General features: G+C 35.6%; 1 protein-coding gene across 1 annotated transcript; it reads right to left on the minus strand.

Moving 5' to 3' along the window:
- Nucleotides 1-16,479: 16,479 nt before the first annotated feature.
- LOC131051698 (uncharacterized) lies at nt 16,480-46,452 on the minus strand. The gene is made up of 3 exons (XM_057986303.2): nt 46,218-46,452; nt 17,103-17,171; nt 16,480-16,863 (listed from the first exon to the last, which is right to left on the minus strand). Exons 1-3 carry the CDS (start codon nt 46,368-46,370, stop codon nt 16,699-16,701), a joined length of 387 nt encoding a protein of 128 aa, XP_057842286.1. The 5' UTR covers nt 46,371-46,452; the 3' UTR covers nt 16,480-16,698.
- Nucleotides 46,453-144,179: the final 97,727 nt, after the last annotated feature.

Consider the following 144,179-nt stretch of genomic DNA (forward strand, 5'->3'; position numbering starts at 1 on the left):
GTTTGTTGTTGTAAAGGAAGATGTGTCAGAGAAGAAAGCTCTTGTCTCTCGCTTTGATAATGTCAATGAGTGGATTATTGACAGTGGTTGTTCTCACCATATGACTGGTGACCGGAGCAAGTTTCTATCTTTGGAAGAATATGATGGTGGTCTAGTTCGTTTTGGTAATGATGCACCATGTATGGTTAAAGGAAGAGGGTCCATCTCTTTGAATGGAAAGAGTAGTGCTGAAAATGTGTATTGGGTTGATGGTCTCAGACACAACCTTTTGAGTGTTGCTCAGCTAAATGATAGTGGACTCACTCTGGAATTCAAGAATGGAATGTGTAGAATCAAAGGAAAGGATGGTGAATTGGTGGCCACTGGTATGCAGAATAAAGGTAACCTATTTCAATTGAATGCTAATATCAGTACCTGTCTTATGGCTAAGTTTGATGATAGTTGGATAAGGCATAGGAGACTCTGCCATATAAATTTTGACAACATTGTGAAGGCCAGTAAGAATAAGGCAATTAGAGGATTGTTGGTGCTGAACAAACCAGAAAATCCTTTGTGCAAAGAATGTCAACTTGGAAAAATGTCTTCCTCAACATTCAAAGGTAAGTCTTTCACTGTAGACAACTTACTTGATCTTGTGCATACTGATTTGTGTGGTCCTATGAAAACTAGGAGTGTGTAGGGAGATAGGTATTTTATGATTCTTACAAATGATTGCTCAAGAATGATGTGGATCACATTCTTGAAGGACAAGTTTGAAGCCTTTGGAAAGTTCAAAGCTTTTAGAGCACTAGTTGAAAAGGAAAGTGGTAAAAGAATCAAATATCTCAGAACTGATCAAGGAGGGGAATTCACTTCTGGTGAATTCAACAAGTATTGTGAAGAATTTGGCATCAAGAGGCAACTGTCTACCCCCCGGACCCCACAATAGAATGGCCTAGCAGAGAGGAACAACCAGACAATGGTTGAAGCAGCAAGAACAATGTTAATTCAAGGAAAGGTCGATCATACCTTCTAGAGAGAAGCAGTGAGCACTGCAGTTTACACATTGAATCAGGTACTCATCAAGAAAGGTAAGGATAAAACTCCTTATGAGTACTGGACCGGTAAGACTCCTATAGTTAGCTACTTTAGGGTATTTGGTAGCAAATGTTACATCATGAGGAGTGAACATCAGGGTAAGTTTGAAGCTAAATGTGATGAGGGAGTATTCCTAGGATATTCCACCAAGAGTAAAGCTCTGAAGTGTTATAACAAAAGGACTCAGAGAATTATGGAAAGCATCAATGTGAGAGTTGATGAAACCTCTAAGAAATATGAGGAAACCGGTAGTAAGTAAGTGGCAAATGAACCGGTTGTTACCTTCTGGGAGCCGGTTGTCAGTCAACCAAGCACCAGTAAGTGTGTTCCCACACTGGCAGATGTAAATGTTGATACTGATGAAGAAGAAGATGAGGGAGAAAAGAAAAAGGAATCTATAAAGACCATTCCTCGGTATGTAAAGCTGAACCATGATCCTAAACAGATCATAGGAGATAAGGATGTAGGGATCCTTACAAGAAGGAAGATTAGGGAAAACTCATGTATGATCTCTGAACTTGAGCCTAAATAATTCAAAGAGGCACATAAAGATGAAGACTAGATCAAGGCAATGGAAGAGGAACTTGAATAGATAGAGAAAAATGGTACATGGTCCTTGGTACCCAGACCGGAGCATAAGAATGTCATTGGTACCAAATGGGTTTTCAGAAACAAGCTGAATGAGGATGGCACAATGATTAGAAACAAAGTCAGATTGGTGTGCAAAGGATATGCCCAAGAAGAAGGAGAAGACTATGGAGAAACCTTTGCTCATGTGGCCAGATTGGAAGGAGTTCGTATACTTCTGGCATATGTTGCCTTTAAAGGATTCAAGGTATACCAAATGGATGTAAAATCTGCATTCCTAAATGGTGTACTTGAAGAGGAGGTGTATATATAGCAACCAAATGGGTTTGCCCTATCTGAAGACAGTGACATGGTGTGTAGGCTACATAAAGCCTTATATGGTCTAAAACAGGCACCTAGAGCATGGTATGAACGTCTGCACTCCTATCTTGTGAAAATTGGATTTGAGATAACAAGTGAAGACAACAATATCTACTTGAAATCTAAAGGAGATCAAACTCGGATCTGTGAGGTATTTGTTGATGACATTATCTTTGGTGGAGATGACAAGATGAGTCATGAGTTTGCAGATGAGATGAAGAAAGAGTTTGAGATGTCACTCATAGGGGAAATTAAGTTCTTCATTGGACTGCAAATTCAGCAGATGAAAGATGAAATCTTTATCACTCAGTCCAAGTATGTCAAAGAGGTGTTGAAGACCTTTGGCATGGAAGATAGAAAACTGGTTGGTACACCAATGGTGATCGGTTGCAAATTATCAAAAGAAGATGATTCTGCAGTGGTTGATGAGAAGGAATATAGATCAATGATTGGTAAGTTGCATTATGTAGTGTACAGCAGACCGGATATTGCACATGCAGTTGGTATTACTGCAAAGTTCCAGAAAAGTCCAAGAGAATCCCACTTGGTTGCAGTCAAGCGGATTCTTATATATCTGAAGGGAACAGTTGACTATGGATTGTGGTACCCATACAGCAATAATTTTAACTTGAAAGTATTCACTGATGTTGATTGGGCAGGCAATGTGGATGACCGGAAGAGCACAACCGGTGGTGCATTCTTTCTCGATGGTAGACTGGTCTCATGGATGCGTAAGAAGCAGAGTTGTATCTCTCAGTCTACAGCGGAAGTGGAGTATGTTGCAGCTTTCATGAATTGCACTCAGACAATTTGGATGAAGCATGTATTAAATGGCTTCAAAATTCCTGTATCTAAACCGGTAAGTATATTCTGTGATAACACAAGTGCTATCAATATTTCAAAGAATCTAGTTTTACATTCTAGAACCAAGCATTTTGAGCTCAAGTATCATTTCTTGAGGGAAAAGGTTCAGAATAAGGAGATTGCACTAGAACATGTTTCCAGTAAGGAGCAGTTAGCAGACATATTCACCAAGCCTCTCCCAAAGGCTACATTTGCATACCTAAGAGGTGAATTAGGGGTACTGCCCCTTCAGGAGGTGAACTAAAAGTATTTGTTCCACATCAGTCAGATATTACACAGCCAAATTTCCTTTTTGATTGATGTGTTGAAGGATGCTACTTCTCAGGGGGAGCAGCATAATGGATCAAGGTTACTTATGCCTCCACTTTGGCATTGTTGTCAAAGGGGAGAAGAAGTGAAGCAGAGAGGATATCTGCAGAAATTTATATGGGAAGATGCGAAGCAGGAAGTGAAGCGGAGAGATATCCTTGTATATTGCCATCAATGCCAAAGGGGGAGATTGTTGGCATTATGTGAACCGGTATGAGGACATAATGACATTGTATGTTGTCATTGATGTCAATATGTGAAGAACGGAGAACCAGCATGTGTGAACCGGCATATGTGTCAAAGAGAAGCGGTATGTATGTTCAAAGTAAACCGGTATGACATGAGAATTGGTTATGTGAAAGTGAAGCGGTATGTTTGATGAAGGTGAACCGGCATGCTGATATAGGAACTAGTACATGGAACCTTTGTGTTACTACCGGTTGGTAGTCTCAGGGTTTCCGATTGGCAGTCTCAGGGTTTCCGGTTGATGAACCTCAAGCCTGTGTGACTTAATCGATGACTTTGTATGATGATTTGGCATTGCAAAGCTGAACAGACTGTGTTGCCACGTCAGCCTTGTGCACGTGAAGGATCTTGCATGAAGGAGATTACTCCTATCTACCTCGAGAATGTGCGAAGTCTGTTAAACGGTGAAAGCGCGTGATGGGTTTTCAGCCGCCATGAAATCGGTGGTAATAAACAATGGAGATTGTCTTGAGATTGATTCAAGACTGATTGCATCTAATGCAATATGTTCAACAGTCAGGATCGAACCATTTGAATTGTCTAACCTAACAGGTTTAGGGTTTAGGGTTTTTGCTACCAACCTGTCTGTTTCCTATAAGGTCGATGTTGTGCTTCTTTCAGAGGTTGTTGGCAAAAAGTTGTGTGTGTGTGTATCAGAGGGAAGTGATACGTGATTCTTTCCAGACCAAAGGAGAGAAGAGATATCTGCAAAGTGAATGTGCAGAAGGTGAAGAGGAGCCAAAGCGGATCTACATTAGCATTGAGTGTTGTTACCAGATCATTATAATTCTTGTTGATCTTTAACCACTTCAACAGTTGTGAAATCCCTTAACAAGGTAGCCTTAACCGGCTTGACACAAATCCTTTAACAGGGTAACTCGAAGTTAATGAGTGTTAGGAAGCTATAGAGCTCTGGAGATCCTTTAGCTATTGAGTTCTTGAAATCCTCTAACAAGGTAACCCTAACTAGGTTTAACCTTTAACCAGGTATTGTAGCCATCCCCTAACCAGGTGATCCCTAACATGATCGGTTCCTAGCAGAACCTATTGTAATGTCTTTAACCGGACAAGGCTCCTAATAGAGTGGACTTCTAAAGAGTTCAAAAAGCAGCTTGTGGGTATTCATCCCCATCGTGGTTTTTCCTAGTTGGGTTTCCACGTGAAAAATATGTGTGTCATGTGTGATGCTTTTATCTTGTGATGCTTTGTTATTGCCTATTAATCATATGATGGTTCTGTGTTTTATGTATGTCAATAAAACATGTTGAACTAGTTGATTGTGAAGATCTAATGATAGATTACCTGTTCATGCATGAGGATGGAACGGTAGTATAGTATTGAGCTAAGAGGAAAGCCAAGTGAGTAACCGGTTTATGATTGTTTTAGTTGTTCTGGGTTTTACCAGTTGCACTCTGTTTCAAACCAGTGTCATTGTTTGCCAGTCATCTAGAGTGTCTGTTGTCAAACCGGTTTAGGACTGTATTTTTGTTTGTAATGATTCACCCCCGCCTCTCAGTATCGGTTTGGTACTATTCGTTCATCATTGAGTTATCACCCTGAACAATACATAATACTTTCTTATTGTGCAAATTCAAAATGGCTTTCCTCTCTTTATAAAGCCTTTCTCTATGTGAATGTTTAACTTGCCTTCTTCAATTGAGAATCTAACATGGTAGATTTACAACCACTTTTTTTTCATTTCTTCTAAAGGATGGATTCGAGAATAAATTTTATGAACATTTGATAATGAAAGGTAATGGTAAATATCTACGGCAGATAATAATTTTATTTTTTATATGAGGAAAATTGGAATTTTTGTTTAGAAAAATTAGATTTTAGACTTTTAGTTTAATCTATTAGTTGATTTGGTGACTTGATAAATCATATAATTTATGGTATCAATAGAACCACCCTGAAATCTAAAATTAGATACAAAAAAAAGTCATACCAACCAATCAATCTACTCTCTAAAGATTCAACAATAATACTATTATTATCCATGAATTTTTTCAACAAAATAATTCACACCAAGAAACCACACTTCCTTATCTAAGGCACATTTATAATGACCAAGAAACTCAGTATCTAGGATACCATAAATCCTTTTTGTTGAGCCATGGACCAGCTAGGACTCGAACCTAGGACCTTCCATACGCTGGTGGAGTGCTCTACCACTGAGCTACTAGCCCCTCTTGGACCAGTCCATCGTCGGTTCGGGTGTGGCTTATTTCCAACACCAACACCCCCCCTTAAGCCACACCTCTTGTGTGCTTGGGGCTCCTAGCTTGGACCTGGCTCTGATACCATGTTGATTTTTCCAGGTTTTATTGGATGTATTTTAATGTATATATCTGATTCAATTTGATACTTGCATTCTTGGAATTCTATGTGTTCTCAAATTGAATAACATTATACTATATATATATTCCTTTGGAGAGGCATGTCCTTGAACGGGCATGTCTCTCCTTTAATTATAATAATTTAATCAATATTATAATGTTTCATCAATCAATTATTAATTTAGAATAATATAATAGATTAATATTGAATATTAAATTTTATATGATTAATAATAATATAATATAACATAATAATATATTATTATTAATCAACATATATTATATGTATTCTAAATGATCATTCGACTGAACCTACAATCATTAACACTCCCTCTTAGCTAGGGAGGATGATCAGACAGAATGTGTAGTGATCTCCCATGTCAACACTTATGACCCTCACAATAGCTACACAAAACATAATTAACACTCCCTCTTAGCTAGGGAAGATAAAATCAATGCAAATGCATTAAGTCTAGATTAATTATGGAATAGAGAAAATATTATCTCACTATGATATCAGGAAGTATGGTATAAACAAGAATATCAAGGCACATGATATTCACCATAACTCAAAAATATCATCTCATGATATTGGGAGTATTTGCATCAACCATATGATGCTCATCACAGGGGACCATAGTCTCAAGGTGTGAATTTGCCTTCGTCGGTAATTCTATCCACAAGCTCTTATGTAGATTGCCTCAGTCGGTGATTCTATCCATGAGCTCTCAGGTGGATTGCCTCAGTTGGCGATTCTATCCACAAGCTCTTACGTGGATTGCCTCAGTCTGCGATTCTATCCATGAGCTCTCACGTGGATTGCCTCAGTCGGCGATTCTATCTACAAGCTCTTATGTGGATTGCCTCAGTCGGTGATTCTATCCATGAGCTCTCACATGGATTGCCTCAGTCGGTGATTCTATCCATGAGCTCTCACATGGATTGCCTTAGTCGGCGATTCTATCCACAAGCTCTTACGTGGATTGCCTCAGTCGGCGATTCTATCCATGAGCTCTCACATGGATTGCCTCATTCGACGATTCTATCCACAAGCTCTTACATGGATTGCCTCAGTCGGTGATTCTATCCACAAGCTCTCATGTGGATTGCCTCTGTCGACGATTCTATCCACAAGCTCAAGTTATTGTAAGATCGTCACCTTCCAATAACCTCAAAAATACAAGTGGAAATCATTTGGAAGTCGTCACTTCCTTATGATTTACACAAGGCCCATAAGGCATTAAATGATTTCATTAGTATAATAATCAATTGAATCAAGTTTTACCTCATAAGTGTTTCACCTTCAATAGTGAAAATCCCTCTCAATCACTATGATCAAAATTGTCACAAGTTGACTGAACCATCTGCTCCCTCTGAAGCTCAAGTTCTTGTATCAACCTCTTGTCCTCCTTTGAAATGTCAGACTCCCTCTGCATCTGGTCTCAGTCATCAATTCGTTTATAAGCATCAATTTATTTCTCCCTTTAATTTAATTTTAATGTGCTTTAGGGGGGGTGTTGGTGTTAGAAATAAGCCACACCCGAACCGATGATGGACTTGGCTCTGATACCATGTTGAGACATGGACCAGCTAGGACTCGAACCTAGGACCTTCCATACGTTGTTGGAGTGCTCTACCACTGAGCTACTGGCCCCTCTTGGACCAATCCATTGTCGGTTCAGGTGTGTCTTATTTCCAACACCAAGACTTTTCCATTTCAAACTATGCTTGAGATCATCCTCCACACACCCCAATGTGCAACCTCTATAAAAATGAACCACCAATGGTTCTCTTAATGCAAAATGTTTTTCCTTTAATACGAGCATCGCACTAACCTTCAACCAATCAAAAATTAGAAAAACAATATACAACTAAAACAATAAAATAATAAACATGACCTCAACCACCGGTTTGCATTTTTTACTAGCAAAACATGGAATCAGGCAGCCATCTTCCCTCTTTCCCAAAGCTTACAAAACCAGAGCAATTTTTGGTCTTTAAGCTATGCCTGCCTCTATGCTTTTACCAATGAACATGAATTCATAAAAGCAACTAAAAATTGTTGAGGAAAGAGAACTAACTTATGAAAGAGAAAAAATTTCTTGCAATCATTACAAAGTTTGAAATCATTTGTGTGGAACGATTAAATGAATGTCAAAATAAATTCCATGAAAGAAAAACTTGCTGCTTCATATAGACAATTTTCACATAATCCAAATGAGAAATCAATGCAAATAAGTACTTAGAATCCACATGCAAAAGAATAGACAACATACCCATCAAAAATGGCACAAGATATGCCCTGGGAAAACCCTCATGAAGGGAAAACTCAGCCTCCAAAACCATTAATCCACCATGTATTATTCAACAATGCAGTATTACAATACATCCATGGAAATCTTTGAATGACAAGTCATTTAGAAGTACTCCATGTGAACAAGCATGTAACCACACATCCCATGCCATGCTCCCAAACTCTACAAATAACTTAAACAACTACCTTGTGGTTGCTTTCATAGAGTTAAGTTGACACAAAACCACCAAGTGATATTACATCAAAACCATGCGCTAAAACCATGGGTTGCCTAACCATTGACCTCACATATAATATTGGTACTAAGTTTACACTTTATTAAATTAGATTCACCAATATTAAATAATTATAATATAATAAATCTCAATGTTACATAACATAAAGTGGCCCTGATAATATTTCTATGGAATCTCTGCATGATACACATCCATGTGCACCACACAAAATAAATAAAATAACATAACATTATGCAAGGTGTCTTATTTCCCAACATTCTCCCACTTGTATACATTCCATAAGGAGCAATAAGTAACATCAAAATATGAACAAGGGAACAATCCCTCTAGCCACATATACCATCAAAGAATCAAAGTGCTCCATCAAGATACCTACAGCAAGAAACAAAGTGACCACCATCTCATGCATGAATGCTCTCACCCTCCACCATGCCACTACCACTACACATAAATAAGAGGCCATCTGAAGAGAAAGCCACATAATCTGTCAAAACGAAGCATAAGTTCTATTCTGATATCCCAAACACAAACACTCAATCCAAAGGTATCGATATGCATTGGTAGCTATCAAAAACCAATCACCATGGCTGAAGTGGCACCGACAACAAGTGCTAACACATCCAACTATCCATACCTCCAAGGTAAACTGAACATATCAAGTGAATATCATGTCATCAACATATACAACCCATAACATGCGATCATAAGCTCCAAGCGCAATACCTATCATATACACACCTAAAAAGTCCCATTGTATAGGTAATGTCAAATTTTAAAATGAATCTACTAACAACACCATATACAAAGTCTAACCATAACCATGTAGCATTGAGGAACAACCATAATAATATGCATAGCCTGTAAACCAACAACCTGCAATTATAACTCTCACCATAGGTCTCAAATTCTCTCTCATGCTCTCCACAAAAGAGATAAAAATAAATTTCATGTCATCTCCTACATGACAATACATAAACACAAGCTAGTGATCACACAGCTCCAGCCAAATCTCAAAGTCAATGTAATGTGAAATTGAACATCTAGGAAGATAACCAAGACCAAAGAGAGTAACTACAAATCAAAACCCGTAGCATGTCCTTCTACATACACCTCTAAAGGCCAATTGTGTCAAGTATGATCTCCTCCATAAAACACCAAATGAAATCAACACCAAAACTCATCCAACCTCTAAGACCAAACAAACATATATATCGTGTAATCAATATGGATGTAAGTCTCTCATAACCAAGAAGATCAAACCAATACCATTCTCAATCCTAGGGAATAAGCCCAATAAACCATCTCCTAAACTCAACATCAATGAATCCCATCATAATAACAACTCAAATGCACAAAGAGATAAGCAGTGCCAAACATCTCTCAAGCCCAAAACTAACCATCTATCCATATCTCAAGATCGATATCTATGAAAGATAAACATAAACATAATTCACCTAAAAGGAACAATGGGCAATACCTCTCAATTAGTAAACCACCGAGTAGACCAAAAGTGGGAATGAAAATGCTCATCAATCTATCCAAGTCGTCATGACTCACACTAAGAACAATCTCCTCTCAAGTCCATACCAAGTGAATTCTCCTCGGTCTTCTTATTAAAACCATCAACTATCTCAACACGTATCTCTAATCACAAGAGAATACCATCATCATATACATCTCCATGTATCCATGAGTACCTGTAACCAATCAATCCATGTCAAACTCCAAATGCAACAAATCACCATCATGAAGTAACCAAGAAAATGATCATATACTCCATAAAATGAGAACTACCAAGACCAATGTCAAAGCTCCAACAGTAGAATTAGAACATAAACATGACAACATGATCTAACCACCTCCTCCTAAGAGATAATATGCTTCATATAAACATATCAAATAACTATATCATGCCAAAACTCTAAATGTACATCAAGAATAAACCATGACATAAAAGCAATTATCCTATCAAAAAAGGATAACATGTCAAATGAAAGAATATACTACACCTCAACCAAAGACTCCAAAAGTGATCCATGGCTCCAAGATGTCAACCATATCCAAATATCATGAAGATCGCCATCTCCTACCAATGCACTTACAAATGTGGAAGAACCTTTTGCAGCAACAGGAACTAAAGACTCCTCCAAACATCTACATACTAAAGAAAAGCATCCACCATCCAATGATAAATACATATCATTGCCACAAGCTCCCACTAAACCGTGATACTGAACTCTCCATAGCATTGTGATAATCATCTCCTAAATGAAGATTATCCAGGTCTACACACACATAACTGAAAGTGTCAATAACATCAAGTGAAACCAAGATCTCCAAACTAAGAAGATAGTAATAAATTGTCATCACTATCACTAGCTCCCACTAGAAGTGTATAAAAAGTTATTCCTGACATCATGATAAAACCATCCTCTACATGAGAATCAACAAGGCCTTCACACAATCAAAGAACTCAAAGTGCACATCATAAGCTCCCAAAAGTTAAGTAAAAGCATGATCCTCAAACAAGAAAAGATACACCACCATAATCAAAAATCCAATAAACATCGCCAATCAAAGCACCTACAAATCCAATCATGTCGTGTCAAAGTCCCTAAACACAAGGAACATCTCATAACACTATGATCACCGCCACTAAAACAAGCATCTAACTCCCAATTTGTCCAACTTGTAAGCATAACATAGTCAACAACATAATTCATCATGATTATACCTAGTAACACGATCTCCTCTTTAACATGACAACAAAATTAGCAAACCAAGTGAATAAACCAAGCCACCAATCTAAATATGCATAAACAATTAAAGGTTTATGGGCATAGACAACCCACATCCAAGTCGTTAAAGCAAAATGTAAGTATAGACCACCTACAACATTGTACAACTTGTAGACACAACAATGCAACATCAAATCCAAACCAAATACTAATAACCATGTCAACATGAGAGTAATATGAGACACATACAAAGTATACAATGCAATAAACTTCAAATCTCCAAGATTAATCATGTCATTAACTCACAATGTCACCATGGTCTAAAGAACTCATAAACAATTTTAATCAGTAAAATAGCAAGTAAATCATATAAAATCAGTTCCAAACCTAATCCATTGTATCATACTCTAAATGAGCTTTTTGTCAACTATTGGAAGTTCAAGATTCAACTTTGTTTGCTCAAGCTATGACCTTTCAAAACCATAAAGATAACCCTAATTTCCAACTAACATTTCACTGTCCAAATAATAAAATCTAGTAAAATCAATCACACCACTGTATAGTGCTCCAAGTCACCAATCCAACAACTATAATAAGTCAAAAATCCAACACTTCTAGTCCAAGGTCTATGGGCATAGACAACCCACATCCAAGTCATAAATGCAACATGTAAGTATAGACCGCCTACAACACTACGCAGCTTGTAGACCCAACAATGCAGCATACAAATCCAAAGAAGTACTAATAACCACATTAGCATGAGAGTTATCTAAGACACATACTAAATATACAATGAAATAAATTTTAAATCTCCAAGACTAATCATATCACAAACTCACAATGCCATCATAATCAAAAGAACTCATAAATAGTTTAGATCAATAAAACAACAAAAAAAACATATCAAACCAACTCCAAAACTGATCCACTGTATCATGCTCTGAATGAGCTTTCCGTCGACTATTGGAAGTCCAAAATTCAACTTTGTTTGCTCAAGTTATGACCTCTCAAAACCATAAAAGTACCCATGACTTCCAACTAACATTTCATTGTCCAAATAGAAAAATCTGTCAAAATCAACTACACCAATGAGTATAGCTTTGAGTCACCTTTCCAATGACTACAATAAGTTGAAAAACCAACACTCTTGGCCCAAATTGACAAGGGCATCATTGGCGAGGTAGTGGTCAATGCTGACAATGGTACCACCATTGTCGATGTTGTTTATTTTTAACTTAGGGAGTAAAATAATATTGTAATCAGATTCTAATTAGAATCCGAATGGTGTTGGGTCCATACCTTCAACACGTTAGGCAATCATAAGGAAACGTGTGCATTCAAAGTCTAAATAGGGCTGGGCCCTTCTCTCCATCAACACGCCAAACACATAAACTTAACGTGTGCACACTCCTATAGGGCCGACCCTATATCAGCAACATGAAGCGTGGAAAAAGAAAATAATAAAAAGAAAGAGGTTGGCGCCAAAACTAATATTGGGTCGATCCAATATTACTTCCCCTTCCACATATAAATAAGGATTCATTTGTATGCTTTCATTATTCAATTTTATATCAACACATATGTGAACTACCTTTGCAATTTTGGTGCGAAATCTGATTGAAGGTGAAATACATCTGCTGCTAGTAGGTGAAGTATACTTGCTACTTAGTGAATTAACTTCAGTCACTACGGCAAGTTTACCATACAAGTATAATGCGAAATATCTCTGCTCATAAGAGGGTGCGAGATTATCCTTCTAAAGGTGTGAACTGTGTGTGCACTTGGAGCTTCTCAAGTGTGAAGAAGTGTAGACCTTAGTACAAAGGATGGTGTGCAAATTAGTACACAGAGAGTGCAAATGCAAGTATGTAGGGCAGATTGGTGTGCACCTTGGTGCGGGTTCGTCAGTACACAGACGGTGGAGTGCAGATGCAAGTATGAAAGGAAGATCTAGGGTTGTTTGTGTACTGACCTAGACATCTAGATCTTGTTGTTGTTCATCCTTATCAGCCTAACAGATAAGTGTGTAATCTGCCTATTTGTGAATAATTCATAATCAGATCTGTGGATCTATTTTGGTTGGGTTTTTCCTCCTAGGAGGTTTTCCCAGAGTAATGTTGTTTTGTCTTATGTTTGTTCATTTTGCCTACTTATTGTTTATTACTAATCTGTAACTACTTAAGTAACTGCAAACAATCTGAAAGTAGATATTAATTTCTAAATTTTGAACTTACTGTTAATCTGAAAGTGGAAAAATTCAACAGTCGACACTATCAATACAGAATTCGTGGGCATGGGAGATCTAAAAAAAAAGCCATCGACTTTTCGTAAAACTATAGGGATTTTATTTTTTCTGACACGACATTTTTTCCATGTCTTACAGCTATACAACCAAAAAAATTTGCAACTTCAACCAACATCACAAAAGGGAGGCATATTTTATTTAAAAAATCATCTCCTACACTCTTTGAATCCAACTAGGAGATCCATTTTTGCCCAAGCGATCATTTGTGGAACCTCCTACAACAAACTCTTATATCTTGTTATGTTTGCATTCTATCATACAATCCATCGATTCAACTCTAACACATGACTTGCTCAACCTAGGGTTATAACTTACCAAATGAAATAAAACTTGCAACCTCATATAGACAATTTTCGCATAACCCAAATGAGAAATCAATGCAAATAAGTGATCGAAACCCACATGCAAAAGAATAATCAACATTTTCATCAAAGATGACATAAGATATACCCTAGAAAACCCTCATGAGGGAAAAACCTAGCCTCTAAAAGCATCCATCCACCATGTATCATTCAATAATGCAACATTTCAATACATCTATTAAAGCCAATGAACCACAAGCCACCTACAAGCACTCCATGTGAATAAGCATGTAACCACACATCCCATGTCATGCTTCCAACCTCCACAAATGCTAAGTTGGCTAACCTGCTAACCTTAAATAGCTACCTTGTGTTTGTTCCTATTCAAGCTCTCACAGAACCACCAAGTGGTATTAACCAAAACCATGTATTAAAACTATAGGCTACCTAGCCATTGACCCCACATTTACTATTGGCTACTAAGTTTACACTTTATTAAATTACTTTCTCCAATATTAAATAATTACATTATAGTATATCCCAATGTTACAATACAAAATAAAGTGGCTCCAAAAATATTCCTATGAAATCTCTATGTAATACACGCCCATATGCACCACACACATAATAAATAAAATAATACAATTTTATAATATTATGCAGAGTCCACCTTTTTTTCCCAACATTCCACAGAAATTTTATTCACACAAATAGCTTGTTGTCGCTACAAATGCCTCTCGGTGTTACAACTCAACAATCGTATTATTTAAACATGACCCAGATGTTTTGCATGGCCAATTTGTTTTTTAACATCCAACTCTACTCAGTAGACTGTAAAATGAGCTTTGTTGTTGGAAACCCAAAATATTATGAACATTCGATGCCATAATCTAAGTTTCACAATCTTGTTTTTTTCCTTCCATTATTTTTTATAATGCCATATATGTATGACACCTACCTTGTCATTAATGGGTAGCTTTTGTTTGATCTTCATAATGTAAGCCCTAGTCCAAAATTCAAAGAGTGTTTTTGGGATGAATATACTTCCTTGATACATGTACAAATTCAAAAGAAATATGACACCTAACATTATATACAGCTCAACCAATATAAATTAAGCATGATAAAGCTTGCACTGACTTGCGTACACGCAATCTACCATGCATTCTTTCTTATTAAATTGAAGCATTTAGCTCATTGACAAAAGTTATTAGTTAGAAAAGTTAGTGTAATTTTCCTTGCTCATGGAAAAATTATAGAGAAGCATATAATACACAATACGAAACAAGAGTATCTTTAACTCACAATTGCTATTAGTACAAAATCACGTACATAAGTGTTCATCTTCTCTATTTTCAGAAATTTATGCTTATATCTTTTATAAACATAAGTGGGCCAACTTTACCTACATTCTCTCATGTTTTCTTCAATTAAATTTCAACATTAATTGAGTAAAGGAAATCATTTCAGATGCACAGTTTGCCCATTGGCTTACCTGCTCATGTTTTCAGACTATAGGACTTCAGAGCTTGATTCCACATATCAGCTACTTCACGTGCTTGACAGGACAATATTTTAAATTGAGTACAAGTTATCATATTGAATATTTACATTTTTAATGAATGATATTATTTTTTGGCACATGCTTCAGCATATCTACATGAAAAAACTTATCATGTTTTTTTCTTATTTGTGTTGCTTGAACGTATTCTTTGTTTCTGAACCTCTTGAATTTGTTTTTATAAAAAAATTGCTAGTATGCTTACTGATAAAGAATATGCTTGGTATTATTAAGAAATTCAAGGAATCAATCATGTGCACATTGTGTGCTCATAGTTTGCATGAAGGATGTTAGTTATTGACCACGTGTTTCAGAATGGTTAATTGAAAAAATAAACCTCATCTTGTTTTTTTCTTGTTTGTTTGATCTATAAGCATTTTTACTTTTTTTCAACTTATTATATTTTGTTTTTATCTATAAGCAAGATAATCTCTTAGCATCCTAACAAGAAATATAAGATTAGTAATTATTTATCTGATTTCCATCAGCAATCATATTTGGAATCAATGTGAAATATTTGATAAAGTGGCCCCGAGAATATTCCTATGAAATCTCTATGTGATACACGTCCATGTGCACCACACACATAATAAATAAAATAATACAATTAAATAATCTTATGCAAGGTGTGCAGCACCTTTTTTCTCAACATTCCACAAAACATTTATTGACACAGATAGCTTGTTGTCGCTACAAATGTCTCTCGGTGTTACAACTCTACCATCATATTATTAAAACATGACCCAAATGTTTTGCATGGCCAATTTGATTTTTAACGTCCAACTCTACTCAGTAGACTGTAAAATGAAAATTAACTTAATGAGCATTGTTGTTGGAAACCCAAAATATTATAAACATTCGATGCCATAATATAAGTTTCACAATCTTGTTTTTTTTCCTCCATTAGTTCTGATGATACCATATATGTATGACACCTACCTTGTCGTTAATGGGTACTTTTGTTTGATCTTCATAATGTAAGCCCTAGTCCAAAATTCAAAAAGTGTTTTTGGGATGAATATACTTCCTTGATACATGTACAAATTCAAAAGAAATATGACACCTAACAATACATACAGCTCAACCAATATAAATTAAGCATGATAAAGCTTGCACTAACTGGCGTACACGCAATCTAGTATGCATTCTTTCTTATTAAATTGAAGCATTTAGCTCATTCATTAGTTAGAGAAGTTATGTGTAATTTTCCTTGCTCGTGGGAAAATTATAGAAAAGCATATAATACACAATACCAAACAAAAATATCTTTTACTCACAATTGCTATTAGTACAAAATCACGTACATAAGAGTTCGTCTTCTCTATTTTCAGAAATTTATGCTTCATGATAATTGGTATTTCTACTGCTAGTGATCTGCTTCACCCATGTTCTTAACAACGTTGTGGAAAATAGTAGCACATCATAATCTTGATCTTCTTCAGAAAACATAATTCAATTTCTAAGATGGAGCATTCTGTTTCACCTCCGTGAGTTTGAAATTATTACAAGCTGCTTCCCCCCTTTTTAGTATGTTTTCTAGGGTGTGTACCTTCTCCAAAAGTTGTTCTAGTTCAACATGAGATGTTTGAACGAGCTTATCTGCTATTTTCAGTGCTGTACATACCTGCAAAGATCAAGACACTTGAATGGACAGTTAAAGCAACTGAAATATACAACCGTTGCTTATCATTCTGTAAATAGTTGAGTAAGGTGATGATCACCATCTCTACCCTAACTGAAACCATTGATGAAGCCATTTAACAAGTATCCGTACCATTAAAAACTAAAAAGTACTCCATATGATACACTGCAGAACTAACAAACTAGAAACAAGCACAGGAAAGAAAACACTAAGGCCACTACCTTCTGAGTCAAACTTGTCCACGAATGATCTGAATTCATCAATGCCACATTCAAATCCTTATAATTATTCTGCATGCAAGCCATAAATTTCATTAAATTCATCAACTCAACATTTCTCGTAGTCCAAGTAGGTATAATATGAGATCAAGATGGGATTGGAAAGAACTGTTACAGGGGAATTGAATACAACTTCAATTTTGTCATGTTTATAGCAAATGACATACAGTTAACTATAAGATTCAAGAAGTCAATTGCAAAAAGAAGTTTAAACATGATTATCTGGATCTCAGCAGAGAAACGCTACCTTCATGATAAATGAACATGAAATCATATTAACAATTTAGACATCCTTGGCCAACACTGTTATGCTGTTAATTTTGAAAAACAATAAATTACAGATATATTTTAGCAGAAAACGAAAAACTCGAACAGAAATATGAATCTGTTCCTTTACCTTTTGAATCCTGAAAAATTCACGTACTCTATTTTTTTGAAGCCAAGAAAGAAAATATAAAAACAAGAACAAGACCTTATAGTTAAAAATTATTGTCAAACAATATATAGTAAAGCAATACTTTCTCAAGAAAATATGTACACAGTCATGCCTGGAAGATATGCAGGGACAGTATGATGCTCCACTTGGTCAAAGCCAACCTTCCCAGACTCGATGTAAAACTTGCAAACAACACCATACTCACCAAAATTTGTTTATAACTTTATTTTCCCCCATGTAGGGCAGCAGATTCTAGTAACTGCATCTAAGGATGCTTTGTAACTACCTTGCTGCTTTTTCGGAATTTCCAACTACACATGTCAAGACTATCTTAACACTTTCAATATGATATCTACGACAAGATATTTGTACCTGTTTTAACATTTTTATGACACAAATGTCCTTATCCTTTGACAAGCATAATAGAACACACACAAATAAGCAGAACTTTATATTCCTCCCTAAATAAAACCTTGGACACAGCAAACACAACCATTAAGTAATGATTCATGTTGACTTGGCCAACAACTATAAACACTCACCTAAATGTCGAATTGTCTCATATTAGAACTCACCAAATCTGTAGATAGAGAAAGGTTGAATTTAGAATATATCACACTTTAACTGCAAAGGATAAAAATCAGCTCTGAACTGAGATATCGACTCCAATTCAGATAATATATGCATTCAAATGAGTTTTTCATCCTCAAGAGTACCAGTTTTCTCTGCTGCATCTCGGATTAATGTCAAAATCAAGACTAAAAAATTTGAACAATTCATGGAAAAAAGATCCTTTGCAACACTTAGTTTTGGGCCCTCTGAATAAATGCACATAGCACATGTATTTACATGGTGTCCACCCTCTCATTTTAGGGCAATGAAACTGAATTAACCATAGTACGGGTTACCTATCACATAAGGCTTGGGGAAAAAAGGAGTAAAAAAGAATAAATATCTGGTCTAAGATACTATAAAGTCACTCAACAATTGAAAAAGAAAAACATCCAGGACAACGTGAGGAAAAATTGTGACAAAGTGACATAATTTCATTCACTCTAAGACACATCCTCAAGGACACATCTAAGGCATTTCAAGAGTGAGTACAAGTTTAACCTGAATCTCAGAGGAATGTTGAAAACAAGACTGAAAAAAGAACAGTTCATGGAAAAAAGATCCTTCGCAATACCCAGCTTTGGGCCCTCTAAATATATGCACATAACACATGTATTTTACATGGTGTGCAGCCTCTCATTTTAGGGCAACGAAACTGAATTAATCATAGTACAGGTTACCTATCACCTAAGGCTTCTGGAAAAAAGGGGTAAAACAGAATAAAGATCTGATCTAAGATACTATAAAGTTACTCAACAATTGAAAAAGGAAACAACCAGGAAAATGTTATTATTAAAATATTCGAAGTTGTATTAAATAATGGAGACGAAGTCTCCTTAAATAGATTTACAAAGACGATGTTTCTAAAAGAAACAATTGTGAACTAAAACCAGAAATAGAAACTACCTAAGCAAACTAGACAACTAGATGACCATTAAAGAAACAATACATTATTTTAACAAATGTGAGGAAAAACTGTGACAAATGACGTGATTTCATTCAATCTGAGACATAAGCAGTCTTCCCATATAAGGTTTTCCATTAACTTGTTATGACTAACGTCAAGCCCTCTCAGGTGGAGTTTAAAAGAGAGAAATCTAGGTAGTAAATTGATAGCACTCATCCACAGGAATTTGCTCCATGTGATTCCAGTTCATTGGCACAAGAACTGAGGAGACTCATTCCACCAAGCTAAATCAATAGCACTCAACTACAGGGATTTGCTCCATGTGATTCTACTTCATTGGCACAAGAATTGAGGAGACTCATTCTGCTAAGCTAGATTGATAGCACTCAGCAGCTGGAATTCTCTCCATGTGCTTGCAGATCATTGGCACAAGAATTGAGGAGACTCGTTCCATGAAGCTCACAAATCTTGTGATTCTTTGCTAAGATAACTTTTTGATCAGCATTGACACTATTCCTTAGAAAAAGTCCAATTGAACCAAACTGCATTCACAAACAAAATGATAAAACATCAACTCCTTGGCATCCATTTGCTTTACAGATGTAAGAACATACACAGGAAGACATTGCTTGTTAGAAGCAAGGTATAAAACACAGCTGTTAATGAAAGTTTATTGTTATCAAGGCTGTGATCTGATTTGTAAAGGTGGCAGCGATCTCATGGTGAGGGCATGACAAAAGAAGTAACTCAGCTAATGATAGGGTTTCAATCAACCCTCCTACGAAGACATTCCACCAAATTTTTGTGAAGGGAAGAAGATCCATTTGAGGAGGAACAACAATTAACACTTCGCCCAGAAGATGACATGGCAAAGTATCATGAAGAACATAATGCTCGAAGTCAAGAAATTTGTAATGATTTATCTTTCAATCAGTTATATGAATTAGAGATGAAGAGGAGACGAAGAAGAGGAAGAATGGAGTTGGTGAAGAAAGAAAAAAGGTTAGAATCAAAACAAAAAGAAGTTGCTACAGAGGAGATTAATGAGCATGAGTCCAAGAATCTAGAAGAACAGTCAAAACAAGAGTAAACTATTGATGAAGTCAAGGTTGAACACGCGTTGCTTGTTGAACATGAAGAGGCTAAGATAGAAACAGACATTCCAGTCTACAAACTACCTATCAATCTACCAAAAGGAGAGCCATTGCAGCAAGCAATACATTTTCGAAGTCATCATGTTGAGAAGCATGCAACTGAGGAGGATGTCTTAGTCAACTCTAATTCTGAAATTCTTATTCACAAGGATGATAATGTTGGAGTGAGTCTCTCAAAAGTATCCAGCCCAAAAGAAGGTAGGTACTCTGATCACCTTATCATTTCAGCTCAAGGTATGGGAGTGATAGCACAGATCTATTTCAGTTTCGCTATCATGAAAACATCTTTATATGGAAAATGTAGAGGGTACAAAAATGCTTTGGTCCAAAACTGCATATACATTTTGATATGGGATGGGGGAGATCATTTATCTTTGATGAGGTATATTCAGAAGCTTGAATCTGGACCCTTATCCCTTGCAACATTGAAAGAGGACTCAGCCTATCCTTTCAATGGAATCTGTTAGCTCAGTGCTTTATATTTACTGATGCTGAAAGTTTGGCAACTAGGATGTAATTAACGTGGAGTAACCCGAAATGCATTTTCAATTAAAGCAAGTAAATTAAATGAGAGGACAGTCTATATTTTTACTAGAACAAAGATATTACATCTATGCGCAAAGACAAAAGAAGATCGACAAGCATGTATGGAGATAGACTGTGCTACAAATAGTCATTTCCTAGAAGATTGACTAATTTGTTAGCCCTGCCAGAGTCTCAAGAAATAGCAACTTCAATAGAAGTATTGAGAAATGGGTTAACAGAAGGCCTCTTTAAAGATAGGATCGGGGATTATTTAGGCATTATGAACTGTGAGTTTTCAGTCCTACAACAACTGCTGAGATCACCTCAGAGAAAAAGCATATGCCTGATTGAAAGGTTCAGACAATTACAGGCAGAAAAGAATGGTGAATTTGAACAAGAGGATAAGTCTTTTCTAGTTGTTGAAAAGGATTTTTATGAGTCTGAGTGCTGGAGAAGGGATAGTTAGTGGAACTACAAATGATGGTGAATCATTCATTCAATTGAACAGCAATAAAGACTGTCACAAAGACTGTCACAAGCACTTTGATGTGAAATTTGTACTGCCTTTAGATTCAGAGCATGTTCACGTGGACTGTGATGAGAGTGAACTGGTTAATGGAAGTATATCACCTGTTCAGAAACAATAAGAAGAAAGGTGTGAAGTCAAAAACAAATTATATCATCAGGATGGAAGGCAACATTAATGTGAGATAGAAACTAATGCTGATACTGAGAGAAATAACGTAAACTCCTTTTAAGAGAGAATGCATGGGAGGATGATGGATGCTCTTCAAGGTCTAAAATGACAATACAACTATCAAAACAACAAGGTTGGAGGAAAAGAAGTAACATGAAGCTCTTTGCAGCCTTGGACATTGAAGGTGGAAAACGCAAAACAAGACACAAAGAGGGCCACACAATGAAAGCAATAAAAATATTTTGGAATCAAGTGCTGAGGAAGATTTAGTTCACTTTGACACAGCAGAATTCCTTGGTGCAAATACATTGAGTGGACAATCTTCATTTGAGTTATCAAGGGAATTTCCTGAGCTAGATGACTCATCAACTTATCCTTGAAATAACTAAAGTGTGATCCATTGCTTAAGAATTTGGAATCATTTTTTAAGAAAATGACATTACTGTAATAGGTCATCTTTTTGAAAGATGGTGTCTTGTCTCAAAGGATGTTCAATGTGACCTTAATCTAATTTTACTTGTTAACTATATAAGGAGAACCAACGGGCTCCAGTCAGTGGTCAGCATCTTAAAAGAAGCTATTAAGCAATTTGAGAGAATGTTGATGCAAGAGTTCCACTTGTTGGTGATGGGGATCCAGGTATCACAGTTACTGCACTCAAGGATGGAGGTGAGTGGACTCTAGAGGCAAGAGTACTTGCTTTGGCTGATGGTGGCTTTTGTTGCATTGACAATTTTGATAACATGAATACCAACCTTCGTGGCCCACTCCTCAGCAGATCTAATATAATTTTTGTTCTATCGAATACAAAGGAGCCAGGGTAGGATAAGATTCTGTCATCAAATATTAAAACCTCAGCATGAAAAGAAGGAGGAAGTTAGTGCAAATGATGACTTCAAAGAAGTCCAGACCTTGATTAAGTTAAGAAGATATAATTGCAGTTATATCCACTTTGTGAGAGGAAATTTCCATCCAGTTTTAACAAAGCAAGCAGAAGAAGTTGAGGTATCCATGACAATGTCTGCCAAATGGAACTATGTCACTAATACTTCTCATTCTAGTTTCGTAGAAAACCCTAATGAGAAACATAGAAAGCAGGAAAAGTTAATTATGGAAAATCTGAATCTTATGGATAATACTTCAGACAACCAATGCAGATCTGATAAAATGACATCCAAAAGAATGTTGAAGCTTCAAATAATAAAAGAGTAAATATTAACCAGATTTTCAATAAAACACACAACTACCCATGCACATGCAGTAGTGAGAATGTTGTCAAAATGTTTGAAGCTGTTGAGAAGAAAAGGGGTATGATTCAGCAAGAAAACTCGAGGGAAGAGTCAATGCAGGTGTTACATGGCAGAATTTCACCATGGAACAGTACCATAGAAAATATAGATTCACTCAAACCTGTAAATAAGTTTGCAACTAGACCAGAAAATAACCATAAAGGTTGCAATAATCTATTTGTCTGGTATGCACATGAAAATGGTGATGTGGATACCACAGATAACATGTCACTGTCAGTCTTAGTGCAGTCACAATGGGCTGTAACTTGTCTTTTCTTAAATTGGAAGAAACAACCTACAGAAATTTTGATCTCCAATGGCATCGGAGTAGAGCAACAAATGCACAGTAGTGAATGCTTGGCTAAAAGGGAGATTGAGGATCTTCAAGCACTGGAGAAAGAGCATCATCCATTATTAAATCAAAGAGGATCATATTGCAGGGTGGTTGCAATTTTTGCCTAATTCACAAAGGAAAGACACAATCGGGGATCTCATCATGATTTTCCCTAAGGGATTGCATCGAGATGTAGTGGATAAAGGTAAATGCAGACATCATAGCACTTTTTGGCAAGAGTTGCATCAACTGATAGGCACAAGATCCAAACCATATGGGCAATTCAGCATGATTCATCACATTGGCACAGTGATACTTGATCATATGGGTTTGCAGTTGCTTGTGGGAAAGCAAAATTGAGAGGGAATGATTGATGTCCCTTTGCCCAAAGTAGTATTATTTTAATAAAATATATAATAAATATAGATATATTAATAATGAAATAAGACAAAAATTAAAAAGAAACATATATAATATATATAAAATACAAATTAAATTGATTTCAATTTTGGGCATTGCAAATTGGGCTCTTGGGTTCAATCCAAAAAGGAAGTATGAAACAAGATTTTTGGGTTCATTTTAAGGCATCGTGTTGTGACATTTTCACACATCTCCCCATTGCAAATGGGAACCTATTGACGGGTGTTTTATGACCACACCAACACAAAATAACGTTTCCCAACAGTCAATCTATCCTCTCTTGATCAAAATCCCATGTATGCTAAGATTGTAGGAAGATCATACAGTGATTCCAAGGTTCCAACTACGTACTTGCGACTTTACGATGGATATAGGCTTGTTTGGTTTAATGTTGCTGGTAATCCAAGGGGACTTACGTGCAGTGAAGGAGACTTAAAACAAATTTAAAACTTCAAGGAGGCTTCGCAGATGATATAGCAATGGATAGCTCTTTTTTGGAACTTTTCAATAAGATATGTAGAGTAAATAAGAAGGGTTTAGAAAGTTTCTAATCTAAATCTAGGAACTCAACAGGCAACAAGACTTATGCAAGATCGACCACACTTTACTTCGCCACTTTCAGACAACTACATAAAGAGGGTGCAATCTTCAAAGGTTGTGTTTATAAGATTTTAAATCATACATGAACACCATCATGAACAATGCTCATTTGACAATCCAAATTAAGAACACGCATACAAAAGCTTAGTGCAACCTTACATTGCAGATAGTCATCTATCGGCAAAAGGTATGAGCAAGTGATCTCACCACAAAGTAATGCAATCTATTTCATTCATCGAAGTACTTGAAGCAAATCTAATCTAAGATGAAACTATGCAGGTTTTAAAATAACTCAAGTGAACACCAAAAGCCGATGTATCACTATTATTATCTCATAAACTTATAGCAACAATCTCACACAATTCTCCCTCCCTTACAAAATAAGGGGTGAACCCCTTTTATAGGCCTCCAAAAAGAAAATAGACGGCCTAGATTACATTCCAATCAATGGCTAAGATTCACCATGCAAAACCCTAATTACGGTTTGACTAAAGATTCCCAAAATATGATGCCAAAATATGATGCCAAGTAGTGGGGAGAGCAATTAATTGGGAATCTCGCCCACTACACATTAATCACCCTTTGTTCCCAAAACGGGTGTCCATGATGCATTGAATGCCCATTACATTTCAAATCACCCACCATGCATTAATGACCCACTATATCCTCAACATGGCAGTCGTTATTCATTGAATGAACCACCACCTTGTCAAAAACGTCCATCAACAATAAATGACCCATCATGTCGTCATGCAATCAATAGATTCTCATCTAAAATTGGACAAACATTATCTCTTTCATTGATGGTGAATGTGACAAATCTACTCACGATGGCTTCCAGCTCTCCTACGGGGACACTTGGCACAATCTCCAATTTGAATTCCCGCATTGAAGTGTCCTCTTCACACTTGGAGAAAAACTTCTCCCATCTTGATGCCGCTTCTTGAATCCTACACATTGTGCTAGAAAACAAGGAAACATTTTCCCAATGTTCCTTTGAGAAGGATACTACAAAGAAGAATTCATGCAACCTATCCTTCATGCGGTCCATTGTCAGCTCCTCATCAATCATCCTTCTTGCAAACAATGCTTTTACTGCGTTGAGGATTTCTTCCTAAACCTTTCTGACTGATTCCCTCAATGATGTTGATTCTTTGTTGAACCTCTCAAAGGATTCCTTTATGGTGCTGATTGCATAAAACCATCAAGGGAAATCATATATCTCATTTTCTTTGATGACCTTCCCATCAATCAATATTTGCCTAGGAGTCCCTATCAATGCTTTCAACCATGGAATTGTAAGATCCTGATAGATATGCACATCTTCCCATGAATTGTCCACAGTCTCTAGCCTATTCAGGATAGTTAAGGAATTCCAATAGAAATGAGCCAAGTCTTCAATAAATTTACCTGTTGAAGTGAAGACGTACTCTACCCATTCCTTAGAGCATTGAGCCCTTCTCCTTATTTCTTCAATCCCATCAATGGATTCCTTCGGAAGAGAAGAGGGAGGAACAAAGGACTGATCTTCTTCTCTAAATGGATGCCTTAGGCACTGCACATATTTGCACAAGGCTTAGTTTGTTATTTTTTAAATCAGACTGATAGCAACAAACAGAAAATAATGCAATAAACACACAAAACACAGCAATACCCTGGGAAAACCTCCCGCTTGGAGGTGAAAACCCCAGCAATTAAGATCTCTGATTATATTAATCAAATCTGAGAATCACTTTACAATTTCGCTTCACTCCTTGAAGCCATACAAGCAGGTTAGAGCATCATATATGTTGTATACATAGTGTGAATTCTACTAGGGCATCAAACTGCCAAAGGATGACACAATGCTGTCCAAATTGACTTACAAGTGCAGATTGAAATGCTGGAGAGGAATCTGATCTGCAGTCTGATGGTTCGCTTGGCAGAGAAAGGAATTTGCTTGCCAAGAAGTATATTCCCTGATGAGATTGCTGACTAAGAATTGAACTCACAGACCAAGAAAATGAGTTCGCTGATCTGTATATGCTCTGCTGAAGAAGGTATTCGCTGATGCTTGAGTGAATGAATGGATGTGTTTGATGCTGCCTTTGCCTCCTAATACATCCTAGGTCGGCTCACAAGGAGAACAACTAATAATAATAATATGCTCTTAAATTGGCACCCATTATAGGGTAGGCCCTAATTGCAATTACAAGTTACATCGCCAGCTTAATTCACAAGTTACATTGCCCATTTAGGGACAGCTCATATCACAAGTTACATATTGATTTTGCACATTGATGTGACTAAGGCCATTAGGCCAATTAGTCACCCATAGGCTAGGTCGGCCCTAGAAGAAATCCGACCTAGCTACAAACATCAACATTGTTCTCTCTCTCCAACTTCATGTTCTTCTCTTCTATTCTTTTCATCTGCTCCTTCATTACTAAGGATGACTCATCAAAATCTTCTACCAATTGTGCCTTGGAGGCATGCCCTAAGTTGACCGCTATAATCTCATATTCATCAAGAAAACTCTCATTCCTATCTTTGTCAACTCTGGGCACAGCTAGGTGTATTGTCCTAGATCCTGACTCATCCCTTGTAACTTTGGAAAATTTCTTTGTCGCTTTCTTCTCCGTTGGCCTATCTATCCTGTTTAGAAGTTCTTCAAGTTCCAGCGCAAGATCCATCTCTTCCTCCGGCTCCTTTCTCATTCTTTCCCTCAGCCAATCTGGAGTGGCTACTTGTTGGTCCTGCACTCCTAATTGTACCTGTTCTTGTGAAACTTCCTCAAAAGTTCCTAAGTCTCCAATGTTTGTTTCCATGAAACAATCTTGATCTTGTTGTTTTGGAATCGGAGGAAGTTCTTGTCCTTGACTCCTCTGCTGAACAGACCTATGGGAGGTGCTAACATTAAGAATATCATGTGCTTACGAAATATCATGGTCACCCCCCTATAGCTGGTTTCCTGTAACTTCTTCTATAACATCTCAACTTCATGCATGCTAGAAGAGCTAGCAAGTGATTGTGCTTCTTCTATCCTTGGCCTCTTTTGTTGTGGCTCTTCCTATTGAGCTTCCTTTCTCTTCTTTGCCTATGAATTCCCATGAATGCTTTTCTCCTTCCTATGTTCTACTCTTTCCTGTGGAATTTCTTCCTCCCTGGCCTGTGCTCCAGATGATCCTTCAATTGCCTCGTCATGGGATTCCAAGTCTCCAATTAGATTGTAGGTTAGGCGGGTATTCTTTCCTTTCAATTTTGCTATGTGTCGTTCAACCCAATGCTTGGTGAATTTCAGGATTGGCCGACTTAAGACATCTAAATCATCAACGTCTAGCTCTGACCAATTTGGCACTTGAATAAGCCTATCCTTCTCCTTTTCATACTCAGGTTAGACAGTATTTCCATCTTCAACTTGCTCTAGCACTTGTATAACCTCACAGATTCTTATCAACTTGAGAGGCAACCTCGAAAACATCCTCCACCTAGCTTCAAAGTCATCTTTGGTGTTGGCCCAATGATCTTCCAACTGAAACTTATGCTTATGGCTAATGCCAACAACCATCCTAATTTTATCATATGTATGGGATGTGATGTGGTAGAAAAATAATTCATCTACTAACTTTTCTACTGCTACCAATGATAGACACATTTCCTAAGAGTCTCCCATGACAATTAGGAATTCAAGCCCTAACTTCTTCTTCTTCTGAATTTTTATCATAAGCAGTCAACTATTTGGTAACCTCCAATAGCACCATCTTGTCCGTTGGATATCTTGGCAGTTTGTATGGCTGGGCAGAGAATCCTTAGACCCAGATGTAAGTGAATTTCTAGATGTACCAAGCTCCATACTTCTTTACCACTTCCTTGCTTCCTATGACAACCTGGTATGAAGTCCGCCTCGCAAAGATCTAGTGATGTGCATTGTGGGTGTCACTTGTTTCTTGAAAGTAGTATCATACAAGTGCAACTATGGATAGCACTCGTGAACTTTTAGCTGTCCCGGTCCGCATCCCATAGTCCTTTGCATAGCAATCTGTTGAACTTGCCCATTCTAGCCAGCAGGTAGATAGCATACGAGCTCATATAGAAAGAATGAGATTGCCTTAAATTCCTCGGCTGCTGGTCCAAGTTGTGGCTGATTATTTTTGCCCAATGTTATCACTCTTTGGCCTTCCATTACTTCACCAATAAAGTAGAACATCCAAGACTCAAACATGAAGCTCTGCGAACATCCCAAAACCCTACTCATCATCAACCCAAGATCAGCATATTCTTGTTTGAAATCCATGTTGGTGATTTGCTTGGGTAACTTTGAAATATGAGGCTTCGGCCTTTGCATCCACACCTTATTGATTACTCCAGCACATCTTTCAAAACCAGCATCATAAATCAGTGTTTCTCTTTCCTTGCTCTTCTACGTCATGGACTGGTATGCAAGAATCCCAAAAGTTTCTCCAATTGCTTCAACTGTAAGGTTGGCCAAGAGTTTGCCATCAGGTGCCAAAATCGCCCCTTCTTTCAGCGTTGTAATGCTTCGCACATTCCATAATCAGCTCCGGGCACTGGATGACACGAGGGAAGTTGGCAGCTACTACAATCCCACTTTTGACTATCTTAGTGGCAATGGCTGACGGACGGCGTCCAGCTGTTCCATATACTCTTTTTCTGAATTCTCCCAGCCTAAAAGTTCCTAGTTTGGTGTCACTATCTTCTCTCCATTTCGAAATGATCTTTGACTCCGGGAGAAATCCTCTTTGCTCGTTCTTGATTCGTGCTTGCTGGAAGGTATTCGCCGCCTTGCTGGATTCTGCCATTCCTGCAAAATAAAATAATTAACATTAGATTCCTAATAAAAGAATTCTATAAATCCATCAAGGAATTCATTCCAGGCTGACAATTCCAAACTTGGAATAAATAAATAAAAACCTCCAAAGATGAGAACTTTTGGAAAATAAAAACTTCTTGCTCTGACTTTCTTCACTCCTCTCTTGCTTCCAATTTCTCCAAAAATTGTTGTGAAGAATATATTCCAAATCGTTGTTTAAATAGAAGTCACCCACTAAGCTACTAAGTTGGCGAGGGGATAAAATTAGCAGTTGCATTAATTCTCTTCAATCATGCATCATGTTTCCTTAGACAACTCACCATGCAAGTGGACCCCGCCATCATCTTGAGTTCAAAAAATGGAAACTTCTAGAATCTTGTTACGCATCATTAATATGGAATATTCTCTTTTCATGTTGCCAACTCATCTTTTACAAAAATCTTAAATTATTGAATGTCTGGAAATTTTGGAGAGAAAATTCTTTCTAGAGAGATTTTTGTCCTGAAGGAAATTTTTTTTATGTTTGTGTATACCTTGTCCTAGAGATATTTTTCTGATAATTGATAACTTTTTCATGTCCAAGGAATTTTATCCTATCCGGAGTTTTGGAAAGAGAAATTTTCACACAGCCAAATTTTCAGTTTTCTCGAATTCTTCAACTTGGGCGCAATTCTACCCTAAAGAAGGAAGTTTTTTGTTGAGGATGAAAAATCCTCCTTGTCATGTTTTCCACGCTCTACCTCTATCCTTGGGCACAAATTTGCCATGGAGGAGGAATTTTGAGAAATTGGAAATTCCTCCCTGGTGAGATTTTAGCCCCCATGCACCTTCTTGGAGCGCATTTGAGCATAGAGGAAGGAATTTCTTGAAAATTGCATTTTCCTCCTTGGCCTTGGATTTGTGCCCACCATCTAACCTTGGTCGCATTTTCAACTATGATGGAGGAATTTTGTCGAAGTTGGATTTTCCTTCCTGGCCTTGACTTAGCACCCACTTTCACCCTTGAGCACATTTCTACTAAAGGGAAGGAATTCCTTGAAATTTGTACTTTCCTCCTAGACCATGTTTTGGCGCTCATGCACTATCCTAGAGTGCACTTTCACTAGGGTGAAGGAATTTGTTTGAAGAAGAAATTTCCTCCTTCAGGTGTTTTTAGTGCTCCACCACTACCCTGAGCGCATTTGCAAGTACAATTTTAAACCCTAGGTATATTAATCAGACTTATATAATTGATTGTGCCCTAGGTTGTAATCAGATTTGCAGTATTTTAGTAAATCAACTTAGATTAATAATGCCCTAGATTGTAATCAGATTTGCAGCATTTAATAAGCCAACATAAATCAGAAATAAAACAGTAGACAAACAAGCATACCCTGGGAAAACCTCCAAGGAGGAAAAACCCAGCATGAAAGACCCACAGGTCAGATTATATATTCTCCTCTAAATATAAGTACAATACTTAGCTTGAATCTGATCTCAGATCTGTCCCTTGAATGCTTCAAAGCCTTGCATGAAAAATCACTATGTCCTCTTGGACAATTTCGCACCAATCTGAAATACAATTTAGCACCAACCTGAAATAGTTCGCACTCTTCCTTGAATTCACACAGCAGAGTTAAATCGCCTTTGTGTGTTAACTTGATGATTCGTTATGACTTACAATTTGTCATTTATTTATATGTATCTTTTGCACTTTGAAATGCAAGTCGGCCTCCTTGGTTTTGGCGCCAATAATTAAATGGCATGTATTTTGTATAGCGTGGCAATGTGAGTGAGAAAGGGTCACGTTACCCTAGGATAGGACCCGGTCCTAAAGGGGGGGTTCAGATGTTGCCTTAAGGAAATCCGAACCCATATAAGCCTAGTTACAATCAACACTCCCTCTTAACTAGGGAGGAGGAGAATATATAATCTGAACCTTTAAGTTCCATCTAGCACACAAGCATAGAATGGATCTAGCACACAAGCATAGAATTACATCTTCCACCTAGCACACAAGCATAGAATTACATCTTCCACCTAGCACACAAGCATAGGATGGTTCTAGCACACAAGCATAGAAAGTGTAATACACCAGTGGGTCTTTACATTATTACAATTATCCATCTAGCACACAAGCATAGATTGGATGTAGTTCATTCTTGCACACAAGCAAAGAATGATTCAAAGTGCTACCAAAAGTCACTGAGATTGAAGCTCCCTCTCAATCAGGGTTCCGTTTTCCATGACACCAAGTCTATCTCTGAAGTACTCGAACTTCACTCTGGATAAAGGTTTGGTGAGGATGTCAGCAATCTATTCATCTGTGCTAATGTACTTTAGATGAATGGCGCCTCTCTGCACCATATCCCGAATGTAATGATAGTGAGTTTCCACATGTTTGGACCGATCATGAAATACAGGATTTACTGACATCTTTATACAGCTTTGATTATCACAATGAATGGTGGTAGGATCATTGACTTGACCAAATAATCCAACAAGGAGCTTACGAAGCCACACTGCTTCTCTGGATGCAACAGATGCGGCAATGTACTCGGCTTCTGCAGTGCTTAATGCTACCGAAGATTGCTTTCTACATGCCCAAGAGATCACTGCTGAGCCCAAGTTGAAGCAAATGCCTAAAGTGCTTTGCCTGTCCTTGACACTTCCTGCCCAATTTGAATCTGAGTAGCCTTTCAGGAGGATTGGGGTATTAAGTGAATACTTCAGCCCATAACCAATCGTGCCACGTAGGTATCTTAGAATGTGTTTGGCAGCAACCAGGTGAACATGTTTAGGTGAGCTCATGAACTGACTGAGAGCATTCACAACATAACAGATATCTGGCCTAGTATTGACTAGGTACATCAGGGAGCCAATCAACTGCCTGTACTCAGAAGGATCTGCAAAATCTGAGTTAGTTGCAAAAACACTTAACTTCTTTAAGTTAGATTCCATAGGAGTACGCATAGGTTTATAGTCTATCATTCTAAATCTTTTCAAAATATCAATAGTGTATTTTCCTTGACTTCATTAGTTCTTTGCCATACCTCTAGCCCTAGGAAGTAGTGCATTAGACCTAAATCCTTCATTTCAAATTTTGAGGCTAATTCCTTTTTACATCTTATGATTAATTTATTTTCACCCGTGAGAAATAAATCATCTACATACAAAACTAAAATAAGCATCTCATCATTATAAATTTTCAAGGAAATGTTAGCATCAACATCATTCTTGGAAAACCCTAAACTTAGTAAGTACTTATCAATTCTTTCATACCAAGCGCGAGGAGCCTGTTTGAGCCCATATAAAGCTTTCTTCATTCTACAAACATGAGAATATCTTTTATGGATGGCATAACCTTCTGGTTGCTCAATATAGACTTCTTCTTCAATGACACCATTAAGGAAGGCTGTCTTAACGTCCATTTGATGCAGCTCCCAACCTTTGGTTGCAGCAATAGCTATTATAGACCTAATAGAGGTATATCTAGCAACAGGGGCAAATGTTTCTTCATAATCTATTCCTTCTTTTTGAGAAAAACCACGAGCTACAAACCTAGCTTTATATTTTTCAATACTACCATCAGCATTATGTTTAATCTCAAACAACAATTTAGAGGAAACGATAGACTTACCTTTGGGTTTGGGTACAATGTCCCAGACATCATTCTTGATGATAGACCCATACTCTTCATCCATGGCTAATTTCCAAGCATGATGGGACATAGCTTCTCCGATATTGTGGGGTTCAGACTCAATTATATTGCACATCACAGAAATGTAGTTGGCGTGATTTTGGACACTCTTGCTATTTCTGAAAGTTCCTCTAGGAGCAGCAAACCCTTCAGCATCTTGAATTGTATTTCTGACCCAAAGTGGTCTCTTCTTGTAGACCACAATATCCTGAGGTATATCGATAGATTGCATGGGTTCTCATGAGTCATTATGAACTTCCTGATCTGGAAGATCAGTAGACTCCTCCTGTAACTCAGGGTTAGCATCAACAATTGAATCTTGATTTTCCATCACCATATCATCATTGTCGATTAATGAACCTTTAGATCTTTTGAAAGCAATATCTTCTTCAAAAGTTACATCTCTACTTACCTCAACATACCTTTGACCTGAAATGTAGATCCTGAAGGCTTTGGAAGATTCGTTGTATCCTACTAGGATGCCTTTCTTTCCAAATGGATCCAGCTTGGTTCGTTTTTCTTTAGGCACATGAACATACACAGGGCTTCCAAATATCCTTAGGTGACTGATGTCTGGTTTGATTCCTGAAAAGGCTTCTTCGGGTGTCACATCCTTTAGGACTCGATGAGGACATCTATTCTGAATATAAACTGCAATTTTGGATGCTTCTGCCCATAGAAAAGGTTGCAAGTCCTGATCATGTATCATGGCTCTTGCAGCTTCAACAATGGTCCTGTTCTTTCTTTCAGCAACTCCATTTTGCTGAGGGTTGTAGGGAACACAGAACTCCTTAATTCCTGCTTTAACACAAAAGTCATAGAAGCTACCTGAGGTGTATTCACCTCCATTGTCAGACCTCAAACATTTAATTCGATTTCCTGTAGTATTTTCAACTAAGGCTTTGAATTCTTTAAATCTGTTTAGGACTTCTTCAGACTCTTTAGTTTTAAGAAAATAGATCCATGTTTTCCTAGAGAAATCATCTATGAAGATAACATAGTATAAGAAACCGCTAGGAGATGCTACTGACATAGGACCACATAAATCTGAATGAATAAGCTCTAACCTTTCTTTAGCCCTACTATCACTTTTATGAAAGGGATTCTTTACATTCTTACCCATTGCACAACCTTTACAAGCATCATCATGAGATAAACTGAGATTAGGCATACCTTTGACCATTTTACTGAGAGTGGGAAGAGCTTGAAAGTGAAGATGACCCAATCTTTTATGCCATAGCTCGCATGATTCAGGGGTCTCATGAATGAGAGCTTGAATTGGATTAGCTGCAAGCTTATATAAACCATCACATCTATTTCCAATAATACGAGCAGATTTGAAGTTAGCTTTCTTAGACCAAGCGAGTACTTTCCCTTCAGAAAATGCTATTTGCAAACCCTTATCTTCTAAAGCCGAAATGGAAATAAGATTTCTTTTAATACCAGGTACAAATAGAATATCACAGAGTTGTAAGGAAATACCAGAGTCTAGTTTTAAAGAGGTAGAGCCAGAACCTTTTACGGAGTATCGAGCATCATCACTGATAACTACATGAAGATTGGTGTCTTTTTCAATCAGATCTGAGAGATGCTCACGAAATCCTGAGATGTGTCTGGAGGCACCACTGTCAAGTATCCACATATTGCAGTCTGTAGGAACATTGCTAGAAAGAGCAGAGATAAGAAGGTAGTCTTCACTTTGTTCAGCAACTTCATTTAAATTAGCTTCCCTTTCCTTTGGGTCATTCTGACAATCTCTGGCATAGTGACCATACTTATCACATCTGAAGCAACGAATGTGAGAGGAATCTCTTGACTTTTTCCTTGGATCATAGAAGGAGGATCTGAAATCTTTGCTTCTCTTTTCTTTCTTCTAATGACCACCTTTCCTAGATTTAGATAAGAGAACATGATTATCTTTGAGAGAGTTCTTGAGTTTTCCTCTTACCTCAATTCGAGATTCCTCTTCGATGCAATCAAATTGAAGACGCTCAAAGTTGGGACGATCGGCTCTTCCACCAATGCTGCGAATGAATGGTTCCCATTCATCTGGTAGACCATTTAATGCAATCATAACAAGGTCTTTATCTGAGATTTGGCAATCAAGAGTGCTTAGCTTGTCCTTTAGTTCATTGATCTTCATGAAGTAGGCAATGATTGAGTCTTCTTCTTTCATTTTTATGTGTAGAAGTTGCTGTCTTAGGGCAAGGGCCCTGCTAAGATTGTTGACTTCATAGATCCCTTCCAAGTGTTTGATCATTTCTCTGGCAGATGTAAACTTTGATATGATAGTGACAAGATGATTCTTGACGGACTCAATTATAATCCTTCTAGCCTTGAGGGAATCTTTCTTGAATAGTTTCAGCTCTTCAGCATCTTCTGGAGGAGACAGCCTTTCTTCTTCTACAAAATTCAGAGGTCATTTTCTTCAAGGATCAACAGAATACGAACTTTCCAAGCAGCAAAGTCAATGGCTCCCTCAAGCCTATCTTCAGCCTTCAAACCTGACATCTTTAATCTGAACACAAACAACAGCTATATGCAACAATCGATCTACTAAAATCAGAAGTTAATGACACCTATAGCTCTGATACCATGTAATTTTAAACCCTAGGTATATTAATCAGACTTATATAATTGATTGTGCCCTAGGTTGTAATCAGATTTGCAGTATTTTAGTAAATCAACTTAGATTAATTATGCCCTAGATTGTAATCAGATTTGCAGCATTTAATAAGCCAACATAAATCAGAAATAAAACAGTAGACAAACAAGCATACCCTGGGAAAACCTCCAAGGAGGAAAAACCCAGCATGAAAGACCCACAGGTCAGATTATATATTCTCCTCTAAATATAAGTACAATACTTAGCTTGAATCTGATCTTCACATATCAGATCTGTCCCTTGAATGCTTCAAAGCCTTGCATGAAAAATCACTATGTCCTCTTGGACAATTTCGCACCAATCTGAAATAGTTCGCACTCTTCCTTGAATTCGCACAGCAGAGCTAAATCGCCTTTGTGTGTTAACTTGATGATTCATTATGACTTACAATTTGTCATTTATTTATATGTATCTTTTGCACTTTGAAATGCAAGTCAGCCTCCTTGGTTTTGGCGCCAATAATTAAATGGCATGTATTTTGTATAGCATGGCAATGTGAGTGAGAAAGGGTCACGTTACCCTAGGATAGGACCCGGTCCTAAAGGGGGGGTTCGGATGTTGCCTTAAGGCAATCCGAACCCCTATAAGCCTAGTTACAATCAACAGCAAGGTGATGGAGGAATTTGAGGTTGGGAGGAAATTCCTCCTTTATGTAATTTTAGCACTCTACCAACTAGTTTGGGTGCACTTTGGTGAGGATGGAGAAATTTCCTCCCTCCTTGACTTGATTTTAGCACCTATCATCGTCTTGGAGCGCCATTTTGGGTTTGAAGAAGATTTTAAAGTGAAGGAAGAATCCTTCCATGCCTTAAATAGATTTCCATGCTTTTTGCCATTTCAGTAAGGATTCAAACTTAGCCAAATTTCTGATCAGCTACTTGCTTTTCTAACTTCCGGATTTAGAACTTGGATTTTTAGGAATGTTCTGTCATCAGTTTCCTACCAGCTACCAAAGATAGACTTGCCAAAAATAGACTTACTAAAAATACTAAGTTCTTCAAAACATCAAATTAGGGTAAACCGGGGCACAGGGACACTTACTAAAAATAGACATTGCTAAAAATAGTAAGTTTGATTAAATGTAAAATTAGGCCAATCCAAGACGCAGTGAAACTTAGTAAAAATAGTAACTGCTCGGGATTCGCTCAAATTTCACTGGTGGCTTCCATGAAGGGTTCTTACTTCATTGCTTCGTTTAGATTACTCAAAACCCTGAGCTACTAACCTTGAATCTAAGTCTTAAAGGTAAAACCCCTAAAATAGACAAAACAAGCTCCAAACTTAGCCAACTTTACTCAAAACACTTGCAGACTTGATCAAAATTCGCCAAAATAATTGGGGCCCTGAGGATATTGAAGAGACTGTCGCTAAACAACCCAAAAGACCACAACCAAAAGGCCAAGTGGACAAAAAATGTAGGAGGTCCCTATTTGGAATGGGGTGATGTGTGATTAGGTCACAACAAGACCCCCACTTTTTTGCTCGGTAGTGTAGTTGTCTTAGCTTAGTCGTCTAGCTTGGCAATAGTTCAAGTCTTTAACATCTTTCTTATGAGGAGATGCAATGCCTTTGTCGTCAGGATGTGATCAAGTCAAGCAATCTAGCAACAGTCGGGTCCCCCTCTAGACTAGTTTTGAGTCTTCTCAGCTCTAAGTGCTCAAGTGATAGGTGAGAGTCAAATGATAGGAAAGAAGTCAAGATGATCAAAGTGATGCTTCATAATGCAACCTCTAGATCAGATCAAGATGATTCTTCAGCATGATGAGCAGTCAAACAAGCAAGTAGATATCTTCAAGTTAGAACATAGAAACGAGAAACGATCAAAAAGAGATGATCAATCAACTAAGATGAAGTGCTTGATGAGGATCAACCAAGGCCGAAGTGATGATGAAAGAGAAAGAAAGCACGAAGTCAACCTTATGAGCAAGTCATTCTACACTTAGTGAAGGCAATGAAGTGATCAACTCAAAGTGGAAGTAGGGAATTTTTCCTTCACCTCCTCAAATCCACAGCCTTCCTTGCAGCTTTCCCTTGCTAGCCAAAATCCATGGCCAAGTTAGCATTTATTCCCTCACTTCCTCAAATCCCCTACCTAGGATGCATTTCTCCCTGACTTGCTAAGATCCATGCCTTGTGAAAGTCAAATGTTTGAAGAGCTTGAAAGCGATGATGCTATATCAATTCCTTGTTGAGTGATGATGAAAATGCCTTGATGAATGATGATAAAATGCTTTGAAGTAAATTAAGTGAGGAGATCTTGAAGTTGAAGGTGAATGGCAACAAAGAATACACAATTCCTTCACATCCTTCCTTGGCTAGCCAAAATCCACGGCCATCCTAAAGAACTTCCCTCACCCCCCAAAATCCACAGCGATCATCACAATATTTCCTTCACTACCTCAAATCCAACACAATCATCAAGATTATTCCTTCACTGCCTCAAATCCACGGCAATCTCCAACTTGTCCTTCACTTGCAAAGATCCACGACCAAGAGTAGATCAGGGTGAAATCAAATTGGCAAAACTAAGAAATCAAACCTCTAAAGGATGAAAATTAGACCAGAAATATCACCAATTCCAGACCTGAAACTTCAGTTTTTCAAGTGAAAAATGTCATTTCCAGGTTTTGAAGGGCTTCGTGAAGTGAATTTTGTGAGTATTTTGCATTTTTACTTACTTAGGATTTTGTTCACCATCATAATTCAGGGTTCTTTCCTTGTTTTCCCAGGTTCGATACAAGCAAGGGATAGAGCACGTGGAGCATGTAATGAAGAACTTTTCCACCACATGAAGAGGGCAAAACTTACAATATCTAGATTCATACTTCAACATGGCAAATCAAGGAACATCTCAACGTAGTAAGTGTGAGGATCAACATAAAGAAGGAATTTTACAACTATCTTGAATTTCCTCTGGAAATCCAAGAATTGTTGCCAGTACAACAAGAGAGTAGTCCAAGACGAAGGCTTCAAGTGAAGGAATTTAGGTCTAATGCAAGATTCAAGGTGAAACACACGAAGGCGAATTCCCAATTATAAGAAAGGACAAGTGAAAGTGATCAAGTCAGATAGAATGATGGGATTTGGGAATATCTCCCACCATCATCACCTCAAGCAATTGGAAATGTTGAGTATCAAGAGATATTGCCCAAATCACAAACTCTTCTTTCGATGATCTACAAGATGAGCAAGTTGAGGTGGCGACAACTCACCTTGATCAACCCAATCACATAATTCCAAATCAACATGTCCAAGTTCAATGAACTTGATTCATTCAAAGGTGGAGCAAGCGAGACATGGCAATGCTTCGAAGTTTGTTCCATGCACCTAACCTCATCATTCATTGGTCAACATTCAAAGGACATGTGACCTAAAAATGTAATTTTATTATTCGTCAAACATTAAATGTTGTGTAATGGGTGTAAAACACCCTAATTAAGGTTTCTATCTTTCAATCTTGACCATTGATGTGAATTTGATACAAGCCATTCATTTGTAATGAGCTCACCATAAAAGGCTTGATTTCCTCATTTGTAAGGTTAATAGTTGATCAATAGAGTTTAGATAGCAAGCAATTAGCAGTTAAAAGTAGAGTAGTAGGAGAAGGCAGAAATTGTTGCCAAGCTTGTAAACAAACAACCTTTTCATTGAATTCGTAGTGGACAGTGGTGTTTCTTCTACATATTGCATGGTTTCTTGTTATATCCTCATGTTAGATAAAGTTCATTGATTGTGATGGAATAATGTTTTGATTTTGATGATTCCTTGGTTCATACTATTTGTGGTTGGATGATTTTCAATTACAATGCATAGTTAGCCTGAACATCAAGATGTGCTAAGTTCAATTGTGGATATGTTTATTCAGGTTGCACCAGTGTTTTGGGTATTTGGATGAACGTTCATGATATGAAAACCTTTCATTTACCTTGGAAGATTGCATTGGTTTTGTCTAGTTGTTGGCAACATGGCGAAACAAAGCTCGATTTATGGAATATGTCCATCCAAGCATGATCCAGTGCTATCATTGATCTTAGGAATAGATTAGATTTCTCTAAACCCTCATCCTTTTTATCTTTTTTCAAGTCAATTAAATCTTAAGTTCCAGCCGCATTCAAGCAAGAGTTCAAGTATCAATGTAAGTTCCCCTTGTGATTCCAGCAATATCACATCCAACTATTGAGCTTATCCACATGTCAAGAACTGACATTTGGAACCTTGGAGTCACCTCAAGTGATCACTAAATTCAGCATTTGAGGAGATTTTGTTCAAAAGAGGATAAGATACCTTGGTATTTTATTCTGTGTATGAAGTGCATAAAAACACATCAACACATAGGATCTTGAATTTGCATTGAGAAGTTCTTCAAATTTTTAGGAGAACAAGGATGATGGACAAAAACCCCATCTGAAATTCATAGAGGTTTGGATGAAAATCCATTCCTTTCCTTGGTGACTCCATTCAGGGGTGGCAGGCAATACTAATTCACAATTGTGATATTTCAGGTCAAGGGTGCAAGGAGTTCATCAATTGAATGTCAGAAGCGAACCAAGTGCACAGGTCATCCTACAAGGCGACATCCAAATAAATCTGGTTTTCAACCAATAAAAATCTACCAAACTGAAGCACTGGCATGTGATCAGAATAGTTGTTAGTTCACCATATTCACCCTCATTCAGCACTGCAAATCGTCATCTATTTTCAATCCATAGCCATTGCTAAGGAGTAGTGCATTTTGAAGGATATTTGGCAACCAAGGTACCATTCTGCTGAGTTGACTTGTATAGGGAAATCAGGACTATGGTTACAACAGCAAATCCATAATCAGCAGCAGTTTCAGAGGTATAGTAATCAATATAGTCAACCAAATGTTCCCTCCTGCAGCGACCAAATAGTTGGGAAGTGCCACATAATTTATATGCATTAAATTATGTTTCATCCTGTGTAACAATCAAGGGTTTGCAAAAGTAAACAGCAGTTGGTTTAACATTATCTCATCTATACTGGGGAAGTCATAATGATCTATAATTCAAGTATTTGAAATGATTCTTATGCATAGTGCCTAAATCTATTTCAGTCTAGATCTGATTTCTGCATTCAACATTTAGGGTGTCATCGGTCCAGATCTGTGTGCTATCCTCAGTTAACAGGATAAGCGTCCATTCACAGGTGATATAATCCTGATTGTAACAACACTCAGGACCAGTGAAGTCTCAGAGTAGGATCTCAGGCCAGCATTAATTTATCTAATCACCCAGATCTTTAGGTAGAGTTTACCTATCACTGCTGAAAAAAGCTTTGTATTCCTTCCTTGAAACAACTCACACTGTCAGTCTAATCTACTTCATACCAGTAGTGTCTTTTTTTTAATTGGACCAATAATGATGCTGTTTGGGAATGGATTATGAACAATTCAGATTTGATGAGTTTAATTGTAGTTGTTCACTGTGATAATTGTTTGTATAAACCCTACTGTTGTCATACCTTAAGGGCGAATGTGTTGTTAGAAATTGAAGTCAATCTATAACCCATTAGGTTAAAGCCATGTCAGGGATAATTACAAAGAAGGTAAGCTATCTAGCTACCCCTATGGTTTCTGCTTTAATAAGACCACATTTATTACAGTCATTCCATTATTGTCATCATGGAAGACATTCTAACAAGGTGGAAAGAATGAAAGGCCTAACTCACCATGAAGAGCAGAAAGATCCTTCGGTTCAAATATGAAAAAAGCATGTATGCACAAGGATTTGGGACCCAAGTAAGATTTTGTTCAGAGAAAATGCAGAAATAGCAAAGTGTTTTCTTCAAGATTCATTATGTAGTATGGTATGGGATGCAGGTAGTATTTTGATGCAAGCCAAGATTCAAACTTTTAACAAGTTTAATTAATTGTTGCTGATATGTTGACCAACCTGTGCATCAAGAGGAAGGTCCAAATTGATTATAGATGAGCATAGAAACATTGTGAATGATGACAAAATTCAGTGATTGCAAGGAACAATGGGATTTCACCTCCTGCTTGACAATGGTAATGAAACAGCTCAACATTCAAGTAAGCAAATTCGTATCATTCTAGCTTGCTCTAGATCTGATACCCAAACTATGTCAAATGCATATTATATGATGGTTGGTGATAAGTTAACAAACAACTGCCATCTACACAAAGTCAATGGTATGCTAAATAGAACAAAAGCAGTTTTCTCTTATTACATTGATTTTGATTCATGTAATGTCCCCTATTTATAGGCTGTCAATTCCCAAAGGGCAACATACATTACTACCTCCCATATTACAGTAATTACAAATTAATGACTAGGCTTGCTCATAGTACAATTAGGCATTGTCCTTATTCAAACCTAATCTTAACCCCCTTCTAATTTCTAATCCTGGATGGGAGACTTGCTTTTATAGGGTGCGATGATACCATCTCCCTAATACAGCCCAGATTACCATAACCTCAGTTCATTCACCCCCATTCACCCTTAATTTCAGGATCATGAGTTCTTTCACCCTTGGGGCTCATCTATCATGAAATGGTTTTACTCCGCCTCTCCCTAAAAGCATCACACCACTCCTCAAGAACAAGGAACTAGAACTGGTTAAGCGCTTGGGACTATAAATATGTCAATATCTTGTTGTACTATGAATGTATATGAAATTAAGTATGACCGTCATACATATTGCAGTCTATATTAATATTACTATTAAATTCAGCATAAGAACATTATCAAGCTTCATATATTAAGCATATCCCCATGCATACCACCAAGAACAAGGATGTTACTGCCTCTAACTTAATAACAGTTCTGATCTGATCCGATCGATGTTGATGTCACTGGATGCTTTTGATTTCTTTTCTTTATATCTCTCAAAGTGAGGGAGAGGTCACACCTCTTCATCATGTATGATATTTGGCAAGAGACACACCCTTTCACCATTAGCACCCTTTGAAAGAGTGCAACTCTTCATTATTCCTGCTTTTTGAAAGGGACACAACCTTTCACGATCAGATCAACACTTCCAATTTAAATCAGATCTAAACTTCTGATTCCCAAATTATCTCCCCTCAAATGAGGTTCTCTTCTCCCTTTTATATCTCATGTTTGACAGTTTGAGGGAGTCGTGACTTTTCATTTCATGTCTTTTGACCATTCATTAACTTAATTAAATTTTAATTTTTAATATTTAAGTTTTATTATTATTATTTATTATTAAATTCTATTTCAAAATGGGGAAATTACAGCCGCCCCACCCAAGATTGCTTGTCCTCAAGAAATGTTCATGGAGTGTTCAAAATGACTTCCAATATGATATGACTTTGGAAACACACATGGAATAAACATGCTGGAAACATACCAGGCATGAACGAAACATGGAGCATACACATAAAAACATGGGGCATACAAAAATACATGTATTATTAGATCTTCTTATTGACTAGAATTATTCATTGATTCATGTTTACCATGAAAGATGGCAGGATCATTGATTCATGTTTACCATGCAGGATGGCAAGATCAAAGCTCTAATACCATTTGTAATGTCCCCTATTTATAGGCTATCAATTCCCAAAGGGAAACATACATTACTACCTACCATGTTACAGTAATTACAAATTAATTACTAGGGTTGCTCATAGTACAGTTAGGCATTGTCCTTATTCAAGAATAATCTTAATCCCCTTCTAATTTCTAATCCTGGATGGGAGACTTAAATGTCTAGGGCACGATGATACCATCTCCCTAATGCAGCCCAGATTACCGGAACCTCAGTCCATTCACCCTTGGAGCCTGCAGCCCAGATTTCAGGATCATGAGTTCTTTCACCCTTGGGGCTCATCTATCATGAGATGGTTTTACTCCACTTCCCCTAACAGCATCACACCACTCCTCAAGAAAAAGGAATTAGAACCAGTTAAGAGCTTGGGACTGTAAATATGTCAATATCTTGTAGTACTATGAATGAATATGAAAATTAAGCATCACTGTCATACATATTGCAGTCTATATTAATATTACTATTAAATTCAGCCTAAGAACATTATCAAGCTTCATATATTAAGCATACATATTAAACATATCCCCATGCATACCACCAAGAACAAGGATGTTACTGCCTGTAACTTAATAACAGTTCTGATCTGATCTGATCAATGGTGATTTCATTGGATGCTTTTGATTCCTTTCCTTTATATCTCTCAATGTGAGGGAGAGGTCACACCTCTTCATCGTGTATACCCTTTGGCAAGAGACACACCCTTTCAACATTAGCACCCTTCGAAAAAGTGCAACTCTTCATTATTTCGGCCTTTTGAAAGGGACACAACCTTTCACAATCAGATCTGCACTTTTTATTTAAATCAGATCTGCACTTGTGATTCCCAAATTGTCTCCCCTCAAATGAGGTTCTTTGCTCCCTTTTATATCTCATGTTTGAGGGAGTCCCAACTTTTCATTTCACATCTTTTGACCATTCATTAACTTAATTAAATTTTAATTATATTTTAATTTTAATTTTTAATATTTTAGTTTTATTATTATTATTTATTATTAAATTCTATTTCAAAGTGGGGACATTACAATTCAGTTGCTAGTATTGCTATTGTTGACATAATATCTTCCATATACAAAGGGTTGAATTTATGTGGAAATGACAAGATTAAGAAGGATAGGGGTAATGATAACTTGGTTTATTTGCATCTTCTCAATCTACCATGTGAGGCCAAAGGTCAAGGAGATAATCCATTAGATGCTTACTGGAATAATTCAAATGCTACACACAGCCATAAACATAAAATACTCAAATTCTTGTCATCATTGGAAAATAAATATAATCTCGAAGGAATATTAAATACATATTGTGAATACTAATGAGGTGATGGGCATTCAGCGTCTGCACTTCATGGAGCTACACTCTACAAAAAAGACAAAGTGCTTCTATTTGAAATAATCATGATTTAATGGGAATGAACGCAGTTACAGAAAGGCGTCATATGAAGTAGGTAGATGAGACAATTAGAAGCTTCATACTGGAGGGTGATCAATAAGGTAAACATCATTGCTATGTTCCCAATTTCTTGAATAATTGTAGTGTGATGTCTAGCCACTTGTTTCCAAGGTCACAGTTGGTAAAGGAGCTCAACAAGCCCTAAGTTTGGAATTAAGTTCCAAACATAACCATCAGCCCAAGGTGCAGAAGGAAGAAATGCCAGGAGAGGAAACACTACAAAAGAACCTTGTGACTCCTTTGGGTTGCAGAATTGGAAGTTAATCTTTGCAGCAATATGCACACTTGGGGGAAGATCAAATTTGCAAATTTGGACGCATACTAGACAAGGTTTGACAAAAGGTAATGCTTTTCATATCAAGTCAGTTCAAATCTTTGCAGTAGATCAAACCGATTTTGTTTCAAGTACATATCAGAGAATTGCAGAAGGAACCAATATTATTTAGCAAAATGAAGACCACATGACTTTGACACCTCTCAACTTGAATACACTGGATGCTCTGGATTTCTCATCAGTGATGGGGCCAGTAACAAGAGTGTTGATCTGATCGATCAGATTTGACAAAGGGTAATGGAAGAATACGTTACAAAGATTAAAATGGAGGTTAGTATCAGGACAATCCATAAGATTCAAGGAAAGAAAAGCACATCAGAGAAAAGATTCGAGCTCCAATTTGCAAAAGACGGGTTCCAAGAGGAAGTTTGCAGCCATGCCCAAGAAAAGGATGCTCTTACATTTGTCAACCAACAATGGCTACATCTCCACATTGTAAAATTATTAATAAGAGCAAAACCTAATATTATAATGGCCAGACTCATTAGTAAACAAATGATTGATGTACGGAGGAACAAAGGAGGTTATAGGAATTCTTTTGTCATTACTCATCAGAAAGTTTCACGTAAAACATTTTCACTCACAATGAAAACAGAGCGGTATGCAAATTTGCAGCTTATATTGAGTCATACATCAAGCATGATTATGGAAATGATTCATATAGAGCTGAAAGATGAATTAGAAATTATCTTCCTCGCTTCTCTTCATACAAAGCCACCACATGCAAGTGATGTTACGTCTTCGGAAAGAATGAATTCAACAAAAAATTCATGGTGGTAGAAGTTTCTTCAAGTGCAAAATTTTCAGCTTCTATTATATCAAAGAAGTGCAGAAAAGGCACGGTAGCAAAAAAATTCAGCACATAAAAGAAACCCAACGAAAGATTAAAAATTGCAAGGACAGAGGAAGCAACCAACTTGAGTATATCTACAAGATCCCTGAATATGACTATGGATCAGCCAAAGGGAATGCATCCCACAAAGAGATGAAAAAGGCTGCAAGGGAATCACATGAACTTACTTCCACAAGAGTTATCCAGCTAAACAAGGATATAAGAATATAAATTTGTACATTCTTGAGGATAAATAGGGCTCCAAAATTTGCTTTTCTTGAGGGCATGCGATTTTGGAAAGGGCGAACTTGTAATGCATCCAAAAAATACAGAGACTTTGCAACCATGGGATAACCTATCCTGTCGTACAGAATTGAAAGCGAAGCACATTAATCTCACGCTTCCATTGGGAAAGTGGGGGGAATTTTCTTTTTTTGGGAAATTCAATTTGTAATAGCGCAGCAAGATCAAATGAAGAGTTACTCTGCTCCGACATAAAACAGAATTTCCTTACCTAGATCTTCATCCTACTCTCATCACTAAAATTTTCACTTCAATTTCAAAGGTGCCACTGTAATAATCAAATGCAATAATCGATAGGCAGGCAAGCCGAAGGAGTAGTTAAAATCGTCTGGCAATAGCCATTTTAATTACAGAGAATCCACCTGATCAGTTGGTCTTTGTTTCTTAAAAGCATGCATAAAACCTGAACTCGGTGAATCAAGAAAAAAGGCTTCGAGGGAAAACAGTGCTGTTACCTCAAAAATTTCATGTAAGGTTTGCTGTGATTGTGGAAAGGTTGAAGAAGAGCATTGTTGGGAATCGTTGTAGTTGTTATCGTCGTCTTGGAGGGAGAGATCGGACAACAAATCTCCCACACACAGCAGAGGACCTCCCAATTGTCTCGCCATCGCTCCGCACACTATACAGCTTCAAAATATGAATTATATAAGTAAACTAGCATTTACTCCCCATACCATATAAGTTCGTGCAGTTGTAATGGTCAATTTTGATGAATAAGTGTATTATATACTATTTGCTTGAAAGTTTTATATTACTAGCATATTTGTATTTTTTTTAAAAGGCAAAAGTCGAATATCAAAGTTTATGCAATGCCATGTTTTGAAAAACATATTTAAAGAGAAGAGTCCATCAATCATAGTTATCAAGTTTACTTCAACCATTAGGAATGTTTTAGCCATCTAGAATTTCATCATTAGCTTGTTCATTAATTAAAGGTTGAGTATTATTTTTCATAAATAGTCAAAATAGCCAAAATAAAATGAGGAAACTTGTTATTTAGTTAATTAAGAGTACCTATATCGTAAGGCTAAGAAGAAATCAAGGGTTCACATGAATGTTGGGATCAACCATGAGCATTGTGGTTGTGGACTCTATAATGAGAAAGCTAAGAAGTGTGAGAATTATGCCTACAAGTATTATGACTACATCCGCATCGATTCTTTCAAAAAGGATAATGTCATGTAGCCTTTTCATAATTAAGTCCATTAGAAGGTGTTATAGTCTATTTCTTCATTATGACTAATGATAATATTTTAAGTTGGGCTTAATCACTTTTTTAAAAGGACAATTTGAAATTATTATTGTTTTATTTTTAAAAATATTTTTAAACTCTTTGAAAGGAAAAGGGAAATTCAATTGAGAGTTCAAAAAGAATACCTAAAAGGTGAATTGGTCAAATGGATCATCCTATTCTCATTGTTACCGATTCTATTTTCAAAGATTAACCAATTAAGAATGAAAATTCACTTATTCAAATTAAGTGATTCCATCTAAAAATCATATTTATGTTGATTATTGAAATTTACTCAAATTTAATTGTGGGGAATTGGATCAATTAAATATCTACAAGCAAATCAATTTGCTTATTTTTAGGATATGTAATATTATCAATTTTCAAGGATGTACATTTTCATGCAACATGTATTATCGTCCATTTAAGCATTGTTGTTGCTTTTGCAACACTTGTTAGTTATAATTGGGGTTCTTTTGTAATGAACCTTACATTTGTATCATAAATCTTCGACCAAAAAAATATTATTTTTTTTATTTATCATAAGCATAGCAAGAGTGTGTCATTCCAATAGAAGCAATATAAATATATTGAACAACATTTTTATGAAAAATAAAAATACCCAAATAATTTTCATCTTAATAATAATAGTTTTTGAGATTCATTTCAATTTTTGTCAATATTAGAATACATTGTTTCTAATTTTCATATCAACTACATGTATACTCAATGTAAACATATTGACATGTTTTCATTCTTACAAAATGATTCAATTAATTTTTCTTTTGCATATAAATGCAATATACAATAATAATGTACAAATAAAAGACCCTATCTCAATTTATAGTGTATCTCCAAGCAACACGTTGCATGTGACATATAAAGCTACTACATGGAAAGAGAGCTTCAACTGGTTGTTGATTTACCTCCATCCATAGATTGGTGATCCTCTACACACTTTCCTATTGGAAGTGGCTATACCTTTCACAAATGTAGCAAATAAAAAGACCTGTGAACATACCATGCCAACCAAAATTTGAGTGTGAGGTATTGATTATGTTACTTGCAACTTACCACACAAACCTAGATATCTTCTAGCTAAGTATGACATTTGGTTACCATACAACCTATCAAGTATTATGGTTTGACAATACATCCAACTTATGTATCACTTTGGTTAAATAATTTTATAAAATACTAAACAAAATTGTGGGTCATTTGTTCACCACTCCTATCTCAACTTGGCTCAACACAATCAAGACAAAACTACTCAATTCACACAAGAAATTAGTAAAACTTAAGTGATGATGATATTGGAATAAAATACATAACCTCACAATAAATCAACCTCTTATCTTTTACAAGAGCAAACACATTCCAACTCCATTTTAAGCATTTTCTACGATCTCAACTATGAACAAAGCACATATTTAACAATTGGTTTGCACTTCTTCAATTTCGTACAAAACAAATATATTTGCATATAGGTGTGTACATAAAGTTCATTCTATACATACACATATACATATTTATATTTATTAAAAAAAAATCAAATTGAATTAACTACTACCATAAATTATATTTGAAGGAATGATGACTTAATAGTAATAACCTTGTATTGACTTACAAAACTATTCATAACATCATTCAATCATTTTGCATGTTTAAAAATTCAAGCATAAAAACTTGTAATTTTTTTTAGCATTCACTAGATATTCAACTCAATCATTCTTATGAGCATGAATTCTATTTTAATCTAATGAGGGTATTCAAGCATATGTAATAATGTGCAAAACTAATGTATTTTTTTGTGTTTGCAAATAATATAAAAAGAGGGTATACTTTGGTTACCAGAATAATCTAAATCTTATTAAGAAAAAAAATATTTTTCAGGTTAATGTAGCAACTAGAATCCACATTTGAATATTGTTAAAGATTCATAATAGTTGGTCATTTATTGATCTTAGTTCATTGGGGTTTAGACAGTATAGAGCAATAAACAATATTAATTATACTAGAAATAAAAAAGGCAAAAATAGTCATTCACACTAGCATAGAGGTTTAAATGGTTCAGCAAGCTACATAACAGAGAATAGGTCATCCATTTTTTGTATTATCCAATGAAGAACAAATTACAATCTCATGACTTTTCACATTTCATAGCCACTTATTTATCAAACTTTTTTGGTGGTTTACAAAGGTCAATTTATTTTACATTTCGTAGCCACTTATTTATCAAGCCTTTCAATAGTTTAAAGAGGTTGGCTGACATACCAAAATAACAATCAACTCCTATAAATTAATAGGTGATTTTTGCTTCTAGGGTGTTGCCCCTATACCCCTATCATGGGCCCCACAAGAGGGGCTCTACCCCCCTTGCACTTCATCGTTAATTCACTTTGGGGGAAATACAACTAACAAAGTCACCAAAATTTAAGCTTGGTAGCGTGATGAATTGTTATGTACCAATACTCTCCCACTTGGAGAGTGATCAAGCTACACACCAAACAATCTTCCACTTGGAGACTAATCTTTGAGTAACAATGTTGCACCTATAGCTCTCGCTAGATTGAAACACCTAGACTTGGTTTGGTTCTCATTTTCACCATTATCATGCTTGACAACTAACAAAAATTGAGTGAAAAACTAGTTTCTCTTGATTTACAGCCTTCAGTTACATATTTGCAGGATTTTGGCTAGGGTGTACCTTTTTTAGCTTCAACTATAAATCTTCTAAAATTAATCACATGAAATGGTATCTTAGTTGTATATTTTTAGTATTACAATGAAGAGTTGATTTCTTTGTAAGATGAATGGCACCTTGACTATTTACTAGCCTATGTCATAGCAACATACTCTTCTTCTATTTTTTAAACTACAACAACCTTTTTCAATCATGAAATCCAACAAACTATTGTTCCACCTATAGTAAACACATATTTAGTGGTGCTCTTTCTACATCAATATCACCTACCAAATCTAAATCAACATATTTGTATAGATTATAGTTGGAGCCTCCGAAATATAATGTTTGATTAGTAGTAGTACCTCTCATATACTTGAGAACCTACTTCACTACATTCTAATGCTATTTTCCAAGATTGTTCATATACCCACTCACAACTCCCACTGCATGTGCAATATCTAGCCTTATACACTCCATGGCATTCATCAAGTTTCCAACAGTTGAAGAGTATGGAACCTTGGAGATGTAGTCCATCTCCCTTCATGTCATAGAACAAATTTCCTCAGTCAATTTAAAAAGGCTAGGAAAAGGTGTTCTAACTAGTTTGGCATCTTGCATTTGAATTCCTTTCGACATCATCTCTATGTACTCACTTTAAGACAATGTTAAATTTCTATCTCTTATTATTCTCATACCAAGGATTTGTTTTACAACACCCAAATCCTTTATTGAAAATTAATTTTCTAATTTCTACTTAAGCTCATTTATATGTTACATATTAGATCCGAAAACAAGCATGTCATCAACTTATAATAACATGATAATATAGCTACCATTATTCCATCTTTTAAAATAAACACAATGATAAGAATGCAATCTATTGTAACCTTTCTCATCCATAAAACTATTAAATTTCAAATACCATTATCGAGGTACTTGTTTTAGGTCATACAAGCTCTTCTTTAATCTCCACACTAAGTCCTCCTTCCCTTAGACCACATATCCTTGTGTTTGTTGCATATAAATATCTTCCTCTAAATATCAATGGAGAAAAGTTGTCTTTACATCTAATTATTCAAAATTCCAAGTATTTTGTAGCCACAAGAATTAAAATAATTCTAATTGAAATCATTGTCACAAAAGGAGAAATATTTCATCGAAATCTACACCTTTCTTCTACGCAAAACCTTTTACCACAAGTCTAGCCTTATATATTTTCTTGCCTCCATGTTCTTCATTTAGCTTATAAACCCATTTGTCTAGTAGTTCTCTTTTACCCTCAGGCAATTGAACCAAGTCCTAAGTTTGGTTTTGTATCAAGGAGTTCATCTCATCTTTTATTCCTTGCTCTTATATTTTTTGGGTCTCTACTTACATTGATTTTATATAAATTTTTATTTCACCAAAATCAGTCAATAATAGATAATATAATGAAGGCAAGTACCATGAAAGGGCTCTACTTATCCTGATAGATCTTCTTGCAGGAGTTTGAGGTACATGTCATTCTTCTGATTGTCGAAAATTTTGAGTTTTTGGCACTGTTGGAACTACTTTTCCAAGGGTTTCATAAAGCATCATGTGTATTATGTTTTTTCCTTTTTCCCATTTCTTTCCCTTAAACTAATCTTTGTACATGACCTTCTCATTGAATATGACATCTCTACTCCTAATGATTTTATGATTTTCATAATCCCATAAATGTTAACCAAAATCATTAACTCCATATCCAATAAAAGTACACTTCTTGTATTTTTCCTAAAGCTTTATTCCATTTTTTATGTCAATATTGGAAAATTCTTATCAACCAAAAGTTTTTAGAAATGATTAGTTTACCTTTTTACCTGTCCATGTCTCCTCTAAAATATCACCGTCTAAGAAACTTGAAGGCCCTCTATTTATTAAGTAAACTTGTATATCAATAGAATCTACCCAAAATTGTAATGACAATCATACGGACAATATCATACTCCTTGCACACTCCATGATCCGTGTATTCATCCTTTCAAACATGCCATTTTCTTGTGGTATTTCTAGAATTATTTTATATCTATAAAGCCCATGTTATGAATAGTAACTAGCAAATTCTTTGTTGTGATATTCACCTCCATTATCTTATCTAATACACTTCAACTTATTTCCTATCTCATTCTCAACCAAAACTTTCATTTCTTAAAATTATCAAATTATACATGTTAGATTTTCTGAGAATGAAGCAACTCATCAATGAAAGTAAAATAATAATCAAATCCACCGATAGATGACACCTGAGCCAATCCTTATACATTTGAATGCCCAAACTCTAACTTTTCCCTCCTTTCCTTCCCACTATGAGAAATATAACTCTCTTTTATTTTCCACAAATGTAATTTTCATAGAAATCCAAATCAACTCATTTTAAACCTAACTTAATAAATTCCTTGAATGGAGAATTTATCTTGTTCTCACTCATATGCCCAAGCCTATTGTGCCATAATGATGTATTTGTTCTTTTGAAAGCTAAGGAAATAGAAAAATCATAATTGTCAATATATAAATACAATGTACCTTTAAACCTTCCATAATTTGTCTATAAACATAACTATGAAACCTCTGCTTCCTAGTCATCCTATTGATATTAATTTTCTTCTTAGTTCAGGAACATTCCTCAGCTCCTTTAATAGCCATTGATTTCTATTTTGTAATTTTATATGCATGTTGCCAAAATCACCTAAATAAACTTGTCCAAAATCACCTTGCACATAGTCTAGAAAATATTTTGTACATGATGTATGAAATGAAGCCCCTAAATATAACACCCAAGAATTGGTAATATTATCTAAAGAATGGATCAAAGCATCTTGAAACACATCAACTTCTACATTTTCTTCCTTGTTGTTTGTTTGTTGTCCATCTCCTTATTTTCCTTTTCAAGACCAACAATCTTTCTTTAGGTGTTCTTTCTTCCCACGATATGGTTAATCCATCCTTTGACCTTACTATACATTTGGATCTTCCCTTTTTATATTTCTCATTGTTTGATAGGCTCTTTCCTCTTTCCCTTTGTCTTCTCTTATTCTCAACAATCAAAGCATTACCTAATGTCTCACTTATGCTTTTCCATTGTATTTTATTGCTAAGGATTTAAAGTGTTAGAACCAAAAACAAAATTACTTAAAACCATGACCATGCTATTCCATCTTTTTGGTAACGAGCACAAAATCAAAAAAGCCAGAACGTCATCATCAAATGTTACTTTACAAAATCTAATTAACTAGCGATCATGTTCAACTTGTTTAAATGATTATCAATAGACACACCTTAATATATATTCATATTAAATATGTCTCATAAGAAACATCTTGTTGGAAGTTGAGGGTTTTTCATACAGTTTACCTAATGTCAACATTAGATCCATCATTTTTTTTGCTTTTGATATATTGAAAGTCATTGATGCTATCAAACACAATCGTATTATTCATTTTGGTTCCCAAATCAACATATCGATCATCTTCATGGATCAATATAACTACACTTCAAATAATTTAAATGGAGAATATAAATATTAATAACATGACTTGGAGGACTAATATTAATTATTATTGTGTCAGTACCAATAATGATAAGACGTATGCCACCTTCTCCCATGCTTTCTAGGTTTTTGGGGCTGCATCCAGAGATTTCTTTCCATTAGCTATTTGCAACTCTCGTGCTTCTAGTTTGAGTTGTGAAATCATGGGAGGTAACAGGCATCACTACGAGCCTAGTAATTGTAAAGAATGGAAACAAGAGGAGTAAATCTGGAGTATCTTGTAGAAGGGCGGGTTAACAAAGTATATGGAAAGACTCCATGAGAGGGATGCTAAAATCACCAATTTTATCAATAATTGGAGGAAGGGCACCCTGAAAAATGGGAGATCAAACTATCACCATCAATGAAGACCTCATTGCTCAGGTGACGAGTCTCTGGAGGGAGGGAAGTAATTTCTACAGAGATAGAAAGCTTAGCAAGGAATCCATCGAGCGATACCCTAAAACTACTGAGGAGAAGAAGCGCCTGGTCAAGCTTAGCAAGACCTACTACCCTCCCAGGGCCTTTGCTAACCCTTGGAGGAAGGTTTTGTTTGCTATCATGTGCTACATCACTCTGGATGGCAGATTCACCAAAATCTATGGCTACCATTTCGTGCTGCTCAACCACTTCAGGTATGAAGATAAAGTTAACATACCCTGTTTCCTTATTTGCTCGGTGAATGCTACCATCAAAGCCCACAGAGAGAACCCTAAGGGTGACATTGCTATGCACTAAGGTCTTATGGTTCTTATCTATGATCACATTTAAGCTAACCAAATCGCCTACCCCCAGCTTTCTGTCTCTGAATCTGAGGAGGAAGGCTCGGAATCAGAACTTTTTGTGAGTGAGGATTCTGTTGGTGATACGAAAAGTGAGACTGGGGAGAGCCTAGAGGACTTTGAGGTTAAGTTGGGTAAGAAAAGAAAATAGGAGATTAGCAAGCCGTCCTCTTCCAAGGGTAAGAAAAAAAGCAAAGAGAAGGTCTTCCAGATTCACTCTTCATCCTCCTCGGAGGTCTCTAGGGACTTTGATAAGGATGACTCTCTGTCCCCACTGAAGAAGAAACCTAAATCTTCTTTTCAAAAAAGGAAAAAGCAAAAAAGGCAGGGCAATTCTGAGTCGGTGACGGAGGACAAAGAGCAGAGCAAGGATTTAGATGCGGACGAAAAAGGTGAGGAGGAGATTACGAGGGATGTCAACCAGAGTGTTGGTGGTGATGCCAAAGGTGGTAAAAACCCCAAAAATGATCAGGCCAAGGTTGGTGAAAAAAGCCCCCCTTTTAACCCTTCTATTGAGGGTTTGAAGGGGTTTGTGGACACCCTCGACTGGCTCATAAGCAGTTAAAAGAAAGTTGTGGAGGAAAATAAGAACCCAAGTCATAGGATTCAAATTCTGGAGACCATTAGCATTGGTGAAGGCAAATCCATGGCTGAGTATGTTGATGATTTGGGAAAGACTGTTTCCAGAGCTGAAGAAATTAGGGACGCCTTCAATCCAAGGTTTGAGCAAGTGGAGAAGGCCCTGGAGGAAATTAAAAATAGTGACACTGTTAGGGACTAGAGAATGGTGGATGTTGATAACAGACTCAACAAAATCGACACCTGTCTCAGAAGCATTGTTGAACAAAGTTACAACATTCTGAAGGCCTCGGGTGACAACACCAAAATCCTGATCAGTAAGCTGGAGAATGAGAAGGGACCCCTGGAATAGGAAACTGACATGGAGGGCGTGAAAGGAGTGCAAGGGCCAAGAACGAGGACCAAAGACAAGAAGAGGGAGAAAAAGCCAAACAAGGAAATTGAAGAGCTCAAAGTTGCCTCAGAGAATTATGCCCTGTTGGTCATCAAGGCTAGTGATCTTCTTAAATCTCTGTAGGTTGTCTAGTTTTTTATTTTCTGGTTTTTACTGCTTTGTTGTTCCTAGCTCTTTGTTGTCTGTTTGGGTTGCTGGCTTTCATGCCAACCTTTTGTATGTTGTCTTTTTGCTAGACTAGTTGTTCTTTGTTGATCTATCTGGTAATCTTTCTGTAAAAGGTTTCGAGTCCTTAAAACCTGCTTTTCCAATTAATAAGAACATATCAATAAATCCTATAGTTATGCCATCTCTTATGCTTAGGTTTAATGTAAGACTTAGCTAATGAAAAAGAGTTCTATACAACACCAATCTCCTCTACACTTTAGGCTCTGGAAAAGCTAAGTGGGTACCCCTTATTTCACATCATCTTCAAATATTTTAAAGCATTAAACAATGATGCTACAACACATAAATAACAAGGTTTGTGTGACTACATTCATAGCTAATACATCCCTTATTTTTCATTTTAACATTGGAATGAAGTGAAGCAAAAAACAAAAACTAAGCTAATAAAATGACTTTCAAATTTAGATTTGAGATGTTTCTAGACAAGTTTTGCACAAAGAACTATACAAGATCAATGTCTTGTCCATTTACAGACTCAACATGAAATAATTATTTAATAACGACATAAACACAAAACTAGCGATCATTGAATCATTGTTGCCTTGCAACAATGAGGCCTCTCATGGACACATAAATAATCTTCTTGGAGATCTTGAAATATAACACAATATCCTTAACATTTAACTGATAGAAAAAATTAGCGTGCCCCTTAAACAAGAGTCATCAAAGAAACGCTTATTGCAACAAATGTGCAACAAAAATCATTTTAATCCATGATTACATTGACTAAAAAGATAATGTATGCATTTAGGAGACATTATTGCATGACATCTCTAATCCTAGTTACAATCTAATCCACTTGGCAATATGAAAACATAGATTACATCATCTTAATTTTGAAACTTGAAGAACACCTAAAACCTAGCAGAGCTACCCTACACAAGAAATTGCAATACTTTGAAAACCCGGGACAAGAACCCTTACAAATGAGAAGAGAATGACTTTTTAAAGAAAATAAGGAAAAACAAGATGCATTCTACAAATGACACATGGCATCACAGTGCCCTTTTATTTTATTTTTATTGGCCTTTCAAATTTCCCTTCTTTTTTGCACTTTCCAAATCTGATTCGATTTTATTTGCACTTGAAATTTTTTCGTTACATCTCTTGCTCTATTTTTACCATATTTTTTTTACCCTTGTGTAAAAAGTCAAGTGACTATTGCATTTGCCCTTGTAGGAGTGAAAATAATAACTTGGGTAAAAATCATTCGATTGATAATTGAAAATTCCATTTGAACTTCACACTTTAATTGTTAAACCTAAAAAATTTCCTCTTCATTTCACCTTTACATTGTAATAGACATTTTACCGAACACAATTTATCTTCATTTCATCTATGCAAACAATGTGACATTTTGTCAAATATTTGGCATGCAGTCTCTCTACCTGTGCATTCTTCCTATATCTAACCTATTCCTACAATTATCCATTTTATTTTGACATGCTAAGCATTTCACATCATTGGTTGAAAGATACATATTCATGTGAAGTATTTGGAATCCCCCTTCACCTACTCTCTAGTTGTGATTTAATATCCAAGCAATAGAAAGATGTTCTTGAACGTGCTTATCATTTTTAACTATATAGGATCATTTGTTAGCTTACTACCACATCACAAATGGTTCCATAAATATTTAAAATTGTTCCAAGCTTGGGACCTACTTTAAGAAGAGTTTTGGATATGGAAAATACCAAATACTGCCTACAAACAACCTTTAAAAAAAGCTCTAATCACAAAAATGTGTTTTATCTCCACTTTTAGCATTGTTTTGAGCCATAATGCATGTTTAAAACAAGGAAAGACTACCCAAAATAGTGCCACTAAAAGTTGCAAGTCGTGAAGAGCATCTATAGGCCAATTTTTAGTTTTCTGGTACCCAAAAATGATTCCAGCAGCACCGAAACTACTACCATATTAGGAGAATAGTCACAAGCAACTTTTGGGAGGTAGAAACAACAATTTTCTGTTACAAAAGAACTAAAAACATCTACACATGAATCAACATTCTCACTTATTCAAAAGAAAAAGAAAATACAAAAAACTTAATTCCACACTAGTAGCTTCAAATGTTATATTTCGCTCAAACTTCAATATTCGTTGGATCCTTTGTTTTCCTCAAGTGAACAAGCCAAACAAGAATCCGATGAAGGTTTCATTTAAATATTTACATTATCATTATTTTGTTGGAACTTGTATGGTTTTTCGAGCTTCTCTTTCCTTTCAGCATGCAAGTGAAATAAAGTTGTTGTGAAGGTTTTAAGAAATGCATGTACAAATTATAAATTATAAAGTTAAATTATAAAGTTGAAACTATTTGTCACCATATTCAAAATTGTCTTAATTTGATTTAAATTTAAAATATATATTAAATACTTGCAGTTTAAACTATAAAGAAATGACAAATTTTTAATTTCTCTTATTGGCTAAACGATGCAATTTCATTGTGGGCAAACAAGATGCCTTGGAGTCACAAAAAATTACGAGGAGACATAATCAATTAACTAAAACATGGGTTTGTTGCCAAAGTTTGCCCAACAAACTAAACTTTTGTACTCCAGATGAAAAAAAGTTTGTTAATATATCATTTGAGCTTGGATCGGAACAAAATTGAAACTAGACACTATTGGATCCAATAGAACAACTAGGTCACCTTTACATTTGTGAAATTTAAAATATTTTTCGGAAAGCTAATCTAGCCAAGTTGTAGTCACAAATGCATTAAATAGCATGTCAAAACTTGTCCAAGAGTTACAAAATTGAATATTATTACTCTCATTTGACCCAAAAAAAACACCAAAGGATTTCGCATGATGATGCACCTAGGTTGCAAAATTTTAATTGTTGAAGTAGGCAACTTGAGTGGATTCAACAAAGTGTGTACATTGACTTGCTTCATGATCTTGGCAACCTTGGGCACTGCAAACATGTCAATTTCTCTATTCTATTTTTATTGTGAGTATGCCTAATAGTTATAAAAAATCATTAACAAAAAAAATGAATTTAACTAGGTTATGTCCTTCCCATGAACACTTTTATCAAAAGTTGGTCTTATTTTGGGAAATTGAAAATTTCATGAATGGATCTAAAGAGCTCTGATATACCTTGCCAAGACCACAAGGATTACAAAAATCAAAGATCATAGCAAAAATTTATGAGCTCAAAAGTAGAAAATAAAGATTTAAATTTAATTGAGAATAATAGGAACCGGTAGAAAAATCTATGAAAAAATCTTATACCATTGGATTAGTCTTGGAACCACCTTTTTGACAATATCTTGTTTGCCTAATTTCAATGCCATATGCAAAATTTATGTCTGATTTTCCTAAATAGGTTGAAACATCCAATAGGATGCCTAAATAGAATATTCATCTCAAAGAAATATTATCTTAATGTCTAGCAACCAAATATTCTTTGGGTCATTGTGTTAGCATTGGCATATATCTATGTGGATGAAATTCTTGTTAAATGTGTCCACCAAAAAATTGCCCAAAAAAAGTCAACGACTTAGATTTTGGCAAATTAATAGTCAGTTCTTAGGGTTGTTTTGCCACTTTGGATGCATTAGTGAGGTCCATTTTTCTCTATAATGCACCAATTTATTGCCTAAAGCTGAAATTACCTTGAATCTCATGTGCTCAGAGAAACACCCAAAAAGTCAACTACTTGATACAAAATGACAGTCAATTTATGTCTTTTTAGCTATTGAAAATGTGATGGTGGGGTATCTTTTGCTCCAAAGTGAACGGAAACATTGTTCACTTCTAGATTCCACAAAAAGGAGAGTTGTACAATCTAGATTTGGTGATTTTGTGAATATTTTTGAGGAAAAAAACCCTAAAAGATTGTAAAGGGGTTTGTTGAATCCATGTTGATATCGTATTAAAGTTTGCAACACAAGCACCTACAATAACAAATAAAAAACACGAACACCTTCCACAAAAAAGAGCAACAAGAAATATTTTCTATATGCCTCAAAAGCAAAGAGTATAAATAGAATGAAAAAAAACATAAAGACTTGCTTTATAGAAAAAATAATGAAAACCTAATATATAATTATGGAACTAAAAATAGCTCCAAGAAGTGCTAAGTAAACTTAAGCTAAAAAAAAGTGTGGTTCTCTAAATATAAAATTCGTCAACATCATTATCATTTCTTATACTTGAGTGAAATTTCTCAACACAATTGGTTATTTTCCTAAGTTCATATTATTCTAGGTGTGGAGGATCCATTTAGCCATTCTCACTAATGTATCTACCATATGTAATTTGGTTGATTTGTGAATGAACATGCATATTATGATTTCTTTCTTTACATATAATACACATTTACAAGTTAAAAATTACATCAATATATAGCATCATAAATTGTCATCAGGCCAATTTACACCTCATGTTTGGGCCTCTACTTTAGTGTGTCTTATCTTTATCATCTTTCTAGGTCCGTTTTGTGCCTATTCTCTAGCTTTGAGGCACCCATTAGTGGGTCCCATGGTTAGGTAACCCTCCCCCTTAAGCCTTATCTTGGTCTTGTATGCAAAATGACCATGACGCCTAGTGCCATAGCCCCTATCAATGGGGTCCAAATTTAAATTGGGTCAATTGATCCCCGTTGCTTTGCATGACCGTTGAAGGTCAGCCTAATCACTAATTTACCTGAATACCCCTATATAAAGATATTTTATCAACCTAATTTTATCCAAGCAATCTATCAATTCTAAGGAATCAATTCATATAACTTGTGCATCCATGAAGCATCCATCATTAGGCATTTTTAGAGATCTTCAAGGCTACATATTCATCATTCAACCATTGTGAGAAAAATTACATCATTCCTATGCAATCATGTGTGTATGACTATGGTTTTGTCATGACAATGCCATTCCATACAACATATGTGATAATTCAAAGAACAAAGCATCATCATCAACAATTGCAGATCTGAGGGATATATTTCCAGTATTTATTTCATTATTTACATTTATTCATTCAAGGTTAATTCCTAAATCAGAGTTGACTTAAGTAAACCCTTATTCCCAACAATTTTCCCCTTCTTTTTGTGTATATAATAAATAGGTACAGAGCTCCATTCAAGACGATTGACAGGATTTGCAAAGACGAACAGGTTCACCTTTAAATGGCGATAAATTTGGAGGACCAAGGCGACCGACAACACAATTCTGAAAAATCAAGCCAAACTTCTAAGAATAGATCTGAATCATCCTCTTTTGTTCACATCTAGGTTGGTGACTCGGTATGATGACTATAGCTCACTTTTTATGCCCGATCTCTTCAATATTCACCCATTTACCCTAATTTCAGTATTTTCACAATTCAACTTAGAAAGAGGGAATCAAAACCCTAGTCTAGGTGGAACCTAATCAATATTTCAGAGGTTTTTCCCTAGAGGTATTAAGCCTATATCTATTAGGTTTATCCTTCTTTCAATGTGATGGTCTTCTAAGAAAAATTAGTGGTTTTATTATCTTAATTGGTGAAAGTTTGGTGAACCCAACTCCTTACACCACTATTTCTAATTTGTGTTCTCATATTTGATTTGTGAGTATTTTAATTTTTAAATTTTCACTTAGATTATATTTTTAATCAAATTACATAAATTTAGAGGTTAAATTCATAGAAACCCTAGTTTATTTTGGTTAATTTGGTTTGTGGGCTGCATAACTTATAACTTTTTCAGATTTGATCTTAGGCATTCATAATGACACTTAATATATCTCATATGATTACATTGATTTTCACTTATATATTTATCATAATCATGTGTTGGATAATGGTTTCTTTCACTTTACATTGCTTCTTTTCAGTCATAGCACTTTGGCATACTGCATTTTTAGATTTTTCAAAATGCTTTGTATTAATCGATTAAATCTTAAAGTTTTTTTCCATGATGCATGTGTTATTTTATAGTGATATTTTTAGGAAAATGCATTACATTTGTAGATCATATAAAATCTTTTGTAGATCACAATCCTAGAGATGCTAGTGAAAAACCTCACACTTATACCTCTCCTAAGGTATATGATGTCAATGAAGAAAGATATAATACTCCTATCAATGATATATCTAATGGAGAGAAAGAATTGAAGAGAAAAATGGCACCGTCTTCTTCTCATACACATACCTTATCACAAGGGGGGCAAGGTCAAAATATTGGAGTTTTAATCTCTCTAGATCCCCCTTATTCCCCTAAATCCTATCTTAAGCATGAAAACGTTTGTAGAGAAGATGATATCATGCATTTCATTCATGATCTATCTCCCCACATAACATTAAGCAAATATGAGGCCTTAGATGATAAGTATCTTCCTTCCCAACCTATCAAAAAGGATATAAATGACAATAGAAAGGAGAATTTTCCTATAAAGGATATTCCTTCTTCACCTACTTATGCCTTTGTTCCTTCTAGATATACTTTTACACTAATTTTTTTAAATAAATTCATTATAATACTCCTTCTCAATTAAAACATTCTTATAGGAGTGGTTGTAACATAATATCCAAACAAGGTTTTAGAGGACAGGGACTTGGAAATTTTGAACAAGGAATCAAAGTCCCTATAAACCCTCCTACACAAACTATTACCGAAGGGCTAGTACATCATCATTATTCACCTATGGATGATCTCCTTAGAATTAAAAACTTTAAGGATTATCTTGCAAGACATAGAACCTATCGTCCATCTAAGGGTTCTTCTTCTTCAAACACTCATTTTCTTCATATCATCAAAATCATGACCATAATGCTAATGATTGTTTGGATTTTCAACAAACTATGCAAGAACTAGTTGATAATGGAACTATTAAAATCATAGATGACAATCCATCTTCTTCTAACAAACCTTGTCCTGCATCACAAGAGACAAGACCTAATATCATTGATGACCAAGAGAAATTAGATATTATAATCTTTCGGAGATTAAAGTATGATAAGAATGTTATCTTTCCTCTCATTAAAATCAGTCACAGTCATAAGCATACAAAAGGTGATGAGCATTTCCTTTTTCTTCGAAGTTATTCTCATTCTCTTGGAAAATGTAAAGCATTTAAAATATTTGTTCAAGACCTATATAATAGGGCTCGTATAGCTCTTACAATTGGTCTTTGACTCTTCCTTGGTGAAGAGGTAGTGCCTTAGCACTCCATTCACCCTCCATGTTTCTCCTCACCCTATGACACTAGTAGTTAACTTAATTGGGGGCTCTTTGTAATAAGGAGTGATGCTTTTTCAATTACAATCATATTGGGGTAGAAACATAATTCATTCTTTCCTCTATTCTTAGGGGGCAAGAATATTATCCTATTTTATTCTATCCATCTAGAGTTTCACTATTTCCTTTAGGATACTTTGATGTCCTTTCTTTCATGAAATGATATGTCTCTTATGATTAATCTCTCCTTGGGAGAGTATGTGATCCTTCATCTAATTCTCTATTTCTCTCTTTAAAGACTACCTCTTCTTTAGAGTTGCATTTTGCATATATTGATGTCTTTTCTTGCATTGAATATTCCTTCATGTGAGTACATTGTGCATTTCCTTATGTAAAATATCTCCTTAGAGGTTGTGTAATTCTTCTCATTGTCCTTACACTAGGGGGGCATTGATTTCTCTCCTATCCTTTCTAAGGATCCACTTTTCCTTTATTGAGTGGTGTTTTCTTATGATTTGATGTTATTCCTTGTGTGAATTTGTGATATCTCTTTTTAAACTATCCTATCCTTGCTTGTAAGAGTATTGCCTCTTTAGTTTGGATTTAATAACATTTTTTCCTAAAGGATATCTCCTTTTGAAGGTGGGTATCCTTGTTTCTAGCTTCCTTAAGAAATCAAAATAGGCCTATGTTGATATCTTATGGGAGGGAATACATATTTCCCTCTTTGTACTATATTATACTATATTTTTGCATGTCTTAAACGGGGTGTTCATTCTCGAAACAAGACAAAACAAACTCTTACATGAGATGCATCGTGTCTAAAATTAGACACAACATTTATATGTCTTATACGGGGTGTACATTCCCGAAACTAGAGCAAGAAAACCCTTACACAACATATCCTCAAAACTGGGCATATATTTATCTTAGACGGGGTTATACATTCTTGAAACTAGAGAGAAAACAAACTCGTATGATATATTCTTGATACTAGACACACATTTGCATTTTGATTTCATGTCTTACATAGGTTGTTGCATGCTCTAAACTAGAGAAAACAAACTCTTATATGGGATGTTTAACACCTGAAACCAGACACCACTTGCACACACAATAGGATGAGTGAAAATAGAAAAACACAACTAGACTATTCCTACTCTCCTCCCCAACATTAATCACCTAGAAAAACATAACTAGAATGTGTATCCATGTCTTCTCTCACTCTTCTTCTTCTCATGGATCACCTAGAAAAATACTTCTATAAAATATATCCATGCTTCCCCCTTTCTTCTTATGAGCTCATAGCTTTATTATTTGTAGTTCATGGATGATGTGTGCTCTTTCTCTTTTTATGTGATCGCTTGTGTTCTTGAGATGGCATTTTCAAGAGTGATATTAGTGGTTGAGACATTTTGATATCGAGGTCTCTTCGGCTAGTTTACTTGTCTTATTTTTGGTTTTTAGCTTTTGCATGTTGTATGTCTTTTGCTTTTTTGTATTTATTTGCCTTTGTCTGTCTTTTTTGGTTGTATTGTTTTGTGTACCCTTGCATGTGATTGAGTGAGTTAAGATCCTAAGATTGGGGGCCTTGTTCCTCTAAATTAGTGATGTCTTATACTCCTTGTGATTGTGCTCCTAATTGCTCCTCTCTTTTATCTTTCATGTACTTTATCATGAGTATTTGTGTAGGCTCACGCTCCCATTAAAGAGGGGACTAAATGTAGCATCATAAATTGTCACCAAGCCAATTTACACCTCATGCTTGTCCCCCTACTTTAGCATGTCCTATCTTTATCATCTTTCTAAGTTTGTTTTGTGCCTATTCTCCAGCTTTGAGGCCATGAACATTCATTGGTGGGTCCCATGGTGAGGTAACCCTCCCCCCAGGCCTTATCTTGGTCTTGTATGAAAAATGACCATGACACCCAACGCCCTGGTGGTCCCTCTCAATGGGGCCCAAATTTAAATTGAGGCAGGCGTCATATTTTCCCAATGGGAATTGATCCTTGTAACTCCGGATGACCATTGGAGGTCAACCTAATTGATAATTTAATTGGATTCCCCTATATTAAGACATTTTATCACCCTAATTTCATCCAAGCAATCTATCAATTCTCAGCAATCGATTCCTATCACTTGTGAATTCGTGGAGCATCCATCACTAGGTATTTTCAAAGATCTTCAAGGCAACATATTCATCATTCAACCATTGTGGAGAAAAATTACATCATTCCTATGCAAGCATGTGTGTATGATTAAAGTGTTTTCATGTTCATGTCATTTCATACAACATATATGATTACATTCAAAGAACAAAGCATCATCATCAGAAATTGCAAATGTAAGGTATATCTTTCTATTATTTATTTTAGTATTTGCATTTATTCATTCAAGGTTAATTCCTAAACCAGGGTTTGACTTAGGCAAACCCCTATTCCCAATAATTTTCCCCTTCTTTATGTGTGTAGTAAATGTGTATAGAGTTATGTTTGAGAGGATTGACAGGATTCATAGAGACAAACAAGTTCACATTTTGATGGCAAGAAATTAGGAGGACCGAGACAACTAGCAACACAGTTCCAAAAAATTAGGCCAAACTTCTAGGAACAAGTTTGAATCATCCTCTTCTACTCAGATCTAGGTTGGTGGCTTTGTACGATGATTGTAGCTCATTCATGCTCTACCTATTCAATATTCACCCATTTACCCTAATTTTAGCATTTTCACAATTTAACTTAGAAAGAGGGAATCAATACCCTAACCTAGGTGGAACCTAATCAATATTCCATAGCTTTTTCCCTAGAGGGATCAAGCCTAGATCTATTAGGTCCCTCCCTCTTTCAATGTGATGGTCTTTTAAGAAAAAATAGTGGTTTTGTTACCTTAATTGGTTAAACCCTAATTTTTTCCATTACACTATCTTATAACACACACACACACACATAGTTCATGGACTAGTTGAACTCCTCATCGTATTTTGAATTATCATAATGCATTAATTATTGTGTTTGGTTTTAAGTACCATCCACTAGGTTGTTATTTGTCATTTCTTGATTTGCTACATACTACAACAAGCAATACTTTTCTCTTTTTTGGTAAGCATAATACAAATTAATTGTCTTTTAATTCTATTGATTTACAATTTCAATATGAGAGGGTTGGTTATTAGGAATATTTGGGAGCAGTTTATAATTTGTAAATAAAATGTAAGCTTGTATCATTAAGACACTATTAAAATATGTATAGAGATAAATAATATATTTTTTACTATTTATTAGTGATGGTCCAAAAACAATAGGTGTTAAACACAACATTATACTCAAGCTTAGAAACACAAGTTCCTAATTGAGTAGTTATCCAAAACCCCACTATCTTGGCTTATTTATCTTATCAATTCAAGGACGTACAACTTGAAATGGGACAACAAAATATATGCACCAAGAGTTTTAAGGAACAAGTCTATCCTATTCTAAACAAATGAAAATGTTCAATAATTCTTCGTAAGGAAATAACTTACCTAAATATTATAACTCAGGAAAACTATGCCGACTTTTATCAACAAAATATAAGCTCTTATAGCCTATGCATAAATAACTGTTCAATTTTGTCGGGGCTACAAGAACAAACACAGATTATCAATCTAGTGGCTACAGGAGCAAATAGCGAACAACTTACCAGAATAGAATTAAATTACTTTGAAAAATAAAGTGCAATAAAAAAAATGTACATAATCCTCACCAAGTGGGCCCTCTTGAGTGAGTCTCCTAAATTAGAAGTTATAGAAGAAGTTAATTATGAAAATCACATAGCTATATCAAAACACCATAAACTTATTCAAGATAGTGAATTTGCTTCTTAGTCAGAATCAAATCGGTAGCATAACATAGTCTAATATAAACTAACTAAACTCAGAAACTTTAGAAGCATTTATATAACATTCATCCTTACAATAGTCTAATAGAAACTAACTAAACTAAGAAACTTTAGAAGGATTTATATAACATTAAACCTTGCAGTAGTTTTCCACAATAGCCGCTCCACTTCTAATATCTAGGTGGAGGCTTTCATTTAGAATATAAAGTCTAAGAGACCTAAGAAAAATAAGACTTTGTTTCGTCCTTGAAAATTTGTAAATCTTCCCTAGATTTGCTCTAACATACAACATGGTTATTTAACAAAATCATTAATAGAACATTATTGTTCTTAAAGGATCCTTAATGACTTCAAACAATTAGTGCCTAAGTTGTAACAACCTTTGACCCTTTCATACCTTGTTGTCCTTTCCTGTCCACGTTGTCATGTTGTTGATAATAAATCCCTGTTTCATCACAAAATGTCTTCCATGTGACTGCAGCACCAAGGTTAGCACAAGTACTTCTATTCACATTTCATGACCATTTATTGCAACACATTTATCATCATACAAATATAAAGTAAATACTTATATTTGCATTCATAAGGTTCACTGTTTTGTCATAATGAAGGTTTTAAACTATAGACAACATGACCGTCATATAGGCTCAAAAAGTCAGTCAAAACGTAATATAAAATTCTAACAATAGGTATATAAGAGTCATAAGCATGATAAATTGACTGCAAATACAGACATAAACTAGGGCTCATCAATTAGATCAAAATATATCAAGGAAGTAGGAAGGTATTCGCAATTGCTCTAAATTGAGAACTATATTTCACATTATTAAGATCTACTATAAACTCATTCTCCTTATATAAATTTGAAATGAAACTAAAAGGATTCAAGTATTACAAGATTATTGGTTAATTTGTAAGCAAAATTTAAACATTAAAAATTTGGTAGTTAGTCCACTAAAAAGGTAGCTTGTAAAAGTAAATTGTATAATTTATTTAAACATTTTGAGGTTTCAATTTAAGAATACCTTTAACTATATTAATTTTAATAGTTTCTTAGAAATTGTTATTGTTGAAAGAAAGTTGACTTTACAAATAAAAAGAAGAGAAGGTAGTGAGAAGCAAATGACAAGTTAAAATAAATAATATTTTTTATAGTTTGAACATGTTATTGTTGGAAACTTGAGTTATTATGTTGTCATTGATGTCAATCTATCGTGTGTTGTAGATGAGGTGTTGTGTTGTCATTAATGTCACTATGTGTTGCAGATGGTTTGGAAAAGTATGGTTTGATGTTGTTGGGTGGTTGGGTAATGACATTGAGCAAGTATGAGGTGTTTTTAGATTTTGTAGGAAAATATTCAATAGGCAAGAAACAATATTTATGTAGGAAAGAGTATTTAATGTCCCAATGGAAGAATTCTTTGCATTCATCTGATATGCAAATATTATGGAGTGTGATTATGGATATAATGTTCATGATCTATGTATATTGTATTGTCAAGTTTACAAGTCCTCTATTGCTCATATGGTTGAGTTTGTTTGTTTTGTTTATGACAGCGAAATGTCTATCAGAATTGTTCCAGAAAATGCTTGGTGGTTCTCTAATATGATGTGTCTAGAGTGTTGTGGCTTTGAGGACATGTTTATTTGATTTGTGTAGTGTTCTAGTTCAATTTTCTAGTGATGGTTTGACTCAGAAGTGAATTTATGATGTTTTGAGTTTGGTCTGGGTTCTGATTGACTGAGGTGATGTGTTCTATCTACAACATACCTTTTTTGGTCCAGACATATTTAGGTGAATAATTTTTTATGTTGATATGGATCTCACCATAGCATGTGTTGATCTGCATCAAGTTGTGTTCATTGGAGAATGTTTTGGGACTAACTAGTTGGTGTGCTACATTGTTTACTTACACGTTTCACTTAGTGTTGACCTTGGAGGATGTGTTAGCATGTGAAGTTCATTGGAATTAATTGAAAAGGTTGTGTTATGATGTGTTTGGGTCCTCTTTATCTCCTAAAGTGGACTATATTTGATGTTATAGATCTTGATGGCTCAATCTATGTAATGTATATTCTGTCAGTGGTCGACCTAGTTTAGGGTTTTAATGAATTATCTTGTATACATAGGAGTGCATATGTATGAGTTGAGTATGGGATGAATGTGAATTGATGTGGAGTAGATGTGACTGATGTGAAGCAGATTTGATATTATAGAAGTGTGAAAGATAGTTGAGAAGAAAGTTGAGATAGTGTTTTGTGATCATATATGTTTTCCATGATATTGGCCGCTTGACATATTGGTTCAAGGATACTCTCATGATTTGGATATCTTATTTGTTTTAGTTCATTTATTCCTTTGCAACTCCAGGAAGGTGTGTTCCTTTTGATAATTTGTGCACCATTATATATTTCCATAAGGTTGTGTGTCTTAGTCTTGCAAGTGCTTTTAGGAATAGTGAGCTCCTTGGCCTTGATCCTAAACATTGTAATCATTTATTCATATTGTGAGTGTGATTTTCATCATGGTTTTTCACTATTTAGAGTTTTCCATGTAAATCTAGTGTTCATGTGTTTGTTGTGTTATTTACTTTCATGCTTCATAATTGCAGTGATGAGCTAATTGTGGTTTAAAGTTTAATAGTTTAGAAATGAATTTTTTTTAAGTCTGAACTAATTCACCCCTCCCCCTCTTAGTCATGTGGTGTGTTAAACAATTATTTGAATAAAAAACACAATGTTTATTCTATATAAGAAAAATAATTGAAGCCAAATAATTCAATTTAATATGCTTGAATTACCACATAAATTAGAAATAGCCGAGGTACATACAATCTGAACTAGATATGTTAATAAACAAATCAAACATCTCTTCTAGTATAGGAAAGACATAGTATCCAAGAAAATGATATGAGTAATGCAAAAACTAAGCATACCCATATTGAAGGTAAATTAATTTTATACCTTCTAAGAGCATGAAATTTAAACTTTATTAATCTAATTAACGCAAGCAACTATGTAATACTTATTAGTATTTTTCGGTATTATTAGAATTCTAATAAATGAGAGACTATGATTTTTGGTAGCACAAGTATTTATGAGCTACAAATGATGATTCAAGAGACAAAAAATTATAAAAAATACTATTATAGAATGTGTAGACACCTAAAAATGGTCAACGCTTGCGGAATCATACTTTGACATTTGCGCATTGCCTCATTTTAGGTTTTTGCGTTGTATTAACATTTCTCCTATGATTCGTACTTGGTTTTTATCATTTGCGAGCATCGAATCATTCTTCTACATTCTTCAATCATCTCGCTCTCAAATTTGGTCTTGTCGACAACACTATCCAGTCATGATTTTAATCGATTCTATCTTATTGCATCAATGTGCATGCTTATTTTTCATCATTTTGGACATCGTCAATCCTAATTAGGGTTTTGTCCTCCTGTCAATCTTGCGATCGATTTGTCATCGATCGTTGTCCTCTTATTAATCTTGTCGATTTATTATCAATCCTTCAATCTTGTCGATTAACGATCAATTTGTCATCGGTCGTTGTCATGTTCGATCTTGTCATTTTGCGATTGATTTGTCATCAATCATGGTCATTTTCAATCCTGTCATCTTGCAATCTATTTTGTCATCAATCCTTGTCCTCTTGTCAATTTTGTCATCTTGTGATAAATTTATCATCGATCATTGTCTGTCTCAATTATGTCAATTTGGATCAATTAGTCGTTGTTCCTCGTCAATTGGCGCATTTTATCAATCAAATCATTTATCACATTGGTCATTTATCAATTTTAAATCATGATCGAGTCAATTATCTTTCATCAAGACCTAATTCATCTTCTAGGGTTTCGTGATTTAATCATTTAACCTGGTTTGTTATTTCCTCCTTTAGGATTAATAAATTATTTATTTATCCTAAGTTTTCTTGTCACAATTAAATGTTCATTTAATTGGCTAATTATTCCTCTTTGTGAATGAATTAATTAATAAATGAAAAATTATTGATTAATTCACTAATTTCCTAATTTTCATCATTTTCCTAATTCCTCTTTTTCTAATTTTTCTAATTTCTTAATTCCTAATTTCAATTTCCTCCTATTTCTCTCCTAAATTCATGGGAATGACATAGAAATTTGTCATAATTTGTCATAATTGACAATCAATCAATTCTTGACATAGAAATTTGTCATAAATTGTCATAAATTCTTGACATAGAATTTGTCATAAATTGTCATAAATCCTTGCATAGCAATTTGTCATAGACATGTCATAATTTTTGGTATTATTAGAATTCTAATAAATGAGAGACTATGATTTTTGGTAGCACAAGTATTTATGAGCTACAAATGATGATTCAAGAGACAAAAAATTATAAAAAATACTATTATAGAATGAAATACTCTCCCAATCAAAATATTAACCTCCCACTAGTGTTGCCTAGTAGCTAAAACAAAATCATATATAGTATTTGTCAGTATGCTTGTACTATGGTCAAGAAGTCATACTTGCATTTGGGATTGTTAGAAATAAAATTATTGTTGGGACTTGTCTAGGAGAAAAATAATTGTAAACATATTTATTAGTACATTAATACCAATAAAAAAGTACTCATAATATCATCCAATAGATGTGAAATTAATAGTAAATAATTTTAATGAAAGGAGATGAGAACAAGTAACGAAACATTAACTACAATGTTGAATTTTGGAGATATAGACAAGATCCCATAAATGTCAAGAATATGACATGAAGGATGTTGTAATAAATAAATTTACAAAATGAAGGGAAAAATTTCTAAATTACAAGCACAAAGAAAAATCATATTCATTTTGGAGTTAGAAGTATATGCATTCCACAAGATGGTGATAAGAATGTGTGTCTACCCATAAGTATCCCCACTAAGAAGAATGAAATGATCACTATTGGAAGACAAAAATAAACTTGCAAGAATCCTTGAGATTTCAGTGATAAGAAGACAAAATAAAGAAAAGTTAGTAATAATGCTTACGTTGTGAAGATATTATAAGAAAATAGTATAGAAATCTCAAGAACACAATAATATGATGTTGGAAGTTACTAAGAGATGGAATCTTTCACATTGGAAAAACCTATCATAAGGACACGAGATCCAAAACTGAATAAAATTTGCATGCAAAGATTACCAAACTTAGAAATGGGTTAACAAGGATGATTTTTGGAGGCGTAAATAATTAGGATTAGTGTCAATTGTGAATATTAGTCATAAAAAACACCTTTATCTTGAGTTTCAAATAGATCCAATTCAACTTTATGGCCATTGGATGCTAGTGCACTTGTATATATTTTAGCATTCTAATGCTAACATCCATAAGAAACATGAAAAAAAAGAAAAAGTAAGAAGACATAATGACATCAAATTTGACATTTAGATTACAAAATATTATAATTTGCATCTTAAAAAAAATTACAAAAATAAGAGCTAAAATCGGTACAATTTGTAATGTAAAAACTGCACAGTATACATTTTTTGACTCATATAGTAAGATGTTCAATGTACATCAACAAATCATTTGACATATGATTCTTTAACATGTACATCTTGATTACACCATTCATTATATGAGAATATCTACTAATAATAAATATAACACATGGTAAGCATCATCTTTACAAATTCCACTATTATTATTTTATCATGTACCCCAAGGATACAATGGTTGGTGATTAATAAATTTAAATATGCTTGAAGAGTATTATGGTTTGTGCATCTATTATACACAATGTTTGGATATGAACATTCATAATAAATATATATCTTTAGCATTTAACCAAACCATTATTTGATGTATAAGTTGTTAACAAGGACCTAGTAATGTGACCATCTTTGTGTAGATAGATGACATTATTTCGTGACAAGATCATCAAAATGATTCCAAAAATTCACCTACCATCAATGATTGTCAATTGAAAAACTAAATTATTGTTGAATCTCTTGAACATATAGATCTTTTTACTATGAAGATCCCACATAAAATTCTAATCTAGATACACTCTAGGTTGTAGGTCTGATCAGATTGCTCTATGCTTCCAAAAAAATATTAAATCTTAAATTTTTTTAAAAACATATTAACTATCTATCCAACCATTACGCATTATTGTATGGATAGGATTGCAACAGTTTCTATTAGTAATGTTGTTGTTGTTTCTCAAACCCAAACCAAATTAATAATTGTGATGCTAAGTATATTTCAACAAGAGGATGTAACCTTTTTGGAATAAAGACCCTCAAGGAAATTATTATGTTGTTTCAAGATACTTTATTCAACTAGGCAACTCTAACATTGAAAAGAGGTGGAATAATATTTGGAAGAGAAAACTCACTCTAGAAATCAATTACTTTTGGTGGATCATCGCTCATGATAGAATTCTTACCCAAAGTAACTTACATGGAAGGGATTCTCGTTTCCTAATAGATATATTATGTGTAACAGTTATCTAAAAGAATTTAGAAAAAAATGAATTTAACTAGGTTATGTCCTATTCCATGACTGGCATTTTTATAAACAAGGGTTCAACATTTTTTAATAGTGTGGATCTTGTAATCCCCTTTCTGATGAAAAATTAAAACAATGTTTTGGAGTTCAATTATTAGCATTTATGATCTGACCTTAGCATATTTGTTCTTAAGAAGGGCACTGGACTGTGCCTCTATTTTCCTCTCATTTTCTTTACTTAAGTTGGAATGATTTGTGTCAATTTGATCTGGAAGCAATTACTATTTACTCCTTTCAAATTCTTTGTTTCTTGTTAAATCTATGTATAATGGTCCATGTAGTGGATTTTACTCTTCCATTTTCCTCATATTAGGAATTAGATTATGCACTTGGGAAACAATATTTTAAGAATGGCTAATTATTATGAAAATCATAAATAATCTTTTTGTTTTCTATTGAGCCTTGGTAGATGTTTCCCACGAGGGGATTTGAAATCTATGCCTTGTGTCTATGTTACTTTGTGCATCTTATTCTCCTCTCAACAATGAAAGGTTGTGGTGCAATGTGCTCACTTTTGGGGATTAGAACTTCTTTGTGACTTCCACAAAAGGGGAATTTAAGTGTTGTAAAAGATTTGCGCCCAACGTTTCGCCTATGTTTAGCTTTATGTATCATTCCCTCTCCTCCTTTTCCATTCCCCCCTCTAAACGAAGAGTCAACTTCTAAATTCGCAGAGGTTATTTTACAAACCGCATGTAAGTGCCACATTTGTGAAATTTTTGAACTACCCTTATTTAAGGTGCAAGCCTTCATAGGGATCAACAGGTCTACATTTCTATAGAGAAATGTAAGGTTATAGATATATGGAGAAATACTTGCATATTTGTAGGTTATGTAAATGGTGTTAAGGATCATTAATTGATCCACCCTACTATGCATGAATTGTCCATTAAGAGGAGTGTTCACTTTGAGGAGATATCTTCAAGCTCCACTCTCAACACTTCTCATCATCCTATATTCACATTGAAATCACTTGGTTAAATGCCAATTCTTATAAGTATTCAGATCTACCTAAGTATATTCTTGATGATGGGGAAGCTTATTCCTTCACTTTAGATGTTGAAGTTATGATGAGGATTCTCATCCTTCCTCTCCTAGTCACCATTCATAAATTAATGATTCTCATTTCAATTCTTTGAATTTATATTCACTCTAGGTTGGAAGGACACTAAAAGGCACAAACAATGGGGTTGGGAATCCTCAAATGCTAGGTGGAAAAATTTATTATTTTAAGCCTTGCAAATGATTTTGTAGTTAAATATTTCAATCCATAGTATTTTTGAGATGTATCTAGCATTCTTAAGTGGTATGTTGCCAAGTAGGGTGAGTAGAGCTCCATGATTAGGAACCACACTTGGGATCTTACTCCCATTATTAAGGGAAGGAAACTTGTTCAGTGCAAGTGGACCTATCTAAACAAATTCACAACAAGTGGGTTAATGGATCAATATAACACACAATTAGATGCAAATAGTTTTCCTAGGTACCTGGTGTTCATTTTTTTTTTGTTCGGTAATAGGTTTAATTTTTATATTACTTGAAAGGAAAAAAAATGCATTCCTTCAGCCACTCTGCAGCGTTCCACAATCTAAAGACTAAATGGGGTCTCGCCCCTACAATAGCAAAAAGAAACCCAAGACAGAAACTACACCAACTATGCCTACCATTAAGGATACCTTCCTTACAACAGGGAATCCCCACCCAAAAAACCGACGACCTACACAGGAAACCAACCTACTGGAACCAGCCAAGGGCCTCCTCCCTAGAGAAGTTGGGTATGTCCTGACTGGGTCCTGCATCGGGCATCACCATCCCAACACATGTCATGGTTCCCGGTCATCCTCCTCACAACTCACTACATTCCATGATCTCCACACTCTTCCGCAGGATTTGGTGACGCACCAGCGACTGCCCATCTTCACCAATTGGAGCCTGCGACTTCACCGAGTTCTTCTTGCCACACAATTTCGCTCATTCCATCGGACCCATTGTCCACACAAAGTAACAATTCCCGCCACCCATTCCTTGCATCCTCCAGCTGGTTTTCCTTCGAGCGAGAGGCTGACACACCACTAGAGGCTTCACTGCATCATTTCGCCTGCCTAAGCGCCTCCATGACCCTTGACCCATTCTCAAACCCACTCAAATCTCCACTCGTGCCACCAACTCCGCCAGGCCACCCGACCATTTTGGTCTCAACACTAGGGACGCCACTTGCAACACCTCCTCCCTTGAACTTCCCACCATCAGAGCCAGAGCCACGAATAAGGACAAAACATCCAAATTTGTACGTGGGCGACAATCAATGTCCAGGGATTCATCCCCAAACATCAGATGAACAACCCTCCAAAAATCTTCCTCATCCACCCTAAAAACATTCTTCAATCGGTTTCTTGAAATTGTGCCTCAAAATGCAGGCATTTGGCCCTGCGTAAGCAGTGAAAATTTTTCTTTCATCCTTCCCCTATCACACAACCAAAACATAGTGCTCACAAGAGTAAATGCAGTCCTCCGCACAGTACCAACAAGAAAAGAGGACCTAAATAAAACAATCCGCAGCCACCCCATCCATTTATTTCATCGCACGCACCACCTCACACCACACATCGCTAGCAATCCAAAATTCCATACATTGTCATCATTGCACCTGCACTGCAATTACGCAACTTGCTACCATTGCGATAAACACAAACCACGTGAGCCATCCCCACCCCTCAATCATGCGTATCTAAAACAGTTCACGCATATCTCCTCACAACATCTCGAGTTCCCCTCTCAAACTCAAAGCACCTTCATCCAAATTCTAAGGGACCCAAATCCCTTAAGTCTTCAAAGAAATTAAAATGTTCAGCCAAGGAACCATTTGCACTTACATTCGAGAGCACATCAGCCTCATCATTCACTTTCCTTAGAACATGCAATACTTTAAAATCCTCAAACTCATTCAGAAGGTTATTCATTCTTCTGATATGTTTATCCAGGTGCCAAACCTCCATCCTACCCCTAGCAATGCCATTCACCACTAGCTGGGAGTCCCCTTCAAGGTGTAGTTTTTTCACCAAAATAATAGCTTCAATTGCCGCCTGACACTCACCTTCGTTGTTAGTACCATCCACCAATCTCTTTGCTCCAAGTGCAAGAATACTACCTTTCTCATCTCAAGCTATGACCCCTGCGCTGGAGATCTCGGGATTCCCCCTGGATGCCTTGTCAAAGTTGATCTTGATTCATCCCTTGTCTAGCGAAATCCACACATGACTTTTATCACCAACCCTAGAAGGATAAGCCCTCAAAAGCCCATTAGCAGGCAAGTACCTGGTGTTCATTACTTTAAGACCTTTTAATCTATTGCAAAAATGAATTCCATTTTATCAAACTTTTTATTGTTGTAATAGATTAAGTTATGAGGTTTAATATATGAATGTGAATATTTCATTTATTCACAAACCTTGAGGAGTTGTACATGGAGAAACCATAGTGTTTTATTCAAGATTCTTCTTTTCAGTTTGTAAACAAGACCCTTGAGATTGGTATGCTCGAATAGATTCTTTTGTTGTCACACTTGGGTATTCTTGTTATCATTTAGATTTGTGCATATACTTTCTATAGCAAGATGACTCTCTCCTCTTTCTAGTTTTTTATGTTGATTCAACCTATTGATAATAGGGAGTTCTTCTTCATCAATTATGGTAGTGAGCACTACCCTCCATGACAAGTTTTAATGAATGAAATAATATTGTCCTAAAATTTTGTTATGATTAAAATATATCATTCTAATTACAAGATCATTATTGCATAATAAAAGTATGGTTTTGATTTACTCTCATAATTTTATATGGCTAATTGTAAGCATACTCAAATTTCAAGCTTAATGTTCCTTAGCTTTGGTTGATGGTAACTTGCATTGATAACATATTGGGAGAATATTTGTTTTCAATAACTTATTGGGAGGATATTTGTTTAACTTATTTGAGGTTTAATTTTTCATATGTTGTGGGTATAGTCTCTTAGTTTATACATGATTCCCATGAGCTATATTAGAAATAAACCAAGTGGATTTTCCACCATATTTAGGGTACTTATGGTTTTGGGAGTCATTACATACTCAGAATAAATTTTTAACCTAGTTTGATACACATATTCATATTAGGTAGGTGATTCTTAAGACCATGCTTCCATTTTAGATTATAGGTTCTCCCTTCGTTTAGATCATATATGTTGCTTGAGTGAGAAGTCATCTACTAATGCTTTATCTTTTATGATGTTGAGTATTGAGGAATATGAATGTTATTACTAAGGTTGAGTTTAATACATTATCACTAAGTTTGGTATCTAGTTTAGATGAACAGTAGTCATGTTTTGTGACAACCATAGTGCCATACAAATTTTACTAAAAGTCAGTTGATCATTAAAAACCAAGCACTTAGAGGTTTACATGCACTACATTTGGGATATTATCCATGGGTATGTCATTGATCTTCCCTATTGATTGATTTTTGGGTAGGTTACCAATATTTTTACCAAATCATTAATGGAAAGAAAGTACGGAAGTAAAATTCCATCTACAAGCTTTATTAAGGGTGAAGGAGGTTTCATCTTCTTTGAGGGTTTCTTAAGCCTTCCTTAATCTCTCTAGTCTTGGGGTCTTTTTTGTCTCTATTCAAGGGGTCTATTCTAACGTTTATTAGGTGTGTCATTCTCTTTTGGAGATTTATATATACACAAGTGCCTCATTAGGCTTCATTTTTTAAGTCCCATATTTTCACCCACTTAAGCTACTTAAGGGGGTGTTACTTCGGGTTTTTATTTCCCTATTACCCAAGTTTTTCTTATAATTTTAATTAAGTTTTTTTAGGTTAATAAATTGGGCATGAGTGTGAGTGGAGTGGGTTATCGCCATCTTCAATGGGAGTTACACTTTCCTATTATTTGATTCTTTTTTTGTACTTGAGCCCTATTAATTATATTTTTCATGTCCTCCCTCACATATATTCTAAATATAATCACTCTCATAGCATGAAAATTCTAACTTTAAAATTTTTATTTTCCTCATTAGATCCTAACTTTAAAATTTTATTTTGATTTTTGATAATTTGTATTTGAAGTAAAAAAAATTATATTTCCTACACTAGTTAGTTTTTTCATTTATTTGAAGAACTCTAGCAACTACATACTCAAGTGTAAGGGTAGCATATAAAGTAATCTCTAAATCATTCTCACACACCTACAACTAATGCACACAAAAAACTTTATCATACTTAGTGTTTCTCATGCTTGAATGCCATAATAAAATTATAAATTTGATTAGGGGGTAGAGACGATCACAAATCTTTAACTAATCAAATACAATCAAACATAAACCAATAAAATTAACACAAGATAAGAATAAATTCAAGTAAATGAAACTCCCTCATCCTGCATTGTGACTTCCATTGTTCTTCTCCGAAATTGCATGGGTGGCTCTCAAGTATTGCATTGAAATTCCTACATAAGATTGACAATTGCTTTGAAGAGTGCGATCTAGCCTAATTTGTGAAAATGATGTTGTTTATATAGATTTTCATCATAGAAGGGGTGAGGATTTGATCTCAAGTCTTGATTGATAGTCAACTAAGATTAGATTGATCAATGAACTCATCTTGATTGATTTATTAACTCAATAGACTGGTTTGTTAACAAGATTGATTGGAGAGTGAACTTAATTGATTAACCAGTAGACTGAATAGACTAGCTAGTTGACTGAATAGATGGATTAGAAGACTGAATTGATTGGAGAGATAAGTGGATTGGTTGAATAGTTGGAAAAATATGATTTGGAGTGAAAAGGGGAGATTGAAGAGTTAACTGAGTTAACTAATTAGTTAACTGATTTGATCAATCAGTTGTGACTTCAACATGTGTTGTAGGATGTTGGAATTGAATTTGATTTTCATTTTCAATTTGGATTTGAATTTAGACTTTCGAATGTTGAAATGCACATGAAATTAACTGAAATTTAGATTTGGTGAAATGTTAATTTGATGATTTGGAATTAGATGGAATTAATTGAAATTCACATTTGGGGAATTGTGAATTTGAGAGAAATGAAATTATTTAAAATTTGAATTTGGGGAATTGGAGGAATAAGTTAATTAATTTAAATAATTAAAATGAAATTATTTAAACATTAGAAATATGATTAAATAATAAAGATTGTTTAATTAGAGGATAAATAGTAATTAATTAAATAATTAATATTTGAGAAAGGGGTTTGATGATGAATCGATTAATAATTAATAATGTGAAAAGATGATGATTGAGTCAATTGAGAAGAAATAATATTAAATTAATTAAAGAATTACTTAATTAATTAGATCAATAATTACTACATGATTAGTGAGACATTTTTAGGTGTCTACACTTAGGTATAGTTGTATCATCGTGATTGAGTTCTCAACTAGGCTCATACACTCTAAATCATCTCACACACCTACAACAAATGCACACAAACAACTTTATTATACTTAGGTATAGTTGTATCATCATGATTGAGTTCTAAAGTGTGGTATAATATTCATAAATATCCATCCTCACAAGATCATTAAGATAATTAAAATATATAAGCATTGTATAAGCATGATGAGATTGAGTTCCTATTATAATTACTCACAACCACCTAGTATGAAATATTAGTCACATCACTTAATGAGTTACAAAATTACCAAACCATGTTGGGAGACCATATAGACCAATCAAAATTTCCATCTAAGCAATTTAGATAAAAAGTACATAAAGAAAAACATATGTTGTTCATGCTTAATAGAAATCTTTAGAAACACACTCTATAAATCATACTAAATATTGTAGAGGGGGGAAAATGAAACTCTTTGACAGGCAGATAACAACCTATCAAAGATTCACTAACCAACCTCTCCACTCAAGATGTAGTATGTCTCTATACGTCCTCTGAAATCTATCTACCTAATGATGTGCGTAGATCATGGACAACAATGCGACGCGCTAGCGTCCTATGCGGACAGAATGCAGAATTCGCACAAAAGGGCACAATGTAATAGATATTTGTTCTAGATTAATTTAAATGTGATAAATGTATATAAAATAAGGTAAAATGATTATATAGATGAAATGAAAGCTACAAAGGAAAGGAAGAAGACAATCTCACAACTAGTCCACAATATGAAGCCTCCAGCCAAATGAATCTTCTCTAAGGCAACCTACACACAAGCCAGAAAGGAAAAATGTTTGGGGTTGCTTAGGGACTTACCTCAGTCAAACCTTGTTTTGGTGTTTCTACCTCCACAGACAACCAAATAGATTGATAGAATAAAATATAAATGCAAGATAAGATAAATGATAAATAATTTGATGGATAAGGGATGTGATGGATCCCAAGATTCTCAAAGATAGGATAAATAGAATGATAGAAAGATGTTACCAAAGAGGCTTGAGAAAGCCAAGAGAGTTGCAAAATATTATCGTGAGAGCTTGAGAGTGTTGTAGCAAACTAGAGACTGTTGTAGCAAGCGAGAGAGAGAGCAAGAGAAAACTATGAGAGCCAAGAGAAATAAGAGAGATTGTGTGGAGCAACAAGAGAGATGGAAAGCAGAGAAAAGATAGATTTAAAATGAGAGAATAGGAGGGAAAGAAGAGGCTAGCGAGCCATTTAGAAGATTTCAAGTTGTTTCCATGGACATGTGTAGGTGACAAGTAGAAAGGTGCGCTCATTACTGACATTAGAATGTTGAGATATAATGGGACGAATGTGTAGCGCACAAACGTCCATGCAACACACTAATGTCTAGATGAATCACACTCAGAAATGACAAGTGGCAAGAGAAACACGTGGCTAAAAGGGAACAAAGATAAAGGATAGTTGTCGAAAGGTGTCTTGAGCATCTTGAGAGGGAAAAGGTTGATACAAGGGCTAAAGTGAGCCTACTTAGGTGATAGGGGAATGGACATCAAAATGTTTACAAAAGATGTAGGTTGAATTACAAAGGGGTATGCCTTTTCGACACTACATTTTGCCCCCAGTTTAGCAGACTTATGAATGAACATGACTATGCATGCTAAAGGAAATCTACTGAACAAGAAATAACATCATGATACCAAAAGGATACTAAAGAGGAAGTAGATAAATCTCCAAGCTAAAGACCTACAAAATAGATGCATTAGATAGAAAAACCTGAACGAGAGAATAGGGTTAGAGAATAAGGGAATCCCAAGACAACAGGGTTAGAACATTGTGTGAGGGAAAATGTGTGTGTGAATACAAAGGATAAAAGATAAACTAAATAACCAAAGAAAGACAGTAAACTCAACACTTCAAGATCAAAATGGTAAAATCAAAGCAAAAACACAAAGAAAAGCTATGTAAAACCCCAAATCCTTACTTCGATTCATTTATTTTGTGATTAGATGTGTGTTCATGATGTTGATTCAGATGCTCGATTGTGATCCATGTTTTGGTGAAGATGATAATGGATGTGTGAGTGTGAGTAGTGATTTCGACAGAGTAACGATGCATTGAATGAATAGTGGATTTGAGAGGATTTGGTCTAAAAATAGGGAGATTATATAGAAGATGAAGGGAAGGAGAAGGGGTGTGAAGAGGAGACACTTGTCCTCCAAAAAGGACAATTGGCTCAACTAGAAAGAAAAGGAATGACATGTGTCCATGAGGATACATGTCTATTTTGGGCAAAGCCACTCAAAAATAGGAAGAGTGACATGTGTCCCTCCATTTTGGAAAAGGCCACCCAAAATAGGAAATTTTCCCCCAAAAGGGGGAAAAGAGGTTAGGATGTGCACATACGGAGGTTAGGAGGAACATGATAGGGTTGGTTGGGAGGTTTGGAGGGTGAATAGGGTGGGGGAGGTTAGGATAGATAGGGTTAGTCAGGACAAGGGTTAGGTTAGATGGGGGGTTGAGGCTAGGAGCCATGTGCTCAAATGGGATAGAGAATTAATTAATTTAATTGATTTAATTAATTCATGGGATTGGGAAAGAAAGGGGCATTTCATTAATTATAGGTAATTAATCAAAAGGGGGAAAAGAGACATTAATTAATTAGATTAATTAACCAAAGGAATGGGATTGGGGGATTAATTTATTAAAAAATAATTAATGGGAAGAAAGGGGATTAATTAACTAGGTTAATTAATTAGAAGAAAAGGAACTGGCGATTAATTAATTAATAGGAATGAGCTAATTAATTAAGAATTAATTATTTGGAAGAATAGGGATTAATTAACTAGGTTGATTAATTAGAAGAAAAGGAATTGTGGCTTAATTAATTAGGAATTAATTAATTGGAAGAATAGGATTGTGGGATTAATAAATTAAGAATTAATTAATTGGAAGTATAGGATTTAAATTTGATTAAATTAATTAACCAAATTTAGGTGTCTACATTTTGCCCCTCTTTGTGGTGGCGCTAAAATAGCGTTGGTGTGAAGAAAAATAAAACTCTTGAGAGCGAGGAAGCAAAAAATGCCCTAGGCGAGCGCATGAATTGTTAGGGATGCCCCCTCGAGAGGGTGCACGAGCAAAAAGGAACCAAGCGGCATCTCGAAAGAAACATTGCCCTAGTGGACAAGATAGAAGGGAAGAAGTGGAATAGGAAGAGGAGAAAAATGAAAATGCAATGGATGATATGGATGAAATGATCATGGAGCGCGAGCACCCACAAAACTGGATGCCATGTAGTAAGCACTTATTTTGATTTAGCAATGTTTGTGAGTCATCGAGGTATGAAGAACCGGGGTGGAATTTCATAGCCAATGCATGAACTAACACAGATAAATAGACACATAGGATAATCTAGCACCACATAGAGTTATAGAGACCTTGCAGGCAACGATGCTAGAAGAACCCCAAGAAGAAGATATGCCCTGATGTAACATGAGATAATAGAGTCCTCATGAGGGTGCAACAAGGGACACATCCAAAAGACATGCCAAACAAAACCAAAAGCAACAAGATCATATAATGAGCCTTGTTATTCCTAGCGCACCATGATATAAAATATCGTGGCGACCAAGAGGAAATAGAGCCCTCAGGAGCTTTAAAAAGGATAAATAAAGATAAAAAATAATCAAAGCCAACATGAGTGTCTCAGATGTCTTTTCCAAAAAGGATGACTGATTGAATGAGGATTTGATGATGTTTGACTTGAGGAAGGATACATCCTACACAAACAAATGATGGGTGTTGGTGGGAAGGATACATCTCAAAACAACATCAGGCTCAAAACAACATCAAGATAAAAGATTGATGATGGTACGACAAAAGGTATATGATGTGATCATGATGACAAAGGTGCTCTAGGATGATTGTTGAAGAACCAATTGATAGTATATGATCTCGAAGGACAAGACCGACAAACGCCTATGTACAATGACACCTATATACAATATGTACAAGAGATATGGATGATGAAAGAAGACGTCGAGACAGGCATGATTTTTCCCCAGTCAAGAGGAAAAGTGATGAGAGACCGATGACGATGATTGGGAAGGATGCATCCTGATGATGATAATGAGATTGCAATCAAGGCTTGAGAACAACACCAAGGATGCAATTGGATGATCAGATGGATGGTATCAGATAACCGAGGAAGATGGATAGGATCTGCATGAGATGACAGAGTGTGAGGATCAGAAGGATCGAGGGAATGCAAGTACCATGGGATACCACGTTGAAAAGATGTGGATGTGATGGAGGTTAGCTGAGAGCTAGATACCAATGACAAGGGATGAAAGAGGTAGATAGGAAGATATGAGAGGAGGGATGAAAGGATGAAGGATAGGATGAAAAACATGGAGATGGAAGCACTATGGAAGTGGTAGGGAGATGAAAGGATGAGGGATGAAGGGATGATTGGGAGAGGAACATGTTACAGATGAAGAGATGGAGGAACTAGGAGGTCCAAGGATGGGTGGATGGATGAATAAGATAAGATATGGAGGAACTGGGAGATAAGGGTTGGAAGATGAAAGGATATGATAAGATATGGAGGAACTGGGAGATAATGATTGGTGAATGAAAGGATATGATAAGATAACTGACAGGAGGATAGGAAATTAAGGAACGTGGATGGAAGATATGGTGATAAATGGATAAGGATGCTAAAGGTATGAGGAAGGATTATACGGATGGCAAGAAGGATGAGTGAAAAGGAAGGATGAATGAATGACTAGCCTGATAGGGACATGGAGGCCAAGAGGTGTCCAAATCATGTATATATGGGGGACTTTTCTTTCTTTTAAGATCCAAGGGAGGATGAAGGAAGCGATCTGGATAAGATATGATGGGTATGGTACGCAGATGGAAATAGAGGATGAAATGGCTAGATGTTCAACATAACCTGCCCCCAAGACGCCTGGTTGCAAGGTTTTCATCATGATACTTGTCCAAGGTGCATGTTTGCCAAGTTTTCACTAGTGGATAGATTTTTCTCTTTACTTTTTTTTTTTGGAGTTTTCTGATTTTGGGAGGAAATTTATGGATGGAGATGGATGAGGATAGATGTATTTAGAGGATAGAGGGATGGAGAACTCAAGCATTAAGTTCCATATCAAGGTAATAGGAGTCCATTTGGAGTGATCACTGGATGTTGGTACAATTTTATTAGGATTGAGGGAATTATGTAAAGGCTTGGATTAGATGGTTTTGATGGGGAATGTAAGGGATATGGTAGTGACAAATGTTTGGATGGAAGAATGGAAAGTGATTGGGATGGGGGGATGTTGTGAGGACCAACATTGGCACATGTTGCAGAGGATGTGGGATGAGCAGAGGGGAGGTGGATGTAGCATGTGGATATGATGGAGGAATAATGATAGGTATATTTGGGACATAGGGGCCCAAAATAGATTTAGGAGATGGAGTGGAAGAATTTTTAGCTTGTGGACTAGAAACTTTGGATTCCATTAGATATTTTTCCTTTGGATGCATTGCTTCTTTTTGCTTTAGAATCCACATTATCTTTGCTTTTGCTTTGGTGGGCCTTTGCGGCCTTTGAAATTCATTGCATTTTTGTATTAAATTTTGTACTGTTGGAACATGTCTTTTTGAGTGGACATGATCATCTTTATATTGATGTGGATTTTTAGCTTTATACATTTGTGATTTGGCATCCAAATTTCTGCCAGTAGCCTTGGAAGGAGTGTGCAAAGGTGTAATAGATGGAGGAATTATGGATGAATTGATGGATGTAGGATTTTGGATGGAATGTGAGGACATGTACCTTTGTTGATCCTGATTAGGAATGCAAGGAGAAGAAGGTTTATGATGAGTGATGGAGATAGTGTATTTGTGCATGTAGGGACGAGTAGGAAAAGATGGAGGGTGAGATTTTGGGATATAAGGACCCAAAATGGATTTAGCATGCAAGGGATATATGAAGGTAGATTTTGAGATATAGGACCCAAAATAGATTTAGAGGATGGAGGAAGATGGATGGTTCTTTTATCTTTATATGATGGAGGAGGAGCAATGGTGATAAATGATTTGGAGGAATGATTGTGAGATGGGAGACCATGAGATCCTGGATGTGCTTTGACATGGATGGGCTCCAAAGTACCTTTCTCATGTAGGCCTGAGCCTTTACCTTTATAGTTCATTTTTTTGAGCATTTTATTTAAAGTAGGATACTTATTCTCTAGGTAACAAGATGCAAGTCCTTTATCAAATGGAGGAGAATGGGTGGTGCATATGAGATGTTCTTTTGCTACGAATGAAATTCCATGGAAGAATGTAAGCGAACCAAGGGGATAGAGTGATGGTGGTGAGATGGTTTGGATAGGAGGAAATGGATGATCAAGAGGTGGAGCATATGTGATAGGAGGATCTTGACTTTTAATAGGGGATAATAGGGGATCTTGAGATGAAGGGGATGATAAGGGATCTTGAGATGAAGGGGATAGAATGTTAGGATCTTGATTTGGATTAATAATGCTTTGAACTTGCTCTGGAACAAGATATTGGCATGAGGGGATTGGTTTGGGTGGTATGACAAGAGGTGAGTGACTAGACTCTTCATATGGAATGGATGGAATGATGGAAGGGTCAATGACTTGGGTGGATGGACTGGATGGAAGGATGGGAAATTCTTCAGCTAAGAGAGATGGAGTGGATGGGAGGATTGGGATTTCCTCAGCTGGGATAGATGTAGGGATAAGAGGTTCTTCAACTAGGGTAGATGGAGTGGATGGAAGGATGAGAGGTTCTTCAATTGGGATAGTTGGAGTGGATGGAAGGATGAGATATTCTTCAACTAGGATAGATTGACTTGATGGAAGGATGGAGAGTTCCTCAACTGGGATAGATGGAAGGATGAGAGTTTCTTCAGTTGGGGGAGATGGAGTGGATTGAAGGATGGGAGATTCATCAACTTGAGTTTGAATGATGGTAGAAGTAGGTGAGGGGGATTGTGTTTGGATGGTCTCAATGGAGGAGAGGTTTTCGATGGTATTAGGAGGTGGAAGAGGAATGATAGATGTGGGAGTTGGAAGGGAATTTGGTGGATTGAGATAGGATGTCGTGGATGGAGGACTGAGACATGAGGAAGTGGGCCATGGAGGATTGAGGTGAGATGAAGGAGTGCCATGTGCATGTTCATGAATATTCATCACAATAATGTGTGATGGTGGTGCCTATAGATAACTGAATTATGATTTTGAAAGTTGTGATGTTACTTGAGATTGATATTGTGGAGCGCTAACCACTTGTAGCATTGATTGGATGGGTAGGGGCATAGATGATAATGCAATTATGTAATTCATGCCCCCAGTCATAGCTTGTGTGACAAATGATGGCAAATTAGGATTAGATAGAGGATTTAGATAGGATGGAAGATTACAATTGGATGGAGAATTTAGATAAGATGGAGGACTGGAATCAGATGGAGAATTTAGATAAGATGGAGGACTGGAACTAGATGGATAATTTAGATAATATATATGGGAGATTAGAACTAGATGGAGAAGTGAGATAAGCTTGTGGTGTGACTCAAAAATATATCTCATCAGGTTGATCAACCATACCCTCATCATCATTGACATAAGGTGAGGTGAAAGAAAATGAGGGATGACCATACTCATCATAGTAGGATTGAGACATGACTTGGACATTTGTGTCATCAGGTTGATCAACTATACCCTCATCATCATTGACATAGGGTGAGGTGGAAGAAAATGAGGGATGACCATACTCATCATAGTAGGATTGAGACATGGCTTGGACATCTGTGTCATCAGGTTGATTGACCATACCCTCATCATCATCGACATAGGGTGAAGTAGAAGAGAATGAAGGGTGACCAAACTCATCATAATAAGATTGTGACATGATGATCAGTTGATGAGTTGGAGAGATGAAAGATGAGAATGGACGATAGACCAAAGACCAAGATGAGATGGGGACTGACTTTGAAGAAGTTGGAAAGAAGATGAAATTTGATGTTCAATCTCTGACTTAGGAAGAAGGAAATGATGATGCAATTTGGGAGACAAGATATGTTGATGGACAATAATCCTGATGCTGGGAGATATGAGACATAAAGTGATCCAACTGAAAATCGACAACATCTGGATGTAAATGGGACACAATGACCGAACGTCGCGTGCAAAGCCAAGAAAAAAAAGATACTAATCGAACAAGAATATAGAGACTCACAAACAACATAACACATAGACCAAGGACATCTAGGACCAGAGAAACACATGGATAAATATATCAACTACTGATAATCCAAAGATTTCTACCACAATGTAGACAACATAATAGCAGTGTAACAATATTGAAAGACCAAGATCATAAAAGATAGATCCTGAAAGCTAGTAGATCAAGCAGTTTCTAAGACAATGCAGATATCTTAACAACAATGCTACGAATTCTAAGGAAAAGACCATGAAAGATAAGTTGTAATTGTTGAAAGATCTAGAAATGTTTAATACAATGTGGACAACATAACAACGTCTAAGATCAAGGTCATAAAAGATAGATGAGATTGACATCAAACCCGCAAGTTTTCAAAGCAAACCCATGAGAGTTCAAATGATAGTAACTATGCTAAGTATGTCAATCTAGCTCAAGACAAAATCACTCTCACTATACCAAGAAGTGAACCCGCTGTAAGAAAACAACAACTAGAATTGTGTAAAATGTGATGTGTTTGGTGACTAACACATAATTTTGGTAAAAGTTCATTGCGACACAAACACAACAAGCACATATGAATGCTAGAATGTAATAAAAAAGTCATGCACTTCCTAGGATAGTTAAATGTCAGTACTTGTTGAATCTCCTAGCCCAAAATACCACATCCAACCAGATAGATTGAAGCCTAACAACACTGGCTCCACCCTTGGCACACACTTCTTGAGCATGCCAAGCTTCAAATTTCTAAAGACCCGAAGATCTCAAGAAATTTTCTCTCTCAAATTGGGGGGTACATGAGAGATGTCTTTGACATGCACATATCATAATGCTCGAGTCAACAAGTAGAAGGATTGGAGCCACTATAACAATGGTTTGTAGTAATTTTTTGAAGGGTTCGGTCCAACAACGGATTCTCAAAGCAAGCCACTTAAGACTTTAATTGAGCTTATCGGTGTAGAGAAGGCCTCCACATACAACGAATTCACTCAACACTTCAACCGTTTGATAGGGTTTTTTGTATAGCGGCTCAAAAAACACCGCTCAAGGTCGCACTAGGAGATATGCTATCCCCAACATGCCCCTATTTTGAAACACTCCCTTGAGGTGATGATGCCTTCAAGAGGTGATTCGCTACTAAAAAGAAAAATGAGTGTCGCTAACACTTTTCTCTTACACCTACAACCACGAGAGCCAGAGGGAGAGGATAGTGTGTGTTAGCAATAGGACCACTCTACATGCACACAAGTGTGCCAATCACGACAAACATGGTGTTCACTTCCCTAATCAAATTGAAGTGTGCCTAATTACTCAAAAGACACAACATGTCCATTTCCTTAGTTGAATTGAAGTGTGCCTAATTACCAATAAGACACAAGATGCGAAGATTGAAATGCAATAAAGGAAATATGTTTTTGTTAAACCCCTCTTTAACGGTCCTGCAACCAATTGTTAATGTTTTAATTCATGGGGTCTTCTTATCACTTGATTTTCTGCATAAATAAATAAAATATTATCGAAAAACACACAAGTTAGCAGATTAGTCTGAAAATAACATTCTGGAAAATCATGTAAATGGAAAATAAGCAAACCTGCTACAACACAGTGCAAACCCGTTGTTTCATGTTGTTTTACTACTATTCGCGTTCCCTCTATTTCAGGGTGCATTCATGTTGTTTCAGGGCAGGGCACGTTCTTGTTGTTTTAGGGTGCAAAATTACAAAATTTAAATCATCTGACAACATACAAGTTAGCCGATTAGTAGAAAACTAGCATTATAGAAAATCATGTAACTAATAATTAGCGATCCTGCTACTATGTGGCGCAAACCTGCTAGAACAAGGCACAAATGTGTTGGTTTAAGAAAACTCATTGGTGGTCTAAAACGCATTCTTGTTGTTTGTCTAAAATGTTGACACACAAGTTAGTTGATTAGTACCAAAATAACATTCGGTAAAATCATGTAAATGATAATTAGAGATCTCGCTATGATGTGGTGCACACACGTTGTTTCAAGGCACAAACTTGTTGCTTCAAGGTGCAAACCTGCTAGAACAAGGTGCAAACCCATTGGTTTAAGCGAACCCGCTGGTGGTCTAAAACGTGTTCCCACTGTTTGTCTAAAATGTAAACACACAAGTTAGCTGACTAGTATCAAAATAACATTTGAGAAAATCATGTAAATGATAATTAACGATCTTGCTACTATGTGGCGCAAACCCATCATTTCAAGGTGCAAACCTACTTGTTGTCTAAAATGCATCCTTGTTGCTTCTAAAATGCGGCCTTGTTGCTTCTAAATAGTGACCCTGGTGCTTTAAAATAACCCACTGGCTGTCTAAAACGTGGCCTTGCTGCTTCTAAATAGTGACCTTGTTGTTTTACAGACAGAAGCCCATTATCATTTATAAAAACCTGACACTTAATGGAAATTTTACTTTTCGTACGAAACTAATGATGGCGTTCCACTATCGTATGAAAATGATATTAGCGAACCCGCGGTTTCAGGGTGCAAACTTGTTGTTCTGTAGAAAAATGCCAATTATCATTTACAAAAACTCAAAACTTAAAATGAGATTTTACCTTCCGTATGAAAATGATAATAGTGAACGTGTTGCTTTAGGTAGTGAACTCGCTGCTTTAGGTAGTGAACCCATTGTTTTAGGGTGCGAACCTACTGTTTTAGAGTGCAAATCCACTGTTTCATGAACACGAGATTGATAAAATAGACTTCTATGTACGTGGAAATCAACTTGTAGACCCACTTTTTTGCCTACAAGTGTTCAAAATCTGTAATAATATGCACTAAAACAACAAAAAATGTTAAAATGACTCGTAAAGTGGGTCCCATTGGGCGTGCTAGAAATGTGTGAGGAAAAATGTGCATGCAAATACAAAGGATAAAAGATAAAATAATTAATCAAAACAAACCATTAAAATCAACACTTCCAGATCGAAATGGTAAAATCAAAGCAAAAACACAAAGAAAAGCTATGCAAACCCCAAATCCTTGCTTTGATTCAATTATTTCACCATTGGATGTGTGCTCATGGCATCGATTTGGATGCTTGATTGTGCTCCATGATTTGTTGAAGATGATAATAGATGTGTGAGTGTGAGTAGTGATTTCGACAGAGTAACAATGAGTTGAATGAATAGTGGATTCGAGAGGATTTGGTCTAAAAATGGAGGGATTATATAGAAGATGAAGGGAAGGAGAGGGGGAGTGAAGAGTAGACACTTGTCCTCCAAAAAGGACAAGTGGTTCAACTAGAAAGAAAAGGAATAAAATGTGTCCATGAGGACACATGTCTATTTTGGGCAAAGCCACCCAAAAATAGGAAGAGTGACACATGTCCATTTTGGAAAAGGCCACCCAAAATAGGATGTGCACATATGAAGGTTAGGAGGAATAGAATAGGGTTGGTTGGGAAGTTTGGAGGGTGACTAGGTTGGGGGAGGTTAGGATAGATAGGGTTGGTTAGGACAAGGGTTAGGTTAGATGGTGGGTAAAGGTTAAGAGGGCCATGTGCTCAAATGGGATAGAGAATTAATTTAATTAATTGATTTAATTAATTCATGGGATTGGGAAAGAAAGGGGCATTTAATTAATTATAGGTAATTAATCAAAAGGGGGAAAAGGGACATTAATTAATTAGATTAATTAATCAAAGGAATAGGATTGGGAGATTAATTAATTGGAAGAAAGAGGATTAATTAACTAGGTTAATTAATTAGAAGAAAAGGAATTGGGGATTAATTAATTAGAAATTAATTAATAGGAATGGGCTACTTAATTAAATATTAATTAATTGGAAGAATAGGGATTAATTAACTAGGTTCATTAATTAGAAGAAAAGAAATCAAGGATTGATTAATTAGGAATTAATTAATTGGAAGAATGGGATTGGGGGATTAACTAATTAAGAATTAATTAATTCGAAGTACATGATTTAAATTTTATTAAATTAATTAACCAAATTTAGGTGTCTACAAACATGAAAGCACAAAATAAAGAAACTACGATCTTGAGTCAACAAAGTAAAAGAGACCTCAATGTAAAAGGTTGCCTCAGTACCATGCGTCGTCCCTAAAATAACATGAAACAATAGATATAGGAACTCTAAAATGAAGAGAAGAATTCAAGGATTGATCATTTCAAGGAAGAAAGCACCTAGAAGTCAAAGAAGAAATCAATGTTGAAGAGATAGTACATGACCTAAACACTAGCTTGATGCATTCCTAATGGTCATGTTGATGATAAAAAAAAAGCTCTAGCAAGTTGTGTTATGCCAGATGATCAAAGATAAGTAGCACCAAACTTGCTTTGAAGGAAGGTCACTACCAAAACATAAAATAAATAAGATAGTCACGATAGGGAGGCAAATTTTTGTTGATCGGATGAGTTTCACTCCAACGAGATGAAGCTGAGATTTCAAATAGATATTGTTGATTGATACATCATAAACATGCTAGTTGAAGACTATCACGGATCGTATTTTCAATAATTATGTTATTAGGAAAATAATGTATGCTTTTTGTTTATGAAATAATATTGTAATGAATATAAACTTTTATTGCGATGATAATGCGGCCAGTATACAAATGTTATGAAATGATTTATATTGCTTTACTCATACGAATGCAATTACATGGTTAGTGTTATTTTTATTGGGGATCATCATTACTAATGAGCTATTGAGTGCAAGTGATGCAAGGATAGGTGAACGCAAATGAAGGCGAGAACATGGCTCAGGTAGAGTTGTCTTAGCTCATGGACTTCGATAGATTAGAGAAATCTCACACACCACAGTAGAAAAGTTATGTTTATGCAATTATGATTTCATTGATGCATGATTTTGAAAAAGAAAGAAATGAAATGTTATGAGTAAATGGTAATTGTTAAATTTATTTCATCTATGAGGGTGAAAATTAGTTTGATATTTTGAAAAAGAGTTAGTGAGTTAACGATTTAATGTTCCTTATGTAGGATGATTAAATGTGTTGGCATTATACACTCAGATGAGAATGGTAGATGTTGTCATTGATGGCAACAACGTTCAACAAGGTTCTATAGGTTCAACCGACAATAGACTTCACCTACCAGCACTAGTAGATACAATAAGTTTTATTCACATCGGCATCTAGTTTATACTGACAATAGATCATACTGGCATCCAAAGATGACTTGGCAATAATATTGTTTAGGTAATGTAAATTGTAATTGTATGGCCAACATGATGTATTGTAATGACTCATATATTTATGAGTTCTTGTAGGTCATTTGAAATGAAGTAGGTAATGAAATGTGTGCATGTAAGCGGTATATGTGATAAGATAGGGATATGATATCGGATAATTGTATATGCACTTTGATGTGTTTATTTTGGAGTGAATAAGAAGTAGAGCAGAGCGAAGACTATTCTGTGTAAGCAGAATCATTTACCAGCATGGTTTTTGGTAGAGATATCAAACATAGCTTAAACCAGTACTGAATCTAGCATTGTAGATGCTATTTTGAAGCAGTACATTGTTATTGGATTTAACCATCCAATTGTGTAATCAGTGTGACTCGATTTTGTTGAGCAGTGAGCTCTAGGCAGTTGGCCTTCCTGCATGTCCAAGCCCCTATTGTACTGAGTAATATTTATTCATATTGGCTAGTGAGTAAATATTGTGGGTCACAAATCCCACCGAGGTTTTTCCCTTACCAGGTTTCCTCGCCAAAATATCTGTGTTATGGTGTGCATTGATGTTGATTCTTTTGTTTCTCTTTATTGCATTATTATTTGCTTACCAGTATATTAATTTCAGTTACAAAATTGCAAATAAGTTTAAATCTTTCATCTACCGGTCAGACACTGATTCACCCCCCTCTTAGTGTCTTTGGGATTAACCAAGTATCTAACAATTGGTATCAGAGCCAAGTCCTCTATTTGCAGAAGCCTAACAACTTGAAGAAGATTCTGAAACCGGTACCGATGGAAAGTTTGAGACAACAATTGGAAGGGGCTCTTAAAGATTTTGATGTAGAAAAATTAAAGAATACCAAACTAGAAGAACTTAGATCTGCTCGAGAATTCATCAAAGCAATTCAAGATAACCTAGTCATAGCACAAAATAAGAGAAAAGAATTACATGTACAACTACAAAACCAAGATGATGAAGAAAAAGAAACTCTCAAAGATATTGCAGAGAAACTGAGACAAGAGAACAGTAACATGAAAAATGAGATGCAAGATTTAACCATGAGACTATGTAAGGATATTGAAGATAGAAAGAAGAATGAAGAAGATTTGGCTAGACGACTTAATGAAAGAGCTAATGAATCTACAAGGCTTAGTTATGAAAATAATATGCTTAAAAATAGAGTTGATTCACATACAACATAACAAAGAGGAACTTATGAGACAAGTTAGCACTCTGGAAGGTGAGTTGGTCTCTGCAAATGAATACAAGGACAAATTCAAAAAGAGTTCAAAAAAGCTTGATGATATGCTGAAAAGTCAAAAACCTAATGGAGAAACAGTTGGACTTCGATTTGAACATGGAGAAATTTATGGAACTGCAAACAATCATGATCACAGCAAACTGGTAAGGCAACCCAATGCTTATAAATTCAATGGCAAATGTTTTAATTGCAACAAATTTGGTCATAGAGAAAATCAGTGTAGATATAGGAATAATCAGAATACAAACTCATCCATCGGTCAATGTTCCAAATGCAATAAACATGGTCATAACTCAAACAATTACAAAATGAATGTGAAATGCTTTGCTTGTGGTAAATTTGGGCATCTATCTAATCTTTGCAGAACTCAAACTAGGCAAGGTTATGGAAAAGCTATTCAAAGAAACAATGTAACCTGTTATGCATGCAATAAGATTAGACATATTGCAAGATTTTGCAAAAGCAAGAATGTACCGACAAACAACAGAGGATCTAATGAAAAAAGAAAGGAAAAGGTGAATGAAATCAAGTAAGAATTCTCTAAACAATGGGTCAAGAAGAGAGATCAGAGAAATGATGAATCTGGCTCTGCACTGGCAGAACAAAGCAATCCTACACCAACAGGAGATTCTGTTGGCACTCTACACTCTTATGAGAATAGTTGATGTTTTCATTGATGGAAACCATTTGGCAACCAACTAGAAATTATCTGTGAACCCACCGGTAGCTACCGGCACCGACAATAGACTTCTACATTCACCGGCAGGCTCTTCACCGACAACGACAATAATGCATACCGACACTCAAAGCCGACATGGAATAAAATTTTGTTTATTATTTTTTATTGTAATTATCTTTTGTAAAAGATGACATGGCATATTGTAAAAGACTCATATATATGTATGAGATCTTATAGGTTATTTAGTGAAGAAAAAGAGAGAAGATTATGAGAGTGGATATAATGTATTTTGTATAAGGAGATATAGTTGACAACGAAGGTATTTGTAATAGACTGAGCTTAAACCAGTACCGAACCTGGCATAGTTGATGCTGATCTAAAGCAGTACATTGTATTGGATTTTGATAATCCATTTTGTAAGTCAGTGAGACTTCTGTTTTGTGATTGAGCAGTGATCTCTAGGCTGCTAGCCTTCTTGCATGTGCAGACCCCTCATTGTAAGTAATATTTATTCATTGGCTAGTGAGTGAATATTGTGGGTCACAAATCCCACCGTGGTTTTTCCACACCAGGTTTCCTTGTTAAATATCTCGTGTTATGGTGTGTTCTCTATGTTGTCTCTGTTATTCTTATTTGTTGTATTAATTCTTATTTACCGGTACACTGTTTTGGGATACAAAGTTCTAAATAAGTTTAAATATTCTACTAACTGGTTAGACACTGATTCACCCCCCCTCTCAGTGTCTTTGGGACTGTCATTGATTCTAACAATTGGTATCAGAGCCTCAACCTTTATTTTCAAAATCCTAACAGCTTGAGGAAGATTCTGACATCATAATAGATGAAGAACTTAAGGAAACAATTGGAAGGAGCTCTTGTAGACTATGATGTAGAAAAAGTGAAGAACATCAGATTGGAGGATGAACTTAAAACTACTCAAGAATTCATTTTGGCACTTCAAAATAACCTGTTTATTGCAAAGAATAAAAGAAAAGAACTTCATATGCAGATGCATAATGAGGATGATGAAAAAGAAACTCTTAGAGAACTTTCAAACAAGTAAAGACAAGAAAACAATACTATGAAAAATGAAATGCAAGATATGACTATGAGGTTTTGTAAAGACATTGAAGACGGGAAGAAAAATGAAGAAGACTTGACTAGGAGACTCAATGATGCTGGAAATGAAAATATGAGACTTAGTCATGAAAATGATATGTTGAAGACAGATCTGATTCACATGCAACATGATAAAACCGAGCTCATGAGAGAAAAGGGAATTCTGGAAAATGAGTTGGCTACTGCAAATCAACACAAAGAGAAATTTAAGAAAAGTTCAGAGGAGCTTGATAACATGCTGAAAAGTCAGAAACCTAATGGAGATACTAATGGACTTGGATTTGAAGTTGGAGAATGTTCTGACACTGCAAACAATCTAAATCAGAACAAACCGGTAAGACAACCTAATGCTTATAAATTTAATGGCAAATGTTTCAATTGCAACAAATATGGTCATAGAGAAAATAAATGTGGATTTAGAAACAATCAAAATATTAATGCACCCACTGGTCAATGTTCCAAATGCAACAAAGTTAGTCATAATTTAGAAAATTGCAGAATGAATGTGAAATGTTATGTGTGTGGAAGATATGGACACTTATCTAATCAATGCAGAACACAAACCGACATAGGATATGGAAAATCTATTCACAGGAATAATGTGACTTGTTATGCTTGTAACAAAATTGGACATATTGCAAAATTTTGTAGAAGCAAGACTTTACCAACAAACAATAAAGGATCCAGTTTGAAAGGCAAAGAAAAGGTAGATGAGGTAAAGTAAGAATTTTCAAAACAATGGATTAGGAAGAGAGATCAGAATGTTGATGAGACTATATACTGGTAGAACAGAGTAACCCTCCACTGGTAGGAGATTCTTCATCCAACTGAGAAGTAACCCTTTGGGGGTATTGCAGTAAGTTGAAAATCATGTGGATTACCCTCGGTCGATGGTGAGAAGATAGATTTCTTCTTTACCGACAAATGTGTTAAGTTTTCACTTAACCGATGAGCATTTAATGTGGTTGGTAAGAGAAATGTCATTATAAATCATCAGATTTCCCTCATTTTTGATTCACCATGAATTCAAATTAGCAGAGAGCGCGAAAAAGAGCAAAGGAATTCAAGGCGAAGGTGTGAAGTGATTTCTTCAAGCATTCAAAATATTTTCAGGCAGCTAAATGTATTTTTCAATGGCTTCTTCTTCTACTCCCGAGTTTATTGCGAACCCTACTACTGTGGAAAATGTGAAACGCCCTAGGCCCATATTTAAGATAATTCCCAAGATTACTAAACAAGATGACTATGTTGGGGCATTTTCAAAAATTCCTAAAGGTGTAGTATTTGCAAAAGACCCTAGGATTTATATACATTGCAATATAGAAGAACTAGGTTCTGAAGAGTTGATGAAAATGTTTACTAAGGTAATTTGTGATGATAATGGTGTTGTTAAACCCAAACACAAGATTGTAGAAACTCTGGGTTTTGTGGAGATACTGAACATTCCTCAATTTCTAGAAGAAGTAGTAAGAATTGTTTTAAGTAGAGCACATGGAGAATTTTTATGGTTGGATTCTATCTGCAAAATAACATGACAAGCAATTAGGGCAGTAACTGGTTTACCCTCAACCAGCAGCAGACTTGACAAAACAAAGAAGATTCCTAATAACAAAGTGATGACCCTAACGGGAGCAACATCTGATAATAGATCACTAAGAGTGAATGATATCAAAGACATTAATGTGAGATTTGTAAGTATGGTGCTAGGTTACAAGACTACACATGCAAACAAGCTAAATTTAGTTTCTAGTCTTTGCATTAACAGTGCGTATGAGATGGTTAACAACAATGCAATGATAGATGTGTGTGAATGACTAAAAGATGAACTCATTGCCAATTTGAAAAAGATTAAAGGAGATAAGAAAGGGACATTTCGCTTTGGAAATATTTTGGTATGTTTAATGTTGTATTTCACTAAGGAAATTCCCAGTATAGGACCTAAAGACTTTGGATGTGACATGCCAGTAGGAAAACAATTACAGGAAGCTTTTACCAATATGGGAACTGCAAAGGACAACAACATAATTGAATACTTTAAAGCTTTCCAAGATAAAATGAAAGCTAGAGAAAGGCTACCGCAGAGTATAGTGGACAAATATGACAAAGAAATATGTTTTGTTATCAAGAAAGATGAGACATGGATGGAAGTTGTACTCCCTAGGACTATATGGGTGACTGAAATAAGATATGAGGTAGATCTTAACATTCTTGAGACTTATGCAAAATCTTTATTAGATGCACCAAGAGAACCAACAGAACAAGTTTTTGGTAGTGTTGAGACTATTGAAAGTGGTGTAAAAATATTGAAGCAAAGGAAGAAAATAGAAAAATATATTAGGGATGCATCCAAGAAAGTACAAGAAATCAAGGAAAATGTAATGAACATCAGTGGCATATCGGCTAGTGAACTTGAAGGACTGCAACCAGAGGCACACATTTCATCGGTTGGCACATCTTCTGACAGTGACAAGGCAATTGAGTTTAAAAGAGTTGAAAGGAGGAAGAGAAAACCCTCACCAATACCCTCTCCTTCACTTAAGAGAACAAAGACCTTGAGGAAGAAACAACAGGAAGTAAGGGAACCACAAAAGAAATTGACTCCAAAGAAGAAACAACAACCTGTTACTCTTTCTTTGAATGATTTATTGAGTGAAATAATTGATGATGGAAACTTAGATAACGTACACAAACTGTATAACACATTTAATGACTCTGACAGAGAAAGTATTGAAAACAGTATTGTTTTACATCTGGACATATACAAAAAGGTTTTAATTGAAGTTGTGGATGACTTACCCAATGATCTGTATAGGAGATTGGAAGCAAAAAGGATTGCAGTGATGGAATTAGATAAGAAATTGAAAGTTGAAAAACTTCTAGTTGTACATCCTGTAAACTCAAAAGAAGAAATTGATGAATTAATCTCTGAGTCTAACCGATCTATTTTTTCCAGTGGTCACCGACAAGTAAGTTTAATGGCAAGAAGAGTAAAAGAGATTGCAGATGAAACTGCTGATAACTAGGATATATTTTTTGTGGAGAAGGAAAAACAAGAGGAAATGAACCGACCGAAGAAGACATTTAAAGTATATCAGAAGGATAAGGACAAGGGCAAAGGTAAAGTTGGTGGTATTCCAAACATCAAGATCACTGACAATCTACTGCCACCTTTGGATACTGCACCGGTACATATAGATGATCCACCGGTTATTAACACTAAAGGTGTTACACATGATGACACAAATCCTGAATCTGAGATACTATTCACCATGAATGTGGATACTCAAGAAGTGAATATTGTTGTAGATAAGGACAGTGCAGAGGTTAAGGAAGACAATGTTGATAGTGGCAACATGGCTGAGAAACCGGTAGAGACAGTTGAGGTTGAGATCCCAATCCAAAAGAGCAACCATTAGAAGCAGAGAAACCTACTGAAGGAATAGATGCTAGCACAAGGCCAACTAAGACTGAGTTACCGACAACTGAACTTACTGAGAAACCTACTGAGGCAAAGGTACATACTATGGCAAAGAAATTGACAATCATTGTGACATCAAAGTAGTCCAAGAAACCCTTGTTAGTTGAGATGCAAACACAGACTGATCCACTAGAGGGAAACACAAGCAAAATGGTTACAAATGATGGAAGCACAGAGGTAATAAAGGCAATTGGTTAGACATCTGACACATCAACAAGTGAATTCAGACCTACTAATGTAACAGAGGTACTTTTGGATTCAATCAAAAAGATAACGGATTGCGATGCTTTGGCCTACAAGGCAATTGATGACACTATACCAATTCTTAAATTGACTGCACCAAAATATAACATAGATCATATTAAGGATTCTTTAGGTAAATTGGACACATTGTCCAAATTTATTGCTGATAATGTAATAATGGTTGACAAAGTGAATGAGGATACAATAAAGGAGAGAGTTGAAAAAGATAAGGACAAATTCTTTTATGATATCATAAAGAAGTGCACTGAACACCTGAATACATTATTACCAGCACTGAACTCTACAATTTTGGAGTACAAAGAGCTATACAGGGAAACACGCAAACCACACATTCTGACTGAGGACATAGACAAGGAGATCAATAAAATACATAAAGAAATTGATGACATAGCTGATAACAAAATTGTATCATCCAACTACATATCATCTTTTGAGCAAGAAATAAACTTGGTCCCAAGTTGGACAATCTTATATCTCAGAGAATAGAAATATCTAAGGCATTACTTCAAGGAGAATGATCATCGAAAGATCACATGCATCATCTCACCAACACGATCCAATAGACCGAGGCAACCTTGAATGACAACAAAAGGTTTATGCAAAGTCTTAATTTGGTTTTAGCAGATATCTTTCGAATTGTAACCAACCGATTACAGACTTTAAGGTAAAAATTTTGCACTCATTTGACAATTTTTGACAACCTTTGTCATTGATGTCAAAGGGGGAGTAGTGGAGAGAAAAATGGTTATTCAGAGGAGATCATTTGCTCAGGGGGAGCATATCTTTTTGGAAACTTTTTGGACTTCAGTTTTTGGAACAATTTTGGATTTTTCTCATGAGTGTTGCCATCAATGCCAAAGGGGGAGATTTTTGGCATTCTACACTCTTATGAGAATAGTTGATGTTGTCATTGATGGCAACCATCTGGCAACCAATTGGAAATCATTTGTCAACCCACCGGCAGTTACCAGCACTGGCAATAGACTTCTACATTTATCGGTAGGCACTTCACCGATAGCGACAATAATGCATACCGACACTCAAAGCCGACATGCAATAAACTTTTGTTTATTGTTTTATATTGTAATTATCTTTTGTAAAAGCTGCCATGGCATGTTGTAAAAGACTCATATATATGTATGAGATCTTATAGGTCATTTAGTGAAGAAAAAGAGAGAAGATTATGAGAGTGGATATAATGTAATTTGTATAAGGAGATATAGTTGATAGCGAAGGTATTTGTAATAGACTGAGCTTAAACCGGTACTGAACCTGGCATAGTTGATTCTGATCTGAAGTAGTACATTGTATTGGATTTTGATAATCCATTTTATAAGTCAGTGAGACTTATGTTTTGTGATTGAGCAGTGAGCTCTAGGTTGCTAGCCATCCTGCATGTGCAGGCCCCTCATTGTAAGTAATATTTATTCATTGGCCAGTGAGTGAATATTGTGGGTCACAAATCCCACCGAGGTTTTTCCACACCAGGTTTCCTTGTTAAAGATCATGCATTTTACCCTTAGATGGTGCTAAGAATTCATAATTCTTCTTTACCGGCACATATGTTGAGTTACAATGGAATTTCACTTAACCGGTGAAGCATTTAATGCGGTTGTTAGTTAACTTTTTGGTTATAAAGCATTGAAATTTCTCATTTCAATTCACCAAGCATTCAAGTATTCGAACAACACAAAAGTAGAGCACCGACATTCATAAGGTGAAGCAGCAAATATTTTTAGGGCATCCAAGGTTTTCACTTAAAAGGTATTTATTTTATGACATGGCTTCTTCATCTTTCATTCCTGAATTCATTACAAACCCTACTGTTATGGAAAATATCAAACGTCCTAGACCAGTCTTTAAGGTAATCCCTAAGATAGCTAAGTTGGATGACTCTATTGGTGCATTTTCAAAAATTTTGAAGGAAGTTGCATTTGTAGAAGACCCTAGGGCATACATTCACTGTAATATTGAAGATTTAGGGTCTAAGGATTTAAAGAACATGTTCATGAATGTCATTATAAACAAACAAGGTGTAATCAAACCTGAACATAAGATTGTGGAAGATTTAAGGTTCGTAGACATCCTTCATATGCCTGAATTCGAAGATGAAACTGTCTGATATGTTCTTAATAGAGTTCACGGTGAATTCTTATGGCTAGACTCAGTTTACAAAATCACTAAGGAAGCAATTAGGGTTGTTACAGGTTTACCTTCTATCGACACAAGGTCTGAGAAGAAGAAGAAAATTCCAAACAAAGAGGTTATGAACTTAACCGACGCTACATTTGATAATAGATCACTCAGGGTTAATGACATAACTAATAACAATGTCAAATATGCTAGTATGGTTATTGGATATAAGGTTTCATATACTAATAGGGTGAATTTTGTTTCTAGACTATGCATTCACAATGCTTATGAGATGGTAAAGAACAATGCTAAAATTGACATTTGTGAGTGGTTGAAAGATGAATTGATAGAAAATTTGGATAAAATCAAAGGTGACAAAAAGGGAACTTTCAAGTTTGGGAATTTTATTGTATGTCTAATGCTATATTTCTCGAAGGAGATTCCTGGTATAGGCCACAAAGACTTTGCCTATGATATTTCTATTGGAAAACAGATTAAGGAGACAATTACCGGCATGGGTTCAGAAGGAGACAAGCAGGTAAAGGATTACTTCAAAATATTTGAAGCTAAAATGAAGCAAAGGGAAAGAATCCCTTAGAATATTGTTGATAGATATGACAAACATACATGCTTTGTTATTAAGAGAGATGAAATATGGATGGAGGCAGTTAAACCTAGAACTGTCTGGGTAACAAAGATGGGTTATGAAGTGGACTCAAACATTTTGGAATCTTATGCCAAGATACTTCTAGATGCACCACCGGAACCTAGTGAAAATATTTTTGGCAATGTTGAAACCATAGAGAGTGATGTTTCTATTCAGAAGCAAAGGAAGAAAAGAGATAAAGTATTGAAAGATGCTTTGAAGTTTGTTGAAGTTGTTAAAAGGGGATTGTTGAAACTGTTAGGTCCTAGAGACAACTGAGAAGCGGGGGGGGGGGGGGGTGTGAATCAATTGTCAAATAAATTCAAACCAAAAACAACTTAACCAACTTAATGCTTAATACCGATAAACCAGTTTAATATACCGGTAGACAGTTTTAACAGTTAATTGCTATACCGGTAAGGATTAATGCATGAAACATAAAGACAAAGTCATCCACAACACATAACACCGATATCTGTACGTGGAAACCCTGTAAGGGGAAAAACCATGGTGGGAAACCTTACCCACAATCAGATGATACTACTACAGATAGTAAGTGTACATAAATGGGGTCTGCACATGCAGAGAGGCCAAGCGCCTAGAGCTCATGCTCAATCACAAAATGGGAGTCACACTGACTACAGTTGGATGGTTAAATCCAATAAGAATGTACTACACAAAATAACATCTTCATATGTTGGATTCAGTACCAGTGTAGTTCTGAATGTCTTCACAAAAACCCTTCTTCAATCTTCAAATGATGTCTACGTGTATAGCTCTTCTTATTCTCACATATACCTTCACACAATCCTTTTTCGCATTCCACACTTGATCTTACAAATAAGATCTTACATTTATACCATAACCTAAGACCAATTTTAGTAGGTCGGCTCTATAAGATATTACAATATAAACATTTTACAAACAATACAATATCCGATGCAATAACCAATTCAACATGCTGGCTTAATGCATTTACAATAATAATTAATCATCTCCATAGCGTGTCGTGCTGATCTGGAAAAGATAAACCTACCGGTGTAACCCTGGACCTATTTGCCAATAACAACAAATATGTAAATATGAATATATCAATAAACAAAACTCCAAGACAAAGTGTCCACATGATGCCTTCGACATAACCATGTGTTTTCCATATCATTCCAAGTGTTGGTGATCATTATATCTTGTCGGTGTACCAGATACTGGTGACTGTGCATGAGTCATTTGCTTGCCAGTGAATGTTGTTGATTCTCCAAAGTGCCAGAATTGATAAGTGTTTAGTAGGTGTTGACATCAATGACAAAACCATACCAAAATACCAACAATCTCCCCCTTTGGCATTGATGGCAACACAAGATGGAAAAACCATCAAAGTGCCAAAACAGAAATGCCAAATACCAAAATACCAACAATCTCCAAAAATAGATCATAACCAGAAATCAAAATACAGATACAGAGAGTAATAATCTCTCCCAAACAACAATCTCTCCCCCTAGGAGCAACATGTGTTTTCCTTGTGTTTTTCAAAGTTTTTCCATACCAATCTCTCCCCCTTTGACATCAAATGCCAAAGTTACAACAAAACCAAGTTCATATACAAAATACCAATCAATGTAGTATACCAACTACTCTGCCTGAGAAGTAGCTTCCCATCAAAGCCGGAAAAAAAATAAAAATTCTCTATTAATTCTGTTGGTTGATGACAATCATCAACTTCCTAAGTCTCTACCGGTGGGGGTATGACTCTGAGCTAATCTCTGAGATATTCAAAAGTCTCCTTAGGTAGAGGTTTAGTAAAGATATCTCCAATCTGCTCTTTAATATTCACATAAACTAGTTTTATTTCCTTTGCTTCAACATTTTCCCTTAGAAAATTCAGTTTGATAGAAACATGTTTGGTTTTAGAATGTAATACCGGATTCTTAGATATATCAATTGCTACAGTGTTATCACAATAGATAGTAATAGGTTCCTTGCATTTTACCTTTATGTCTTTCAACATTTGTTTAAGCCATAGTACCTGTGTACAGTTAGTTGCTGCTACAACATATTCTGATTCTGCTGTTGATAAAGATGTACAACTTTGTTTCTTACTCAACCAAGAAACTAATCTATTTCCAAGAAAGAATGCTCTGTCGGTGGTGCTTTTTCTATCATCCACATCTCCTGCCCAATTTGCATCTGTGTATGCACATAATTCAAATTTTTCATCTCTAGAATACCATAATCCAAGATTTATAGTGCCTTGTAAGTACCGAAAAATCCTTTTTACTGCTGATTCATGATTTTCTCTAGGATTACTTTGAAATCTTGAAACAATACATACTGCATTCATAATATCAGGTCTAGTTTGTGTTAAATATAGTAAACCTCCTATCATAGATTTGTATCTAGTTGGATTAACAGGTGTAGATTCATCCCTTTGTGATAATTTGTCATTTGTTGTCATAGGTGTGCTTACTGGTTTAGAGTTTTCCATCCCAAATTTCTTTAGTAACTCTTTTAAGTACTTGGATTGACTCAAGAATATACCTTTATCAGTCTATGAAATCTACAATCCTAAAAAGAATTTTATTTCTCCAATCATAGACATTTCAAATTCTTGCTGCATTTTAATAGAAAATTCTTTACATAATCCATCTTCTCCTCCAAAGATTATATCATCAAAAAATACTTCTATAATCAAGATGTCATCATTAGTTACTTTATAATATAAATTGATGTCTACATTTCCTTTAGTAAAACCAATCTTCAAAAGATACTTATCCAATCTTGCATACCAAGCTCTTGGAGCTTGTTTCAATCCATACAGAGCTTTTCTTAACCTGCAAACCATATCATTGTCATCTGTCAAAGAAAATCCATTAGGTTGTTCAATGTAGACTTCCTCTTCAAGATCTCCATTCAAAAAATGCACATTTAATATCTATTTGATAAACTTTGTAGTTCTTGTGTGCTACAAAAGCCAAAAATAATCTGATTGCCTCAATTCTAGCTACCGGTGCAAAGGTTTCATTGTAATCAACTCCTTCCTTCTAAGAATATCCCTTACACACTAGTCTTGCTTTATTTCTAACAATCTTACCATCTTCATTAAGTTTGTTTCTGAATACCCATTTGGTTTCAATTACATTTTTATCTTTAGGCTGGGGAACTATTGTCCAAGTGTTATTTTTCTCAATTTGTTCTAATTCTTCTTCCATAGCTTTAATCCAAAATTCATCTTCACATGCCTCATTAACAGATGATGGCTCAATTTGAGAAATAAGGCACACCTCTTCATTTGCTAATCTTCCTCTTGTCATAACTCCTTTAAACTTGTTGCCAATTATCTGATCTTTAGAATGATTCAGTCTTACATACCGGGGTGTCTTTGTTTGTTGCGGTTCCTCAGTTACTGTGGAATCCTCAGATGATACTGGGGTAACTGGATCTTCATTCTGTACCGATGGATTTAGAGTAGGTTCATTTGCCAAAATTTATGTTGCCGGTTCAGATTCTATATACCTTGAAGTTCCTCTGAATTGTTCATCAATCTTTACATTTTTACTTTCAACAATTTTCTGCAATCTTTTGTTAAAACATCTATATGCCTTGCTCTTAGATGAATAACCAAGAAATATTCCTTGATCACTTCTAGGATCAAATTTACTTCCAAAAATTCTGAAATACTTGAGAGTAGGAGTATTACCAAACCATAGTTCATGAGGGGTCTTACCAGTTTCACCTTTGATCTGAACTTTGTTGAATGTATAGACCGTTGTACTGACTATCTCTCTCCAATATACATGTGGTAGGTTTTCTTCTGATAACATACTTCTTGCTGCATCCAAGATAGTTCTATTTTTTCTTTCAACAACTCCATTTTGTTGTGATGTTCGAGGTGCTGATAGCTATCTTCTGATTCCATTCACTTCACAGAATGTATTAAATTCTTTAGATGTAAATTCTCCTCCTTGATCTGATATTAGACATTTGATTTTCTTACCAATTTCATTTTCAACCATTGCTTTGAATAGTTTGAACTTTCCCAGTGCTTCTGATTTTTCTCTACGAAAAGTAACCCAACACATTCTAGAGTAGTCATCAATGATTAGCATGAAATATCTATCCCCTTGTACGCTTTTAGTTCTAGCTAGACCACATAAATCAATGTGAATTAAATCAAGAGCATTATTGGATTTTTCTGGAATACTTCTGAAACTAGCTCTAACTTGTTTTCCAAATTGACATTCCTTACATACTGTATTCTGAGGTTTGACAATTTTGCGTAAATCTCTAACTACCTTAGTAGTACTGATTTTCACCATGCAATCAAAGTTTACATGATAAAGTCTCTTATGCCATAACTAACTTTCATCTATATGTGCAATCAAGCATATCTTTTCACTGTTATTCAAATGAAAGATATTACCTCTAGTCTGATTACCTGGTGCAATTTCCAAACCAGTTCTGTTCATGATTTTCCATTTTCCATTTTTAAATTGTAACTGAAATCCTTTCTCAACTAATTGACCAACACTCAAAAGATTATGCTTTAATCCTTCAACATAGTAAACATTGTCAGTGTTATGCTTACCATCAAGAGATATTGTACCCTTACCTTTGATTGAGCAAGCTTTGTCATCTCCAAATCTCGCTAAGCCTCCATTGTATTCTTGAAAGTTTAAGAATTTACCTTTGTCTCCTGTCATATGATGTGAGCATCTTGAATCAATGATCCATTCATCCTTTACTTCAACTTTAGCTGCCAAGGCCTGTACTACCGGTTGAGCAGTAGGTGCTGATTGATCTTCTGTTATAGCAACAAAAACCCATCCATTGTCTGTTGGATCCTCATCAGAATCATCAGTCACACCTTCATCAACAATGTAACAAGATTTGTCTTTATTTCTTCTTAAATATATATCTCTGATATTCAGGGTTAGGCTTGTATGTTCTTCTAGCTTCTTCTCTTAGTCTAGCATGTCTATCAGGGCATCTTGAAGCCATATGACCAATCTTATTGCAGTTAAAACATTTAAAGGGTGCTTTACCTTCATACTTACTTCCAACTGGACCTTTAGGCATTTTTCTTGCAAATAGTGCTTCAAGTTCTTCATTTTCTTTCCTACTTTCTTCAAGTTCTCTTGCATAAAAGGCTTTCCAATCAGATTTGTGAAATGATGGAGCAGATGATGTTGATGCTTTAAAAGCCAAATCTGTCTTTATAGTAGCAACATGACCAAATTCTTCAATTTCAAAAGTTGAAAGTTTCCCAATCAACGTATCCCTAGTAACTGATGTATTAGGCATTGTTCTTAACTCATTTATAGAAGTGACTTTCATTTTATATGTCGGTGGCAATCCTCTTAAAACTTTTGAAACAATTTCATCTTCACTTAAGGTTCCTCCACAACATTTAATACCCAAAACAATCTCATTTACTCTTTCCATAGAAGCAGAAATCCTTTCATCTTCTTCCATTTTCAGATGTTCATACCTGACCTGGAAGCTTTCAAGTTTTGCAATTTTGACTGTGAAATCTCCTTCATTCAGTGTTTCCAAATGATCCCAAATAGCTTTAGCAATAGACCTATCTGATAGTCCCATGATTTGTTGATCTGATAATGCACTTAAAAGTGCTTCTCTTGCTTTGCAATCATTTTCCTCATCTTTAGTCAAGTTAGCTGGACTAGGCTGACCTTGTACAACAGCAGTATAACCATTCTTTGTAACATCCCAGATGTCCTTTCCAATGCAATTTAGATGTGTCTCCATTCTGATCTTCCATATGCCATAGTTGGTTCCATCAAGTTTAGGATTGTCCTTCCTGAAATAGTTAGTAGACATTGGATCTCATCAAGCTGTTAAACTTCTGCAAAAGAGGACTAAGCTCTGATACCAATTGTTAGGTTCCGGAGACAATTGTTAGGTTCCGGAGACAACTGAGAGGGGGGGGGGGGGGTGAATCAGTTGTCAAATAAATTCAAACCAAAAACAACTTAACCAACTTAATGCTTAATACCGGTAAACCAGTTTAATATGTCGGTAGACAATTTTAATAGTTAATTACTATACTGGTAAGGATTAGTGCATGAAACATAAAGAAAAAGTCATCCACAACACATAACACCAATATTTGTATGTGGAAACCCTGTAAGGGGAAAAACCACGGTGGGAAACCTTACCCACAATTAGATGATACTACTGTAGATAGTAAGTGTACATAAATGGGGTCTGCACATGCAGAGAGGCCAAGTGCTTAGAGCTCACTGCTCAATCACAAAATGGGAGTCACACTGACTACAGTTGGATGGTTAAATCCAATAAGAATGTACTGCACAAAATAGCATCTTCATATGCTGGATTCAGTACCGGTGTAGTTCTGATTGTCTTCACAAAAACCCTTCTTCAATCTTCAAATGATGTCTGCATGTATAGCTCTGCTTATTCTCGCATATACCTTCACACAATCCTTTTTCGCATTCCACACTTGATCTTACAAATAAGATCTTACATTTATACCATAACCTAAGACCAATTTTAGTAGGTCAACTCTACAAGATATTACAATAAAACATTTTACAAATAATACAATAACCAATTCAACATGTTGGCTTAATGCATTTACAATAATAATTAATCATCTCCATAGCATGTCGTGTTGATCTGGAAAAGATAAACCTGCCGATGTAACCCTGGACCTATTTGCTGTTAACAGCAAATATGTAAATATGAATATATCAATAAACAAAACTCCAAGACAAAGTGTCCACACAATGTCTTCGACATAACCATGTGTTTTCCATATCATTCCAAGTGCCAGTGATCATTATATCTTGTCGGTGTACCAGATACTGGTGATTGTGCATGAGTCATTTGCTTGCCGGCGAATGTTGCTGATTCTCCAAAGTGCCAGAGTTGATAAGTGTTTAGTAGGTGTTGACATAAATGACAAAACCATACTAAAATACTAACAGAAACTTGATCCGATGAGTGGTGTTGCTACAGAAGAAAGAAAACCTGAATAGCAACCGGTAACACACATTTCCCCTGTTATTACCTCATCCGACTCTGATAGTGACAAGGCTGCAGAATTTAAAAGGGTGGATAGGAAAAAGAGAAAATTCTCACCGGCACCTGCTCCATCACCTAAGAAGACAAGGACACTTAGAAAGAAACAACAGGCTGTGAGAGAGCCCAACGGTTCGAAGAAGAAGGTTACACAAAAGAAACCAAAACAAAAGGTATCTAATACTCTTTCACCGGAAGAGATTGTAAATGAAATAACTTAGGATGGAAATCTCAGTAATGTTAGTAAGTTTTATCATTGTTTTAAAGATTCAAATAAGAACACTATTGAAGAGAGCATAATTTTGTACTTAGATATATATAAGAAAGTTCTTATTGAAGTCATTGATGTTCTCCCTAATGACTTATATCTAAGAATTGAAGCTAAAAGAATGTCTATTATGGAATTAGATAAGAGACTGAAGGTTGAAGCACTGTTGGCTATTCGTCTAGTTAAATCTAAACAATAAATTGATGAATCGATATCTAAAGTTAACAAAACTATTTTTGCAAGTGGTCACCGACAAGTAAGCCTCATGGCCGACAGAATATAGGAAACAATAGATGAGACAACAGATAAATGGGATATTTTCTTTGTGGAGAAAGATAAAAGAGAAGGAAAAGAAAGACAAAAGAAAGACAAATCTTTTACTAAGGTATACCTAAAAGGAGATAAAGGAAAGAATAAGGTTGATAGTGTACTTGACTTCACAATAAAATATAACTTACCCCCACCGGCTCAGGACACCCCACCGATAGTACAAAGTTCCTGCAGGGTCTTAACTTAGTTCTTGCAGATATTTTTCAGATTGTACATAACAGACTTCAGGTATCTAGGAAATTTTTAAATTTTTGATACTTTTGATATCCTTTGTCATTGATGTCAAAGGGGGAGTGGCATAGTGAGAAAATGTACAGAGTAAGGCATGGTGAAAAGTGAACAGAAGGAGATCATTTTCTCAGGGGGAGCACTCTCAGTTTTTGGTTTTTGGTTTTTGATTTTTCTCATTAGTGTTGCCATCAATGCCAAAGGGGGAGATTGTTGGCATTATACACTCAGATGAGAACGGTAGATGTTGTCATTGATGGCAACAAAGTTAAAAAAGGATCAACAAGGTTCAACAAGGTTCAACAGGCTCAACTGACAATAGACTTCACCTATCGGCACTGGTAGATACAATAAGGTTTATTCACACTGACATCCAGTTTACACTGGCAACAGATCATACTGGCATCCAAAGCTGACTTGGCAATAATATTGTTTAGGTAATGTAAATTGTAATTGTATGGCCGACATGATGTATTGTAATGACTCATATATTTAAGAGTTCTGGTAGGTCATTTGAAATGAAGTAGGTAATGAAATGTATGTATGTAAGCGGTATATGTGATAAGATAGGGATATGATACTGGATAATTGTATATGCATTTTGATGTGTTTATTTTGGAGTGAATAAGAAGTAGAGTAGAGCGAAGATTATTCTGTGTAAGCAGAATCATTTACCAGCAAGGCTTTTAGTAGAGGTATCAAACAGAACTTAAACCGGTACTTAATCTAGCATTGTAGATACTATTTTGAAGCAGTACATTGTTATTGGATTTAACCATCCAATTGTGTAGTCAGTGTGACTCCATTTTGTTGAGCAGTGAGCTCTAGTCAGCTGGCCTTCCTGCATGTGCAAACCCCTATTGTACCGAGTAATATTTATTCATATTGGCCAGTGAGTAAATATTGCGGGTCACAAATCCCACCGAGTTTTTTCCCTTCCCGGGTTTCCTCACCAAAATATTTGTATTATGGTGTGCATTGATGCTGATTATTGTGTTTCTCTTTACTGCATTATTATTTGCTTACCGGTATATCAATTTCATTTACAAAATTGCAAATAAGTTTAAATCTTTCATCTACCGATCAAACACTGATTCACCCCCCCTCTCAGTGTCTTTAGGATTAACCAAGTATCTAACAAAATGTCCCTTGTATAAGAGAATGTAAATGTAATTTCATTAATGATTGTTTTGTTTACATTTATATGAATTGCATATGCTTGTTAGTTAGATAATTGTGATTCTATTGTAATTATATATATAATTGTAAAGCGGAAAATAATCGAACCCTAGTCGTTCTCCCCTCCCCAACTCCAAGGAGAGAGAAGGGAGAGTCACTAGGGTTGATGGTTTTCACTTAGGAGGGACTTTACATTCAAAAGAGGGGTTGAAACCCACAAGATCCAATCCCATGCAATGCAAGATTGGATTCTATATGAGTTTCAAGGGTTGTGATAGCAAGGCTACCCTCTTTTGTAAAGAATGTTGATAGAAGAATTAAGCTAGGAATGCATAGAAAGTGAGAAAGATTCGCTTATAAACTGAGTTAGGGATATGATATGAAGCTGCGGACCTGGAATTGGTAGTAAAATGTCAAGACGGTGCTGTTCTGCAAATTTGAGCGAAAGTTGACGGGACGATGGCGCCCGGCGTGCACACGGTCCTCTGAAAAATCCGCGAAACGAAGGGGGATCTGTTCGTCTCTGCACAAGGATTCCAGATCTTCAATTTCAGCCGCGTACCTGCAACCTACACACAGAAAAGAGAGGATGATTGGGGGGTTAGGGATTAGGGGTTTGCCCTTAGGTCAAACCCCGGTTTAACCAAGAAATGAGAAATGTTGTAAATGTAATGTAAAACAAGTACTAATACCTTGTTGTAAGGATGTTTGTATCCTTATATGCGAAGGTATAGATGTTGTTGTTTGTTGTATGTTGTATGTTGTAGCATGTAAGGTGTTGTAAGTGATCTCCTCTTCAATGGTTGAATCCTTGTCTTGAATGCAACACTTAGCCTTGAATGGAGACTTGAAATGATCAATTACTTGAAGGAATGCTTGAATGCTTGAATGCTTGAGTATAGTTTCCACGCTTGTACACATATGTCCTTCTTACCCAAATGGGAGAGGCAAATGTAGTTTATATACTTGCCAATTAGGGTTAATAGACTGATTTTCCTGACCTTAGGCCGACCAGGAAAGTTTATTTTCCAAATTGCAAACAAAAGGACCCAAAGCCCCATAGGAGACCGGGCCCAAAATAGGGCCAGGGACCAGGGCGCTGGGCGCCATGGTCCTGGGGGACCAGGGCGCTGGGCGCTCTGGTCCCACCTCCCGGGACAGGAGGGTGCAAAGGAGGTTCAAGCCAGGGTGCAAGAAAATGCAGTTTTTGATGTCGTGAGCAAGTTTCGGGCTCTCCATTCAGGCTCAGTGTTGCGTCGCCATCATGAAGACCCAAATGCGGTCGAAATTGCAAGTGTCACAATTTTAGGACGCTACATTTAGCCCCCACTTTAGCGGGAGTATAGGCGTATGCTCATACTTCCGGTAAAGTACAAGGAAACAACATTGAAAGACTTTCACCACGTCAAGGAGGCAAGATACACCAAGCCCCCAGTGGACTAAGGATCTTACGACTTCGATTGACAAAGTAAAAGGGAAGATCACGAGGGAGAACCATGACTGTCAGTAGTAAGGTTCCCTCACTATGAGTCATGCAGGAAAGATATCAAAAATTTTCAAGGCAAGGTTAAATTTGCCAAGAAATTTTCAAGTATCTTGAAAAGATATGAACGGGATGTATGCCCCCCTACATTAAAGCGATCGCACATGCCTCACCGGGGGTGATTGCTTTAAGGTAGTGATACATATAAGAAATGAGAAAGGAGCACGTTATCACAAGGATTTAGCCCCCAAGTGTGAGATAAGCCCAAGGATAATAGACACAAAACACAAAGCACAAGGTGACTTCGCTTTCCTCGGGGTCAGTATGCTGTATGATAATTCATGTATATCATATGTATGTATGCATAATTGTTCTTCATTCCCCAATCAAGGAAGGTCACCTAGAAGAAGGGAACACATGTGTCTTTTGAGTCAACATGAGAGAGATCGAGAGATCTCAATGCTTTGCATCGTCCTCAAGTAGACAACACTAAGGACAACAAATAGAAGAATGAGAGTAACATATAGAGGAAGTAACAAAAGAGAGGGGGAGAGAATCTGCTATGCTAATGAAACTAGTCTAGCACGTCATCTACCCCCCGATCTTGCTAATCAATGTTTTGGGAAGCTAGGGAACACGCTAGAGGAGGAACATCCAACACAGCAGATGGAGCTATCACAAGATCCAAACAAGGGCTATGTTCATGTCCCAAGCCGCGGTGTTCTTGTCTAGGAGCTAGGATAAGTGCTTTAGAAAATTCGTTAGATAAATGGTTATCAATATCAACAAGTTCATATTCACTATCAGAATGAACAGGAGTAACATTTACATCATGAATAACATTTTAATCTATATCATCATCAAGATTTATAAAAATAGGATCTTTGACTTGCACAGGATCAAGACCATCATGCATCTTATGTTTAGGAGATTTTGGCTCAATCGTCGGCTGAGGAGAAAATGGAATAATGCTTGTTGAAGGTGTTTTTGGGGATTGCAAAGTTTGAGAAGCAGCTGCCTGAGCTCTAAGACGACGCTTTCGTCGGCGTTCACGTGCAAAACGATTTCGTCTAGTCTTAGTAGGAAGTTGCGAAGATTGAGGAGGAGGAATGTTCTCATCCTTATCACTTGGGTGTTCAGGTTTTGGTCTCTTAGGTTGAACAATAGGAGAAGAGGAAGGTCTCTTCTCTCCATAAGAGGAAGGAGGAGGAACTGCTCCATATAAGGGAGGAATATTCAGTTTAGGGAGGAGACCAAGTCCATCATGACGAGGAGGTATAGGTCTACTCTTAGGAAGTTTATTAGATATAGGCATAGTCACATCCATAGGAATGGGTTGGGAATCTTCTTGAGGAAAGACATTGGTTTTATCTTTCAAAGGAAGAACTTCCTTCTCAAGAATGATAGGAATGTCAAGTTTGGGTGTTCTAGGTTCACTTAGAGATAGGATCATATCTTTTTTCCACTTTTGATAAGATTTGAAAAGATGATCACTTCGCGGAGGAAGAGATTGGAATTGTTTAGGCCAAAAGTAATCAATAGGAATGCTAGAAGTTCTTTCAGCTGGTTTAAAGAGACTATGATTGACAGTAACAACTTCACCATTATGGGGAAATTTCAAACACTTATGAATAGGAGAAGCAATAGTTTTCATGGAAGATAGCCAAGGATAGCCAAGCTTCACACGAAATTGTTCGGAAGATGGAATAATAGCAAAGTTCACATCAAGGGATTTGTTACGGACCTCAATAGGTAATGTAATAGAACCAATTGCAGGAGAAGAAAATGCATCAAATAGTTTCACCATCACATCTGTTTTGTCATAGATCACTTGATTCAATTGGAAAGTAAAAAGAAATTCTTCAGTAATAACATTAACCATGCAAGAAGGATCAATAAGCACTCCACGACAAGGTGTATTCTTGACTTTTGCAACTATATATAAAGGACCATCAGGTGCCCTGATAGTTTCACTAGAATCAAAGGTGATGGAAGGTTCTTTAGGGATTTTCTGCTGCTCCACAAAGTTAATCACATTAGGAGTCATAGACACAAGATCATCAGGTGAGACAGAGGAATCAGTAGTATCAATCGCATTAGAGGTATGAGAAGGCAATGGATCAGTAAAAATCTGAAGATTCTGGTTAGGAGGAGCTATAGATCTTTTGCCTTTATCATTCACACCAGAAACAGAGATAGTATTATTATCAATCAAATCTTGAATTTTACTCTTTAAAGCAAAACATTTTTCAGTATCATGCCCAGGTTGACGATGAAATTGACAAAAAGATTTGTTATCAAAATAGGGTGAAGTAATCTTTGCAGGATCAATTTGCCTTATAGGAGGAAGAGTAAGCACATTTTGTTCCAATAACTTATTCATAATACTATGCAATGATTCATTCAAAGGAGTAAACTTTCTTTCTTTCTTGAAAAACTTAGAAATAGGAGGCGCACCTGATGCTGCATTCACATTGTTGTTGATGATGTTTTCATTGAATTTAATGGAATCTCTGTTCGGTTTAAACTTCCCAAATGGTTGTTGACTACTATCACCCTTATCACTCGGAGTCATAGGATTTGCTTGTTCCATTTGACTCACAGTCAGTTGATAATTGTGAAGAGTTGCGCACAACTGTTGGAAAGAAGTAAACTCAGAAAATAGGAGTTTTTCTCTAATGTCTTTTTGTAAATTAGAAATAAAGATTCTTTGAATATCATTGTCAGGCACTGGAAAAGAAATTTGAGCATACAAATGCTTATATCTACCAATGAAATCAGTCACTTTTTCTTTAACACCTTGTTTACAATGCATTAAATCAATCAAAGTAACTTTAGGACTTATATTGTTTTGAAATTGTTGAATGAAAGCATTTGCAAGTTGTTCGAAAGAAGTAATAGAATAGGAAGGCAACGAGCAATACCATTGTAGGGCTTTGTCTCTTAATGTTCTAGTAAACAGTTTTGCAAGCAACCTTTGGTCATAAGCAAAATCAGTACATATTGTTTGAAAGGTCTTAACATGTGTTAGAGGATCACCCTTACCATTATAAAGCTCCAAATGCGGAATTTCAACATGTTTAGGGGGAATAGCTCGAACAATGTCAAAAGAAAGTGGACTCGCAACATCAAATGTGGGCACACTAAACTTAGATTGATTCATAGAGGCAATTTGTTGCTGTAAAGAAGAGACAGTTTGTGCAAGATTGTTAATGGTCGCTTCAGTCGAAGAGTTCATATTAGACGTGTTAGATTGTGATGGAGGTGTTATGTTATTGAAAGAAGGTAGAGAGTAAGGTGGTGGGACACTATGATAGTTAGTCATAGGAGATGATTGGACAGGAGGAACACTACAAGGAGGAATGGAATGGTTGAATGAATTGCCCCCTTGCGTCATGTTCATTTGTGGAGATGTAATAGGGACACTCATTGAAGGAATGAATGAAGAAGTTGGATTAAATGAAGGAAGAGGATTAATTGAAGAAGAAGGATTGCCCCCATGACTAGTGATCATAGGAGGAATGTCTTGTGTTGAAGTAGTCATTATGTTTGATGTAAAAGTAGGTATACTAGCAATAGGAGTCTTCAAAGGAATAGAATGATTGTCTTGAGTAGGAGGTTGTGTATAACCTAAGGTTTCGGCGCAACTTTTCATAGGCATCACATTTGAATCCACAATGTGTGCAATACCACGCAAAATATCAATTCCATTCTTATCACTTTGAAGCATACGTTTTAGACCCTCAATTAAAGGAAGAGCTTGACTATCAGGGTATTCTTGAGACATCCACTGTTGAAAATCGTCAAATTGGATATCCAATTTTGAAAGTTGTTCTACAGAAACCTCATGGAGAGCTTCTTCATCATTAAGAGGATTAGAGGAATTACCCATGTCCTTGTTAAAAAGACCATTCAAATTAGGTTCCATCTCCTCAGTAATTAAACCTTGGAAGGACTTAATTCTAAGGCTTCGTCTAACGGGAATAGTGTAAGTAGGGCTTATTGTTGTAAAACTCATGCACTAAAGAGAGAGAGAAGATTTTGAATTTTAGAGGTAGCAAATTTCAATAAAATCAGCCAATCTCCTAGATTTAAGCTGTAAAATGCAATCAGGACAATCTCCCGAAATTTTGGAAAAAATGTCCGGGACCGTGGCGCTCGGAGTGCACACGGTCCTCGCAACTTTTTTTGAAATTTGCAGGGATGAAAGTTATGATGATTTTACAGCTAACCTGAAAAAATTGAGTGATTTTACGATCTGTAGATAGGCCAAATTAAAGTTGCAATCTCGAAATTGAACCCTACCAAGATTGTTGAAAAATGTAAAATTTGAATTTTGAAAAAGAGAGGGAAACTGAAATTTTGAATTTTATGATTTTAGAGGGAATACCAAAAGCAATGCAAGTTTTGAAATTTGAAAGTTGACTCAATTTCACGCAAAATTCAATTTTGAAAGCGGAAATCAAAGTTGTTGTAATTAAGCACTTAATTTCAAAAGTCACAAATTGCAAAAATTTGAATAAATCACTGAAGTTTCGAATGAATGCTAACACACTTTTCAGATTTAGGACAGTAAGAAACACAACTTTGACACAAATTTCAATTTCAACAATTTTTGAATGATTAGAAGCCTCAATCCAAGCAATCACTAGACCAACTTTGACTGTAATTTTGAAGGTGTTAAAATTGATAAAATCAGCCAAAATTCTGGATTTTAACAGAAAAATACAGTAAGATCTAACTCCCGAAATTTCGAAAAAAATGTCGAGGACGATGGCGCTCGGGGTGCACACGGTCCTCGCAACTTTTTTCCAAATTTTCAGGGATGAAAGATATTATGATTTTATTGCGGAATCCAAAGTTATAGCTAATTTGGAGATGTTTTGATTAGTGAAATTGTCGGACAAAGGTTGAATCAAGAGGGTTTCAAAAATTAGGGTTTTGACACTTAACCACTTAATTTTCAAAATTAAAGCACAAATATGAATTGATAATTTGTAATAGAAGGGCAGATCTGAAACAAGCATTAACAATTAAACATTTCACAAGTTTAATTACTAAAAAGAAAATTTTAGGGTTTTTTTATGCAATCAACCTCTAAAATTTGCAAAAGATCCAACATGGAAATGCAATTAAGGAAGCAAATTTTTCAGATTTAACCATGAATAATCAGAATGAGGATGTTCACGTCGGGTTCACCAAAATGTAAAGCGGAAAATAATCGAACCCTAGTCGTTCTCCCCTCCCCAACTCCAAGGAGAGAGAAGGGAGAGTCACTAGGGTTGATGGTTTTCACGTAGGAGGGACTTTACATTCAAAAGAGGGGTTGAAACCCACAAGATCCAATCCCACGCAATGCAAGATTGGATTCTATATGAGTTTCAAGGGTTGTGATAGCAAGGCTACCCTCTTTTGTAAAGAATGTTGATAGAAGAATTAAGCTAGGAATGCATAGAAAGTGAGAAAGATTCGCTTATAAACTGAGTTAGGGATATGATATGAAGCTGCGGACCTGGAATTGGCAGTAAAATGTCAAGATGGTGCTGTTCTGCAAATTTGAGCGAAAGTTGACAGGACGATGGCGCTCGGCGTGCACACGGTCCTCCGAAAAATCTGCGAAACGAAGGGGGATCTGTTCGTCTCTGCACAAGGATTCCAGATCTTCAATTTCAGCTGCGTACCTGCAACCTACACACAGAAAAGAGAGGACGATTAGGGGGTTAGGGATTAGGGGTTTGCCCTTAGGTCAAACCCCGGTTTTGGAATTAACCAAGAAATGATAAATGCTATAAATGTAATGTAAAACAAGTACTAATACCTTGTTGTAAGGATGTTTGTATCCTTATATGCGAAGGTATAGATGTTGTTGTTTGTTGTATGTTGTATGTTGTAGCATGTAATGTGTTGTAAGTGATCTCCTCTTCAATGGTTGAATCCTTGTCTTGAATGCAACACTTAGCCTTGAATGGAGACTTGAAATGATCAATTACTTGAAGGAATGCTTGAATGCTTGAATGCTTGAGTATAGTTTCCATGCTTGTACACATATGTCCTTCTTACCCAAATGGGAGAGGCAAATGTAGTTTATATACTTGCCAATTAGGGTTAATAGACTGATTTTCTCGATCTTAGGCCGACCAGGAAAGTTTATTTTCCAAATTGCAAACAAAAGGACCCGAAGCCCCATAGGAGACCGGGCCCAAAATAGTGCCAGGGACCAGGGCACTGGGCGCTCTGGTCCCACCTCCCGGGACAGCAGGGTGCAAAGGAGGTTCAGGCCAGGGTGCAAGAAAATGCAGTTTTTGGTGTCGTGAGCAAGTTTCGGGGTCTGCATTCAAGTTCAGTGTTGCGTCGCCATCGTGAAGACCCAAATGCAGTCGAAATTGCAAGTGTCACAATTTTAGGATGCTACAATAATATATAAAAGAAGGTGATTATTAATTATGTGTATTTATTCTAAATTACGCTTAACTGATTATTTTATCATTATATAAACTTGTCAATTCAAAATAATGTATTTATGATTATACATATATATAATTTAGATTATATATCTTATTTCTAAACCTTTTTATGTATAGATTTCTTTAATATACTCTTGTAATATATAAAATAGTTAATTATTATATAATATAATATTATGAAAGGTGGTGGGTTTAAGTCTTAGACTTAAGTCGGCGACAGTTAGTGAGGAACCGATGAACGGTGGTCGACTTGGCACCACAAATACTAGTAAAGGGCAGGTTGATGGACTGAGGGTGGATGACCTAGGGACCACAACTCACGATTGAATCACAGACTTGAGTTGACATGTCGATCTCCATCGACAAGGATAAGATGACAGACTTGGCAAGATAGTGCTAATCATGCAAATGGCAAACACTAAAGTGTTTGAAAGTAAACCAAACTCTGCGTGCTACTGATGGATAAGGAGAGGAGGTCGAAAGACTTCAAAATGTGTCATCTACCAAATAGCAGAGACCACGAGGTAAGTGGATCTGCATTAATATCTAGCACTTGTTGTTAAGCCAAACCTTAGTTGAGTTAAAGAAGATAGGTAGACGTGGAGTAGAGGTGAGCAGTTCTGTTAATTGTTAAAACAATAGATGGAAAGCTTAGTCGACATGTATGCAATCCCTAAGAGTTCTACACCATTTAGAACTAAAAGAGCTTAATGACTAACAGTGGTGTTGTAGAGACAGCTAAGTAAAAGCCAAAAGATTAGCAGCCAATGTAGGATGAGAATGGGATAAATAGCAGTGTAGGCTCAATAGAAAAGGAGGACAAGAACGGCAAGAGAAGAAAGAATAGAGAGTAATATTGATAAAATAAGTGAGAGATAGAGAAGAGAAGAGCGATAAGAAGGTTATTGAAGAGTCTAGAAGGAGAGAAGCAGGCAGATTTGGGCAGGAAAGTGAGTCAATCACCCCAAATCAGTATCAAGATAAAAGGAGGTAGGCTCTAATTTGATTCCTTGGTTGTTATGAAAGTAAGTGTGTCATGAAATAATTCAAAGTTTATGAAGTATATTAGAATAGAGTTAGATTAATACAATCCATGTTACAATGAAATTGTTTGAATCTTTCTTTTGAATAGCCATATAAGGAAATGCATCATGGGGTACCATTTGATAAAGTAATTATTAAACATGCAAGTTAGATGCTAAGATTGGTAGGAAGTGCATGATAGGTTGCATTAGTTAACTTATTTCTAAGAACGTGTACTCCTTATATTCCAATCATATGTAAGGATTCATACATGCGCTACACCTTCTATCTTAAAAACTTAGTTTTGATTTACTTTTAAGTTTAGTAATGAAAGATTGTTTATTATCAAATATGTATGGTTGTTTATCCATGAAAGATTGTTTATTATCAAATATGTGTGATTATTTATCCATGAAAGATTGTTTGATCTTATAATCGAATGTAATAGTAAGGTGATGTTGTTATCTCTATTCAATAAAAGATTGTCATCTACAAGAATTTGTATTCTTGATTTATATGAACGAAGCTAGATAGGCTTGTGTAAAGGGAAAGTTACCTTCCGGGATAGGTGCCGAATGTGGAAATCATAGGGAGAATAGTTTACTTTTCCAAACTATCTTTTTTGCTATGCATAGCATTATACTCAGTCGAGTAATCAATTTGAATAACCATTGAAATAGATGGAATCATTTATGTATGCTCTCTACCATATCCTTGATTGATCTTGCTTGTTTCTTAATGGAATTAGGAAAATGAAAATGCATGTATCATCTACGCATACATCAGATTCCATCTCGTCTTTTCGAATTATGTTTGCTAAGCAATTCATGCAAGGTTAGGTATTCCTGATTGACTAAGAATTCTGGGAAAGCGTAAGCTTCAAGGTTGGGCAGAAAAATCACCTTATTCTTGTTCTTGTCTTCATTCAAATGATTGAAATGAAGAAGCTCAGACTGGAGATCAAAGGATGCATCTCTCTTTCTTTTATGTTTGAAATTATACTTATGGCAATAGAAAGCCTAAGCATTGTATAAAGATATGTATTAATATATTTCTACATTTCATTGCTTATGAAATTTCTTTATCTTTTATTGAAATCTAATGATTATTATTTTTTTTATCAAGCTTAGCATAATACAATGTTGGAAAGAGACTCGTTATCTGATTTATGAGTTTATTTAAGAATAAAGAGTATGTTATGTCTTATTTGAATGTAGAATAATTTACGTCTTTACATTTTGGGATCAGAGCATAGGTTATATAACACTAGGACCTATGAGTCACTTCACAAGTTGAACATTGAGGATATCAACTTTTTGTTGAAACTTACAAAAATGGTGTGCACAAAACAAACAACTTGCAAATTTGTAGCAAGGTATGCTCAATACCCAAGGGTAAAAAAGGACCCCATATCTCCTACCAAGCTTGTTGATGATAATCACCCAAGTGGAGGATGGTTAAGTGAGGAAGAATTTGTTCCTTCTGTGGAGAAACAAGTTCCTGACCTTCCAGGAGAAGGGAAAAAGGAATCAACTTTTGAACCAAAAGAGAAAGGAATTATTGATCATGTTGAGCTAGGAATAACACCTTCTGAGTCTCTTGGGGATAAGACTAGTATGATTGTCCCTATAGAGGAGGAAGATCATTATTTAGAATATTCTCCTATTAGGCCAACTGTAATTAGTTCTGACGAGTAAGAGGGCTATACCCCACTTAGTGCTGATAAGTCAGAGGGGTATACCCCACTTAGCTCCAATGAGTAAGAAGGATATTTTCCCTTGACTCCACCTGAAGATGATATAGTTATGTAATGTCACTTGTTTATATCAATAAACAAAGATGCTATTCTATAATAAGTTTGAGCTGAATACCTTTTAGTATGTTTCCTATGATAGAAAAAAAATAAAAAAATGTGCAGTGTGGACCTTAGTTGATTTAACAATGTTGGACATCATAACAACATAGATAAATTAGATGTGCTACCTATCTAACTATGTCCTATATTAGCATTATATGGGCTTGTTTCTTGTAATTAATATATATATTATTATCTATGACTATATTGTAACAGTAGATTTATAAGAAACTTTGTTTAAGTAGAAACTATGGATATTGTAACCCTTGCCGATATTTCTTTTTTTCGCTAAGAAATAATATATTCCTTGGTGCAGGAATTATTTAATTCCAATAGGTTCAAGAACTACAAGATTTAGGTCAAGTAATGGGAACAAAAGACTCGATCATGATCTATTGAATCAACAGAATGCAAGGATGGATGGACTCGAACAAGAAGTTCGAAGGGTTGGTGAGGTATGAAATGAAATTCCTAGGGCTAAGGAACAACCGGATAACCAAGTTGGGATTTAAGGGGAATTAGCTAAAGATCTGAAAATAATAGCCCCACCTAAGTTCAATGAAAAGACTATTGGTGATGGTGCAGAAGTGTGGGTGATAGAGATGGAGAAGTACTTTTAGCTTCATAACATGTCTAACAAAACTAAAGCAATATGGGTTGCTTATCAGCTTACTGGAGAAGCTACAACATGGTGGGATAATGAAAAATATGAAAGGAAGTTGCAGCCTAAAGATGTTAATTGGGAGTTATTTCTACAATCCTTCAGGAAGAGGTGGCTTCCTCAATTATTCTTCGATAAGAAGATGACTGAATTTCAAAATCTGATACAAGGTGGCATGTCGGTGACTCAATACTGGGAAAAGTTTACCAACCTTCTAAAGTATGTTCCACAGTATTAGATGGATGAACAATTTCGCATTCGAAAGTTCATCTTGGGTTTAAGGACTCGTATAGGAGTAGAAGTGGATATACATAATCCATTGACTATGGAGGAAGTCTTTGAGAAAGCAACTAAGGAAGAATAGAAGTTGCAACAGTTGGCGAATTTTTGAAGAAACGTGAATACCGAACCAAGTTTTGGAAATAGGAATTTTTAGATTAGCAACAACAAAAACCGATAGATAAGGAATCTGAAAAGAGGACCCAACACTCAAAAAAAAGGAAGAGTGAATTAGGATGGTAATAAGAAAGTAAATAGTAACACCAACTATACCAACCACAATGCCAAGCAGAACATTGACAAGAGTAGGTCAGGTGGTTACTCAGGGCCTAAGGATGGATGTTACAATTGTGGAGGGAATCATTATGCTTCCAATTGTCCACATCGTACCCCTACACAAAGAGGAGGAAATCATAAAGGAGCTTCACAACATTAGATTCACACAGCGGTTGACAACCGTCAGGCTAATTTTCAAGCTTCACCTATCTAGATGACGGGTAAGATTTTTGGGCAATCAATTTCTATTTTAATAGATATAGGAGCTACTGAATGTTTTCTTGATCCTAAAGTAGTTTCTAGATTATCTATTAGACCTGGTTATATGTCAAATGCATGGATGGTTCAATATGGGAATCGAGCATAGCAGAGGGTAGATTCTTGTATATTTTGCATTGATCTAGAGCTTCCTAGTTTCCAAACTCAGGCTAATCTATATGTGGCACCATTAGGATCGTATGATGTGATCTTAGGTATCAATTGGCTAACTGAGCACAAAGTTGTGGTAAACTGTGAGGATAAGGTCATTAGTTGTATAGATGATTTTGGGAATACAGTTGAAATTCTTGGGTCTCAAAAGCCTCTTCAATTGTGACACATTTCATCAATGCAACTCAAGAAAGCCCAAATGAAAGGATGTTCCATAATTGTTGTCATGGCAAGCGATTTGGATAATGTTGAGAAAAGCCCTAAGGATTATCCAATTCTTGGAGAGTTCCTGGATGTTTTTCCTGAAGACCTTACTAATTTACCACTGAAGAGGGACTTTGATTTTTCTATAGAACTCTTACCTGGAACAGAGCCACAATCTAAGGCTCCATATAGAATGACAACCACAAAGTTATATGAGCTTAAGGCTCAATTGCAAGAATTGCTTAGGCAAGGTTTCATTAGACCTAGTGTATCCTGATGGGATGCACCAGTGATCTTCATAAAGAAGAAAGATGGTATTTTAAGGTTATGTATTGATTACAAGATGTTAAACAAAGTAACTATCAAGAAAAAGATATCCTTTGCCAAGGATAGATGAATTATTTGACTAAATGAAAGGTGCAATGATATTCTCCAAGATTGATCTTCGATCAGGATACCACCAATTAAGGATTAAGGATGAGGATATTCCTAAGACTGCATTTCGAACACAGTATGGACACTATGAATTCACAGTCATACCTTTTGGTTTAACCAATGCCCCAGCAACATTCATGAACCTCATGAACAATATTTTTAGAGAATACCTGGATGATTTTTTTCTTATATTCATTGATGACATTTTGATCTATTCTAAGAATGAAGAAGAACATAAGGAGAACTTAAGGATAGTCTTGCAACGGTTAAGAGATCATAAGCTTTATGGGAAGTTTTCTAAGTATGCTTGGGAAAAGGTGCATTACTTAGGTAATGTTATAACTGTTGAAGGAATTTTAGTTGATCCTGCAAAGATAGAAGCAATTGTAGATTGGCCAGCACCTCAAAATGTTTCAGAGATCCGAAGTTTTATGGGTCTTGTAGGATATTACAGGAAGTATGTGGAAGGATTTTCTAGGATAGCAGCACCTATTACTTCACTTCAAAAGAAGGAAAAAATATTTGAGTGGACTAAGAAGTGTGAAGATTTATTTAAGCTCTTGAAGTAGAGATTGACAATAGCACCAGTCTTGACTATACCAGATCCCAATGGACACTTTATAGTGATTACAAATGCCTTAGGTGAAGGAGTGGGAGCAGTGTTAGTACAGGAAGGAAAGGTGGTTGATTTTGAGTCTAGGAAACTGAAGCAATATGAATTGAATTATGCACCACATGACTTAGAGCTTTTAGCTATTGTTCATGCATTACAAATGTTGAGGCATTACCTTTTAGGGAAGCCATTTGAGCTAAAAACAGATCATTTAGGACTGAAATATATCTTTACACAACCTAACCTTAATACAAGACAGAGAAGGTGGCTTGAATTCCTAAGTGAGTATGATTTTGGTATTGAATATATCAAAGGAAAGGAAAAAAGGGTAGTCGATGCTCTCGGCAAAAGAAGACATCTATCTACTATGGTTACTACAAGGACAAACTTTAAGTAACAAGTGTTGTAGAATCTTTTGGAAGATGAGAATTACCTAAGGGTTAAGCAAGCCTTGGGAGAAGATCCTTCAGATCATCGTTATGATGGATATGAGTTGGAACCTAATGGTATTTTAAGGTACCAAGGAAGAATGTACATTCCTGAAGGTGGAGAATTAAGGAAGTTAATACTACATGAGGTGCACAACACACCTTATTAGGACACCCTGGAGTAACAAAGATGGTAGCTAACTTAAGATCTTTGTATTTTTGGCCTGAACACAGAAAACAGGTAATTGAGTATGTGCCATGATGTTTGGAATATCATTGAGTGAAAGCTGAGCATGTTCATCTCGCAGGACTTTTATTTCAACATGTTATACCAGATCACAAGTGGCAAATAATCAATATAGATTTTATCCAAGGATTACCTATGAGAAAAAATAAGCATGACACCATCTTAGTAGTGGTGGATAGGTTGAAAAAAGTTGCACATTTCATACCTAGAAATCTCAAGTATGGATCATTTGTTCTTGAAAAGAAATTTGTGAAAGAAATATTTTGGTTGCATGGTATACCAGAAACCATAATTTTAGATAGGGATACCAAGATGACATCTAGATTTTGGACAACATTAAATGCAGCTTTGGGAACCAGACTGAATTTTAGTTCAGCATATCATTCTAAGACTGATGGCCAAATGGAAAGGGTTAATCAGGTTGTGGAAGATCTTTTATGAATGTATTGCATGGATCAGCAGTACAAGTGGGAGGAGTATTTGCCTTTGGTTGACTTTGCATAGAACAACTCTTTTCACGCATATTTTGGGATGACACCTTTTGAAGCACTCTATGGGAAAAAGTGTCGCACACCTATTAGTTGGGATAGAATGGAAGATAGGATCATCATTGGTTCTGATTTACTTAAGGACATGGATGAGCAAATGACGTTGATCAAGAGTAGGTTGAAGGAGGCAGCTGATAGATAAAAGAGTTATGCTGACAAAAACATGACTTACAGGCAATTTGCTGCATGAGATAAAGTCTTCTTGAGAGTCAAACCTCATAAGATCTCTATCTCGTTTGGAAAATCATGAAAGTTGGCACCAAGATATGTAGGACCCTTTGATATACTGGAAGTTATTAATCCAGTTGCTTATAGACTATCTTTACCACCTTCTCTAGCTCAAATCCATAATGTGTTTCATGTTTCTTTGTTGAAACCTTAACATGTTGATGCATCTCATATTCTTGATTGGCAATCTTTACAGGTACAGGATCCAAGGGTGGTGCTAGTGGAGCCCATCCGAATCCTAGATCAACGTAGCGTGAAGCTACGTAGCAGAGATTTCACTCAGTATAAGTTCTAGTGGGAGAAACATTTGGAGAATAGTGCTACATGAGAGGATGTTGAGATGATTGACTATCATTTTCCTCATTTGCTTACTTAGAAAAGTAGTTGCTTATTACATGAGATACCTTAAAACAATGATTTTGTTTTTTTATGATATGAACTTGGATAGCATGTATGCTATTGTTATTATTTATATTTGAGACTTTGATGTATGGTTAACATTATATGAGGTAGAATTACTATGTGCTTATTGATGGATAATATGACATCGGGACGATGTCTCTTCCAAGTGGGGAAGGATGTCAGGAATCGTATTTTCAATAATTATGTTATTAGAAAAATAATGTATGCTTTTTGTTTATGAAATAAAATTGTAATGAATATAAACTTTTATTACAATGATAATGCGGTTAGTATGCAAATGTTATGAAATGATTTATATTGCTTTACTCATACGAATGCAATTACATGGTTAGTGTTATTTTTATTGGGGATCGTCATTACTGATGAGCTATTGAGTGCAAGTGATGCGGGGACATGTGAATGCAAATGAAGGTGAGAACATGGCTCAGGTAGAGTTGTCTTATCTCATGAACTTCGATAGATTAGAGGAATCTCACACACCACAGTAGAAAAGTTATGTTTATGCAATTATTATTTCATTGATGCATGATTTGGAAAAAGAAAGAAATGAAATGTTATGAGTAAATGATAATTGTTAAATTTATTTCATCTATGAGGGTGAAAATTAGTTTGATATTTTGAAAAGGTAGTGAGTTAATGATTTAACATTCCTTATGTAGGATGATTAAATATCCCTTGTGTAAGAGAATGTAAATGTAATTTCATTAATGATTGTTTTGTTTATATTTATATGAATTGCATATGCTTGTTAGTTAGATAAATGCGATTTGATCGTATATATATTATATAAAAGAAGGTGATTATGAATTATGTGTATTTATTTTAAATTACACTTAAGTGATTATTTTATCATTACATAAACTTGTCAATTCAAAATAATGTATTTATGATTATACATATACATATAATTTAGATTATATATCTTATTTCTAAACATTTTTACGTCTAGATTTCTTTAATATATTCTTGTAATATATAAAATAGTCAATTATTATATATATATATTTATATATAATACTATGAAATGTGGCGGGTTTAAGTCTTAGATGTAAGTCGGTGACAATTAGTGAGGAACCGATGAACGGTGGTCGACTTGACACCATGACTGCCAGTAAATGGTAGGTCAATGGACTGAGGGTGGTCGATATAGGCATCATGACTCATGGTTGAATGGCAAACTTGAGTTGACATGTAGATCTCCATCGGCAGGGATAAGATGATGGATTTGGCAAGGTAGTGGTAAGCATGCAAATGATAAACACTAAAGTGTTTGAAAGCAAACCAAACTCTTCGTGCTACCTATGGATAAGGAGGGGAGGTCGAAAGACTTCAAACTGTGTCATCTACCAAACAACAAAGACTGCGAGGCAAGTGGATCTGCATTAATATCTATCACTTGTTATTAAGCCAAACCTTAGTTGAGTCAGAGAAGATAGGTAGATGTGGAGTAGAGGTGAGCAGTTTTGTTAATTGTTTAAACAATAGATGCAATGCTTAGTCGATATGTATGCAATCCCTAAGAGTTCTAAACCATTTAAAACTAAAAGAGCTTAATGACTAACAGTGGTGTCATAGAGATGACCAAGTAAAAGCCAAAAGATTAGCAGCCAACGTAGGATGAGAATAGGATAAATAGCAGTGTAGGCTCAATAGAAAAGAAGAAGAATAATGACAAGAGAAGAAATAATAGTGAAGATATAGAGAATAGTATTGATAGAAGAAGTGATAGATAGAGAAGAGAAGAGTGATAAGAAGGTTATTAAAGAGTCTAGAAGGAGAGAAACAGGCGGATTTGGGCAAGGAAAGCGAGTCAATCACCCCAAATCAGTATGAAGATAAAAGGAGATAGGCTCTAATTTGATTCCTTGTTTGTTATGAAAGTAAGTGTGTCATGAATTAATTCAAAGTTTATGAAGAAGATTATAATAGAGTTAGATTGATACAATCCATGTTAGAATGAAATTGTTTAAATCTTTCTTTTGAATAGCCATATAGGGAAATGCATCATTAGATACCATTTGATAAAGTAATAATTAAACATGCATGGTAGATGCTAAGATTGGTAGGAATTGCATGATAGGTTGCATTAGTTAACTTATTTCTAAGAATGTGTACTCATTATATTCCAATCATATGTAAGGATTCATACATGCGCTACACCTATCTTAAAAAGTTAGTTTTGATATACTTTTCAGTTTAGTAATGAAAGATTGCTTATTATCAAATATGTATGGTTGTTTATCCATGAAAGATTGTTTATTATCAAATATTTGTGCTTGTTTATCTATGAAAGATTGTTTGATCTGATAATTGAAAGTAATAGTAAGGTGATGTTGTTATCTCTATTCAATAAAAGATTGACTTCTACAAGAATTTGTATTCTTGATTTATATAAACAAATCTAGATAAACTTGTGTATGGGGAAAGTTACCTTCCAGGACGGGTACCGAATGTGGAAATCATAGGGAGAATAGTTTACTTTTCCAAACTATCATTTTTTGCTATGCATGGCATTATACTCGGCTGAGTAATCAATTTGAATAACCATTGAAATAGATGGAATCATTTATTTATGCTCTCTGCCATATCCTTGATTGATCTTGCTTGTTTCTTAATGGAATTAAAAAAATGAAAATGTATGTATCATCTAGGCACTCACTAGATTCCATCTTGTCTTTTCGAATTATTTTTGCTAAGCAATTCGTGTAGGGTCGGTTATTCTTGATTGACTAAGAATTATGGGGAAGCGTAAGCTTCAAGGTTGAGTGGAAAAAGCGTCTGATTCTTGTTCTCATCTTCATTCAAAGGACTGAAATGAAGAAGCTCAGATTGGAGATCAAAGGACGCATCTCTCTTTCTTTTATTTTTGAAATTATACTGATGGCAATAGAAAAACTAAGCATTGTATAAAGATATGTATTGAGATATTTCTACATTTCATTGCTTATGAAATTTCTTTCTTATATTAAAATGTAAGCTTAGCATAATACAATGTTGGTAATAGACTTATTAACTGATTTATGAGTTTATTTAAGAATAAAGAGTATGTTATGTCTTATTTGAATATAGAATAATTTACGTCTTTACATTTTGGTATCAGAGCATAGGTTATATAACACTAGGACCTATGAGTCACTTCATAAGTTGAACATTAAGGATAACAACTTTTTGTTGAAAATTACAGAAATGGTTCGAACAAAGCAAACAACTCGCAAATCTGTAGCAGGGTATGCTCAATACCTAAGGGTCAAAAAGGATCCCATATCTCCTACTAGGCTTGTTGATGATAATCACCAGAGTGGAGGATGGTTAAGTGAGGAAGAAGTTGTTCCTTCTATGGAGAAACAAGTTCCTGACCTTCCAGGAGAAGGCAAAAAGGAATAAGCTTTTGAACCAAAAGAGAAAGGAATTACTGATCATGTTGAGCTAGGAATAGCACCTTCTGAGTCTCTTGAGGATAAGACTAGTATGAATGTCCCTATAGAGGAGGAAGATCATGAGTTAGAATATTATCCTATTAGGCCAATTGTAATTAGTTATGACGAGTCAGAGGGATATACCCCACTTAGTGTTGATGAGTCATAGGGATATACCCCACTTAGCTCCAATGAGTCAGAAGGATATACTCCCTTGACTCCACCTGAAGAGTGATATAGTTATGTAATGTCACTTATTTCTATCAATTAATAAAGATGCTATTTTATAATAAGTTTGAGTTGAATACCTTTTAGTATGTTTCCTATGATAGAAAAAAAAATGTTTAGTTTGGACCTTAGTTGATTTAACAATGTTGGACATCATAAAAAATTAGATAAAATAGATGTGCTAACTATCTAACTATGTCTTATATTAGCATTAGATTGGCTTGTTCCTTGTCATTAATATAAATATTATTCTCTACGACTATATTGTAATAGTAGATCTATAAGAAACTCTGTTTAAGTAGAAGCTATGGATATTGTAGCCCTTGCTGATATTTCTTTTTTTCACTAAGAAATAATACCATTCTTTGGTGGAGGAATTTTTGAATTGCAATGGGTTCAAGAACTACAAGAGCTAGGTCAAGTAACAGGAATGAAAGACTTGATCAAATCGTTGATCTATTGAATTAACTGAATGCAAGGATGGATGGACTCGAACAAGAAGTTCGTAGGGTTGGTGAGGTACGAAACAAAATTCCTAGGGCTGTGGAACAACCGGGTAACCAAGCTAGGATTGAAGGGGAATTAGATAAAGATCTGAAAAGAATAGCCCCACCTAAGTTTAATGGAAAGACTATTGGTGATGGTACATTAGCGTGGGTGATAGAGATGGAGAAGTACTTTGAGCTTCGTAACAAGTCTAACGAAACTAAAGCAATATGGGCTACTTATCAGCTTATTGGAGAAGCTGCGACATGGTGGTATAATGAGAAATCTGAAAGGAAATTGCAGCCTGGAGATGTTAATTGGGAGTTATTTCTGCAATCCTTCAGGAAGAGGTGGCTTCCTCGGTTATTCTTCGATAACAAGATGACTGAATTTCAAAATCTGACACAAGGTGGCATGTCGGTGACTCAATACTAGGAAACATTTACCAACCTTCTAAAGTATGTTCCACACTATTAGATGGACAAATGATTTCACATTCAAAAGTTCATCTTGGGTTTAAGGACTCATATTGGAGCAAAAGTGGATATATATATTCCATTGACTATGGAGGAAGTCTTTGAGAAAGTGACTAAGCAAGAACAAAAATTGCAACAGTTGGCTAATTTCTGAAGAAAAGTGAATACCAAGCCAAGGTTTGGAAATAGAAATTTTCAGAAGAAAAACAACAACTGTTAGATAAGGAATCTGAAAAGAGGACCCAACACTCAAGAAAAAGGAAGAGTGAATCAGGATGCTAATAAGAAAGTAAATAGTAACACCAACTATACCAACCACAATGCCAGGCAAAACATTAACAGGAGTAGGTCAAGTGTTTACTTAGGGCCTAAGGATGGATGTTACAACTGTGGAGGGAATCATTATGTTTTGAATTTTCCACATCGTACGCCTACATAAAGAGGAGGAAACAAACAAGGAGCTTCACAACATCAGATTCATGCAACGGTTGAGAATCGTCAGGCTGATTTTCAAGCTTCACCTATCCCGATGACGGGTAATCTTTTTGGGCAACCAGTTTCTATTTTAATAGATACAGGAGCTACTGAATATTTTATTGATCCTAAAGTAGTTTCTATATTATCTATTAGACCTAGTTATATGTCAAATGCATGGATGGTTCAATATGGGACTCGAGCATAACAGAGGGTAGATTATTGTCTATTTTGCAGTGATCTAGAGCTTCCCAGTTTCCAAAATTGGGTTAATCTATATGTGCCACCATTAGGATCGTATGATGCGATCTTATGTATCAATTGGCTAATTGAGCATAAAGTTGTAGTTAACTGCGAGGATAAGGTCATTAGTTGTATGGATGATTTTGAGAATCCAGTTGAAATTCTTATGTCTCAAAAGCCTCTTGAATTGAGATGCATTTCATCAATGCAACTCAAGAAAGCCCAAAGGAAAGGATGTTCCATAATTGCTATCATGGTAAGCGATTTGGATAATGTTGAGAAAAGCCCTAAGGATTATCCAGTTCTTTGAGAGTTCTTGGATGTTTTTCTTGAAGACCTTACTAATTTACCACCGAAGAGGGACTTTGATTTTTCTATAAAACTCTTACCTGGAACAGAGCCACAATCTAAGGCTCCATATAGCATGACAACCACAAAATTATATGAGTTTAAGGCTCAATTGTGAGAATTGCTTAAGCAAGGTTTCATTAGACCTAGTGTATCCTGGTGGGGTGCACCAGTGATCTTCATAAAGAAGAAAGATGGCACTTTAAGGTTATGTATTAATTACAGGATGTTAAACAAAGTAACTATCAAGAATAGATATCCTTTTCCAATGATAGATGAATTATTTGACTAAATGAAAGGTGCAACGATATTCTCCAAGATTGATCTTCGATCAGGATACCACCAGTTAAGGATTAAGGATGGGGATAATCCTAAGACTGCATTTCGAACATGGTATGGACTCTATGAATTCACAGTCATAGGTTTTGGTTTAACCAATACCCCACCAACATTCATGTACCTCATGAACAATATTTTTAGAGAATACGTGGATGATTTTTTTCTTATATTCATTGATGACATTTTGATCTATTCTAAGAATGAAGAAGAACATAAGGAGCACTTAAGGATAGTCTTGCAATAGTTAAGAGATCATAAGCTTTATGGGAAGTTTTCTAAGTGTGCTTTCTTTCAAGAAAAGGTGCATTACTTAGGTTATGTTATAACTGCTGAAGGAATTTTAGTTGATCCTGCAAAGATAGAAGCAATTGTAGATTGGCCAACACCTCAAAATGTTTCAAAGATCCGAAGTTTTATGGGTCTTGCAAGATATTACAGGAAGTATGTGGAAGGATTTTCTAGGATAGCAGCACCTATTACTTCACTTCAGAAGAAGGAAAAAATATTTGAGTGGACTAAGAAGTGTGAAGAGTCATTTCAGCTCTTGAAGTAGAGATTGACAACATGACCATTCTTGACTATACCAGATCCCAATGGACACTTTATAAAGATTAAATATGCTTCAGGTGAAGGAGTGGGAGCAGTGTTAATGCAGGAAGGAAAGGTGGTTACTTTTGAGTGTAGGAAACTAAAGCAATATGAATTGAATTATGCACCACATGACTTAGAGATTTTAGCTATTGTCCATGCATTACAAATGTGGAGGCATTACCTTTTAGGGAAGCCATTTGAGCTAAAAACGGATCATTTAGGGCTGAAATATATCTTTACACAGCCTAACCTTAATCTAAGATAGAGAATGTGGTTTGAATTCCTAAGTGAGTATGATTTTGGTATTGAATATATCAAAGGAAAGGAAAATAGGGTAGCCGATGCTCTCAATAGAAGCAGACATCTATCTGCTATGGTTACTACAAGGATAAACTTGAAGCAACAAGTGTTGCAGGATCTTTTGGAAGATGAGCATTACCTAAGGGTTAAGCAAGCCTTGGGAGAAGATCCTTCAGATCATTGATATGATGGATATGGGTTGGAACCTGATGGTATTTTAAGGTACCAAGGAAGAATGTAAATTCCTGAAGGTGGAGAATTAAGGAAATTAATATTGCATGAGGTGCACAACACACCTTATTTAGGACACCCTGGAGTAACAAAGATGGTAGCTGACTTCAGATCTTTGTATTTTTTGCCTAAATTCAGAAAAGAGGTAATTGAGTATGTGGCACAATGTTTGGAATGTCATCGAGTGAAAGTTGAGCATGTTCATCCAGCGGGATTTTTATTTCAACATGTTATACCAGAGTACAAGTGGCAAGTAATCAACATGGATTTTATGCAAGGATTACCTATGAGCAAAAATAAGCATTACACCATCTTAGTAGTGGTGGATAAGTTGACAAAAGTTGCACATTTCATACCTGGATCGTCATTACGTGGTTAGTGTTATTTTTATTGGGGATCGTCATTACTGATGAGCTATTGAGTGCAATTGATGCAGGGACAGGTGATCGCAAATGAAGGCAAGAATAGGGCTCAGGTAGAGTTGTCTTAGCTCATGGACTTCGATAGATTAGAGGAATCTCACACACCACAATAGAAAAGTTATGTTTATGCAATTATGATTTCATTGATGCATGATTTTGAAAAAGAAAGAAATGAAATGTTATGAGTAAATGGTAAATGTTAAATATGTTTCGTCTATGAGGGTGAAAATTAGTTTGATATTTTGAAAAACAGTTAGTGAGTTAATGATTTAATGTTCCTTATGTAGGATGATTAAATGTCCCTTCTATAAGAGAACGTAAATGTAATTTCATTAATGATTGTTTTGTTTACATTTATATGAATTGCATATGCTTGTTCGTTAGATAACTGCGATTCAATCGTATATAGATTATATAAAAGAAGGTGATTATGAATTATGTGTATTTATTTTAAATTGCAGTTAAGTGATTATTTTATCATTATATAAACTTCTCAATTCAAAATAATGTATTTATGATTATACATTATATAATTTAGATTATATATCTTATTTCTAAACATTTTTACATTCGAATTTCTTTAATATATTCTTGTAATATATAAAATAATCAATTATTATATATATATATTTATATATAATACTATGAAATGTGGCAAGTTTAAGTCTTAGACTTAAGTTGGCGACAGTTAGTGAGGAACTGATGAATGATGGTCGACTTGACACCACGACTGCTAGTAAATGACATGTCAATGGACTGAGGGTGGTCGATAAAGGCATCATGACTCATGGTTGAATGGCAAACTTGAGTTGACAGGTTGATCTCCATCGACAGGGATAAGATGGTGGACTTGGCAAGATAGTGGTAATCATGCAAATGACAAACACTAAAGTGTTTGAAAGCAAACCAAACTCTTCGTGCTATTGATGGATAAGGAGGGGAGGTTGAAAGAATTCAAACTGTGTCATCTACCAAACAACATAGACCGCAAGGTAAGATAGCACTTGTTGTTAAGCCAAACCTTAGTTGAGTCAAAGAAGATAGGTAGACGTGGAGTAGAGGTGAGCAGTTTTGTTAATTGTTAAAACAATAGATGCAAAGCTTAGTTGGTATGTATGCAATCCCTAAGAGTTCTACACCATTTAGAACTAAAAGAGCTTAATGACTAATAGTGGTGTCGTAGAGACGGCTAAGTAAAAGCCAAAAGATTAGTAGCCAACGTAGGATGAGAATAGGAAAAATAGCAGTGTAGGCTCAATAGGAAAGGAGGACAAGAATGACAGGAGAAGAAAGAATAGTGAGGATATAGAGAATAGTATTGATAGAAGAAGCAACAGATAGAGAAGAGAAGAGAGATAAGAAGGTTATTGAAGAGTCTAGAAGGAGAGAAGCAGGCAGATTTGGGCAAGGAAAGCGAGTCAATGACCCCAAATTAGTATCAAGATAAAAGGAGGTGGGCTCTAATTTGATTCCTTGGTTGTTATGAAAGTAAAAGTGTCATGAATTAATTTGAAGTTTATGAAGTAGAGTAGAATAGAGTTGGATTGATACAATCCATGTTAGAATGAAATTGTTTGAATCTTTCTTTTGAATAACCATAAAGGAAAATGCATCATGAGATACCATTTGATAAAGTAATTATTAAACATGCATGGTAGATGCTAAGATTGGTAGGAAGTGCATGACAGGTTGAATTAGTTAAGTTATTTCTAAGAAAGTATACTCATTATATTCCAATCATATCTAAGGATTCATACGTGCAATACACCTTCTATCTTAAAAACTTAGTTTTGACACATGTGGTACACCTTCTATCTTAAAAACTTAGTTTTGATTTATTTTTCAATTTAGTAATGAAAGATTTCTTATTATCAAATATGCATGGTTGTTTATCCATGAAAGATTATTTATTATCAAATATGTTTGTTTGTTTATCGATGAAAGATTGTTCGATCTGATAATCGAAAGTAATAGGAAGATGATGTTGTTAACTCTATTCAATAAAACATTGTCTTCTACAAGAATTTGTATTCTTTATTTATATGAACAAAGCTAGATATGCTTGTGTATGGGGAAAGTTACCTTCTGGGACGCGTGTTGAATGTTGAAATCATAGGGAGAATAGTTTGCTTTTCCAAACTATCTTTTTTTGCTATGCATGACATTATACTCGACCGAGTAATCAATTTGAATAACCATTGAAATAAATAGATTAATTTATTTATGCTCTCTACCATATCCTTGATTGATCTTGCTTGTTTCTTAATGGAATTAGAAAAATGAAAATGCATGTATCATCAAGGCACGCACCAAATTCCATGTCTTTGAATTATTTTTGCTAAGGAATTCATGTAGGGTCGGGTATTCTTGATTGACTAAGAATTTTGGGGAAGCGTAAGCTTGAAGGTTTGGCGAAAAAAGCGCCTGATTCTTGTTCTCGTCTTCATTGAAAGGATTGAAATGAAGCAACTTAGATTGGAGATCAAAGGACGCATCTCCCTTTCTTTTATGTTTGAAATTATACTTATGGAAATAGAAAGCCTAAGCGTTGTATAAAGATATCTATTGAGATATTTCTAAGTTTCATTGCTTATGAAATTTCTTTATCTTCTAGTGAAATCTAACGATTTTTATTTCATTTATCAATCTAAGCATAATACAATGTTGGAAATAGACTTATTAACTGATTTATGAGTTTATTTAAGAACAAAGAGTATGTTATGGCTTATTTGAATATACAATAATTTACGTCTTTACAACTAACATGTCGGATGATAAGATAAAGGTTAAAAATAAAAGATAGATAAGACAACGTAACAGAAGTGAGCCTCGCTTTAGAGGAAAGCCCCTTGTTACGATAAGATACAAGATAAGCAGCCACCATTGGTGTGAGATACGCTAGTATGGATAGAAAATTGTATTATGTCGGATAGCCATAGGATAGGGCGATGAGATAGATAGATTTTGCCAGCATGGGTAGCGACACACTAGATAGCCATGCAATTGGGTGAGCAAAGATAGATTTGGTAAGTAATAGATTGGCCCCTACAAAGGTGAGCAAAAGTGATAGATAAAAATATCGAGTGGTTTTGCCCCTACCTAGGCAAACATGAAAAAGTGATAAAAGGATAGTCACCACAGCAGGCGAGAGATAGATAGTTACCACAACGAGTGAGAGATAGGGACATGATAAAAATGCGACACAGGTTGAAATATGATAAAGAACAAGCTAGGGATACACCTCAATGTCACTTTATATGCAAAAAAAAACAAGGAGGCATATCAATACATGAAAGATCGATGACACCTGATTGATGAAGTTGTTGAATCTTGTAATTCAAGGCCTTACATTCACTAGTGGAATGGCCAAGCACTTGATGGTACGCACAAAAATAATAATTCTTAGTAGACTTGATGGTACGCACAAAAAGGACGCATCTCCCTTTCTTTTATGTTTGAAATTATACTTATGGAAATAGAAAGCCTAAGCGTTGTATAAAGATATCTATTGAGATATTTCTAAGTTTCATTGCTTATGAAATTTCTTTATCTTCTAGTGAAATCTAACGATTTTTATTTCATTTATCAATCTAAGCATAATACAATGTTGGAAATAGACTTATTAACTGATTTATGAGTTTATTTAAGAACAAAGAGTATGTTATGGCTTATTTGAATATACAATAATTTACGTCTTTACAACTAACATGTCGGATGATAAGATAAAGGTTAAAAATAAAAGATAGATAAGACAACGTAACAGAAGTGAGCCTCGCTTTAGAGGAAAGCCCCTTGTTACGATAAGATACAAGATAAGCAGCCACCATTGGTGTGAGATACGCTAGTATGGATAGAAAATTGTATTATGTCAGATAGCCATAGGATAGGGCGATGAGATAGATAGATTTTGCCAGCATGGGTAGCGACACACTAGATAGCCATGCAATTGGGTGAGCAAAGATAGATTTGGTAAGTAGTAGATTGGCCCCTACAAAGGTGAGCAAAAGTGATAGATAAAAATATCGAGTGGTTTTGCCCCTACCTAGGCAAACATGAAAAATTGATAAAAGGATAGTCACCACAGCAGGCGAGAGATAGATAGTTACCACAACGAGTGAGAGATAGGGACATGATAAAAATGCGAAACAGGTTGAAATATGATAAAGAACAAGCTAGGGATACACCTCAATGTCACTTTATATGCAAAAAAGAACAAGGAGGCATATCAATACATGAAAGATCGATGACACCTGATTGATGAAGTTGTTGAATCTTGTAATTCAAGGCCTTACATTCACTAGAACACGAATGTGATAACCATCAACATCTTGAAAACCTTCTAGAAGCCCCACCAACACCACTTATCAAATCCATCAAAAGATCTACAACAAAAGCTTTGTTGGTAAAACCCTTACCGGTAACCAAAAGGCTTACTAGAACATATGATAGCTTCCGGATCACCAAATCCTGAACCAACTGAATGTGACATGCATCTGAACCACATGAATAACCAAACCAAAACAATTTCACCAATCAGAACATATCGAAGATCAATCTTCAGATCATCATCAAAGTCCAACCACTCTATCGGAACCCGGTAGACAACCAAACAAGCTAGTGTTGACATCAATGCAACATATAATCAATTCCTCCATATTGCCAACAGACCCATGAACCCAAGACCATCTCTTTTGTATCCATACTTGGAAGCAATATTGAACCCTGGACCATAATGTGATTGCAACTCCTCCAAAGGGGGAGGATCACCTTTAATGGTATAGCCAATGGTGTTAACATGATCTTGCGCTACAAAAGAATAATAATCTTTGGTAGCGGGTGTGAATGATACTTTTGGAATATTAAGGTGGATAGGGTTGAACTTTATATTCTCCGATGAAGGAGTTTTTAAAGTCTAAGGAGCCCCAATCATCACCAAGAAATGCATTTGATTGAGAAGGAGATGAAGCAGAAGTAGACTTAGGACTTTCTACTTTATGAGGATCTTCTTTAGGGGCAACCTTCTCATGGGTTCCCTCTTTAGGAGGGTCCATGGGAATAGTTGTCAGAATATTAGACGATAAAGACGGAATATAGTTTTGAAAGGTAGGTGTAACTAAGGCATGACCAGTTGTTGCGATTTGACATAAGTGCATAGCTTTAGGATCAACCTTGATTGTAACTACCTGATTGCTATCAACAAACTTAATAGAACCATGAAGGGTAGAACTCACCACTCCTAAAGCATGAATCCAAGGTCTACCCAAGAGAAGATTATATGATAAAGGTCTTGGCATAACATGCACTAGGGTTGGAATAGTAACTGATCCAAACTTTATAGGCAAAATAACAGTGCCCAAAGCAATTTTACTAGTATTATCAAAACCACAAATGAGCATAGAAAATGCAACAAGAGACTTAGAATCCACTTTGATTTTGGGTAATAGATCTAGACTACAAACATTAAGTGTTAAACCAGTATCAATGAGAGTTCATCTAATGCCAACATCATTAACATAAACGATTATCATTAATGGATTTGCTTGATTTCTAACTTTGAGAGACGAGAGTTCACGTGGATAGAATGTAATATTTGACGATTCCACACCAATATGATCCATCAATGTATTTACATATGTCGGCCTAGCAGAAGAAGGCAATAAGATTTTTGGTAGAGATTCCTGTAGCATACCTTGATAAACCAGAGCAGTTTGAAGCAAATCCCAAAGTGAGATCTTAGTGGGAGTAACACAAAGTTACTCAATAAGATCGTAATCACTAGATTGCTTAATTGAAGGCTTAGGTGCTTGAGGAAGATTTGGTTGAGAAGGTGATAAAGCAGGTTATGGACAATCAAGATGTTGCTTATTTCTTCAAGTATTATAAGTATGTGCTACCATTATATAAGAAGGAGCCTTAGACTATGTATATCTCGTAAAAACATTTGGTGAGTCATTTTCAAAAGGAACACCATTTATAGATTTTACCTTCTTTGGAGAAGGACTAGCTTCAGTCACATGAATGATTGGTCTCTTAGGCCTTTTAGGGGTGGCAGAGACATAAATGACATTCATAGACTTGTTATTATATGTAGAATATTTAGATGAAGGAATTTTCTCAACATTGACTTTTAGAAAATCAGATATGAGTAGAGACTCATCATTCACTAATGCATCATATCTAGAAGAGAATGCACTATAATGAAGAAATGGTAGAGTAACATTAAAAAAGATGTCAATGATTTCATCCTCTTGTAACAAAATATCCTCTGAAATATAAGATATACTACGAGAGGGGTCAAAGGCATAGAGTGACACAGGCAGAGCTAAGTCACCATCACAAGCATGAAAAGGAACATCATTAGCACTTTGAATAAAGCTAAAAACTAAGTTAATAAAAGAAGATAACATATGAATTTTGAAATTAATGAACTTAAACTTAAGAGAGAATACATAAATAAGTCGACCGAAGGCCGATGAACCATTAAATGGGGTTTGAGGCATCGCCGCAATTGTTTTTTTTGGAAGAAGGGGAACAATTTTGAAATATCCTTTTTTTTTTTTTGTGGGGGGGGGGGAATGCTAAATGCTTGAAGAAATGATAAAGAAAGATGTGAAAATAATACAGAAGAGGTGTTCATGTCAGGTTCACCAAAATGTAGAGGGAGAAAATGAACCTCTTCAACATGCGGATAACAACCTCTCGAAGATTCACTAACTGACCTCTCCACTCAAGATGTAGTTTGTCTTTGTATGTCCTCTGATAGCTATCTTCCCAATGACATACGCAGAACATGGATAACAACGCGACACACTAAAATATTGTACAAATAGAATGCAGAGTTCACACAAAAGGGCACAATGTAATAGATATTTTTTCTAGATTAATTTAAATGTGATAAATGTATATAAAATAAGGTAAAATAATTATATAGATGAAATGAAAGCCACAGAGGAAAGGAAAAAGACAATCTCACAACCGGTCCACGATATGAAGCCTCCATCCAAATGAATCTTCTCTAATACAACATGCACACAAGCCAGAAAGGAAAAATGTTTGGGGCCACTTGGAGACTTGCCTCAGTCAAATCCCTATTTTGGTGTTTCCACCTCCATAGACAACCAGATAGATTGATAGAATAAAAGATAAATGCAATATAAGATAAATGATAAATGATTTGATGGTAAAGGCATGTGATGGATCCCAATATGCTCAAAGATAATCCAAATAGAATGATATAAAGATATTACCAAAGAGGCTTGAGAAAGCCAAGAGAATTGCAAAAGATTATCGTGAGAGCTTGAGAGTGTTGTAGAAAACTAGAGATTGTTGTAGCAAGTGAGAGAGAGAGAAAGAGAAAACTATGAGAGCCAAGAGAAATAAGAGAGATTGTGTGGAGGAACTAGAGAGATTGAAAGGAGAGAAAATATATATTTAAAATGAGAGAATAAAAGGGAAAGAAGAGGCCATCAAGCCGTTTAGAAGATTTTGAGTCATTTCCACTGACATTTGTAGGTGACAAGTGGAAAGGTGTGCTCAGAACCGAAATTTGAATGTTGAGATGTCATGGGACAAATGTGCAATGCGTGGACATCTATGCGACACACTAGTGTCTAAACAAATCATGCTCAGAAAAGACAAGTGATAAGAGAAACACACAGCTAAAAGGGAATAGGAGATAAATTATAGTTGTCAAAAGGTGACTTGAGCATCCTGAGAGGGAAAAGGCTAATGCAAGGGATGAAGTGAGCCTGCTTAGGCGCTAGGGGAATGGACACCAAAGTGGTTACAAAATATGTAGGTCGAATTACAAAGGGGTATGCAATTTTCAACACTACAAATATACACATTAAAATTGAGACCTAAAAATACAAAGAAATTAACCTTTTGTTTGTGATCACCCTTGTGAGAGAGTCAAACTCAATGTTTAACTTGGTGAATAAGGTAATCACTATAACAAATTGGAACTACCAAGACAAACAAATAAATCCTATAGAAAAAAATGTCACCAAGCCCATACAACCATTTTCCATCATATTTCGTTAACTTCAAATTTTAGGAAATCATGCTTGAAAGTCAAAACTAACATTTTTAAACATTCCCTAAACTCTAATTTGATCAAATTAATCATTCTTTCATTGATAAACTCAAACTATGTCTGTGTAATCTTTTTTCATGACAATCAACTAAAATTTTTAATTTTACTTTCATATTCATTACACTAAAAAAAGTCATATATTTTCAATTTCACCTAATTCAATATACATGAATCCATATTTTCCTAAATTTATTCTCCTCTCTTTGCTTAGATTTTCATAGTTAAAAAGAAAAAATTCTTAACAACAATTACAAAGTTCAATATCTAATTTTTACTTTTACATTTTAACATTTTTCTAATTTTATTTTAAATTTTATTTTTATTTTAAATTTTTCGAATCTAATTTTTTTCATTACAAGAAATGTTAAGCTTTTTGTAGTTCAGAAGGTGTGGTTGTGGAATTTGCTTAAGTGCAACTCGTGGTGGATGTTCAGCTTTAGCATATTTCCTATTCTATAATTAGAATATTTCCTAGAGTTGCGAGGTTAAGACCAAGAGCAATTTTATGTGTGAGACAAGTTTCTTTTCTCTTGCGTCATGCAGGGAGAGTTCCAGCTTGCATTATGTAAGAGAAGTTCCTTTCCTAAGTTGTGTAAGGAATGATTCTCTTAGGATGTGTCGTGTGAGGAAAGTTTCACTTCTCTTGCATAATTGATCTTTTCATCAAGAAGGCTATATATGCAAAATTATTGTAGCAACTAGGATTGTATTCGAAAGGAAAGTTTGCTCTTGAAGCTGAATAGGAGATTCAACATTTGCAAGTTTTTCCCCACATTGGGGTTTCCAAGGTATATCGGTGTTATCTGTGTTTGTGTGATTGGTTTCGTGTGAATTTTCTTCCGCTATTCATTTTTATTAATTAACCTGGTGTATTAATTGTCATGAATCAGATAGATTGAAATTGTTTTAATTCTATTATGTGAATTTATTGCGCAGTTAATCTGTTGTTGGGTTATAATAAATTAACATGGTATCAGAGCTTTAAACTCTGAATACGAAGCCAAATTTTGTATCATAGATTTCTTCAGATTTCAATCTTCAATTTCTTCGAGTTTTATTTCCTAATGACAACTAGTGTTTGATATGAGGACAAGCTTGAGGGTGTGTCTAACTTCTTATAGTTGAAGGTTTGGATTACATTTGTTCTCAAGAATAATAGGTTGTGGACCTATGCTAGTAAATAAGTGACTCCTCCAATAAATGATCCTATTTCCCTAGATTCACATGAAATCGAGGAGGCCAAAGTTCAGAGGATTATCCTTGATGGGGTGAAAGATCATTTGATTCCTCATCTATCTAGGAAAGACATCACCAAGGAAATGTGGGATACGCTCACAAAAATTTATCAAAGCGGCTATCAGAGTAGTAAGATGATGCTCAAGGACAAATTGCATAACACTAAGATGTTGAGGGGTGAGAGCACATGACCTCTTGCTTGTCTAGATTGACATAGGTTAGGAATGAGTTGGCTATTGTTGGAGAGATGATTGCAGATGATGAGTTGGTGCGGATAGTCTTGAATGGATTCTCAAAGTAGTGGGAAGTGTTTGTTAAGTGTGTTGTTGGTAGAGATCGCCTACCTGACTGGGCGAGGCTTTGGGATGATTTTGTCTAGCAAGAGATTTGTGAAAATTC

Source organism: Cryptomeria japonica, chromosome 11 (assembly GCF_030272615.1).
Source record: "Cryptomeria japonica chromosome 11, Sugi_1.0, whole genome shotgun sequence".
Taxonomy (NCBI): domain Eukaryota; kingdom Viridiplantae; phylum Streptophyta; class Pinopsida; order Cupressales; family Cupressaceae; genus Cryptomeria; species Cryptomeria japonica.

Bases quoted from the DNA above. Each gene is read 5' to 3' on its own strand.
- LOC131051698 (XM_057986303.2), bottom strand. From the start codon at position 46,370: ATGGCGAGACAATTGGGAGGTCCTCTGCTGTGTGTGGGAGATTTGTTG. The intron at 17,172-46,217 runs GTAACAGCACTG...GCTTGCATGCAG, and splicing joins CCTTACATGAAATTTTTGAG to AATAATTATAAGGATTTGAA. The intron at 16,864-17,102 runs GTAGTGGCCTTA...TGATCTTTGCAG, and splicing joins GGACAAGTTTGACTCAGAAG to GTATGTACAGCACTGAAAAT.